Source organism: Meles meles, chromosome 9 (assembly GCF_922984935.1).
Source record: "Meles meles chromosome 9, mMelMel3.1 paternal haplotype, whole genome shotgun sequence".
Lineage (NCBI taxonomy): Eukaryota > Metazoa > Chordata > Mammalia > Carnivora > Mustelidae > Meles > Meles meles.
In genome coordinates, this window is record NC_060074.1 from 112,200,505 (window position 1) to 112,325,026 (window position 124,522).

Below are 124,522 nucleotides of genomic sequence, written 5' to 3' on the forward strand. Positions count from 1 at the left end.
ATCCACAGAGACAGGAAGCACCTCCATGGTCCCTGGGGCTGGGGTGAAAGCACGGACTGTAGATGAGTGTGAGAGAGAGGCTCTAAATCTGGATCACAGCGACAGCTGCTCAAGTCCACAAATTAACTGAGAATCGAACTGTATGCTTATAAAGGGTGGATTTTATCAATGGATCAATATCAATACAGCTATTCTTATTAAAAAAAAAAAAGACTGCCTGCAACACTTGGAGAAGTAACGCTTCTATAATATATTAAGAATCAATACTTTGGGCTTCAAATAAAACGAACACTACTACAGCAAGGACTTCAGAGGTCCTGGTGCAGTTTTCATGGCACCACAAACCGGTGGTTAAGGGTAAACTGAGCTGCAACAGTAAGATGGAGGAAAGAGGGAAATACCATTTTCTGAATGATTACTCTGGGCCTATGATTGAGGAAGCCGTGAAGGATACACCCATCCACCTCCTACCCTCACACCCACCCCCGTAGCTTATGATTTATTTTAAAACTCAAAGCAGCAAGGCTTTCTAGCAAGACAGATAAAGCTACACAGCAGTCCTTCCCTCAACCCAACAAGTGGAAATCAATTTCTGTCCCTGCAATGAGCAGGCAGCTCAGCTCTCAGCCTGCTTACCTGGTATGGTATGGACTTCATCCAGGATCATGAGGCCCCATTCCTGAGTTTTGAGCCACTCCATGACTCGCTCAGCCTCCCAAGACCTCTTGGTGGTGTGGCCCAGCATGGAGTAGGTGCTAATGGCAACGGAGCAGCCTATGGGCTTGTCCTTGGCGTCGGAGGTGAAGCGGCAGATCTGGCTGTCATCAATGGTGGACCACATCTTGAATTGGGCTTTCCACTGCTCCACAGACACTGCGGAGTTGCCCAGCACCAGACAGCGCTTTCTCACAGTGCATGCAGCTGTCACGCCAACCAGGGACTTCCCAGCACCTATGAGAAACCAAAGGCCAGGTTGCAATGGATACAACAGACAGAATGGCCCAGTAACACATGAATCTGAGCAAATTAATAATCCTCACAGCTGATATTCTGGGGCACTTACTGCTCCAGAGCCTGTTTTCTTTCTTAAAAAAAGGAGATACGCCCAGCTCACGCTGAACACGAGAATTAAAAGAGACAGGCCCTAGGCCCTACTCTAACATTTTCCATGAATTCAGTTCAAATGTTGAAATCTCAAAACAAACCAGAGGTGAGTGACACTCTTATTGTTGCCATTTTGAACCTGAGAAAAGGAAAGCTGAGGACAACGTGCCCAAGCCATGGGGAGGTGCGCTGCTGGGGCACGCGGACTGCGTATTTGAGGGCTCAGTACCAGGCAGCTGCAATGACCACAGGGCATGCTGGGCTGAGAGCTCAGGAATACAGGAAAGGCGGACATTACTGGCACAGACAGAAGTGAAATTCCAGGGCTTCCAAGTTTACTATCACCCACCATTTGAAGATCAAGATAAAAATCAAGCTCTTCCTTTAAACAGAAATTCTTTTCTTACCAGGTATGTGCATCAAAATCTCCCAGGCTGATTTAAAAAAAGAACTTAAAGGCACTGGCCTCTCCCCTAGGAATTCTAACCTCCTTAAGTCTGAAGAAGGGACCCCAGGTGAATCTGTTGTGACCTCTGGCCAAGAACACTGGTCAGGATCTGACATGACTTAGGACAAATGATATCAGACAGGTAACAATGGGTCTATACTGCCCCTTCTTAGACATGTACACTGTAATAAGCCATCCAGGACAAGCAAACAAAGTTTCTGTGCTAGGAGGTCTCTATATACACACAACTCACAAGACTGATTACAAGGAACAAGACCCTAACCCCAGTGTTTAAAAATAGCACCTTCCCTACATCACTAACTGCTGGCCCTGCCCTCTTCTCCAGTGCCCAAGGTCTGACACATGGCTTAATTGATTTGTTTATCCTCCGTCTCTCTACCACCAAAACAAGCTCCGTGAGATCAGAAGTGCTATTCTATCCACCAATATATCTTCACTGCTGAGGTCAGAACTCTGCACACCGCAGGCACTCAAACATTTGTTAAGTAATGAATCAGGGAGCCATCTGATCTTCACTGCTCCCTGGCCAGGTGTGATTTAGAGAAAAGCACACAAAAGAGAGTGAGGGGAAGCTGGCAGACCGAGACAGAGAGCCTGACCACCTTCTTCACAGAGGTGTCACTCACCACAAGGAAGCACAATGACTCCAGAACGGGCACGTCCATTGCCGAACATCTTCCGCAGGCTCTTCTCCTGATAAGGTCTAAGGACAGCTGTGGGTTTCAGGTCAATGTTGATATCAGGGTTAACAGAATCATTCCGGAAGTCATATTCTGCCAACAGAGGGTACTCCAGATGGATGCAACGTTTCTGGAGTTCCTCAATCATTTCCTGGGGAGTGAGCATGAAAGAGGTTTTATAATGTTAAGTTGAAACCGAGCTGATAAACTGTACATAATCCAAGGGGCCATTTCCTACATCTCTCTAGGACTTATGAAGACTGCCACACCAGCCTGAGGAACAGGACACTCAGGACTAACTCCATGAGGAGGAACGATGCTATAGCCCACAGATGTCAAAAAGGAGAAAGCAATACAGATGGGGACCTGGTCTCCCACACACTGCAGAGTCCATGCAGGGCTGGGCCAGCTGAGGCAGGGATACATTCACTAACCTGCTTAACTTCAAAAGACACTGTCTGGGTCTCTTCTTCTTCCTCCTCATCCTTGTCCATTTGTTCATAAAAGTCAAACAGGTCCGTGGGGATGTCAGATTTACTCTGTGGATCTGTCACCCGGGAAGTGGAAGGCCCACCGCTGCCTTCAGCAGTCTTGGCAATCTGTAAGAGCAAGGCGGGTCTATGGCCATACCACCCTGAACGCACCCGATCTCGTCTGTAAGAGCAAGGCGGGATCCGGACCTCTGTATGACAACAAGCCCTCCTGCTACCAGGCAAGAGCCAAAGTTGCAAGGGGAACCGTAGCTGTAAGAAGACTGTAGGGTCCCCAGGTTGCAAACGCTAAACTAACCATCCCTGAGAGAGCTGACATCCCAAACGCTCCCACCCGGGAGGGTGACCCAGGAGGCCACATACGGCAGACTTGCTGGTGAAGGTCTCTGTGATGAGCTCTGTAGCCTCCCCCTCGGAGTTCCGTAGACGGCATTCCCGGATCACTGGATCCTGGAGAAGATGCTGGATGACATCAGGGTGGGAACTTTCAACGAAATACCTGCAAGAGGCGATGAAGGAGGGGACTAGTGACCAGTACACCATTTCCAGAACATTCTATTGCTTATTTGATCAGATGGTCTGGAAATAGTGGCTTTGTTCCTCTCTCTGCTCTTACTCTCCCACAACCTTGGCCAAATCTGAGCTATGAGCTACTGGCCAAGATATAGCAAATAAGAAGCAAAACCCTGCTTTAAAGTCAAATAAGGAGGGGTCTGAGTCCCAGCTCCACTGCCAGGGGGAACAGAGTAGCCAGTGAATGAATTTCCAGTTTTGGTCACTTCACTTTGCTTATTCCTTTTATCCCCTTACTCAGGAGAGTAGGTGCTAGTGAAGACAGACCGTTCACAGACATGTGCTCCTTGCTCCCTTCTATGAGCAGAGCGAATGTGCCACGGGTGGGCCTCTCACAGAATCCCTTACCTGTTGTGCTTCAGGACCAGCTTGACTTTTCCATAGCTAACAGTGCACAACTGCAAGGAGTGACATCAAACAGGCACGATTAGCAACACGGAGCTCATTCAGTACACAGTCACTAATGGGCATGTCTTACTACTTTACCAAGTGAAGAGCTCATTTTACTTTACGAAAGCCCAATGTGCAATCCTGAAGAGGTTAGTTTTACCTAAACTGAGCTTTTTCTTATTAACCTCTACTTTTGAGAGTTAAACCTTGCTCTTGTCTGGTTCTTTCTGATACACATCCCTTGATTTACAAAATGCTATACAAAATCTTTCTTTTATTTTCCTTTCCCCTTTCTTCTCCATTCCCACAGGCCCCACCCTAACCCAGCGGTTCATCCAGCCACACCATTATTATTGTAGAAGCCGGCACAAAGCTGGCAGAGTGAGGGTTCAGCAATGGCTGCATAAATTAAATGCAAACCCTTCCAACCTCCTCACCAATGTTCCTATTTCCCCAACTAGAATGTAAGCCTTTTGATGGAAGAGAATACAGCTAAAATCTTCCAGGTTCCCAACAATCTTCAGAATGGAACGCAGGAGAGGATGTGTGGTGGCCATGGAAATTTGACACTCGGGCTATGGCCTGTCCCTGTTGCTGCCCTTCTGGATCTACCACTGTGTTGTACCAACACCTACATTCCTGCAGGAAGCTCCCAACCAAGACTGAGCAGAGACAGTGCGCTGATGCAGGGTTCATTCCAGCAAGGTGCAAGCCCTTCTCCCTACACAGCTTTCCACATCAGGAGAAGAGAGAACTCTCACCAGAGCTCTTGTCGGCTTCTCTGAGACTGAATGCTTTACTTTACTGGATGCCTGTGGCACTCACCTGCCACTCCAGATTTGGGGGTCTAAATCCAACTCCCTTTAGAACAGCCAAGGACAACAAACGTCCCTGTCCATCTACTGAATGGCATTCATCTATCTCTTAGGACAAACCTAAGCATGTTCAACTGCTCTTCATATGGAACCCTAGCCACTTCAACACTTGGAAGTTCTTTTTGACATTCCCAAACAGAAATTCTTGACTACTGGTTCCATGCAGGTATTCAGCCCTAGAGAGTTTACCAGCTATACTAGTCTACTCAGCTGCATTACAGAACACCACAGACTGGGTGATTTACCAACAGAAACATTTCCAGAAGTCGACAATCAAGTTGCCAGTGATTAGTTTCTAATTAAGGCTCTCTTCCTGGCTACCTTTTCACCATGTGCTTGTATGACCTCTTCCTTGTGCAGACACAAAGAGAAAGAGAGACATGAGCTTTCTGGTTGACTCTTCTTAAAAGGATGCTAATCCTATTGGATCAGGGCCCCACTCCTGTGACCTCATGCAACCTTAATTACTTCCTGATTCCAAATACAATCATCCACTATTATTGCATTAACAAGGAAGGCAAAAGAGCCAGCCTTAGCCTCCACTTGCCTTAATAAATTGAATAATTCCATCAGGGACTCCTGTCTTGCTGAGCTTCCTGAGGTACTCGGTGATGTCACTAGTTTGTAACCCAACACTGACGGCTGCATACAGGGAGTAGGCAGTTAGTTTGTACTCATGCACGTGGGTTGGTCGGCACACTGGCTCTGCAATGGCCACCAGGAAGTCTTGAGCATATTTGTAAACTGGAGAGAAGGCTTCTAAGAAGATGTGGCCATCAGGAGCCTAAGAAACAGCAAATGGACACAACAGACAAAGAAATTAATGAGTTGGAGAGAGTATCAGAATCCTTCCCAGATCATTATCCAGAAAAGAGAAGCTGCCCACAAAGTGATCTTTAACACCCGGGATGTTTTTATAAAGACCTACTTTAATCAGATACAAGGAACAGAGAGACTAGAACAGGTTTCCAAAGTCAGCAGCTGCTTCCCAGTGTTCTCCACAGGGAAAGCCCACCTCATTGGCTATCCTCAAGGTACCTTTTGGCCAGGTTTCAAATGAATGTAGAGTATTAATTACTTCAAGCTAAGCAAAAGAGCTGCCGAGCATGTACATAACTTCCATTATTTTTTTAAATGGGGAACTAAAATATTACACAGTACGTGGCATTTATTTGGCAATAAAAAAGTATTTCCATGCATGCAGTAGAAATAGAGGGAAGGTGAGTAAGAGGAGGGCTGGAGATGAAGGGAGCCCAAGTCTAGCCAGCACGTGGGTGCCACCCCTTCGCATTCCTGCATGCTCCAACGTTATATACGAAAGCTCTCCCCCGGCCAGCTCTGGAGAGCAGCACCCTGCATTTCTATTTTGGGTTTACGAACGCTTGGTCCTGCCCTAGGTGAGGGTCTGCTTACCACCCAGAGAGGCCTCGAGGTGTGGTCGTCCTTCAGCGGCATCTGCAGTCTGTAGTCCTTGGCTCCATATTCATCCACTTTGGTGCCGGACTCATCCACCTGCTTCCCGGCCGCCGAGGGGACCGCTTCCTGAGAGTCGTTCCCAGGGACGTCGTCTTCTTCTTCTTCCTCATCCTCGTAGTGCCGCTTCTTGGATTTCTTCTTATCTGCAGGTACGGACACAGAAGTGAGCCCAGCAGAGGAAGCGAGGGCTCTCTCCGCACTGCCTAGCGGCATTCCGAGGAAGCCTGGAAGCGGACATATTTCACAAACGCCACACACTCCTACCCAAGAGCCACCTGCGTGCCGCTGGCGTCCTCTCCCTCAAATGCCTCCCACCCGGCCCACGACACAGGGCGCCCCAAAGTCAAGGATCTCCCCTGCCCCAGCGGCCTGTCGCGACAGCATGTACAGTCCGCGAGACACTGTGGGGTCGGAAGCCGCTGCGAAGCCCAGAGCAGCTACGACACAGGACGATGTGGACAGCGAACGCAGGCAGGCCCCAGGGCGCCCGCGCCACGTCTCACCGCGATCCCCCCGGTCTCTTTTGCCCATGGCAGCGACAGCACCCAACAGCCGGTGCCTCCGAGTCCCTGCGGCGGAAGCTCTCCGGGGGACTTCCCCTTCACACCGGAAGCTCCTTCGGCAAACGCACAGGAAGTCCCGCCTCTGAGCTCCGGGTCGCGGAGTGGTCGCGAGAAGAAAACGCGACTTCGTTTTCTCCGTCGTGTTCTGCCGCAGGCCGTTTCCTCCTTCCGCTCCTTCCTGTAGTCAGTCAGTGGAATATTTATGGAGCATGTTTATGAGAGTCCAGGCACTGTTTTTAGCCGCCGGGTTAGGACAGTGAGCAAAGTAAGGCCCTGGCGACTGGAACGTAAATTCTGAAAGAGGTGTGGGCGTAGAGTTAACGGCGTTGAGAGCTCCAAGAAGAAAGAAAACATGGCTCGGAGTGACCTCGGAATGCCTGCCTCTCTCTGGGGTAACTTCGTGATGGACATTAGGGAGGATATGTGTTGTAATGAGCACTGGGAATTATATAAGACCGATGAAGCATTATATGTTAATTGAATTTAAATTTTTAAAAATAAATCAGGAGAGTTCACAGGAAAAGAAAAGAATGCCTCTCTCAACTGGCGTTATTGGAGCAAGAGTTCTGAAAAAGTGAGGCAGTGTCCTACGTAAATGCCAAAGGAGAAGCAGTGTGAGCCTAGGACTTGACCACACAGATTTGGTCGCTAACAGGAAGCTGAGAGGGGGAAGACCCGGTACCTACTACTGTACCTGGAGATTAGTGGTTCTCAGAGTGCGGTTCCCTGCCTGCATCGACTTCAGACGGAAACGTTCAAACTGATTAGAGACGCACAAATGCGAAGTATTAGGCCCCACCCCAGACTTCCTCAATCAGAACTCTAGGGACACAACCGTCTTGTCCTCCACAAGATGCTGGTGGTCAGGTTGGAGAACCACTGATGTAGAGCCTTGTAAGCTATTGCAAAAACTTTGAATTTTATTATGACATAGAAAACTGCTGGAGCTATTTGAGCAGAGAAATGACAATCTGATTCAATACTAAAAAGTCACTCTGCACTAGCTGCTGTGTTAGAGCCTTTACAAGGTCAAGGGCAGCCATTGCCGCACCCCAGTTGAGAAATGCTGGCTTTACCAGGGTGGTGGGGTAAAGGTGATGAACAGTGGTTCCAGTCTGAGTGTATTTTGAAGGTAGAGTGGGAGTTGGTGACTGAGCGGTTATGGAAAGAGAGAGGAATAACTCCAAGATTTTTGGCTTCTGTAACTAAAAATGATGAACCTTAAAGAAGGCACAGGTTTCAAGGGTGGGTTCTATACACACGGAATGTGAGTGGCTCTCTTAGTCCACCTGAGTGCCATAATAACATGCCACAGACTGTGTGACTTAACCAACAAATTTATTTTCCTACAGCTCTGGAGGTTGGAAGTTGAAGATCAAGTCCTGCTCTCTTCCCGGCTTACAGATTACCGCTTTCTTGCTTTCTTGCTCATTGTGTCCTCATTGTGGGGTTGAGAGAAGGGCAAGAACTGTGTCACTCCCTCTTCACCTAAGGACACCAGCCCTTCCAGATTAGGGTCCCACCCTTATGACTCCATTTAAATTTTATCACTTCCTTACAGGTTCTGTCTCCAAACACAGTTCACAATTTCAGTTAGGGCTTCAACATATGGGTTTTGGGGAAAACATAGCAGTGTGCTAATAGACAAATAAAATGTCAAGAAGGCAGTTGGATGTAAGCCAGAATTACAGGGACCTAGAAATCTAAGTTTGGGAATTGTCAACCTATGTATGGTACTGAAGCTATAGAACTGTTGGAGGGTGCCTAGGGAATGAATGTAGGTAAAGATAAGTTTGGAATACATTTTACAGTGAGGAGGCTGGAAGGTGGAGAATTGGGGCAACACCAGTCAAGGAGCAGTCAGAGAGGTAGGGAAATAAGGAGACCTGGAAGTACGGCTTTCATATGGCGGCATTTCAAGGTAGAGGAAGTGATCCCTTGTGTTAAACACTGCTGATCAGTTGAGCAGCTGAAATTCAGCCACAGAATTTGCAACGTAGAGATCAGTTCTCAGCTAAATTGCTTTCAGTAAATTGAAGGTTTTTTGGTCCCTGTTCTAAATGAATTTCACGCAAGAAGTGGAGGAACCATATCCTTAAAACTCGATTTTCCGGGGCGCCTGGGTGGCTCAGTGGGTTGAGCTGCTGCCTTCGGCTCGGGTCATGATCTCGGGGTTCTGGGATCGGGTCCCACATCGGGCTCTCTGCTCATCGGGGAGCCTGCTTCCCTCTCTCTCTCTCTCTCTCTGCCTGCCTCTCTATCTACTTGTGATCTCTCTCTGTCAAATAAATAAATAAAATCTTAAAAACAAACAAACAAACAAAAAAAAACTCGATTTTCCACTTTTCTCAATCACTTATCACTATCTGATAAATACTACATGCTATGTAAGTCTTGGAAAACAGAAAAGTATTGTGAAGGCTATTTAAATCATACATATACTACCCTTAGGTATTTACATTTTGGTCTATTTTCTTCCAGGCTTTTTCTTCTGTATGTAGCTGTTTTTACACCAAGAAGATGTTACTTGGACATACGATTTTATAATCCCCCTAACTTAAGCTTTTTTCACCCTTTGTTAGAATGGGTATTTAATGACTAATTTTTCATGGTATCACAGTATCATGATTTATTTAGCCAAACCCAAATTTGGGAGGCACTGGCATAGTTAAAATTTGTCCCATTATTGTAACTTAATAGTTACAATTAAGTATTAATTGTATATTATTCTAATATATTGTATTATATAATTATACAATTATTAATTGTATATTATTCTACTTAATAGAAGTAGTTCTGTGATGACTAACATTGTGTATAAATCTTTAAATGTATCTTGGATTATTTTCCCAAGTCAACTTCTGAGAAATAGAAATACTGGGTTAAACATATGGCCTTTTTAAAAGTTCTTACTGCCAAACCTGCTTAATTTTAGTGAAGGAGGTGATGAAGAAGAATGGCTAATATAATGTTTTCATAATTAAGAAAATATTTTGTGAACTAATATTTGATAAGAATACTCAATGGGGAGAGTATAATCTCTTCAATAAATGGTGTTAGAGAAACTGGATAATCACATGCAGAAGAATGAAATTGGACCCCTTACACTACTCACAAAAATCAACTGTAAGCGGATTAAAGACTTAAATGTAAGATCTGAGACCATATAAAACTCCTAAAAGAAAACATAGTGGAAAAACTCCTTGACATTGCTCTTGGCAGCAATTTTCGGATGTGATACCAAAAGCACATGCAACGAAGGCAAAAATAAATAAATGGGACTACAATAAACTAAAAAGTTTCCATAGCAAAAGAAACAACCACAAAATGAAAAGGCAATCTATGAAGGGAATATTTCAATCTATTTATCTGATAAATGGTTAATATCCCAAAATAGATTTTAAAAATTCCATAGCATGAACTCAACTCTATAGCATAAAAATAAATAATCCAATTTAAAAAATGGGCAGAAGACCTGAATATTTTTCCAAAGAAGACATACAAATGGTCAACTAACAAAAAGATGCTCAAAATCACTAATCATCAAGGAAATGCAGATTAAAACCCTGATGACCTATCACCCCACGCCTGTTAGAATGGGTATAAGATATATCAGATTTTGGCATGGATTTGGAGAAGAGGGAACCCTGATGCACTGTTGGTGAGAATATGAATTAATGCGGACACTGTGGAAAACAGTATGGAGGTTCCTCAAAAAATTAAAAATAGAACTACCATATGATCCAGCTATCTCACTTCTGGGTATCATTCTAAGGAAATGAAAACAGGATCTCAAAGAAATATCTGCATTCCCATGTTTATTGCAGCATTATTCACTATAACCAAGATATGAAAACAACCTAAGTGTTTGTCAATGCATGAATAGATAAAGAAGATGGGGTGCATATATATACACAATGAAATAGCCACGAGAAAGAGTAAAATCCTGATATTTGCAACAAAATGGATGGACTTTGAGGGCATTGTGCTAAGGGAAGTCAGATGAAGAAAGACATATTATATGATATCACAAGTGAAATCTAAAAACTATCTGGACTCATAGAAATAGGGTAGTGGTGGTTACCAGGGGCTGAGGGGGGTGGAGGAATAGGGAGTTGCTGGCCAAGGAATAATACTTCCAGTTAGAAAATAAATAAGAACCATAAGAGACTATGGACTCTGAAAAACAACCTGAGGGTTTTGAAGGGTCAGGGGTGGGAGGTTGGGGGAACAGGTGGTGGGTGATGGGGAGGGCACGTTTTGCATGGAGCACTGGGTGTTGTGCAAAAAGAATGAATACTGTTACGCTGAAAAAATTAATAAAAAGGGAAAAAATTAAAAAAAAAATAAGTTCTAGGGAGCTAATCTATAGGATAGTGATTGTAGGTGATAATACTGTATTAAATAGGCTTGAAGGTTGCTAAAAGTCGATCTTAATGTTCTCACCAAAGTAAGTGGCAGTCATATGATATAATGGATAACGCTATGGTGGTAATCATATTGCAATATGTAAGTGTATCAGGTCAACAGATTGTGTATCTCAAGCTCACACAATGTTATATGTTAATTATATCTCAAAGCTGGCAGGGAGATATTTTGTTATAGGCAAAAACACCCACATTTATCATAAGTTTAAAAATTACATATAAGCAAAGATAATAACCACTCATAACTCCACCACTTGAGTGACATATATCCTCCCGATATTTTTTCTATTTTTAAGTAAAAAGTGGGATTATACTATACATCTCATGTAACTTGCTTAGTCAGTAATACATGGTGAAGAGTTCCATTGTATGGACATACTAGTTTATTTGCTCAATCCCTGTGATGATTCATTTTGGTGTCAACTTGGCTAGATTATGGTGTCCAGTTTTTTTGTCAAACAGCAGCTTAGATGTTGCTATTTAGTTTTTAGATATAATTAACATTTACAAGCAGCAGACTTTAAGCAAAATATCTTCAATAACGTGGGTGGACTGTATACATTCAGCTGAAGACCCCAAGAGCAAAGATGGGTTTCCCAAGGGAAAAGGAATTCTGCAACACAGAAGTTTTGCCTCTCTGAAGAACTCTAATACTGATTTTGGTAAAGGGAAGTGGGGTGCTGCTATAACAAATACCTAAATATGGGACCTACAGGGTGTTATGCTAAGTAAAATAAGTCAGACAGAAAAAGACAAACCGCTTATGATTTTACTTATATGCAGAATTTAAAAAAACGAAACAAATGAACCAACAAAAACAAACCAACCCACAAATACAGAAAACTAGTGATTGGCAGAGCAGAGGGTGGGGGGGGGCAACATAGGTGAAGGGGATTAAGAGGTACAAATTTCCAGCTATAAAACAAGTCCCAGGAGTGCAAAGTCAATAGGGAATATAGTCAATAACTCTGTATGTTGACAGATGGTAACTACACTTATCATGGTAAACATTTCATAATGTATAGAATTGTTGAATCAGTATGTTGTACACATGAAACTGATGTATTTTCTGTCAGCTACATTTCAATTTTAAATATTTTTAAATAAAAATGTGGGAGTGGGGGGCGCCTGGGTGGCTCAGTGAGTTAAGCCTTTGCCATCAGCTCAGGTCATGATCTCAGGGTCCTGGGATCGAGTCCCGAGTCGGGCTCTCTGCTCAGCGGGGAGCCTGCTTCCTCCTCTCTCTCTCTCTACCTGCCTCTCTGCTTACTTGTGATCTCTCTGTGTCAAATAAATAAAAATAAAATCTTTCTTAAAATGTGGGAGTGGCTTTAGAATTGGGTAATGGGGGGGAGGATGGGGGAATTTTGAGATGCAGGATAAGAAAATGCCTAGATTGCCTGTTGATAGAAACACAAACATTCAATGTGATTCTGATGGCGTTCAGAGGGAAATGAGGAAGCTGAATTGGAAACTACTAGAGAAGGTGATCCTTGTTATAAAGTGGCAGAGAACTTGACTGCATTGTGTTCTTTTGGGTAGAAGATAGAACGTGAAAGCAATGAAGTTGGATATTTAGCAAAGGTTGAAGTTGTGACCTGCTAATAGTAAAATGTGAGAGGAAAAAGATAAATTGAAGTAATTATGAAGCAAAAAGGAACTAGAATTTGAAGATTTGGCAAAGTCTCAGCCTATCAGTATCTCAATAAGAAAGTATGCTCTGGAGAAAACAACAAAGGCTGTGGCTGGACAACTGTTTGCTGAAGATATTAGGCTTGTGATCCATGGACCCAGTAAATTATCTCAGCAGAAATGCTGATGGTTTGCAAGGAGACAGAAATGGAATGAAAGACTTTTGTGATTCTGTAGGCAGGAAAAGAACTGATCCAACTATTTGGCTGTGGACATGGTGTCCTTCAAGAAGAGGGAAGAATGATGTGAGGGCAGTTCTGAGACGCCCCAGAAGGGACAAGCCCTGGACACAAGTGGCTAAGTCTTTAGGCCACTCCTTGGTTGTAAGGGGCAATGTCACCATGCCAGCAGGCTCCTCAGAACACAGCATGGAGATTGTGAAGATTATTCTCAAGTCTTAAAATCTAGTGGAACTTGCCCTGCTTATTTCATACTTGCTTGGGACCCATGCCCCTTTTCCTTCTGACCTTTCCCTTCTGGAATGGAAATGTTCATCCTCTGCCTATCCCACCATTGTGTTCTGGAAGCAGATTACTAGTCTGGTTTCAGAGGTTCCCAGAGGGAAAGAAATCTTGCTCCAGCATGAAACTTACCCTGGGTCTTCCCCATAACTGATATGGATGACTTAAATGAGTTGGTGAGGTGCAGACGAAATACTGGCTTTAAAGGTGATGCTAGAATGATGGAAGACTTTGGGGGAATGTTGGGATTGGCTGGATGTATTTTCCATGTGGGAAGGATATAAATTTTCAGGGGCCACAGGGTGAAACTGTAATGGGTTTCCCCAAAAAAAGGTATTTTGAGGTCCTAATCTCCAGTACCTCAGAATGTGACCTTGATGGAAATAGGGTCTTCACAGAGGTCTTTACAAGTTAAAATAAGGGCATTAGGGTGGGCCCTAATCCATTATGACTGGTGTCCTTACAAAAAAGGGAAACACACAGAGGGACACCACCACATGGAGATACACTTATGCTGCCATAAGCCAAGAAATGCTTGGGGCTACTAGAAGCTAGAAGAGGCAAGGAAGGATTCCCTTACAGGTTTCAGAAGGAACCTGGTCCTGCTAACACCCTGATGCCAGACTTCTAGCCTCCAAAGCAGAGACAGTAAATTTGTTATAAGCCGCCCACTTTGTAATACTTTTGTTATAATAGGCTTTATTGTTGGGACATACAGAGCCTCAATTTTGGGCTTTTATAGATAAACCTTAGCAGATCTGCAATCACTTCCACATGATTAATTCTTACAGGATATACAAGATTCTGAGGTTTCTGACTTGCACCACTAAATGCCATCTATATGAAGGTATTAATTTAAACGATCTATAATACTGTGGGAGATCCATTGCTTATACTCTTATAGTAGGCTTTGTTTCTGTTTTTAATCACTGTTCATTTCTGATCTAGATAACTGAAGTGTCCATTAAAAGATATGCCAGAGCATGTTGGGTAGGATTACAGACATACCCTAGGAAGATTCGGTTGCAATATTTCCCAGGTCAGTCTGTGCTTGGTCTCCTAGAAAGTGATCAACTCAGGCAAAGGAGGGAACAGGAGAACACACTGTCCAAGAACAGATTGTAACAAATCAATCACAGTGGAAATAAATATCAGCTTTATTAACACTCAAAGTGCCATTCATTTATATTCATTCCAAAGTCCAGAAGGTTACTCAGAGTAAGCCTTTGCACCACAATCTTTCAAAAAAGATGAACTAACATGTAAGAAAAAGCAATTTTCATTGTGCTAATTATTGCAGGCCTTCATGCACGATAAATCTAAACAAAGATGTGAGCCAACAATATACAAATTTCCATATAAACAAAGTCATTGATCACTAACAAAATATAAACATGGTTTCTTTCACATTAGATTTAAAAAAAAGCTATTTACCAGCAAGAAAAAATAAGTACAAAAAATTGTAAAACTCAGAAATTTTATACATTTTTACAAGCACAATTTTGAATGAACAACACAAAGTCAAAATGTGCATGAAATGTGGCACATACCACACTGTATCTGGCTTCTGGTAGGTTTTTCTAATCATACCGGCTCCTTGTAACATAATACACTTAGTGACATTCAATTTCAACAGTGGACTTTATTCCTAATACAAATAATTTTTACGTGGTACCGCATATTAAAAACAAGGTTTTCCTTTAGTACAATAACATTGTCAGACTGGAAATTTAATTTCCAATTCTTTTTCTGCCAGTTACTTAAAATACACAGTACAGTCTAAAGACACAACAATGTATGTTCAAATATTCCTAAACCAATTTATAGTCAATTACAGAGGATCACAATATGTCAATGTACTGTTTTATAAATGCGGTCTGACTTTGCCCAGTAAGAGAAAAACTAAAAGTTGAAATCTTTCGGGTCGGATATAGGAAATATTCAAAAACAACAGGACAGGCCAACAGCAACTGGAGATATAAAAAATCTTGACATCTCTTCAAGACAATTTAGTTTCTCACATTTTTTCATAGCTTTGAGAATTCAAAGGCCATTTTAATGGGCAGTGTGTTTTTGCTACTGCTTTAAAACCCATTTTTCCTCTTAATTTGCATTTCACAGAATTCTCAAAAGAGAATTCAATGCCCTTCCTTGCAAGAATATTTTAGTTTATATCTAAGTAAATTTGCATCCAATTCTGGAGATACAAATACATTTCAAATGGTTAAAAACAAAATTAAAAAAATATTTTTGATCAGCCAGCTGAAAATATATTCATATAGTAAATAATCTCTCAGAAAGCTTTTATATATATTTAATTATTCTAACTAAACAGTACCCTTATAAAACAAGTTCATAAAAATGTAGAAATGAAATGAAAATAAGAAATTATTGGGATATATACATGTGCCTACAGACAAAAACATCTCCACACACACATCCCCTGATACCCAGAGTTACAAGCATACTTTCAACTTAGGCATGGATTTTAGAATACATATAAAATCAGAAAGTGATGTTGAACTCCTGAGTTCTTCAACAAAGACAGAACCATAGATAAGTATACTTCGTAAAAGCAAGAAGGTCCGTTTAAGTCAGTAATAGCAGTGCGGTTACTGATGGCTACATCTTGAAAGAAGTTAAAACATAAAGACACAGACAGTAGTTCAATGCACGCATTCATGATACTCATACACCCATCAACGATTATTGGTCAGAGTAGTAAATCAGTGTACAAATTAAACATTTCCAAAAGTGTGCAAAAGTCAACTTTGATATGAAAAAAACACCTTTGTACATAATTATAAACTGCCCAGCATTCAACTGAGATTAAAAACGTTTAGAGAGAGAAACTAATAGATTAAATATAGACAATTTAATGGCTACATTAAAAATGTACATTAGGTCAAAGGGTAAATTTACAAATTGATAATCATAGTTTGCAACAATTAAAAGTTTATTTTCAAATTTATCCAAGTTTACTTTTATTTACAATGATATTTGAATAAAAAGAACCATGTGAAATGTAAGAGATGTCAGACATTAAAAGTATTTTTGGTATTAACTCTTATAATATTTCAGAATGCAGGGTAGCAAATTTTAAAACCAATAGCAATAGAAAAAATGTAAACTTTTTACTTACTAATTAAGATTGTATTACAAACAATCGTTTGTTTTTAAAGAAGTATTCTTATCCATAGACACTGTACTTGCACTTGAACAGGGTGTACTGCAAGGGTCTGGCCTACTTTCCTTTGCCCATAAGCCTTCCCAACTCAAATGTTTCCACTAGTCGTTCTTCTTATTCCAGGTGGGAAAAAAAGTCTTTGGAAAAATGAGAATATGTCAAATCCATTTTGGAGCCCAAGTAGCTAATAGAGTTTAAAATGTGACTTATCTCTCCCCTCCAAGTAATGCTTATGCTAAAATCACCACTAGTTACATGTTGGTTTTTTTTAATTATAAAATATGTAAATAAATGAACACAAAAGTGCTTTTCAGTATAGTCACAAACTTTACCATTCTCAACTGGCATGGGGGGACTCAGAAATCCTTATCTGGGGACAAATTCTGCATGTATACTAGAGAGCAGGCTCTTCCTTACGTTCCAAAATGTCTATGGCACAGAGCAGACATCAGCCAAAACCTACTTTTCTTCACAGCTTTCCTAAAATGCCTCTCAAGTCAAACACAAGTTCATAAATGTTAAGACACCAGGAAGAAACTATGCCACCAACCTGAGGCATCATATGTCAACATATATGTATATGCATCTATGGTCAAATGACAGTAAAATTGGCACATGTACAAGCTCAAATTTGTAATGTTTATGTAGTTCTGTAATAGCTGAAGTAAGTTCTGTATGTCTAAATGCAAACACTGAGCACCTGTCTTTTTACTTGAAGGATACGTTGAGATACAAATTCTACAAGTACCTGCTTTAACATGTTTTTACTGTTCACTTACAGGTGGGCAGAAGTAACAGTGATCATCATTTTGGCTTTGTGTGCAGGGAATATAAAAGCTTTGGTTTAAAGTGATTCTGATAATACAGATTGTAAATACAAACAAGGAGTCATCAGGCATAGGGAAGAACAGTACTCACTGACTCAATGCCTTTGCTGTTATTAACAAAAATACCATATTACAAAAAATGCATAATTATGAAAAATATGAAGAATTACATGAGGCTGTATACAGGCAACAAATAAAAATTCATTCTCTTTAACTATGATTCCTCCCTCAACTTTCTGAAACTGAACCACGTCTGCTCTATCACCGAGAAGATTCTCTAGACTCCCCTGAAAGCTCATCATCATCTACAGCTCTGAAAGGTGAGTATGGAGAGATGGCCGGCCCTGATACTTCCCATACCTATTATGGCATCCTGTCCAGATTGTGGCAGAAGTCAAAGCAAAGCTAAAGACAACTATGAAGTAGGAACAGTGGCTTCACAGCACGCCTTCCCTAGCCAACCAAAAAGAGGTATAAGACATTTGAACACTTGGTAAGCTAAGGAAGCTTGTTTTCATAATGTCTGGAAGAATTTCTATTTCAAAGAGCTCATGAAGAACTATGCAAAATCAATTATTTTCTATTTCAGAATTATATATAAGCTCACTATTATACAGACATACAAATTCAATTTTAATCTACTTTTACCGACCAAGAGCTTGGCAATTTACAATAAATACCTTTATTAAACAATCACTTGTACTAGCTACTTGTGGAAAATGTGCTGGCGTTCCTATCTGAAGACGATTACACTCATCCATCATCAGTAGGTCATACACATTTCAGTTGTTCTTCTAATAACAGAGACTAATCTAATTGAACACTCATACCTTTCCTTCCTTCCCACCCCTGCCCCAACTCACTCACTCACTCTCACACAGATACACACACACACACACACACACACACACACACTCACTCTCTCTCTCTCTCTCTCTCTCTCTGTCTCTCACTTTCTCTTTTCACAGAAAAGTAAGCTAGAGCTTTAGTCAAAATGTTAGTTAAAAGTAAGGATCAGAACTGCTATCCCTGGATTCCTTGCACATTGCCCTAAGTTTCATTGCCTTAACATTTGTAAACCATTTAAATGACCTCTTTAGGGCAAAATTAACCATTCTAGCTCTGCTATGAAAATCATAACTGAACCATGATATACAAAGAATATGGACAGTGCCAAAGTGATTGAAAGTCAAGTCACCAAACTGGAAAACAATTCCCTACGTCTCTTAGAATTAGAATACCTCTTTCTATCCTTATTGTAGGCATTCACGTCTAGTGGAGACTGCAGTGTGTCTATCACAGACTAATGCTAATGTTTCTCTTTGAACATATATATGTAAAATATGGAGAATATATATATATGTAAAATAAAAAGAGGTAGAAAAGGGTAGGAGGAGGAAGCAGGCATTAAGAAAGGTTTATGGGCCAATACATAGTCCTAAAGCCAAATGAACTCTTGAAGCCTACTGATTTTGGAACAACCTTCCTGTGGTGGGTAACTTGAATTATTATTGATATAAAATAAAATTAAGGCATACAGAGAAAAAGGCACTACCAAAAATGAACAATTAAATTGCTTTTCGTTAACACTTAATCAATCTTAAAATTCAAATAAACATGAGCATTACATTTGTAAAAAGGCCAAACTTAATATAACAATAAGGGCTCAAGAAACTGTCCTGATCCTAACATATGTAACACTGTTAACAGAATACAACTTCTATCACATGTTTTGGACATTTTAACAATTTAGATTTTAAAAACTGTTTTCCCTTTAAAAGAAAAAGCAGAAAAAAACCTGTTATGGGATATATGCCCCTCACCACTAGAATTGAGTAGGGGATGGACTTTTTTATATAAGAGGGAGTCCTGAGACACAGGCTACCTGACCTATGGGGTCCCTCCAATTTGGGGATACTTTTTCCCTGTTAATGGCATTTTCGTTTATAACAGCCAATGATTGCCCAAAATTGCTTTCCCCTCATTTCATAAAAAACAGTGATGTTTTAAAACATCACTGCTGAACTTTCAGAGTTAGGGTATACCATAAAATAAGTGTATTTGTTTGCCCAATTTCCTCCTAGACTGTGACCTACTTAAGGATAAGTTAATCTAGTACCTGACATAATAAGCCACAATTATTGAATAAGCAAGTGAAAAAGATTCATTCTCTTTAAAAGAAATTGATAGATTTCTATACTCAGCTGACACTAGGTGATTCTGTATCAAGTTACTGGTCTCTAGACCCTCTGCTGTGGTTCAAAGAGTCTGCATCTGACAACTATCTTGGCTTTTGCACCCAAGCTTAGTCGTCCCTATAAACTATCCAGATTTTATTTTTCTTAGTGACTTCACATATCTTACAACAACATCATCTCAGAAGTACTAAAGACCAGACCTGATATATATAAGAGCTCTAGTAGCAGAGAACTCTTGTAAAAAAAAAAAAAAAAAAAAATCCACCTTTTTACTGTACTTTCTATTGGGAATAAGAAAAGGCTCTCTCAACTGAAAGCCAATTCAATTTACTCTGAAGTAAGCTTTAACTTTTCTTTTACATTTCAGACTGTGCATTAACATTTCAATCTCTTTTATAAGTTATGTAAGGTTGACTGCCTTTGAGAACTTTCTAAGGCAATCGTCTTTAACCATTTTCAAGTTAGAAACATGTTTTGTAAAAGAGAAAAATTGAAAAATTTCCAAGATAGTCATACTGAAAACTTCGAAGTCTGTATACTTTTAAGTACATTTTAAAGAATTACCAACCATCAAAATTTCTCATTAGTCATTATGTTATTTTTCAACCCTTTTATTCAATACAGTTTGTTTGCAATGTAAAAGATCTTATATTTGGTCCAAGCCTAACTCATGCCATTTTGAATCTCTCAAGGCCTAAGTAGAAAGATATTTCCTGAAAAGCACATATAAGACTGCTAGTGAATCTTCTCCAGCACCAAAAAGTCTGCCACTATCAAAGCAGAATGCATTTTAAAGGCACAAAGTCAGCAGTCTGGCCATTTTCCAGCCTCAGCAAAGAAACATTACAGTATAGAAGAATCAGTTGTGCATTTAAAAAACAAAATATATTTAGAGTCCTATTTAAAAGTTCAAATTTCATTTGTTGATCCATACCATTATTAGAAAGAAAAAAACTGGAGTGTCATATTTAACTGCCCCTAATGGGTTTCCTTTCAAAATTTTTTCTAAAATTTACTTTTAGTCTTTCATACCTCATCCCACCTCAAGCTTTTTTTGTTCTAGTAGTTTTTATATATATTAGTTTTTATTGTCATTTTTGGTACCTTTATAACTTGTCTGAAATAAATTCACATCACATTTTATATAATAATTCTGTAAACTATTAATCTATTTTTAAATCTTTACATAAAGAACAATACTTTTTCCATATTTTTCTTATAAAACAAAGGTCTTCTGCAGCAGTGTTAAAGTAGTAGTTTCTTTTCAGGTGATTTTATCTTCCATAGCATTTAGAGAAGAAAAAAACAAACGATTTTGCCTTGGGTTTCACAGCCCCCCCAAGATTTCTCTCAAAAGAGCATTTCTCTCACATTCTGCACTGCTAGTTACCCTGGCAAATCAAAAATGAGCTACAAGGAAATAAAAACCACACAAGACGAAGGAATGAAGGAAAAGCCCACTGGTCCAGATACCACGATCTTGCTCAAGCAGAAGAGATGCCTTCACTCATAATAGATAAAGAAATTATAATAGATCCACATCCTTGGGGACTATGTTTATAGCACAAGATTTGGCCGTGGATTTTCAAGGGGGAGGAGGCCACTAATCATATTCTTCCTTGCAAGCTGCTTCCTTTAATTATAAATGTATGGGAGAAGCCTTGACAACTTTATTTGTGCTTTGACTTTTTCTCAGACTAGCTAGTAGAATTTCAAATATTCCTACAGAAAATGCCAGATAGGACCTTGATCCAGGAAACCAAGATCTACCCAACTTCAGAAACAAAGTATTTTAAAATAGCCCCTAGAGAGCATCTTTTAGCAGAAAATAAAATACTAGAGTCCCTTATGAATCCCACCAAAGGCTTCACATTTAGGGCCTCCAGAAAGACTACTATTTCCTAACCTTTAAAAATAAAGTACTTAGCACTTGCTTTAATATGCTGAAACAAACTGCAAGTAGCTAAATTACTGCTATTACTCATATTTTTCAGTAGCACAAGTCCATTAGAGATAGTGGGAGTTACCTAGATGCTTCTTTCCACTGGATGTCCTTGCTCTTGGTTGATATGTTATACTAGTAATACCTGGCAGTTTTAAACATTCTTATAAAGTAGTTAATACTTTGTTTTGATATGCTTTTCTTTTCCCACAATTACAAACTGACTTTTGAGGAAAGAATATATACAGATGGCTGGGTTTAATAGGCTCCATGTTTAAACTCATTTTGTTTCTACAATGGAAGCTATTGATCTGGGTGTAATACACAGCTGGTAAAGGAAAGGACTGTTATTTGATGTTTGTTGAGACTGTTCACCCTTGACTTGAAGTAGTGGTATCGGCTCTTTTAAAACCCTTTTCCTGCGTTGTATCACTTTCTCTCTGAAATATACTTTTTGCAAGGAACCTACTCTGTAAATGGCTATTTTCAGTTTATAACTGGGGCTGGTCCTTACATCAGGTTCTCAACTTCAGCACTTTTCGACATTTTGGTCAGGATAATTCTTTGTTAGCAGATGGGGATGCTGTATTTGTATAGTGTAGTTTTTTTTTGGCAGCATCCCTGGCCTCAGACTACCCAATGCCACTACCATCCTTCTAGTTGTGACATGAAAAACTCTCCAGGCATTGACAAACGCAAGGCAAAATTATTCCCACCCAACATTTGAGAACCACTGTTTTACACGGTAGCTTACTTTGTGAGGTACTTTAGTATTCTGTGATCCCAAGAACAAGGATTTTTATCTCATGTGACTAGCTTTAACATGTGGATGCCCCAAGTTAAATTCTTAGTTCCCAAAGAATGTTATCTATGGGGAATCTGGAGCTAGGAATAGGAAGATACATGATTTGGTTATTTCTCTTTTCCCTTAATCTTGGGACTTTCTCCCTCCAGTAAAGACCATAGTTTAAAATACACTAAACATTTAGTTCTTCTTTTCATTATTTCTATTAACTGTTAAATGTGGATTCTTCTGCCCACACACTGAATCACACCAATATCTTTTTGCCTTTTAATCTGAATTTGCTCACTGACTTCTCATCTGCTTTACTCTAAAATAGTACCTTTTTCTTTTCTTTTTTTTTAAAGCTGAAAGCTATCCCTCAAGGTATACAGATTCCAGTAACATGGATCTATTATAGTGTATTTGCTTATTATACTGGTTAGGATTAACAAATAAACATACCTCTTAGAGATTCATATTTTCTATCAAGACTCCTACTGAGCAAAAAGCTTGGTAGACAGAGGTTAGGATCTAAAGAATACAGATATAAGAAGGAACCTATATTCTTTAAGTTGAGTACCTACCCTAAACTCAAGTTTAGGGCTCAACCCCATAAATGAGGATCTATTTTAAATACTAATCACTAAAAACTACAAATCATACATCATTTTCTTCTCCTTGTTTTCCATGTCTCCCCATCACCACCAATCTGTCAGTGACATGGGGAAAGACTTTATAATCCTCAGGTATTCTAAATGATTTGTTTGTACTAAAAAGAGCAACTATGTACTAAAGTGCTTTATCTCTCTGAACCACATCAGTACATTATAAAAAAATTAAAAAAAAAAAAAGGAGTTTCAAGTTCTTGTAAGGGAAAAAAAAAGATTAAATATAAAAAATTTAGGTTACTATTATTATTAAACAATTTAAACCAAGAATCAAGAGAAATACTTTCCCTCTTGTCTTTTTTCTCCCCATCTCTCTTTTTTATAAAAAAGAAAAGTGCAGTCAGAGAGAAGGTGAATGAATTGATGGGAGCTGGGTAGAGGCACAGGAGAGGTTACTGGCTGCTAGTGATAATGCACGAACATGTGCCTTAACAGTTCATCAGCTGAAGGTCTCAGTTTGGCCTCTATAAAGATCCGTTTGAGGAAATCTCGAGTATAGTCTGAGACATGAGGTGGCAGCTTTGGGTTTGTTGGCTGAGTGGCAATTTTAAAGATGGCAGCCATAGCTTCAAATTCTGCCCAAGGAGGCTTTTCAGTTAGCATTTCCACCACAGTACAGCCCACACTCCTGGGGGGGAAAAATTATACAAATAGTATCATCAGGAAGGAAAGTCACTTAACTACAACATGAGAAAAACACTAACGACCATTTATATTTAAATACTTCAAGTTTAAAGTTTCATTAAAAGGTTGTAATTATAAAAGACTGTATGTAATTTAAACGAAATCAATGGAGACTAACTCAAATAGGCAAAGAACATCATTCATTTTATAATTTTTGCCTTATATAATTTTCTAAATTGACATTCAACATAATTTTTTGTGTTTATCTTACAAAGAACACAAACACTAGAAATTCTTTTTGCCATTAGGTGCCTAAAATGAATATCTATTATCTATTAAACACAATTCTGGGTGGGAAGTAGGAAACAGCGACTTTATGTTTTAACTTAAAATTATTAATTAAAGATTAACTGAATTACATGATACTAACAAAAAAGGTTAGTAACTCTTAAAGTTCCTCAGGGAAATAAAACAAAGATAGTTTTCTAATGCTGAAATCTGCTTTAGATGAAACACTTCCCGAAGAAAGGAAGAGAGGCTCAAGAACTCCATTTACTTAGCTAATTATTAAGCCACAAAGAGAAAAAATTAAAACAGAAGTATTTCTGGCATCCTATTTCAAAAGTACCAAAGATCATTTAAATCTGGCTCACTGGGGCGCCTAGGGTGGCTCAGTGGTTTAAGCCTCTGCCTTCAGCTCAGGTCATGATCTCAAGGTCCTGGGATCGAGCCCTGCGTTGGGCTCTCTGCTCAGCGGGGAGCCGGCTACCCCCTCTCTCTCTGCCTGCCTCTCTGCCTACTTGTGATCTCTCTGTCAAATAAATAAAAATAAATTCTTTAAAAAAAAAAAAATCTGGCTCAGTAACTTCCATTTTGGGTGGAATTATGTAAGAAGGCAGGTTTTTTTTGCTTTTTTGTTTTTTTAATTAACATTAATTATTGTTAATTTTGTTTCAGGGGTACAGGTCTGTGATTCATCCATCTTATCCAATTCACAGCACTCACCATAGCACATAGGCAAACCTAACATCAAAACCTACCAGATGTCTGCTTTTCTGCCATAGCCTTCTCCACTAATTACTTCGGGGCTCATCCAGTATGGTGTGCCTGTGACAGACTTCATCCCTGTCCCTGAAAGACAGATGGTTTGAAGCCGTTTGCTGGCCCCAAAATCTCCTAGTTTGACGTTGCCTGTTGAATCTCGCAGAATATTTGCACCTAAAAATATGAAAACATCCTCAATTCATTACTTTTTTTGGCTGTTTGCAATTTAAAAAAAAACAATGGCAAAGAATTACTTAGTAGACTCATTAGTCTGTCTCCAAAATTAGACTGCTTTTTGTCTTCCCAACAGTACCTGGTATAATTCCAGTCACACAACCAGGGCTCATTAAGAATTTACTGCACAGGGACATCTGGGTGGTTGAGTGGGTTAAGCTGCTGCCTTCGGCTCAGGTCATGATCTCAGGGTCCTGGGATTGAGTCCCGCATTGGGCTCTCTGCTCAGCAGGGAGCCTGCTTCCCTCTCTCTCTCTGCCTGCCTCTCTGCCTACTTGTGATCTCTCTGTGTCAAATAAATAAATAAAATCTTTAAAAAAAAAAAAAAGAATTTACTGCACAAACACTAATTTTTAGAGTCAGCTGTGTATGCTTTAGCACCTAAGAAGGCTCATCAGTGATAAGGGCTAGGACCAGTAGGAGGTAAGGATGACAAAGAAGAAAAAGGAGAAAAGGGCTAAGAATGTGAAGCTCAGAGGAGGATACAGAAAGCAACATAGGCTCTCGGCCCCAGTTTCTCTGCGACAAAGCCCATCCTGCAGCTCATTTCCCTGAGAAGCTAGCTTCTCCTCAGGAACTTCCTATGGGACCTTCATAATCAACAACTTCTAGCACCTTCCCCTCTACTGTAATTTTTTTAATATCTTTTTTTAATAAACATATAATGTAGTATTAGCCCCAGGGGCCCTCTACTGTAATTTAATGTTAGTTATCTTACATTCCAGTTTTTCTTAGTATTGGATTTTGTTTTATACTAATTTTGTTTCTCAATGTCTCTGCATTTAATCTTTCTTCTAAGTAAGCTTTGAGCTTTCTGTTTTAAAATTTTGTTTAGTTTTACAAAAAACTTTAAAATTTTATTTACTATAAATGGACCTTGATCACAGGGTGTGAGGTAGAGTTTGCTGAACTCCCCACGGTGAGTTACCCCTCCCCTCTTTCCATACAGCACTCTTTGGAAGAAGTTCACTACACACCGCCCATGATCAAGGTGTGAGGATTTATGCTCCAGGCTGAGTAGCTGCATAAATTATTTGTAATTATTCTGCATGGCATGTTTGTCTCCTTTCTTGCATTTATTCATTCAACCTTTCATTTATATCAGTATGACACATGGATATTTATTTTATACTCTGAGTCATAATCAAATATGACTTTATTTTTTGGCTCAAGTTGTTCCAGCTTTGGCCATTGGGAGCTCTTTAAATTGGCTTCTGTGTCCCTCTGCCATACTCTGAATCACTGCATTCTTATTTGGTTTTGGTTTTTTGTTGTTTTTAAGCATTTTCTTACTTTTTGGTGCTTAAAGATGTTCTGGCTTCAACCTGTATATTTCCTCCACCAGTCCTAGAATCTGTCATTCCTCCAAGAAGCCCTGGTTCCTTTTAGTGGCAAATGGTATCAGAAATCAAGATGTGGATGCTGGATTCATTTACTTTTTATTCTTGCTTCTCCCTTTTATTATTTTTTGAACTCAATCTTCTAGGATTATAAAGCTGGTTTCCCTCTTACGTAAATTATTTTTATTCTTATTTTAAGTATTATATAAGCTTAACCATATTTTTAAAAAAAAACTCCTTATTTGTCCCTTTATCCTTTTTTTTTAATGGCCTCTAAAAAGCAGAGTGAATAGTAGAGAAAAATCTGCATTACAAAACAGAGAGAATACAGACTGTTCATCCCCACCATGGACTTCTGTACTTGTCTTTCTTTCTCCCAGCAAATTCCCCAGTCTAGTTAACAGGCTAGTTAACATGGCTCCCTAAAGCCTCTCTCCTGGAGAGAATCCTGGATCCATTCTCTGCATGCCATAAGCCTAAGCATGCCATGGTACCAGACCCTTAAAAAAAAGTACTGCCTATTTAATATCTCCTATCATCCAAAACTTACAGAAAGATTCTGTCAAAAAAAAAGCCACTGGGGCGCCTGGGTGGCTCAGTGGGTTAAGCTGCTGCCTTCAGCTCGGGTCATGATCTCAGGGTCCTGGGATCGAGTCCCACATCGGGCTCTCTGCTCAGCAGGGAGCCTGCTTCCCTCTCTCTCTCTCTCTGCCTGCCTCTCTATCTACTTGTGATCTCTCTCTGTCAAATAAATAAATAAAATATTAAAAAAAAAAAAAAGCCACTGCCTATAAAATATTTAGCCAAAGGAAGGACAACAAACAAACCAGTTTTTTCAGTCTGTGAGCTGGGAAGGAGCAGTCCTGAGCAGGTCACAGACTGGGAGAGCCATGAAATAATCAGCAGTAGTAAACCAATGTCTACTCATATAAAGGGTTGAAGAGAAGATGTGTAGCCAAGCTCCCAAAATAAATTTTTCTAATTTCTTAAGCTCATTTTAACTACATTAAAAGTAAGTGGGTTTTTTGTTGTTGTTTTGGTTTTTTTTTAAGATTTTATGTATTTATTTGACAGAAAGAAAGATCACAAGTAGGCAGAGAGGCAGGCGGGGGGGGGGGGGGGGTGGGAAGGAAGCAGGCTCCCTGCTGAGAAGAGAGCCTGATGTGGGGCTGATCCCAGGACCCTGAGATCATGACCTAGGCAGAGGCTTAACCCACTGAGCCACCCAGGTGCCCCTAAAAGTAAGGTTTTAAGTAAACTTTTCAAACATACAAAAGCAGACAACACAGTATATGTACCCATAATCCAGCCCCAACAACCACCAAGGCAATCTTCCCCCACCACACATACTGCTAGCCACTCCCTCCTCCCTCTCATTATCAGAATCAAATTCAACACATTACGATCAACAAATAGTTTACTGTAGGTCTTTAAAATATAAACTTATCACACCTAAAAGAATGGACAATAATACTTCTTAATATTATTAAGCATATACTATTTTTAACATATAAAATAAAATCAGAATCCAAATAAAGTCCATACACTGAGACTCACTGAATTACCTTTTAAGTCTTTCCTAATCTAACGTTCCCTCTAATGTCTTTTTTTCTTTATAATTTATGATGAATCTAAGTTGTTTCCTACAGCTTTCTTATGGTCTAGATCTTGCTGACTCCATCCCAAGGAGTCATTTAACATGTTCCTCTATCCTATATATGTTCTAAAACTCAGCAGCTGAATCTACACACTTGATTAGATTCAGGTCCAATTTCTTTGGCAAAAATGTTTATGTAGATGATGTTATTATTCTACAAATAAGAAATACATAATGCTGGACTATCTCAGTTTTAGTAATGTCAACAATTGTTCATATTTAGCACTTATATCTAGTAATTCCTTAGTGGTTGCAAAATTGCACTAGTCTATTATTCCTTTTTCATTTGTTAGCCAATATACTTCTATAAAGGTAAGTTTCCTTTCATCTAAGATTTAGTCCTCCATTGTACAGTTTGTAATGCAAAAGCAGAGTAAAGGAACCTTATTATGAAATAACAAATTGGTTCCCTAGCAACAATGATCAATAGTTTTTATCTTAAGTTTCATTATGAATTCATGGGTTTATTTATTTTAAAGATTTTATGTATTTATTTATTTGACAGAGAGGCACCGCAAGAGAGGAAACACAGGCAGGGGGAGTGGGAGAGGGAGAAGCAAGCTTCCAGCCCAGCAGGGAGCCTGATGGAGCACTTGATTCCAGGACCCTGGGATCATGACCAACACACCCCAAACTCATGGGTTTAAACTTTAAAAAACAACCAACGAACTTTCCTTTTCCCTCATCATATAAAAATTGTGCAATGAGGGATGCCTGGGTGGCTCAGTGGGTTAAAGCCTCTGCCTTCAGCTCAGGTCATGATCCCAGGGTCCTCAGATGGACTCTGCTTAGCAGAGAGCCTGTTTCCCCTTCTCTCTCTCTGCCTGCCTCTCTGCCTACTTGTGATTTCTGTCTGTCAAATAAATTTAAAAAAAAAAATCTTAAAAAAAATGTGCAATGAGAAAAATAAATCAAAAGTAAAAATAAATAAAAATTGCACATTATGGAGCATCTGGGTGGCTCAGTGGGTTAAAGCCTCTGCCTTCGGCTCAGGTCATGACCCCAGGGCTCTGGGATCAAACCCCCCATCACATCGAGCCCCACATCACATTGGGTTCTCTGCTCAGTGGGGAGCCTGCTTCCTCCTCTCTCTGCCTGCCTCTCTGCCTACTTGTGATCTGTCAAATAAATTTTTAAAAATTACTAAAAAAAAGTTGCAAATTAAAAATATTTGGGAAATACAGAAAAAGTAAAATGCACACAAATGAAAACAACTATCACTCATCCTACTATTTGGAAATAATCACTGTTAATTATATGGAAATTCTTCTCCTAGGTCATACTTGAATTTTGCAAGCTTGAGATCATATTGCGTATCCAGTTTTATGTCTTGTTTTTCTCTTATAAATCTGCTTGCTTCCAGCCTCATTACCAGAATACTTTATCACTCTTTCTGGCAAGGTTAGATGAGGTTTCCCTGAGGGGTTGCTGTCCTCAGTTTCTTTACCTTTTCTCATTATGAAAAGCAAGAGAAACTGGCTTGAATAGAGCTTATTCCTAACAGAATAATTCACAATCAAACAATTTCCCTTTGTGGTTCTTTAAGCTATCACTTGACTAGTAAGGTCTAAGCTGGGCAGATCTTAAGGTAAAAGGTTCTTATTTCTTTTAGAACACGAGCCATGTCCTCATTCTCTCAGACTCACTCGCAAGCTCCATCCCATACAGGCAATTTGGCTCGGGCATTCTACAGCAGATTTTACTCTGTCACCAGAAACTGGGTAGAAATGTCTCTTTGGCCTGAATATGACCATATTTATGATGTGACACTGCTAATAGCCTACTGCTGACTGGAAACCTTACTGATAACATACCTTTAACATGTATTTTGTATATTGTACGTATTATCTATTATATTCTTATAATAAAGTAAGTTAGAGAAAAGAAAATATTAAAGTCATAAGGAAAATACATTTATGGTATTGCAGTTTATGTATGAAAAAAAAATCTACAAATAGGAGGACCCACATAGTTCAAACCTGTGTTGTTCAAGGGTCAACTGCATGTGTGTGCGTATTTATTCTTACTGACTGATTAAATAAAGTGATCTTTTTAAGATTTTGTTTATTTATTTGACAGACAGAGATCGCAAGTAGGCAGAGAAGCAGGCAGAGAGAGAGGAGGAAGCAGGCTCCCTGCTGAGCAGAGCCCAATTCGGGGCTCAATCCCAGGACCCTGGGATCATGACCTGAGCCGAAGGCAGAGGCTTTAACCCACTGAGCCACCCAGGTGCCCCATAAAGTGATCTTTAAATTGAGTCACAACCCAGTATTTACAGAATCAGACCTCTGGCTATGCTCTGCAGTACAAAGTTTTAAGCACTCTCAAATTTGAAACACCTCCGCCAACTGCTTTTTTCTCACATCATGCACTTTCTTACATACCTGCTCCCTGAAAACAGTTGAGTTTTTAGAGTTTTAAAAAGTGAGTTTAACTGAGCTGGAGTTCACCAAAGCTCAAGTCTTGGCCTCTCTCCTTCCCTCTTCTTATTCTCTCCCTAGGTACTAACATCCATTCCCATGGCTTTAAAAATGATCTCAACATAAAGTATGTCATCAGCAATAGCTAGCTTTTGAGTGTTTTCTAAATACAATGTTTTAAGCATATTATATACATTAAATCATTTAATCCAGACAAAAACCCTGAGTTAGACACTATTATTATCCTCCCTAAAAACGAGGAACTGAGGTATAGAGAGATTATGTGTCTTGTCCAAGGTTATACAGTGATGGATAAAGTCCAAATCTGCATCAGGCCCCTGATGTCAGAGCCCCTACTCTTAACCACTATATTCTAATGCCCATGTCCTATGTATGAAAACATATTCTCATTTTCATAGTCATCTGAACTTTACTGATGCTGTGGACCCCCCACAGAAGATCTACCCACTTGTGGAGAGGTGCACATCAGGACAAGTCGGAATATTGACTGTGTCAGTGAGAAAGCAGAATTGTTTCCTAAGATGTTTTAAAGGCAGACATAGTAATTTAAATGCTAAATTTCTCACTCATATCACTTGTTTCATTCAGATTCACAAAAAAAACTGTGTACTTAAAATAAAAAATACCTCATTACTTACCTTTGATATCTCTATGAACAATCATATTACTGTGCAAATAATGTACGCCCTCCAGAATCTGACGGGTGTATTTCCTAGTCACATTCTCAGTAAGAGCTCCATATGCTTTTAATTGGTCCTTAATTGAACCCTAAGATAAAAGAAAACAAAAGAAAACTATAATATGGTTTGAAATAAAAACTACTATTAAATCTTTATTTTTAAAAGGATCTGTAGTTTGTGAGAGGGAGGCTTTAGCTGGAGAGTACAGGAATTCTCAGTAAAGACATTATATGCCACCTGATTCAACATAAACTCTACTATATTCCCTGACTAGAACTGTGGAAGAGTATGGTCATAATTGAAAGAAGCCTTTTAAACTATTTTTTTTGATTGATGACCTCGTTTCCATGATTATGTTGGTTCTCTTGTTCCTTGCAATCATGTTTTTCAAAATCTTGCTTTTTTTGCCCTGAATGTATTTTTGTTTTTCCTGCTTGCTCTTCTCAAAATTCCCTACTTGAATCTTATTTTGTTTGATATCTGCTACTTTACTTCTCAGGAGGAAGAATGGATATGATTAAAAAGTCAAAACACGGGGCGCCTGGGTGGCTCAGTGGGTTAAGCCTCTGCCTTTGGCTCAGGTCATGAACCCAGGTCCTGGGATCGAGCCCCGCATCACATCGGGCTCTCTGCTCAGCGGGAAGCCTGTTTCCTCCTCTCTCTCTGCCTGCCTCTTTTTTGGGGGGTTCAATTTTAGGGTTCAATCTCTGTCAAATAAATAAATAAAATCTTTAAAAAAAAAAGTCAAAACACATATGAGATTTTTTAAGTTTTTCTTTTATACTCAACATTCTAGTTCAAAACATGTCAACATGTATTAAAGAAGAATTTCAAATTTTCTTGTATGTTTTTTAAGGCAGTATGAGGTGCCATCTCTGAGAATGCTGAATCACTCTGAGGTGAGACACTGGCACTTGAATTTTGAAAAACCTTCCCTACTGTAGATTCCAACATGCAAATCTGATGACTAATCATCATTTTAAAAGATGGGAATAAAATGCTTCCTGAAGGACAAAATCTTCTCTTTTAAACAGAGAATATATCCAAATGTTTCTGCTTTTCCTTGAGTTCTGGCCCGCAGTGTACTATATCATATGAAAGTAGATCCCTAGATTTTATAGGTTTAACCATTTGCTGTTTCCACTATTCATGAGCAATCCCTGAAGGGACAGGACAGCAAGATGCAATTCTGCTGACTCACACCTGCAAACACATATGTGGAAAGCCTTAGGCAGCCAAGCACCTGTAAGTCAATGTGGCTTGTTTGTTCAGTCTATTTACTGTGTCTCTACTTGTAGTAATACACAAAATAACATGCCTAGAACTGAGCTGTCCAAATAATAGGCCCCTAAATACTTGTAGGCTGCAAAATGAGTGACAGACTTAAGGCTTTTCTGGGCCTTGGGCAGTTGGGCCAGTGGCTTCTGGCTGCTAACAGCTCCACTGGTGCTATCTACTCCCATGGACCCAAGAAACAGTATCTTCTTCAGTGTGACAAGCACAATGAGCTGCAAGTACTGTGCCAGCAAAAAACTCTGTGTCAGAGAAATCAACTGATAGTCCAGGGACAGAAAATAAAGTTATGGTTCTGTTCTGAAAGTAGTTCTAGATAAACTAAGGAAGAGAATGCTACATTTGGGAAAACTGAAAAACAAAACAACAATCTGGGCAAATCATGAAATCCAGGGCACAAAGAAATCCATCCTACTAAATTTAATGAGAGAAAATATGTAGCATCATTCACAAACCTGGAAATTCAGTAAAGTCTAAGATCATGTATGTCTGGCCCATATATGAGACTTGGCATATGTATAATTCATTTTAAGATTGTTGATGAACTATTATTATTTCAGCAAAATTATTTCAGTGACAACCTATACTTTTAAGAGATAGTTGCTCTTACAAAACCAAGCAGAGCTATTGAGAAACATGATCTAATACCTCTTCCTGAATAGTCCTGGCTTAGTTTTAAGATTGCTAAATCTGTAAGATTACCCATCTCCATTTGTGATGTAAATCAGTTCTAGCCAATTAACCATTTAATCTTATCTTCAACAATCTGGATCCCTATTCACACCTATTCAGAATTATCCTTTTGTTTCTAATTTAAATTTATATTGGTCAAAAGGCTTCAAAATTTCTATGGCATTTAATACATCCCACCCATCTGTTTTCCAAAGGAATTAAAAAAAAACTAATTTACTTTGTCAACAGGATCTTTGAAATAAACAATTAATTATTAATGATGATAAGAAAGTTAACTGCTGATCTTGTGAAACAGGATGATTAAGACCACCACTACCAGATAATGATCCAGGTTTTACTGACCCATAAGCTTAAACTGCAACCTGATACATGAAACATATAATTTTTTTTTTTAAGATTTTATTTATTTATTTGACAGAGAGAGAGATCACAAGTAGGCGGAGAGGCAGGCAGAGAGGGGAGAAGCAGGTTCCCAGCTGAGCACAGAGCCCGACGGGGGGCTCCATCCCAGGACCCTGAGATCATTACCTGAGCCGAAAGCAGAGGCTTAACCCACTGAGCCACCCAGGTGCCCCGAAACATATAATTCTAATAAACAATCCACTTAAAGACCCATAAATCAAATATTTTCCTAATATATACAACCAATTAAATTATATGAATACATGTATTTTTAAATGGGTAAGTATAACACCATCTTGAAAATCAATTATTAAAATGTACCCTACAAATACCAAAAATAACATAGAAGGAATGAAAGTTGACAAGTCATATTTTCCAACTCCTACTGAAACTACTGACTCAGGCAATGATTACCAATCTGTATTAAAAAACCTTAGATAAATGGTTGAAATGGAACTGGATATTCTTTTTTTTTTTAAGATTTATTCATTTGAGTAATGGAGACAGATGGGGGTGACAGAGAGAGAAAACATGAGCACACGAGTGGGGGAGGGGCAGAGGGAGAGAATCTTCAAGCAGACTGCCCACTGAGAATGGAGCTGGATGTGGGGCACAAGGCTCAATCTCACAACCCTATGAGATCATGACCTGAGCTGAAACCATGAGTCGGACACTTAAATGAGCCACCAAGGAACCCCAGAACTAGAAATTCTTATGTGCCATTACTAATAGCTCAGAATACTTTCTAGTATTCAGAAAAAAATAAAACTTTACACTGGAGAAATCCAGATGTCGATCATCCTAATATAGCATTCATTCTTTGCATCACTAACAGTGAACAACCAGAAATTGTATGTCTCCTAATCTAATTTAGATATTAGATCTAACTTGGAGTTAATAGGAAATAAGAGAATAAAGGAACAAATTAAACACCACCATGAAGATGCAATCAGAGAAATCTATGAGATGAGATTGTCAATAGAACTAACCTAGTCTCTGTCAAATATATGTCACGTAAAAATGTTCTAGATTAAAAAGTAAGGGACATAACAGTTAAAGGTAATGTGTGATCCTGGACTGGCCTGGTTTCATTAAACCAGCTACTATGGTTATTTTAAGAGCATTTAGAGAAATCTGAGGATGTACTGCTGTGGTATATATAACCTATTTTAGTATACCTCAGCATTTTTTTTATATAAAAATAAAAAGGACTTTAAAAATACAAAGATAAACGAAAATATTGAACAAAATTATATTACCCAGCTGTAATTCAAAACTTCCAAAATGTCCTTATAGTTTTACATTTTATAATCAAAGTTCTGTTGTTTTTCTTTCCTCATCTAAGACTTTAAAGAGAAGATGTCTATTTTCAAATGATGTACTAACTTACCCCTGGCATATATTCCATAAATATGGAAAGTGTTTTTTCCTGGGGATCCCTCAAACAGCCATAATACTGAACAATTCGCTCATGCAGCAAATTTTTCAACAACTGAATTTCACACTCAAGTGCATTTACTTCCTGAAAGACAGAACTCACTGTTAAGTCTTTAAAGCACTGCTAGTAAAAGCAAAACATTCGAACTTCATGGACCATCAAGGTGATCCAAGGAATAAACATTTTAAAGTCTCTAAACAGTAACTTTTGTAACAGTCCTTGATGGTATATTAAAGCAAAAATAAATCAGATTAGGAGTATGAGCACTTAATGAGAAAAACAATCCACAGTACAAAGTAGATAAATATATCTATTTACAGCTTGACTTATTTTGCAAATAATTTGTATTAAGAAAAATCAAAAATTCTACTGTGTTATATTTATTTAGTAAAAATGCTTCTTATAAATGTGACAAAGTAGCTTGTGCAGTGATTCTTACCTTGCTGGTCTCAGGGCTATCAGGGTCAAACTGAACTTGTTTAACTGCCAATTCTCTTCCTGTATCGACATCATAACAGAGGTAGACCCTGCCAAATGCTCCCTGGCCAAGCAGTTTGCCCAATCTCCAGTTGGTTGGAGCACGAGGCGCTAAAAAAGAACATATCTTAAAATGAAACAGCCAGATGGCACACAAATGGTTAAGGACTAAATGAATAACTGCATTAGTGATATCCTTAATAAGCTTAGATATAATAAGGGAAAATCATGATCATCCAAATTCACAATGATCATCACTTTGAGAATTTTTTGCCTTAGTCAATTTTCTGAGAGTTTGAAATGCAAACAAGTTCATATATCCCCATGTCTTATTTTTTCCAATGAGATTATATTCCTCCCACAACTAAAAATGTAATAGCATCTTTCACTCAATCCACAATACCACTGATTGTCAGATGCACTATTTCTAATCTTTAGTGCAGCAATATTTATAGTTATTTTTCGATCTGCTTACAATGTAGAAAGCTAGAAAGAGTATCACTCTCATTCTAACAAGAGAAAATCTTGAAAGCAGCCAGAGGGGAGAATAAAGAAAAATACATATATACATAAATATACGTACATAAATTATAAATAAATACAAAATAAAGATAAGGATTACAGCAGACCTTTCCTCAAAAAGTATACAAGCCAGAAGAAAATGGAGAAATAGCTTTAAAGTGCTAAAAGGGAAAAAAAAAAAACTGCCCAGCATTCTATACCCAGAAAAAAAAAATCTTTCAGAAATAAAGGAGAAAAAGACCTTTTTCAAACAAATGAAAGCTGAAAGAATTCATTACCAGCAGGGTTAAATCACAAGAAAGGTTAAAGGCAATTCTTTTAACAATTTGATACCTGGTAGAATCCCAGATCTACATAATCTATTATCTATAAACTCCTGGGTCTACAGAAATAAAGTGAAGGATATAGAAAAGATGTTCTTCTCTTATTTTTAATTACTTCAAAAAATAGCTGTCTAAAGCAAGGTCATGAATGTGGAAGTCAAATATGACAAGACTAGCACAAAAGGGATGAATGTGAAGTATGCAAATACTGCTGCAATAAATACCTTTGAGCACAAATCTTGGTGTGCACTACTTACATGATAAAGTCCAAATACTCCACGATCTGGCCTTAATTACCATCCTAGTCCTTTTCCTATTGTTTCAAGTAAGATATTCTCCACTTTAGCCAAAAATGAACTATTCCCCATTCTCAGAACATGACATGTCTTCCTGCAGATATTACCTCCTGAACTGGAGAATCCTAATCACATTTAAGATCTAGATTAAATATTGTACTATAATCATTTCTCCACACACCATTCTCCCCACTAGATTACATCTTAATGGTCATATTTAAATAAATGACAAGTTAGTAACAATTTTACTAACAAAAAAAAGAATCAGCTAAAGTAATTAGCAGTAATCCTGTGCTTTTATACCTAATATTCCAACCAACTTTAGAAACATGCTTTTTACCTTTTTACCTTTTTGAGAAGTCGGCCTCACCCTGAGGACTGATTTGGTATTTATTCCTTTTAATACTATAAAGTTCTGCGGAGGTTCTACTAAACATTCACTGTGCCAATTTCTATTACTTACAGCGGCTGGGTGGGCTGATGTCCACTACAGTCAAAGTAGGATTGTCTATGTCACTTCCCCTTCTTCTTATTCGACTATCATCATACTCTGGGGTAAAGATACTGCTTCCACTGCTAGTACTTAAAGAGTGATCAGTAGGACTGAAACTCACAGGAGACCGGAAGCTGGTCCCCTGGGTCCTTCTAGCTCTTGGAAAAGTTTTACGACCTACAAAATCAAAATATAATTATCTTACAATTTTATTCATGTTCTAACTGAAAGTATTTAGAATTTGTACAATAAGGTACAAATGTCTGTCTTGTGACTAGGCTTGACGAGGCTAAGAAATAGAAATAGCAATGTTTATTTGATTACATGTTTTAAACTTAAGAATAGTATTCAAAAAAAAAAAAGAAAAGAAAAAGAGTAGTATTTTTCTTTCCAAGGTCAAAGAAAATATCATTAACACTGAATCATAAAGTCAAAAACGAAAATATAAGGTATAAGGAAGAGAAAAGGTAAGGAAGAAAAAAAAAGCAGAAATGAAAAGTGGGGAAAAACAGGATCTGAATATAAATTCAAACAATCTCTTTTGTTAAAACATACACATGCAATCATAAAATCATTGCGCTCCCTGACTTCTGGTAAAAAGAAGAAAAAAATCTACTTTATTCTTATTTCCAATTATAAGAAAATTAGAAAATTTATAGGTAGCATTTTTTTAAAAGTACAATGCAAGGATGAATTTCATCATCAAGGAGTAATTTTCTAGTTAATATCATTTTTAATTACACCTTTTCTTTTAAGGGAAAAGTAAGTATTATGAGATAAGGTGGCATAAACCTAAGATGTTATTATAGTTTTAGTTACCTAATTCCTTTCAAAAACTGTTTTCAACAGAAAACTAAATGATTTAGGAACAAATTTATTTCTAATGGTTTATGATATTTCAAAATTTCTATTTTATTTTTGAGTCTTTAAGATCCTGTTCTTGTGGTCTAATTGCCAGAAACTTACCATCATTATAATCTTGATGGTGATATGAAACATGATACCTTCTTGGATATGTTCCTCCTTTTCCAAATTTCTCAAAGATAGGGTTATCATAGTCTATTGAAACATAAGAAAGTTTATGTTAATTTTAAAAAGTCCAATATCTCTAATTTTAAATAAAAAACACATTTACACATTTTTTTATTCTTTTTTTTTTAAATGCCCCTCTTCATCCCAGCCAAAGCATTGTTTAATGATTTAAATATTTAAACACATAGAATATGGATAGTCTAACCTGAAAATTCCTGATGATTATCTGGGTAGCTCTGTGCCCTAGGCATTCGTGATTTTGGATAGCTCTCTCTAAAAATAAAAAATGTCACATTAAATGAGCAGAAAGTATGTAAATAAGACATTTAAAATATCAGTATCTGTATGTATGTGTGGAAATTATACATACATACATACATGTAAGAATAAAGGAGCTCAGTCTGAAATGTTAACTGAAAAAAAGAGACGTTTTTTTTAGCACTTATTTGGTGCATGGAGGCAAAAGCCTGGCTTTTAACCCATATGGTATAGCAGTAAAAATATAAGTTTTGGAATTACGGTTGTTGGCAAACACCTGTGTTTCAAAACTAGCTCTACCACTTAACTAGCAGCTGCAACTTGGAATACCTATCAACTGAGACTTTCCATACCTATTAAAACAAGTTAAGAGGGGCACCTGGGTGGCTCAGTGGGTTAAAGCCTCTGCCTTCGGCTCAGATCATGACCTCAGGGTCCTGGGATCGAGCCCCGCATCAGGATCTCTGCTCAGCGGGGAGCCTGCTTCCCTCTCTCTCTCTGCCTGCCTCTCTGCCTACTTGTGATCTCTTTCTGTCTGTCAAATAAATAAATAAAATCTTTAAAAAAAAAAGATAATAATTTCCAACTCATCAAGTGGGTATGTATGATGCATGGTGCTAAGGACAGCGTCTTTGAAATATTAAGTGCTCAATATAGAGCTTTCACATTATTTTCCTGAACTTCTTAAATGTTTCAAATATCTATCTTGAAGTAGACAGGGGCACAGACAAAAGTTTCATGTGCACAGGTAAAATAAAATTAAATGTGTATTCCCATAAAGTATTAGTTATATTTTCAGAATTTGCTCCAAAAAGAAATCCCAGAGGAGAGCGAATAAGTAAAGGTTTTATGGACTCTGTGTGCTACATATAAACACTGCTTTTTGATACCAGGACAGGAGGAGCACCTAACAAAGAATTCATAGTTGCAACTTCACCCAGGTTATAATTCTGAACAGCTATTTCACAAAAGTACTTAAGTTTTAAATGACAGCCAATATACTGGGCCACAATTACCAAGAAAGTAAGCTACTACTTTGGTGCCAGAATGAACGTAATTATGAACAGATGAAACAACTCAAGAAACCTCCAAAACTCAAAGTATTTTTTTTTAAAGATTTATTTATTTGAAAGAGAGAGCGCATGTGTGCACACGCACGCATGGAAAAGGTGGGGGTGGGTAACAGATGACCTGAGCCAAATCAAGAATTGGAAGCTCAACCAACTGCACCACCCAGGCATCCCACCAATGGAGTTTTAAAAGTAAACTCCATAAATTCTAAGTTTGCATTTAGCTTCAAACATAGAATTCTGGTAAGCAGAAATACTCATTATAATCAAATTATCATTTTACCTAATAAAGATACTGAGCCCCAGAAGGTTAAGGGGTTTGTCCAAACTGTGAAAAAATTCATTTGCCCTAAGTATAGACAAGTATCAATTACATTCCTCTGACATACTATATATACACATATCTACATATATATATTAAAAAATAAAAACTATAATCAATATTACCCATCCAAAGGACTATCAAGTGATGGACAACTTCCTGAGCCAGAATTTTCAGGGCTGCTTAAAGACAACGGGTCCAGCATCTAGAAAAATAAAGAGTTCCTCCATGATTCAATGTGATATAACCAGAAGTTACCAGTTTCTTTTAAACAGCTTTATTGTGATATAATTCATATAACATAAAATTCACCCATTTAAAATGCACAATTTAGTGGTTTTTAGTATATTGCGAGCTGTGCAACTCTCCCCAGTATCTGAAAACACTTTCAGTACCCAAAAGACCCCCTATGCAATAGCAGTCACCTCCCCCTGAACTACTAATTTTTTAATGTTTTAAAAAGTGATCCCTTATAGGTAGGTAACTTCAAAATTTCCTAAGAGAAAAATATTTTCTCTATAGACTATTAGCTAAATAATTAAAAGCTAAAAGATTTCACATAACTTTGCTCACTGAACAATGAATAGCCCCACTCAAACTGAGAATAATGACACCATGACTACTACATAATTAAACACTTAAAAATGTTTTACAAAGTTGACAAACCTAAGCTTCACAAAGTTAAATATCTGCAGTTTTTTTTTATTTGTTTATTTAAATATCTGCAGTTTTATTGTATCTTTCAAATGTCAAAAATCTGAATGTTAACCCCACAATTACAAACAAATGCATTCATTCATTTATAAATGAGTATAGTAAGAAAACCAGCCTATTCTAGCTTTTTTTTATACATGAATGCGCACAGGCTCATGTAACTTGGTTGGCATTTTCCTGTGTGTTTTACTATTTTGTTCACTTAAGAGGGAAGATATGCATAGGATGGGAGAAGAGATCACACACTCACACAAATACAAAATACCAGCCAAACCACACAAATCCTGACAACATCCCTTTAAGTGAAATGAAAAATGACATCCAACTTTTGCTTACTTGGTCCATACTCTCTGGAATGAACTCTCCTTCACTGTTGATACTGGTGAATGACCCATTCCGGGCAACCTGGTGTAATTCATCTGGAATGTATCCTGGGGGTGGGGAGCTTCTATCTCTACTAGTGGGACCTCAAAGGAAAAAAATTATACAATTTTATAATTATCAACTGGGAACTAATTTTTGTTTCAATTAAATATGCACACAAGATTTCTGGACTGCAGTACCAATAATTTTAGCCACTAAAATTCAGTTTTTATTAAAACTTATCCAAACATTTCTATAAATCTGCAAATGTATTTATACCTTTTTAAATTTCCACCCTACTATAATATTAACCTCACTGTAATATTTATTTATACTTATTAGGTGGTATATTCCTCTAACTGCTGACAACTGCAATATGGGGCTGATATTATAATAAAGATTTTTAGATGCCACTGCTTCTTAACTTCCAAGGGTCATTTGTACCTAGATATATGTTACGCTTTAATGGGATTTATGGAAGGCATCATAATGTAGTAGAAAAAATGTGGGCTTCAGACCTGTTTAAAACTCAGTTCTAGTTGTTTACCAACTGTTTGTCTTTGGTAAAGTCGCCCAATCTCCATCAACCCATTTCCTCAGCTGTCAACACAAAACTAAATCCCTCCTCTCTTAGAGAACAAACTGGTGGTTGCCAAAGGGAAGGTGGGTGTGGGGGATAGGTGAAACAGGTGAGGGGAATTAAGAGAACACTCATCTTGATGAGCACTGAGAAATGTACAGAACTGTTGAATCACTAAATTGTACACCTGAAACTAACGTAACACTGTATGTTAATCACAGTTTAATTTAAAAAATAGATTAAAAAATACATAAAGCCAGCACTTAGGTTAAACAAACAAAAAAGACTAAATCCCTCCTTTGCAAGGGTATTATGCTGGTAAAATCACTCATACTGAACATATGCTCTGCACATTTGGCTCCAGAATGCTCTTCCTATTCCCTTTCCTTAATCTTTAGAAACCTAAAGTGTATACACAACTAACGAATCACTGAACACTACATCAAAAACTAATGATGTATTGTATGTTGGCTAGCTGAACAGAATAAAAAAAAAAACTAAAAAAAAAAAAACAAAACAAAACACAGAAACCTCAAGTGAGATTACTCTTAAATTCCTTGGGCCCTGTTAGAGTGTTTTCAAATTGGAATTCTGGCTTTCATTCTGGGGTACTTTAAAATTGAGTTTTATTTGAGTCATATTCCTGGCATTTAAATTTCTTCACAGTTCAGAAAATGAAAAGCTCTAATGTAGTTCATCTAACAAATCACATCATTTCTTATGAGACAATAATCCACTTTATTTTTACCTGATTTTAGAGAAATAACACTATGTTTATTAACACAACTCTCCCCTTTTCTCTGAATATTTTGAAATTATACTAAAGACACAGGAAAGCTGTATGAGCATTTAAGTTTTGGTCAGATTTAAAGCAAAAAGGCTTTGCCTTATAAAAAGGGGTCACTGTAAGTATATGTCAGCATTTGTTTAGTGAGGAGATAGGGAGAAAGAGAACAAAATGATTACCAAGGAATGTGCACAGAAAACATAACTTTCTACTTGATTCTGAAATAATTAGGAACTCAACTCTGAGCCAGAGGTTTACTTAGGCCTTGTAACACCTATGATCACACTGCCCCTAGTATTTTTATTCCTTCCATATACCCTTGGTTATAAAAGAAGATCAATATACTCATTACTAAAAGGAGATGGGGAAGAAAAGCTGTGAAGAAAGTTTCTTCATCTCCTTACTTGATAAACCATCTTTCTTTTCATTTATTTATTTTATTTTTACCCAAGTCTAGTTGATACACAATGTTCAAACAGCTTTAAGGTATACAATATAATGACCTGACAATTCTAATGCTCACCACTGTTTAAGTGTAGTTGGCATCTATCACCATACGTTATTACAATAGTATTGACTATATTTCCTACATTGTGCTTTTCACCTCTGTGACTTATTTTATAACTGGAAGTTTGGGCCTCTTAATCCCCTTCACCTATTTTGCCCAACTCCCCATTCCCCTAACAAATGCTCATTTGTTCTTTGTGCCTAACAGTCTGGTTTTTTGCTTGTTAGTTCATTTGTTTTGTTTTTTAGATTCAACATATAAGTGAAATCAAATGGTATCTGTGTTTCTCTGACTTATTTCACTTAGCATAATACCCTCTAGGTCCATCTGTGTTGCTACAAATGGGATGGTCTCATTTCTTTATGACCCAGTAATATAGCACTGTATATATATACACACACCACATCTTTAACTATTCATTTATCAATGGACACTTAGGTTGTATACATATCTTGGCTTATATATAATGCTACAATAAATACAGGGATGCATATATCTTTTCAAATTAGCTTTTCTTCGAATTTCGTCGCATTTCATTTTCTTTACCAAAAGACACAAGAAAAGATGCTCAACATCACTCATCATCAGGGAAATGCAAATCAAGCCACAATGAGATAGCACCTCACACCTATCAGAAAGGAACAGAAGATGAATAACAGATTTTGGGGGGGTCCCACACACCAATTTAATCTTTTCTTTTGTTATTAACCATCCTCTTCTGTTACTAGTCCTGGATTCCCAACCATATCTCCTCTGCCCCCTCTTCGGCTTTCTCCCTCTATCTGTTTCACCTCCTCTTCTACTTTTCCCTTTCACATCCGTCCCTCACATTTGTTTTCATGCTGTCTTTAATGATCATATTCACTGCCCTATCTGTTAAAAAACATTTACACCAGTGGTTTTTGAGCAATGTAATACTTTTAACATAAAAAATGCAGATAATTAACGTTTTATACTAACTGAAGAAGATCCACAGAACTAGGGAGTTTAGAGCTCCTCTGCCTTGCCCGTACCTCTCTACTAGACCTCCTTCAAAACTGTCAATACAGAGAATCCATTGTTTCTTTGTATATTACAAGCTTAATTTTAACGATCTATTATTAATGATGAATACTGAATACTAATAAAGCAATAATCTGGAAACTCTCAGCAATTCATTCTGATAGGACTGCAATGACTAAAACTTAGAGAAAGGCTTATGAACTTGGTCCATCCATTAATTTCAGTATATTAGATTTACTTCTTTTAATTTCTTCCCTCCAGTTTGTTTGTATAATTAAAACCTCTTTGAAGTTTTACTTGGATTTTTAAATATTAAAATACCCTAAGTACATAAAGAAAACAAATATTTAAGTTGGAGACTGCTAATCTTCTAACACTTGATACAACTTTTCAAGGAACATCAGAAACTAGAACACAGTTGAGAAAAATTACAGAGTACAGAGGAAGGCTGCTATTTACCATGGTTATGTTTAGGTGTTACCTACATTAAAGGATGGAGAAGAAACTGAGAAACTGCCCATTTTATGGTTCAGACACTAGTATTCTTACCTATTATAGAAAGTCGCTTTTTCCTCTCTGCTCCAAATACTGTGTTATCTAAGTCTTCTAGTGATGGCAATGGTTCTAAATTAGTAGCCTACAAAGGAAAAAGGATGATTAATGCTATTCTTCCCCTTTGGGGCTTCAAACAGAATCCTTTCCCCTACCAAATACAACCCAGATATTCTGTATTATTTATAGGTCTTACCAAATCTATTCTCTGAAATTTTAATTCCAGCATAATTCTTCCTAAATTTTTAGTATTTCTATTAGTTCCAGATGTACAGTATATTATACTTATTTATAATTCTGGCTACATAGTTTTGAGGAGCAAGGATAAGCTATAGCAATTCAGTATTTAAGTTTACATTTCATTATACTTAAAAAGAATCAATGATTATAGAATGTAGCTATGTTTCATATACTGACTTACACTGGCATTAATGCTATAATCCTTACTGAAAGAAGTATTAATTCATACCTGTGCACTTCCGTTTATTACAAGTAATATCTTGAGGCTCTTCATATGAATACTACGATCCAGCAGTTCCACAGCTTTGTCTAAGTCATCTTGGGTAGTTAATGGAATTACCAACTAAACAAAAAGGAACATGATGTATCATGCAACCATCCCACCAGGTCAAGTCCTTTCAGGAGCATCTCTATTACCATGGAATTACAAATTTCAAAATACCCTGGCTCTGTGAATTGTTAGTGTAATAAAATTCTGAATGAATAAATGTATTTAGATTTCACTCTTCCCATCCTAAATCCCACTAAAATCATAGACTGAATAAGGACAAAAAAATTTTTTTTGCTTTATTAATTAAATTCTTCTAGAAAACACATTTAAAGATTAATTTTTTAAGATATTCCCATAAGTCTGCAAAACATAAGGTATAGTATCTTTATTCCAAAACAGCATTAAAGAACACACAGGAAAAACTATATAAAATAAAAGAACTGTCTTTCATCTGCACTGATTTAAACTCACATTTTTCCCTATAGCAACTATGAATTTGCATTCTCAACTACAATGCTAATCAACATCACAAATACAATGAACATCTATAGCGGATGCCGTGGAGGGGGCCACTAGCAATGTATCTGCAATCTACAGTCCACTTGGGGCTCTTATCTCTGACCCTGGTGACTTGACCATTAAACTTTAAACAGATAAGCTAAATGGGTCAGCCATTCAAAGTAAACCCTAAATATGGGTACGTGCTTTCACTAGTTCTCTCATGGGTCAGATGTTATAAAGGACAAAAACAGAGGTGCCTAGGTGGCTCAGTGGGTTAAGCACCAGACTCCTGATTTCAGCTCAGGTAATGATCTCAGGGTCCTGGGATCAAGTCCCATGTGAGGTTCCACACTCAGCAGGGAATCTGCTTGAGGATTCTCTTTCCCTCTCCCCCTCTTACCCACCCCCTGATCACATGCATGCATATTCACTCTAAAATAAATAAATCTTTAAATCTTTAAAATAAATCTTTAAAATAAATAAAGGACAAAGCGCCTGAGAAGTCTATGAAAAAACATGCTTATACAACTTAAGAATTAAAACTTAAAAAAAAAATGTAAACTTAGTTGCCAAAAACAACTATCAATAATCTTCAACTGCATATTCCATCTCACTGAAGGATGGACAGAATGAAAACGAACATATGGGGGCGCCTGGGTGGCTCAGTGGGTTAGGCCTCTGCCTTCGGCTCAGGTAATGATCTCAGGGTCCTGGGATAGAGTCCCGCATCGGGCTCTCTGCTCTGCAGGGAGTCTGCTTCCCTTCTCTCTGCCTACTTGTGATCTCTCTCTGTCAGATAAATAAATAAAAAATCTTTAAAAAAAAAAAAAAAAAAAAGAAAGAAAACGAACATATGCCATACCTGCTGCCCAGCTCTATTTAAGTACAGTATAGAAGCCTTTCACAAATGTAAAAGCCTAGTTAGTTTGGGTCCTTAACAGGAATTTATACTGTTATAAATATATAAGGAATATATATAATTCCTTTAGGACAAGGACACTAATAAGTGATACAGAACATGGCAAAGAGCAAACACTTGGTGCATACTGTTTAATGGATGTCATAAGGTAAAAGCTTGTAACCAAACCTATTAGCTGACACGGTATGCACTGTCTCCTGATTTCTTTATGGAAAATAGCCCTTGTTTTAATAAAGGCTGCCAAACACAAATAATGTGAATTCTGGACTAATGTGAATTCTATCATACAATCCACTTAAATTTACTTAATGTGTATGTGAAATTATATTCCCAATTTCCTTTTGTAGCTACTTTAGTGATTTTGTACTATTCCAATTTACCCACTAACCAGGCCTTTTTATCCTCTTTGAGAATTTTTCTCAAATAGAAAATAATAGAAATAATTAAAAAATATAATAATATATAATTAATAATAATAGAAAAAGAATATTAACTGTCTGGTATCACAGAGTAAACACAAAAGGAAAAAGAATATCTTTTCATTTTCCTATCAATTATGAACCATAATAATATACCCTATTCCCATCTTTAGTATTCTTTTTAATTATATTTTAAGCACTAGAAAACATTTTAAAGCAATGAAGATTTTTTTCCAGTTTTTCATTTGAGGGGAAAACCCGAGTATTTACTTTAACTACATATTTGTTAATAATTGGATTGTTTACTTCTCCAAGATACTATTACTTTCGGGGTTAAAGACACTAGTTGAAATCACAGTAACAAACGATTCTGTTCTTCTTCAGTTCGTTAATGTTGTATCTGGGCAACCTGGAGTAGCATGTGGACTGGTAGCTAGGACCACCACCTATGGTTCTGATGTGATCCCTCAGATGTTCTAAGGTCACTTATTATCAATTTTACAATGAGGAGTCAGAGTTAAGATCAAGTCCCAGCTTGTCTAAATTATATTAAGTAAGTCACACATTTTCCCGCTTAGTGAATTCATTCCAGCCTCATTCTTAAAATCTATTTCCCTCTACCTTAACATTGATATATTGTCCGTTAATATAAATCCTTTCTGGAAACTAAAAATTGAATCTCAAAAGCCACTAAATAGAACCCAAATTTGAAAGAAGTGACTTGTTTATGTGATTTTACATAGAGAAACATGGTAATAGTCCATAAAGAGGTATCCTTCAACTCTAACCATCTAGAATGGGAATGATTTTAGAAAAATCCACTTACCTTGCCCGAACACCCGAACACCACACACACACTCACACTCACTCTCTTTCTCTCTCGCTCTCCCTCGACACTATTAAATAAAGAGAAGCCCAACTAACAAATCCAACAAATCCCAGCTTACATTTTCACACTGTTTCAATTCTGGCAAGCTACAAGTTTACAGAATAATGGTTCTTCTAGAACACAGGGATTTATGCTATAGTAGAAAAAAACAACTACAGAACTGGGATAACAAGCAGTATAAATGAGTTTTTTGCTTGTTCACAGGTCCACAAAACTAAGACTTTTTAAGTCCCTCAGCGTTGAAGGACATGCATGGAGTTTGTCATGGTTAACTCACAGAAGTCAGTCTCACAAAATCTCTTAATCGTGAGAAATTTTAAACAACATAATCTTACCCTAATGTCTCTTCTAATACATTTCTGCCAAGAGGCCACCCATACAGAATGGCAGAACCACTGACCAGAAATCCTTCAGAAAGCACAAGAAAAAGAAACTGAAAATGGAGAAATTTTCCAATTTTTAGAAAATAGAAGAAGGTTCCTCAAACTACAGATTAGTTAGCTTGATATCAATCCTCAAGAAAATTCAAGAAAAAATTATTTGAAACAAACTGGGAGAAAAAAAAAAAAAAGAAACAGCAATTCTAGGAGCTAGAACAGATACAATATGAACAAATTATGTCAAACTAATCTCATTTTTCTTGATAAACCTACTAGACTGGTAGATCAATACCAACATTGTAGTCTTAATATATCTTGACATTTTAGAGTTTCCCATGATATAATTTTAGACCAAACAAAAAGATATAACCTGGTTCCCCTAAAATCATACCATGAAATAAATCAAATTCGAACCTGTTTATACAGGAAAAGATTCTAGGAAACACTGATAGGGGAATGGGGAAGTCAGGGAAGGAAGCCCATATAGGGTGTGTTATCCAGCAAGTTACCACTGTGGTTAAGTGGAACCCATCCATCCTCACCTCCCACCCCATTCTTGAGTCTCATTCTCCCATCACCTCCCCAACACCCCCACATGTACTTCTGTGTAGACCCTACAGCTATACCTCTGAATAGCCTTCAGTCTCCAGGCCTGGCAGTTGGAAATAAGGCCAGAACAATAGAAATAGCAAAGTGCCAACATAGGGCCAGGCAACAACAGGTGTTCATGGCTAAGTGAAAACACAAAAACTATTTGAAAATTGAAATTTTAAGGTATTACTATAGTATGATACTCATCACTTTGTTCAAGCATATTGTTTGTTTGAATACAGATTTTTACTTTGTCAAAATATTTTCTGCTTTCATCTGTAAGTGGTTTCTTTAGAAAACTAATTAGCATACTTTTGCTTTAAATAATAATTCATTTGAAAAGCTAATATTAGCGGCACCTGGGTGGCTCAGTGGGTTAAAGCCTCTGCCTTCAGCTCAGGTCATGATCCCAGAGTCCTGGGATCGAGCCCCGCACCCGGCTCTCTGCTCGGCAGGGCGCCTGCTTCCTCCTCTCACTCTCTGCCTACCTCTCCACCTACTTGAGATCTCTGTCAAATAAATAAATAAAAATCTTGAAAAAAAAAAAAAGCTAATATTAGAAAATATTTTATTTGCACAATTCTTGAACATTTGCAAAGCACTTTCACATGTTTTCTCAAGTTAATTTTTACTAAGCTCTCTAACATTATTCCATTCCCATTGGCACTTTTTCTATTCCTAAAACACAGCAGTCCTTTCCATCTTAGGATCTCTGTAGGCAATTTTCTCAGCTGCTCTTTCTACCAGGAATGTTCTTCTCCTCAAACTATTTGCAAGTTTGGCATTTCATACCTCAAGTCTCAGTAATTAAATATTACCACCTCAGTTCTTAGTACTATATAAACAGAACACCTACTTGCCTTGCCTTTATTCTTTTTCACGTTCACAGTATTTTATGCATGTCCTTCAAAGAACCTCATATATTTGAATAACTCATTATTTATCTGCTTCTACCACAAGTCTATAAACTCCATGAAGGGCTGCAATTCATAAATCACAGTATTATGCCTTCCAAATTCAACAAGTATTTTCTGAGGAAAACAATTAACCAATCAACCAAACTGGGTCCCTGAAAATTTTAAGATTCAAGATCTTCAGATCTCATAGGATCTGAAAGAAACCTCAGAGATTACCTAATCCAATCTGAGTTTTACAGAAAGTACAAAAGCAGATTTTCCAGAACACAGAGCTCCTCAATGCCAGAGCAAGCCCTTAAGATCACATGTACTGACTCACAAACATCAACATAATGATCTAATCATGTCCTAACACAAAAATAATCCTTTTAAAGTTTTAACTAAACCGACTACTAAAGCTCTATTGTCTGTATAGCCAAGTGTAGAGTATGAGAAAAAAAGACAGTTCACCAAAAAGTATACACAGTGATATTAAAACATAGATAAGTAGCAATTTTTTTTTAAAGATTTTAATTATTTATTGAGAGAGAGAGAAACTTGGGGAGGAGCAGAGAGAGAGTGAGAGAATCTCTAGCAGACTCCCCACCAAACAGGGAGCCAGACTTGGGGCTTGATCTCACAATCCTGAAATCACAACCTGAGCCAAAATCAAGAGTTGGACTGAGCCACCCAGATGCCCCAACAGCAAACTTCTAAATAATACATTTGTTTCCTGCTTCAATATATTCTCATTCAATTATTTGCACAGTAGCATCTTTAAATGCCTTACACAATGTAAAAAAAAAAAATTCTATTAGTTAAAATTTACAAATTTACTTATAATATTTTATTTCTCTAACATACCATAACCTTATCAGTCCCCCCAAAAAATTCCTAAAACAGTCTCTTAGGGCACCTGGGTGGCTCAGTGGGTTAAAGCCTCTGCCTTCAGCTTGGGTCATGATCCCAGGGTCCCAGGATGGAGCCCCGAATCGGGCTCTCTGCCTGGCGGGGAGCCTGCTTCCTCCTCTCTCTCTTCTCTCTGCCTGCCTCTCTGCCTACTTGTGATCTCTATCTGTCAAATAAATAAATAAATAATATTAAAAAAAAAAGTCTCTTAAATGAACATACTACTTTCCAAAATAAGAGCAACTGAAAATTAAACTGTACAAGTTTACCTCATTATTGGTATAATGGAGATCCATAGACTGTCCAAAGGCAATTTTAGCCTTAGATCTCAGATCTTCCAGTTTAACTGGTCTGGGGAATTGAAGGATTCTATACAGACAGAATTTTAAGATAATTAGTTTTCTTAGGCATAGTTAACTAACATATTTAAAACAATTATCTCTTTGGTAGAGAAATACAAAATGAAGTCTGAAACTGCTTTATGAATATTGAAAAGCAATTGTAAAATGTTCACTGAAGAACGTGATTAAAATTAAACTTAACTATGTGACTTCTATATAATGGAATGCAATGAAATGGTTAAAAAGAATGAAGTTTTTCCTTAGGGATTTAAATTTTGATTTCTGTATCCTTATCAACTCAACATTTCTGATCACCTATATATCATGTAAGTATATCCCCCAAATAAGTATTTAAAAATTAAAAAATTTTAATTCTAATATTTCCTTCCTATGTAGTAAAGGACTGGCCTGTACAGCCCATGGGGGGCATGCAGCTAAGCTTGGAGATTTCTACACTCTGTAAGGGGGGAGGCCCATGTCTGTTTTAGTCTTTATTCCTTCACGGTCCAGTACTTACAATACTTAATAAATAGTGCTCAGTAAATGGAAAAGAACTGAGGAAATATCCATAAAAGAACAACAAATAGGGGAAAAGTAGATTGTACAACAGGATGGAATATCTGGTATAACCCATTTTTGTTAGACATCTCTGTGTAAAGCATGTTTACATCTTCAGATTACAGGACTTACGAGCCTTTTTAAAGTCCTTAAAATGGATAGCTCTTTCATTAAATGAATTTAATGAGACACTAATAACAGAAATGAAACCCCATCTTCTTTAACTCCCAGTAGACCTTGTTAGCAATTTTGTTGTCAATTACCACCACCGCCCCACCACCACTACACTAAGACAGAGATACCCAGTAGAAGGCTAGGCTTATACCTTTGCTGATTAATTCATAGCCACCATTCCAATTCATCTTTCTCAATGTTACTAATTAAATACATATCATATGATTGAGATCTCTCAAACAAAATTATGAATGTTAACTCCATGTACGTAAATTCTATATAATATCTGAAGGGATTATACAATTACAATGAGGAGAAATATATTTAACTTCCCCCGAGTAAAAATAAAAGGAATGGTAATATTTAAAGGCTGCATTATGCAATGACCTTTTTTATTTCTTAAAATAAAAACATTAATCATTTCTAATGTTTAACCTAAATTCTGACAGATTCTATTTTAAGTGCATGTTATACATTACCAAGGACTATTACACTCTCAATTTGTAAGCCATGAACCTCCACTAAAGTCCAGAAAAAAACCACTAATGGGTTTAATTATGACTCATTTGATTAAATCAATAAATAAGATGTAATGTTTCTTTCCTTACCTTTTTTCCCCTCTATGTTCAAATTTGACTCGAACATCATTCTGTAATGAAACGATAAATCATTTCAGAGACCAGATAATATTTCTAAAATTTCTAGGTCATTTTTGTTCTTAGTCACCCCTTTCCCGCCCCCCGCCTTGGTCACTCATTTAAAACAGAGGAGGGGGAAAGGATATTTCATTTTCAGCGTGAACTCCAATTAACTGAAGGTGTCCACAAAAAGAGCCGATCTAAGAATTGTGCTGTTGAATCTGGGCTGAAAGCAAAGAACACCACAATCTCTTAGTGTTAGCACCAAGGGTATGAGACACTTGCTAGTCTGTTAAAGGGAAATATAGAACACTTTTTGTGTTGAACATCCCAAACAAATTTTATTTATAAAAATCAAAATAATGCTCATTTATAAATACAATACATTATTTTAAAATAAAAACAATTTGCTTATCTTAAATGCTTCAAGAATGGATGAAATATCACCATTAGAAAGCAATTACCACATTAAATGAAACTCTAGCATACCCATTTGGAAAAAAATGTATGACAAACAACAAAATGTTTGACTTAAAAGTATAAAAGAGAAGACACTTTAACAAACCCTCTCTAAGACCAGGATATTCAAGACAAATAACTCATTTAACAACAATATGTATTTATTAAAATATTAAAACAAATACCTGCTTTTTTGGTGATGAAGCTTTTGTTTTTCTGGTTTCCTGTAAAGATAATGCTGGTCGACTAGCTTTATGAAGAACAGCCAAATCTTGCATGATTGAGTTCAAAGCTTGCTGATCATCTGAGTATTTTCAAAATAATATATACACAGAATTGTAATTTCAATATTTATTTATTATAGATACCAAACACAAAATTGATCATGAAATTTAGTGCAAAATGCATTAATTTAACACAAAAATGCATCTAGGACATTTTCAATGCCTACACTGATATTTTGGTGAAATAAAATTTTAACTATTTAAAAACTGAAGACAAATAACATTAAACCTGCCCTAGACTCAAGCACTAGCATCACACTAGGTGTGACATTTACAGGCAAGATAAAGCCATTCTGATTCTTCTAACAATGTAACATCCTAGTATAGTGTCAAAAACAGTCCCATCATAACAAATTACTTTCTATGACTCCTAAATAAACATCAGTAGAACACCTAAAGTTTTAATTAAAGCAAGTTGGGTCGGGGGAAAATAAAAGACTTTCATCATTATTTGGCATTTATGTTCAAAGTACAAATTCCTTTTAGAGTTTTTCATCAGTACTTCAAGGGAGAAACAAAAAGCTTTATCTGTGAATAATGACCTAATGATATTTGGAAGTGTTTTCCTGAATTTCCTCACCATGAAGTTCAACAAGACTACAAACATTTAACAGACTATTTAATGATCTCAGCCATTAACAACTTAAATGGTAATAATGTAAGAAAAATGCATTCCTTAGAAAAAATGTGGTGAATCCTTAAGTGGTGAACCCCTAAAACTGAGTAAAAGGATCATGAACCATGAACTTTTAATTTCTTCCAAATATATCAATTTCTTTCTAAGACTATAAGCATGAATCTCCTAGTAATAACAATTAAATGCACTTGGAAAAGTTCATGCCTGGCTTAAATCTCTTATCACATTTATATATACTAATTGCCTAGTTTAAAAAAATGAGTACATTTTTTCTATTATAGATGTAAAAAAGTAAAGAGGACCATTTGAATAAAAGTAATTTCTTAGTGAGATGACACCAAATGAAGGACAATTAAAAGTCAGGTTTCTTCATCTAGTATTCTCTATGGACATCAGAATCTAAGTAAGTCCCAATCTATTTTAGCAGTTTATTTTGAATGTCCCTACTAGGATATCCTGCATGACATGGTCATTCCAAATCTGTAAGTTAACTCAAAAAGTGTTTTAATCAAAAATCTATTATGTAAGTAAATATAAAACATTATACAAGTTCTACATCATAAAACTTCTTTATAAAAATGTTCTTCGTGCACACAGAGAAAAATTTTTCTTCCCCATTTTATCCCTTAATTACAGACAAAAGTTGCTTTTAGTTTGAACTCACCCATCATGGCAACCAGCTCAACAATGTGAAAATTAGGGAAATGGTTCTTCCATCAGCATTCTTTACTTCCTGAGGAGGAAAAAAGATGAACACATTAGTAATGAAAAGAAATAGAAGAGGCAGCCACACACAAAGAAATCAGAATAAGGTGCGACTGGGTGGCTCAGTGGGTCAAAGCCTCTGCCTTCAGCTCCAGTCATGATCCCAGGGTCCTAGGATCGAGCCCCACATCGGGCTCTCTGCTTGGCAAGGAGCCTGCTTCCCTTCCCTTCTCTCTGCCTGCCTCTCTGCCTACTTGTGATCTCTGTCAAATAAATAAATAAAAATCTTTTTAAAAAAAAAAGACAATAAATAACACTAATGAGAAAAATACAATATTAAACTTTATATACTTTACTGGGGAAAGGTGCTTTTTTGTTTGTTTGTTTTCAGCATAAGTGTTCGTTGTTTTTGCACCACACCCAGTGCTCCATGCAGTACGTGCCCTCCTTATTACCCACCACCTGGTTCCTCAACCTCCGCCCCCGCCCACCCCCCCACCCCACCCCACCCCCCCCCCCCCCCGGCCCCTTCAAAACCCTCTGGTTGTTTTTCAGAGTCCATAGTCTCTCATGGTTCATCTCCCCTTCCAGTTTCCCTCAACTCCCTCTCCTCTCCATCTCCCCATGTCCTCCATGTTATTTGTTATGCTCCACAAATAAGTGAGACCATATGATACTTGACTCTCTCTGCTTGACTTATTTCACTCAGCATAATCTCTTCCAGTCCCGTCCATGTTGCTACAAAGGTTGGGTATTCATCCTTTCTGATGGAGGCATAATACTCCATTGTGTATATGGACCACATCTTCCTTATCCATTCATCCGTTGAAGGGCATCTTGGTTCTTTCCACAGTTTGGCGACTGTGGCCATTGCTGCAATAAACATTGGGGTACAGATGGCCCTTCTTTTCACTACATCTGTATCTTTAGGGTAAATACCCAGCAGTGCAATTGCAGGGTCATAGGGAAGCTCTATTCTTAATTTCTTGAGGAATCTCCACACTGTTCTCCAAAGTGGCTGCACTAACTTGCATTCCCACCAACAGTGTAAAAGGGTTCCCCTTTCCCACATCCTCTCCAACACACGTTGTTTCCTGTCTTGCTAATATTGGCCATTCTAACTGGTGTCAGGTGGTATCTCAATGTTGTTTTAATTTGAATCTCCCTGATGGCTAGTGATGAACATTTTTTCATGTGTCTGATAGCCATTTGTATGTCTTCATTGGAGAAGTGTCTGTTCATATCTTCTGCCCATTTTTTTATATGATTATCTGTTTTGTGTGTGTTGAGTTTGAGGAGTTCTTTATAGATCCTGGATATAAAGTGCTTTATTTTTGCAAGATAATTAATGAGAATGAACTAAGGATCATTATCATAGTCCATATTAAATTTAACTCAGTATTTTTCAGGCTCCTGTCTAAGCTAGGAAAAAAAACCCAGAATTTTTCAAAGTCAAAAATCTTTTTTTTTCTTCCCCTTGTCCAAAGTCGAAAATCTTTTCTTTTTTATTAAAAGGTTTTATTTATTTATTTGGGAGAGAGAGAGAGCAGGGGAGGAGGAGAGGAAAAGGTGGAAAGAATCTCAGGCAGACTCTGCCCTGAGTGCAAAGCCTGACTTGGGACTTGCTCTCATGACCCATGGATGACCACATGGGCCAAAACCAAGAGTTGGACGCTCAACTAAACCACTCAGGCATCCCAGCAAGGTCAAAAATCTTAGTAATAACCCCATAAATTCCTAAAGGGCAGATATAAAATGAGTAGAAAAGGTCATTTAGAAACAAAAAAGGAGAACATTAAAAATATAGTAAATATCTACAAAAATTCTCTCATCCAAAAAAGAAAAAAATGTCAGAATCAACTTTTTCAGAACTCTGGAACTACCCAAAAGGCTGTAGCAATCCGGGCAGCACTTAACAATCTTGGTAAAAAGAGAGCCTCTGACCTTTCCTATTCCTATCTCCCACCCTTACCCCTAGCTCCAAAATAGCAATGTAAACCAACAGTCTACAGTCACTGTGAAAATAAGCAGTTTGACTACCACTGGAGAGGGTAGAATGGAACTGGAACTTCTTCAAAGTCTAATTCCAAAAAAAAATGCCGTATAACCTATCTAGTGGTTGTTCAATAGACCCAACTTGAAAGGCAGAATTTATTTAACTTGACTGAAGTTCTTCCAGTGCAAAGAGCTTGGAGTGTTTGTTGAAAAGTAAAAATATCTGCTGCATATCTAAATGGTCTGGGAGAGGGGAGAACTGTTGGGGCAAACAATAGGTTTTAGCCAAGTTGAGGAGAGAGATTTCAGAAAGGAGCTCTAAATAGCTCTAACAGATTCCTGGGACTCAAAGTCACATATATGCCCAGAACTGCTTGCATAATCAAGAAAGGCCAAAGAAGGCCCTAGGCTTTCACCCAACAACTAAACTAACTTCAGTGACCACATACAACACAAAATACAAACTTTAAACAATTAGTGCCCAAAAGTCACTAAACAAGTAAGAACAATTAAACAAAACATACTGGAGTTGGAGAAGAATCTGATTTCCAGAGGTGGCATACTTTTTTTTTCTTCAGAAAAAAATATGAGATATATAAATATAGTATGACCCATACACTGGAAGGGGGGAGGGATCAGCAGAAACTGACTGTAAGGGGAGCCCATATGTTAAACCAGACAGAGAGATTAAATCAGCTATTTTAGGGGTGCCTGGATGGCTCAGTGGGTTAAGCCTCGGCCTTCAGCTCAGGTCATGGTCTCAGGGTTCTGGGATTGTGCCCCACATCAGGCTCTCTGCTCAGGAGGGAGCCTGCTTCCCCTTCTCTCTGCCTGCCTCTCTGCCTACTTGTGATCTTTCTCTCTGTGTCAAATAAATAAAATCTTTAAAAAATTAAAAAAAAATTTTTAAGATTTTATTTATTTGACACAGAGAGCGAGAGGAGAAGGGAGCTGGGGGGAATTGGAGGGGGAGAGACTGTGGACTCTGAGGAACTGAGGGTTTTGGAAGGGAGGGAAGTAGGAGGATGGGTGAACCTGGTGGTGGATATTATGGAGGGCACATATTGCATGGAGCACTGGGTGTGTGTGGTGCATAAACAATGAATTCTGGAACACTGAAAAGAAATTTTAAAATAAATAAAATTTTTTTAATTTTAATAAACTATTTTAAATATGATCAAAGAACTAATGAATATATGAGAATGATGACTCATCACAAAGAATATCAATAAAAATCCAAAAACTTTAAAAAGAAACCAGACAGAAATTTCAGTTGGAAAACATAATATCTGAAACCATTAAGTACACCAACTTATGCATAATGGGAGTCCCAAAAGAAGAGGAGAAAAAGAAAGGTGCAGAAAAAATATTTTAAAAAATAATAGTGAAAAACTTTCTAAATTTGGTAAAAAACAACTTACACATCCAAGAAGTCCAACAAACTTTAAGGATAAAATAAAGTGATCTACACCTAGATACATCACGCTCAAACTGTTAAAAGATAAGGAATCTGAGAGCCGCAAGAAAGTAGGAACTCTTCATTTACCAGGGATGCTTAACTGATTTTTGTTTATAACATAAGAAGGCAGAAAGCAGTGGGTAACATTCAGAGTACTGAAAGGAAAAAAAACTACCAATCAAAAATTCTATATCCAACAAAAACCATCCTGCAAAACTGAAAACAAAATTAAGACATTCCTACACAAACAAACACAGAGAATTCATTACAACTAGAGCTGCACTATAAGAAATACAAAAGGAGTCCTTCAGGCTAAAATATAAAGGACACTGGATGGCAAATCCAATCCACATGCAGAAAGTAATGGTAATTAATTACATACTAAAGATAAAAAAAGACCACAAAAATATTTTTTGTTTCTTTTCATTTCTTCTATATGTGAATGTAATAGGTACAAAAATGGTCCACCCCAAAGATGTCCATATCCCATTTCCTAGAACCTTTGCAAATATATTACCTTACACGGCAAAAGGAACTTTGAAGATATGATATGTTAACAAATATAAGATGAGAGAATTATCCTGGATTACTGGGGTCAGACGTAATACAATCACAAGGATCATTATAAATAAAGGAATAAGCAGGAAAGTGAATGTCAGAGTGATGCTGCTTAATAAAGGCTTGACCAGTCACTGTTGGCTTTGAAGATGGACCAAGACAGCCATTAGCTAAAGAATACAGGCAACTGGGGCGCCTGGGTGGCTCAGTGGGTTAAAGCCTCTGCCTTCGGCTCAGGTCATGATCCCAGGGTCCTGGGATCGAGCCCTGCATCGGACTCTCTGCTCAGCAGGGAGTCTGCTTCCCTTCCTCTCTCTGCCTGCCTCTCTGTCTACTTGTGATCTCTGTCAAATAAATAAATAAAATCTTAAAAAAAAAAAAAAAAGAATACAGGCAACCGCTGGAAAGTGGGAAAGGCAAGAAAAATGGATTTTTCCCCTTTAGCCTCCAGGAATCTAGCAGAGTCTGACAATGCTGACACCTTGATTTTTAGCCCAGTGAGACTCGTTTCAGACTTCTGACTTCCAAAACTTTAAGACAATAAACTTAGGTTGTTTTAAGCCACCAAATTTGTGGTAATCTGTTACAGGAGTATGGAGTGAGTACTTAAGACCACACCCAGTTTCTATGACTTGCCAGAGTACTCAACTGACTCAGCAATACAGTTCACGCTAACAAGCTATAATTTATTACGCCAAAAGAATACAGGGCAAAATCAGCAAAGGGAAAAGGCACATGGGACAAAGTCCAGGGAAGGTTAGGGCTAGCTCTTAAGGATCTTTCTTAAATAGTCACATAGGACACAATTCCTCTTGCCCTCCACCCAGCCGTGAGTTATGACAACATGTAAAATGTCACCAATCAGGAAAGATTAGAGACTCAGCACCCAGGGTCTTATTAGGAGCTGATCAATAGGTATCCTCTGCCCAGCACATACCAAAATTCCTAACTCCCAGAAGAAAAGGAGGTGTTCAGCATAAACTATATTTTTGTATGAGGAGCTTAGGCACGGTGAATCATTATTATCATTTAGGCAGTTGTGGATCCTAGTAAATTCTCAGATGCTAACCAAGAGGGTGGACCTCTTAGAGCAGTTCATTCTAAGGATACACAGTGAGGCCCACTATGTTAATTCTCTTCTACACAAGCAACAACAAGATATACACAGGTTTAAAGAAACTGCATAGAGCTATAATATAAAGTGTTTTGTTGTGCACATAATATATAATAATATGATTTGTATAACAACAGCAAAAAGGAGAATGGAATTACATAGAAAAGTGTATGAATAGGGGCGCCTGGGTGGCTCAGTGGATTAAGCCGCTGCCTTCAGCTCAGGTCATGATCTCAGGGTCCTGGGATCGAGGCCCGCATCGGGCTCTCTGCTCCGCAGGGAGCCTGCTTCCTCCTCTCTCTCTGCCGGCCTCTCTGCCTACTTGTGATCTCTCTCTCTGTCAAATAAATAAATAAAATTTAAAAAAAAAAGTGTATGAATACCACTATAATTAAGTTGGTATCAACCCAAACTACACTGTTTTAAGTTATTAATTTTAATCCCAAGTCAATTCTAGAAAAAAGTTGCAAAAGAAACAGAAGAAATAAGTTAGCATACTAGAAAATATCTAACACAAAAGAAAGCAATAACAGAAAAATGAAAAACAAAAAAAAGACATAACACACATAAAACACAAATATAAAGTAGATGTAATTCTACCCATGTATAATTACATAAGTGGAATGAACAAACCATTTAAAGAACAGAGATTAGCACAACAGATTAGAAAGCACTGATCCAACCATATGCTGTCTACAACAGACACACACTTCAGATTCAAAGGCAAAACAGAATGAAAGTAAAGATTTTTTTTTTTTTTATTTATTTATTTGACAGTGAGAGAGAGAGATCACAAGTAGGCAGAGAGGCAGACAGAGAGAGAGAGAGAGAGGGAAGCAGGCTCCCTGCCGAGCAGAGAGCCCGATGTGGGACTCGATCCCAGGACCCTGAGATCATGACCTGAGCCGAAGGCAGCGGCTTAACCCACTGAGCCACCCAGGCGCCCCCAGAATGAAAGTAAAAGGATGGAAAAAGATACCATGCAAGCAGGAGTCTTCAATCAAGGATCTTAACTCAGTAATCTAAACACCTACCTTAAGACCCTGGAAAAAGAAAAGCACTGGAAACCCAAAGTAAGCAGAAGGAAGGAAACAATAAGGATTAGAATGGAAATAAACTAGGAAATAAAAACACAATATAAATTTTTAAAATCAATGAGACAAAGCATTGGTTTTCTAGAAACCAATTAACAAACTTTTAGCTAGACTAACCAAGGGAAAAAGAGAAAAGATACAAATAACTAAGCTCAGGAATTAAAGACAGAGCATTACTACCAACCTTACAGAAATAAAAGTAAGGAAATACTATGAACTATATTTCCAATGAATTAGATCACCTGGATGAAATAGACAAATTACCAGAAACTACCAAAATTAACTCAAGAAGAAATTTAGAAATCAGAATTCAATACAAAAACTAATGAGATTGATTTAGAAATGAAAAACTTTCTGCAAGTAGAAGTCAAAACCAGATGCCTTAAAACATTGAAGGAAAAATTACTACTAGTTATTAAAAGAGAGAGAAAGAGTAGTGAAACCAAGTATTACTCTGATAACTAAACCAGACGAAAACATTATAAGAAAACTAGATACTCAAGTGAATATAAGTATAAAAGTCCTCAACAAAACCTAGAAAAACCTAATCTAGAATGTGGGGGAAAAAAGAGATTATACTCTATGAATATGTGGGATATATCCCACAAAAGCAAAGTAGGTTCAGTATACAAATATCAATGTAACAAATAATATTAATAGAATATAGGACAAAAACCAAATGATCATCTCAACAGACAAAGAAAATGCATCTGCCAAAATCCAACTGCCTTAAATACTCAAAAGATTAAGAACAGAAGGGAATTTTCCTCAAGTTGATTAATAACACCTATGAAAAAGCCACAGTTAACATCATACTTAATGGTCAAAGACTAGAGGCATGGCCCCTGAGATTAGAAACAAGACAAGGATGGCCAGTCTTGCCACTCCTTTTTAATACTGAACTGTAGGTTCTATTTAGAAGATGAGGCAAGACAATGAAATAAATGGAATCCAGACTCGGTAAGAAGTGAAAGCATCCCTATTTGCAGGTGATGATGCTGTATAAAAAAAATTATAATAAATTCATGAAAACATTATTGGAGCCAATGAACAAATTCCACACAGTTGCAGAATGAAAAGATTTTCTAAAAATCAGTAGTATTTCTACATATTAGTAATGACTTTATGAAAATGAAATTAAAAATAATTTCCATTTGAATATTATTCAGCCATTAAAAAGGATGAAATTTTGCCACATGCAACAATGTGGATGTAGCTAGAGAGTATAATGCTAACTGAAATAACTCAGAGAAAGACAAATACCACATGATTTCACTCATATGTGGAATTTAAGAAACAAGACAAATGAACAAAGGAAAAAAAGACAAACCAAAAAACAGATTCTTTTTTTTTTTTTTTAATTTTTTTTTATTTATTTGACAGAGAGAGATCACAAGTAGACAGAGAGGCAGGCAGAGAGGGAGGGAGGGAAGCAGGCTCACTGCCGAGCAGAGAGCCCGATGCGGGACTCGATCCCAAGACCCTGAGATCATGACCTGAGCCGAAGGCAGCGGCTTAACCCACTGAGCCACCCAGGCGCCCCCAAAAAACAGATTCTTAACTATAGAGAAGAAACAGATGGTTACCAGAGGAAAGGTTGTGGGTGGGCCCTCAGGATGAGTGAAATAGGTGAAGAGGATTATCTTGATGGCCACTGACAATATACAGAACTGCTGAATCACAACATTGTACACCTGAAACCAATTTAACACTGTATGTTAACTATGATAAAAGTCAAATAAGAATTTTTAAAATCACATAAAAAATAAGTTCCACTTATCAAAAAGAATAAATTACTTAGGAATATGCTTTTAGAAACACAAGTCTTATATACACTGTTTATAAAACATTATTGAATAAAACTGAAGATCTAAATGTACAAAAAGGCATCCCACATTCATGAATGGAAGACAGTATTTTTAAGATGGGAATATTTCCAAAGTGATCTATAGATTCAATGTAATCTCTATCAAAATTCCATTGGCTTTTTTTTTTTTTGCAGAAATGGGAAAGCTGATTCTTAAATTCATATGGAACTACCAGAGGCCCTGAAGAGCCAAAACAATATTGAAAAAGTTGGAAGATTCACATATCTGGATTTCAAAGTTTATTAAAAAGCTACAGAATCAAAACAGTGGGAGTACTGACATAAGGATAGAGATTGAAGGAATAGAACTGAGTCCGAAATAAACCCAAACATCTACGGTCAAATGATTTTTGACACAGTTGTCCAGACAACAGTGCAAGAACAGTCTTCAGTAATGTCACTGACCTGGATATTCACAAACGAAAGCATAAAAATGGGCTAAATGGGCTCCTACCTTATATAATATGCAAAAAAAATTAAAAATGGATCAAAGACATAAATGTAAAAGCTAAATCCATAAAACTCTTAGAAGGGAACAGAGATAAATCTCATGACCTTGGATTATGCAAGTTTCTTAAATGTGACACCAAAAGCAGAAGCAACAAAAGAATAAACTGGTTTCCACCAATGATAAACATTTTTGTGCATCAAAAGGACACTATATCAACACAGTAAAAAGACTATCCACAGACTGGAAGAAAATATTTGCAAATCATGTATTTGATAAGGGACTAGTATACAGAATATATAAAGAACTACTACAATTCAACAATAAAAGGAGTAACCCAATTATAAAATGGACAATGAATTTCAATAGACATTTCTTTGGCCAATAAGCACTTGAGAAAATGCTCACTATCATCAGTCAGTCATCAGGGAAATGAAAATCAAAACCACAATGGCGGGCGCCTGGGTGGCTCAGTGGTTTGGGCCGCTGCCTTCGGCTCAGGTCATGATCTCAGGGTCCTGGAATCGAGTCCCGCGTCGGGCTCTCTGCACTGAGGGGAGCCTGCTTCCTTCTCACTCTCTCTGCCTGCCTCTCTGCCTGCTTGTGATCTCTCTCTGTCAAAATTAATAAAAAAAAAAAAAAAAAAAAAAACCACAATGGCATACCACTTCACACCCAACAGTATAGCTATAACCAAAATGAAAGACAATGATAAGTGTTAGTGAAAATGTGGAAAAATGAACCATATGAATCACTATTTCTTAGGTATATACCTAATTCTTAGGTATATGCCCAAGAACACTAAAAACATATAACCACACAAAAACATGTACACTAATATTCAATGAAGCATTATTTATACGAGTCCAAAAGCAGAAACTCAAAAGTCCATCAACTGATGGATGAATAAACAAGTAATATATATATCCATACAACAGGGTATTAAGTCATTAAAAGGAATGAAGGACTGATACATATTCCAATATTGATGAATCTTAAAACATTACGCTAAGTGAAATAAGCCCGATACAAAATGCAACATATATATGACTGCAGTTATATGAAATGTCCAGAATAGGCAAATCCACAGACACAGAAAGACTAATGGTTTCCCAGGATGGGGTTATAGGAAATAGGAAATGACTGTAAGTCATAATATGTTCTAGAATTAGTAGTAATGGTAATACAACTTTGTGAATATATTTAAAAATACTGAGTTATATGTATACTTTTTAAAAAGTGTATTTCACGGTATATGAACAGAGAGGAACAGAATAGAGAAAAGGGAGAGAGGGAAGCAGAAAGGGAGAGAAGAAAACAGGTAACAGAAGTGGGAGATTCTGTTAATAACTAGAGATCATCTGCCCATCTAGAAGAGCAACAGGTACTCAGCTCCAGTCAACAGCTGCCTACAGGAATTCATGCTCAGTTACCATCAGATATGCTGATTTTTCAAAAAGCTCCAAATTTTAATGTGAGATATCCTCATTTTCAAGTATTAGCAGCTATACAAATTTTTTTTAAAAAATTGTGTGTATTTTGTTTCATGCTGCCACTTTGCAACCACTGACATTATTTTAGTAATTCTCTATTGGGGGTGGCATACATACAATACAGTTTGAAAAAAATTAAACATTACAACTGCTTTAATTTCTTTTTAGTTTTAATATTATTTTGAAATGTCAAATAACAGTAAAGAATTGTCAGAGAAAATTTTAAATATATATTAACACATGGAATATAACAAAAAACATAAAAATGCCCTTTATCTCACCCTAGCAATACCATGCTCAAGGGCAATTACTATGCTACCTCAGTTTTTTAGGGTATTTTAATTAAGGCAAGTAGATGGCTAAATTTTAAATAGCTGAGAAACAAAGATCTAGGCTAAACCCCCTATTTTACAAATAAGAAATCTGAGGATCAAAAAGATAATATACTTTACTCAAAGTCATAAAGTTGCACAAAGTTAGGACCTGAATACTCATTTCTTATTTCTCACTCAAACTTTCTATATGGGGCGCCTGGGTGGCTCAGTCTGTCAAGCCTCTGCCTTGGGCTCAGGTCATGATCTCAGGGTCCTGGGATCGAGCCCTACGTCAGGCTCTCTGCTCAGTGGGGAGCCTGCTTCCAACACCACCCACCACCCTCCCCCCGGCCCCGCCTGCCTCTCTGCCTATTTGTGATCTCTGTCTGTCAAATAAATAAGTAAAATCTTTTAAAATAAACTTTCTCTAACATTGTGTATGTAACTCAAATTCACCTTTCAAAAACGCTAGCATGGGAAATTCTCCTACCACATATATGTACATAGAAAATGTCACAAAATGGTTGAGGAGGGTTTATTCAGTACATTGTCTTTCTATAAATTTAAATTCTCAAATGAATTTTTCAGTTTTTAACTTAAAATTTTTTTTTTTTTTAATTTATTTGACAGAGAGAAATCACAACTAGGCAGAGAGGCAGGCAGAGAGAGAGGAGGAAGCAGGCTCCCTGCAGAGCAGAGAGCCTGATGTGGGGCTCGATCCCAGGACTCTGGGATCATGACCTGAGCTGAAGGCAGAGGCTTTAACCCACTGAGCCACCCAGGCGCCCCAACTTAAAATTTTTAAGTCAAATCTTGAGTAACCTCAAAAATAAAGTATTGTAAACACAAAATTTTTTCCAAACATCCCTTTCAGGAAAAAAAATTAAAATTCCCCAAACCACAACAGTTAAGTTAAAGAGGCATAAATCTACTGGAAATCAGCTCAAGGCTGCACTTATATAAACAACTATGATATTCTGACCAATATTTTGAGGCTAAAACTGGCAAAACCATGAAAATAACAAAATTAAATACACAGCAAGTTAATAGAAAAAAACTAAACAAAGGTGAATTACATCTGTACCTGAAAGTTTTTATCCACAACTTATTTTTCTATGTTTGTCATTTTGACCTTTCTTACCATAGATTAGTTTTGTCTGTTCATAAATTTCATATTAATTAATTCACATAAGACATACTCTTTTGTATTTATTTTCACTCCATATCTGGTATGGCTCTGAGATTCTTCCCCATTACCCATATGAGTATTTTGTTCATTCTCATTGCTGTGTAATATTCCACTATAGGACTGTATCTCAATTAATTTACTCACTCTATTAATATTGCTTTCAGTTTTTGACTATTACAAATACTACAGACCTCCTTGGAACATATCTTTTGGTGAACACACACATATATTTCTGTTGGATATACACCCAGAAGAAACTGCCACGTCACTAAGACATATATAGTTAACATTAGCAGATACAGCCAAATGCTTTTTCAAAGTAGCTGTTAATCTATATATTCCCACCAGCAATGTAAAAGAGCTCCAGTTTTTCCCAGTCCTCACCGATCCTATTAGTCATTTAGGTGATTATGTAATATCTCATTACCATTTTAATTTACAATCACCTGATAATTAATGATATTGAATACCATTTCAGAATGACAGAAAGAATTGAAAAAGCATGATCCTATTATATGCTGTCTATAAGATCAAAGGACACGATAGGTTGAAAGTGAAAGGACAGAAAAAGATATCCGTGCAAATAGTAACCAGGAGAGCTGGAGTGGCTACACTAATATCAGACAAAATAAACTGTAAGGCAAAACTGTTATAAGTCACAAAGAAGGGCATTAAATATTGATAAAATGGTCAATTCATGAAGAAGATATAACAATTATAAACATATATGCATCAAACAGCAGAACTCCAAAATATATGAAGCAAGCATGGACAGAATTAAAGAGAAATACGTAGGGTGCCTGGGTAGCTCAGTGGGTTAAAACCTCTGCCTTCAGCTCGGGTCATGATCCCAGGATCCTGGGATCGAGCCCCACATCGGGCTTTCTGCTCAGCGGGGAGCCTGCTTCCTCCTCTCTCTCTGCCTGCTTCTCTGCCTACCTGCGATCTCTGTCAAATAAATAAATAAAATCTTAAAAAAAAAAAAAAAAAGAGAAATACGTACCTACACATTAACAATTGAAAGCTCAATATTCCACTTTCAATAATAGAGCAACCACACAGAAAACACAGGACAAGAAAACAGAGGACACGAACAACACTCTAGACCAACTGGACCTAACAGACCTATGCAGAACACTCCATTCAAAACAGCAGAATACATATTCTTCTCAAGTCCACAGGGAACATTTTTTGGATAGACCATATGTTAGACCACAAAAAAAGTCAATAATTTAGTAAGACTGAAATCAAAGTATCTTTTCCAATCGTAGTGGAATGAAACTACAAATAGCAAAAGGAAAACTGGAAAATTCACGAAGATGTGGAAATTATACAGCAAATCCTTAACCAATGTTTCAAATAATAACAAGGAAATTAGAAAATATCTTGAAAAAGATGAAAATGAAAACATCATACCAAAACTTATAGGATGCAGCAAAAGCAATACTAAAAGAGAAACTTTTAGCTATAAATACTGAAGTAAAAAAAAAAAAGATTTCAAAACCTAACTAGTTTTGTTGACTGTTTCTTTTGCTGTGCAAAGTTTTTATCTTGATGAAGTCCCAATAGTTCATTTTTGCTTTTGTTTCCCTTGCCTTTGGAGACAAGTCCAACAAGAAGTTGCTACGGCTGAGGTCAAACAGGTTGCTGCCTGTGTTCTCCAGGCTTTTGATGGATTCCTGTCTCACATTTAGGTCTTTCATCCATTTTGAGTTTATCTTTGTATATGGTGTAAGGAAATGGTCCAGTTCCATTCTTCTACACGTGGCTGTCCAATTTTCCCAACACCATTTGTTGAAGAGACTCTTTTTCTATTGGATATTCTTCCCTGATTTGTCAAAGCTTAGTTTGCCCATAGAGCTGAGGGTCCATTTCTGGGTTTTTTATTCTGTTCCACTATCTATGTGTCTGTTTTTGTGCCAGTACCACACTGTCTTGATGATTACAGCTTTGTAATAGCGCTTGAAGTCCGGAATTGTGATGTCACCAGCTTTAGTTTTCTTTTTCAACATTCCCCTGGCTATTGGGGTCTTTTGTGATTCCACACAAATTTTAGGATTATTTGTTCCAGCTCTGTGAAAAATGTTGATGGTATTTTGATAGGGGTTGCACTGAAAGTATAGATTGCTCTGAGTAGCACAGACATTTTAACAACATTTAACAATATTTAACATTTAACAATATTCTTCCAATCCATGAGCATGGAATGTTTTTCCATTTCTTTGTGTCTTCCTCAATTTCTTCCGTAAGTGTTCTGTAGTTTTTAGAATATGGATCCTTTACCTCTTTGATCAGGTTTATTCCTAGGTATCTTATGATTTTGGTGCAATTGTAAATAGCATTGATTCCTTAATTTTTCTTTCTTCTGTCTCATCAGTATATAGAAATGCAACTGATTTCTGTGCATTAACTTTATATTCCTGCCAACATTGCTGAATTCCTGTATGAATTCTCCCAGATGTCCAGTGACAGATGAATGGATAAAGAAGATACAGTATACACAATACACACACACACAGAAGAACATTACTCAGCCATCAAAAGGTTGAAATCTTACCATTTACATCGACATAGATGGAACTGGAGGGTATGATGCCGAGCAAAGTAAGTCAATCAGAGAAAGACAATTATATGGTTTCACTCATATGTGGAATATAAGAAATAGTGCAGAGGATCATAGGGGAAGGGAGGGAAAACTGAATGGGAACAAATCAGAGAGGGAAACAAACCATGAGAGACTCGTAACTATAGGAAACAAACTGAGAGTTGCTGAAGGGGAGGTGGATGAGGGAATGGAGTAATGCATGATGCGAAGAGCACTGGGTGTTATATGCAAATGACTAATTACTGAACTCTACATGTGAAACTAATGATGTGCTATATGTTGGCTAGTTGAATTAAAAAAAAACCCTAACTGTACATCTTAATTAGTAAAATAAAAACAAACTAAATGTAAACCTTATAGAAGCAAAGAAATAATAAAGGTTAGACAAGAGATAAAACTAGAAAAAAGAAAAACAATAAAGAAAATCAATAAAACCAAGAGTTGGTTCTTTAAAAGACAAACCTTTAGCTAAGACCAAGAAAAATACAAAAGATTCAAATAAACTAAATAAACTAAAATCAGAAATGAAAAAGGGAAAAAAACCGAAATAAAAAACGTGGGAGCAGTACGAACTGTACATGAAAAACTGTATAACCTAGTGAAATGGACAAATTTCTAAAAACATAAAATCTACCAAGGCTGAATAATGAAGAGAAAATCTGAACAGACCTATGATCAATAAAGCTACTGAACCAGTAATCATAAAGCCCCCAACAAGAAAAGCCGAGGACCAGATGGTTCCACTAATGAATTTTATCAAACACTGACAGACTGTTTCTTCTGACACAATTCTTCCAAATTCTGAAACATTCTTCCAAAAAATTGAAGAGTAAGGAGTACTTCCTTACTCATTGGATAAGGCCAACAGTACCCTAATACCAAAGCGAGACAGACATTACAAGAAAACTATAGACCAATTACTCCTTATGAATACTGATGAAAAATTCCTCAACAAAGTACTAGCAGACCAAATTCAGCAGCATATTAAGAGGATTATACACCATAACCAGTGGGATTGATTACTGAAAGGCAAGGACAGTTCAACATACAAAAAATCTATTTAATATGTCACTAACATAATACAGGGGAGAAAACACAAGATATCCTCATGTCATACAGAAAAAGCATCTGACAAAATTCAACACCTTTTCACGATAAAAACACTCAAGAAAGTAGCGGTAAGAGGAAACTTCCTAAACTTAATAAAGATCATATAAGAAAAGCCTACACCTAATATCAAATCCAGTAAACAAAATTAAGAACACTAGAAATGGTAAATACAAGGATAAGTTTAAAAGATTAAATATTTTTGTTGTAAAATTTTATTTATTTATTTGTCAGAGAAAGAGAGAGTGAGTGCACACAAGCAGGGGAAGCAGCAGTCAGAGGGAGAAGCAGGCTCCGAACTGAGAAGGGAGCCTGATGCAGAATTCAATCTCAGGATCCTGGAATCGTGATGTGCGCCAAAGGCAGACACTTAAACGACTGAGCCACCAGGCATCCCTAAAATGTTTTTTAATTCTATGAAGCTCCTTAAGAAACATGATTGTCTAGGGCGCCTGGGGGCTCAGTGGGTTAAGCCGCTGCCTTCAGCTCAGGTCATGGTCTCAGGGTCCTGGGATCGAGTCCCGCGTCGGGCTCTCTGTTTGGCAGGGAGCCTGCTTCCCTCTCTCTCTCTCTGCCTGCCTCTCTGCCGACTTGTGATCTCTCTCTCTCGCTGTCAAATAAATAAATAAAATCTTTAAAAAAAAAAAAAGAAACATGATTGTCTAAAGCTAACACACATACACACACACACACACACACACACACCCCATTTCACCCAATACAAAATATATATTCAAGCACCCATGGAACATTCACCAAGATGGACTTAGGCCATATCCTGGGCCACAAAGTAAGTCTCAACACATTTAAAAAAAATTTTTTTAAAAACTTAAGTTATACAAATTATGTCCCCTGATCATAATATAAGCAAATAAAAATAGAAAGACAACAGAAAGATCTCCAAATATCTAGAAATAAAACTATACTTCAAAATAATCCACAGCCAAAAAGCAAAGTCTCAAAAATTTTTAATATACAGAGTTAAATGGAACTAAAATATGTAAAACCATGTTAAACATAGATAAAGGAGTGATAAGAGGAAAAATTATAGTATCATGCTAGGCTGCAGCTGTACCACACATCCCGCCCCCAACAGATGTCCTACCTAATGTCCTTTGGGCTCTTGAAAATATGGAAAGGGGTGAAGCAGAAATGAACCCTGTGGTACTAGACTGGGATTAGAGGTTTCATTATGAAATAATGTTTTTTTAAAAATATGTGTGTATAAAGAAACAGATACAGATGTACATACACACAAACACACACACACATTTGCACCTATACATGTTTTATAGTTTTGTCTACTGAGACTTGGGAGCACTAACATCGTACTCTCAAGATGTACGCCTGCTAGATGCTGGTTTCTAAATACCAATTTCCACTAAGAGGTACCAAGGCTCCTTGAAAATGTTATTCTCAGGTATGAATCAGGTAACTACAAGATAAGCCTGGAATATCTTACTGTGTCAGAAGGGAAGGATAGAGAGTCATGGGACATGTCAAAAGGCCACAGGAACCAGTTTGAAGAGAGAAACAAAATGAAAGATTGCAACCACTGAATAAAAAAGGTATCCATGAGTCCACAAAAACATTATTTTGAAAACAAATAAATAAATGGGATAAGAGGAACTTTTCTCTTTTTTTTTTTGACACTCAAAGTATGGGTGCTTGAATGTAAACTAATAAATTATATAATATAATGAAATTATGAAATCACCATTTGGCAATAATAGTAATAATTCAGCCAAGAAAAATCATTGAGTGCTGAAACTCGTGTGTAAAAGTGTGATGAAGAATGAAATACTTAGTCTCAAAATACCTTCCCCCCAAATGTTAACGATTTTTAGTGTAGAAACTTGGCAGAAGGCTTAGTGAACTGATCAATACTACAATCACCAGAAATAGGCAAATTAAAGTCATTTACCACCTGACAAGATGCACTGAGAAGAATATTCACCTCTGTGATGCTTCTGCCAAAATAAAATAACCTCAACTGAACCATGGGGAATCATTATTAGACAAATTCCAATTGAGAAATATTCTTAAAATTGACTGCTCTATAAACTTCAAAACTGCCAAGATCACGAAAGTCAAGGATAATGGAGGGACTGTTCCAGATGGAAAAACACCAGTTATAACAATAAAACACAAAATAAGATTCTAGATTGAATTATTTTGCCAAAAAGGGTATTATTTGATACTACCCAACTATGAATGTATTCTGTGAATTAGATGATACTACTCTGTCAATGTTAACTTTCTGATTTTGATGGATATATTCTGGGTATGTAAGAAAACGACCTTGTTGGGAACCTGAGTGGTTCACTCAGTTAACAATCTGCTTTCGGTTTAGGTCATGATCCCTGAGATTAAGTCCCACATTGGGCTCTCTGCTCAGTGGGAGCCTGCTTCTCCCTCCTCCCTCCTGTGCTCTCTCTCTCTGACAAATAAATAAAATCTTTAAAATTTTTTAAAAAAAAAGAGGAAGGAAGGAAATTACCTTGTTGATACCAATTACAAACTAGTATTCTACAATGATGAGGCCTCATATGTCGGCAACTCACTCTCAAATGGTCAGAAAAGAAACTTCTTTATAATCATTTTTGCAACTTCCAGAGCTTAAAATTATTTCTAAAGAAAAAAAAATTCAAAACAAGAACAAAGTTGAAAAAAACACAAACATTACCATTTCATTTCCAGTCTTCTCTCTTCTCCATTGCGTCAAAAATAGAAGGGGGGGGGGGAAAAAACAACACTGTTTTTCCAGTTGCTCAAGACAAAAATCTTGGAATATCCTTAATTCCTACCATTCTCTCACTCTACATTCCAAATCCTGTTAGCTTTTCCTTAAAATTATGTATCTCTGCCACCACCATTCTATTCCAACTCATGATCATCTCTTGTACAAATTACTGCAAACACTTCCTGTCTAACCAGGCTGTTTTCACCCCAAGCACTCACACAACATCCCATCCAGGACTGGATAAAAGCCAGCGGATAATAAATTGTAACACATTCAGACAACTGACTACGCTTCACTGTTAAAAGAAATGAGCTATCAAGCCATGAAAAGACATGAAGAAATCTTAAATTTGTATTATTAAGTAAAAGAAACCAATCTAAAAGGCTACTATAGGAGTCCAACTGTATGATATTCTGAAAAAGGCAAAAATCTAAAGACAGTAAAAAAATCACTGGTGACCAAAAAAAAAAAAAAAAAAATCAGTGATTCCCAGAGTTGGAAGAAGAGGGGCAGGGAGAGAGCTATATAAGAGCCACCATCAAAATGGATACAAGTTATTATGTACTTGTCCAAATCCAGAGAATGTATAACACTAGGAGCGATTTTAATCCCAAATATAACCTATGAACTTGAGTGATAATGAGGTATCAATCTAGATTCATCAATTTTAACAAATGTACCAAACTGGTAGGAGATGTTGATAATGGAAGAGACTATGCATAAGGGGTTCAGGGACAGAAAGAATGTGTGAAATCTCTGTACTTTCCCTTTAATTTGGCTGTGGAACTAAAACTGCTCTAACAAAAGGTCTTAATTAAAAAACAAAACAGGAAAAAATAAATCAGAGCATGTTAATTCTCTCTCTGCTTAGAACTTTTCAGTAGTTTCTCATCAAATCTTGAATAAACTCAACACTCCTTGCCAGAAGTTACATGCCCATACATAATCTTGTCTTTCCAATCTGCACCACCTTCACCCTGGTTTTATGGAGATGTAACTGACTCCCTACTTCTTGTCATTATGTTCTACTACAATAAAAGTTACATTAAATGACACTACTGGATGATTCCTCTCAAAAAAGAAGGCTTGGGGCGCCTGGGTGGCTCAGTGGGTTAAGCCTCTGCCTTCAGCTCAGGTCATGGTTTCAGGGTCCTGGGATCAAGCCCCGCATCGGGCTCTCTGCTCAGCGGGGAGCCTGCTTCCCCCCTCTCTCTGCCTGCCTCTCTGCCTACTTGTGATCGCTCTCTGTCAAATAAATAAATAAAATATTTAAAAAAAAAAAAAGATACATTTAAATAAATTAAAAAAAAAAAAAAGAAGAAGGCGGCTAGGGTGCCTGTGTGGCTCAGTCACTTAAACGTCTGCCTTAGGCTCAGGTCATGGTCCCAGGATCCTGGGATGGAGTCCTGCCTCAGGTTCCCTGCTCAGTGGGGAGTCTGCTGCTGCTCCTCTGCTCCTCCCCTCTGCTCACGCTCGCTCTCTCTCAAAATAAGAAAATAAAAATCTTAAAAAAAAAAAAAAAAAGCTGGTAGCTGAAAACATAAATATTCACAGCAATACACTCTGATTCTCCATCTCCTATCCCCCATTCCCCACATCTCACCTGTCTTCTTTAGAATCCCTTCCTCCATTATCTGGATGTTAAATATCAGTGTTATTTGAGGTTCCATTCTCACACTATTGCTCTTTTCATTCTATTGGCTCTACTGAAGCAACATCATCTTTTCCTTTGATTACAACAACCACTACCTATAAGTTAATAACTCTCAAATCTTTATCTCCAATCTGTAGCTCACCTTCACATTTCAAATTACAGAAAATAATCTGAAATTTCAATCCAGGGCCATATGCTAAGGATGGCAAGCAATAAGCTAAAAAGGGCTTTGATTACTTCCCCCAATCTCCAGGCTGATTATATCAAAAAATTAATTTGGTAACCCTTTGTATTTATTACACAAAGCCGAATATATTCCCTGATATACTGAGATATTGAGAAGATGAGGCTCTGGGCAATCACTCCCTGATTTTACCGTTTACATAAGGAATTCCCTCATAAAACTGTCAGACTGTCAGATTGGAAAACCTTATAATTCACAGGGTACTGGACAAAGTATTCTAAAGGGTTTGGCCTCAACAATGGAAAAATTTTGTGATGAACTAATTGCTGCTCTGGTGCCACCTAACAAGCTTAAAAGTTAAAAACAAGGGGTGCCTGGGTGGCTCAGTGAGTTAAAACTCTGCCTTCAGCTCGGGTCATGATCCCAGGGTCCCGGGATCGAGCCCCGCACTGGGCTCTCTGCTCAGCGGGGAGCCTGCTTATCCTGCTCTCTCTGCCTGCCTCTCTGCCTACTTCTAATCTCTCTGTCAAATAAATAAATAACAAAAAAAAAAAAAAACCACAAAAGGACCTGTTTCTAAATAACTTACCTAAATCCCAGAACAAAGAATATTTATAAGAACACAAAACTGCAGGGGCCATGAAGGTAAAATTCATAAATCTGCAATATCAAATCAAAAAGTACCTAGTACAGAAAGGAGAAAAACATGATTAAATCAATCAATACAAATAGATCCAGAAATAACACAGATGATAAAGTCATTAAAATAATTGTCATAGCTACATACCACATGTTTAAAGAGAGAAAAGATGTTAAGTACACACAAGGAGGGGGCGCCTGGGTGGATCAGTGGGTTAGGGCCTCTGCCTTCAGCTCAGGTCATGATCCCAGGGTCCTGGGATTGAGCCCCACATCGGGCTCTCTGCTCGGCAGGGAGACTGCTTCCCTTCCTCTCTCTCTGCCTGCCTCTCTGCCTACTTGTGATCTCTGTCAAATAAATAAAATCTTTAAAGAAAAAAAGTACACACAAGGAAGATAACTACTTATTTATGTATCTAAGATTTATTTACTTTAGAAAGAGCATGAGTTGGGGGACGGGCAAAGGGAGAGGGAGAGAATATCAAGCAGACCCCCCACTGAGCACAGAGCACACAGAGAGGCTCTGTCCCAGGAAACGGAGATCACCACTGAGCCCAAATCAAGAGTTGGACACTTAAATGACTGAGCCACCCAGGCACCCCAAGAAGGTTGCTTTTTTAACAGAATTTTTATAGATGAGAAATATGTTTAAGATCAAAAAATACAGTGAAGGGGATTAACAGTAGTATATCAAACAGTGGGGGGAAAATTAGTAAAGACATAACCAAAAGATTATTTTGAAAAATTAAAAGGTAAAAAGAGTGGGGAGAAAATGGAGAACATCAATGAATGCTTAAAAAAAAAAAAAAATGGAAGCAGCCTAAGAAACATGTAACCAATATCTTTAAATGAGAGCAGGGCAAGACGCAAAGTGTATCTGAAGAAATATCAAAACCATTCCAAAACTGATGGACACTTTAAACTTACAGATCCGAAAATCTCAACAAACTCCAAACACAAGAAATCTGAAGAATACTATACCAAAGTAAATCACAATCAAATTACTTAAAAGACACATTATATACATGGAAACAATGATGACAGCAGACTTCTGTATAAGCCAGAAGACAGGGGAACAACATCTTTAAAATACAGATCACCCTCATCTTACAATGGGATTATGTTCCTATAAATACATCATTAAGTTGAAAACACTGTAAGTCAAAAATGCACTTAATATACCTAACCTACCAAACAACGTAACCTGGTGTAGCCTCCCTCACATATGCTCAGAATACTTACATTAATTAGCTTACAGTTTGATAAAATCATCTAACACAAAGCCTATTTTATAAAAATAGTGTTGTATATCTCAGGTAATTTATTAAATAATGTACTGAAAGTGAAAACCAGAATGGCTGTACATACACAATGGCTGTGAGTGTACTGGTTGCTTACTCTCACAGTCGTGTGGCTGACCAGGAGTTGTGGCTGGCTGACCAGTATTAAGAGAGTATTTACTGTACTATATATCACTAGCTTGGGAAAACATGAAAATTCAAATACCAAAAGACAGTTTCTACTGAATGTATATCATTTTCAAACTACTCATAAAGTCAAAATATCATAAGTAAAACTTTAGGGACCGTCTGCCCTGAAAAAAAAAAAAAAATCAACCTAAAATTCTAGACCCAAAAACATACTTTTCAAAAATAAAGAAAAAAAAAAAGACTTTTGCAGATTAAAAAAAAAAATTTGAAGGAAATCACCACAAAATTTGCTCCATAAGGCAAAAAAAGTTAAAGGGAGTCAGGGAGACTCCCTGGGAGTCTCTAAGGGAAAAGGATAATGCCATCAAATATAAGTCAGGCACAACACAAAGAAATGAAGACCACAGGAAATGGTTAACTATGTAAATATACATAAAGAAATGTTTTTCCAGGGCGCCTGGGTGGCTCAGTCAGTTAAGCATCTGCCTTCGGCTCAGGTCATGATCTCAGGGTCCTGGGATCGAGCCCCACATTGGGCTCCCTGCTCAGAGGAGAGCCTGCTTCTCCCTCTCGCTCTGCCTGCCACTCTACCTACTTGTGCTCTCTATCTCTCTGTCAAATAAATCAATAAATAAAGTCTTTTTGCGCCTGGGTGGCTCAGTGGTTTAAGCCTCTGCCTTCGGCTCAGGTCATGATCTCAGGGTCCTGGGATCGAGCCCCGCATCGGGCTCTCTGCTCAGTGGCGAGCCTGTTTCTCCCTCTCTCTCTGCCTGCCTCTCTGCCTACTTGTGACCTCTCTCTCTGTCAAATAAATAAATAAAATATTTAAAAAAAAAAAAAAAAAGTTTTTCCTTGGAGATTCCTCAAAAAATTAAAAGAGACTAGCTACCCTATGACCCAGCAATTACACTACTGGGTATTTACCCCAAATATACAGATGTAGTGAAAAGAAGGGCCATATGCACCCCAGTGTGCATAGTGCAAACTTCACAATAGCCAAACTGTGGAAAGAGTCAAGATGCCCTTCAACAGAGAAGATGTGGTCCATATATACAATGGAATATTACTCAGCCATCAGAAAGGATGAATACTCAACTTTTACAGCAACAGGGATGGGACTGGAGGAGATTATGCTAAGTGAAATAGTCAAGCAGAGAAAGTCAATTATCATGCAGTTTCACTTACTTGTGGAACATAAGGATAGCATGGAGGACGTTACAAGAAGGAAGGGAAAACCGAAGGGGGGTAAATCGGAGGGGAAGATGAACCATGAGAGACTATGGACTCTGAGAAACAAACTGAGGGTTTTAGAGGGGAGAAAAGTGAGGGGATGGGTTGGCCCAGTAATGGGTATTAAGGAGGGCACATACTCCATGGAGCATTGGTGTTATACGTAAACAGCGAATCCTGGAACACTACACCAAAAACTAATGACGTAGTATATGGTGACTAACATAACATTAAAAAAAAAAAAAAAAAAAAAAAAGGGCACCTGGGAGGCTCAATTAAGCGGCCACCTTTGGCTCAGGTCATGATCCCAGGTACTGGGATCAAGCCCCACGGGGGGCTCCCTGCTTGGCAGAGAGCCTACTTCTCCCTCTCTGCCTGCTGCTCTGCCTACTTGTGCTCTCTCCCTCTCAAATAAATTAAATCTTTGGGGGGGGGGGGGAGTTTCTCCTATTTTAAAAATCTCTTTAAAAAGGTAAATGTGGGGTGCCTGGATGGCTCAGTTGGTTGAGTGTCCAACTCTTGATTTCAGCTCAGGTCATGGTCTCCAGGTCATGGGATTAAGCCCTACATCAGGCTCTGTGCTCAGCGTGGAGACTGCTTGTCCTTCTCCCTCTGCTCCTCCCCCTACCACTGATCCCTCTCTCATTCTCTCTCTCCAACAAGTAAATAAAATCTTTAAAAAATAAAATAAAAGATGTAAAAAAAAGGGGGGGAACACCAATATACCTCATTATCACAGATGCAAAAATATATAACTAAGTTTTAGCAAACTGGATCCATGCACACTTGAAATAATAATATATCAAGACAAACAGTATTCCAGGAATGCAGAGTTGGTTTACACTGGAAAATAAATCAATGTAACTCACTATATTAGCAAACTAAGAAAAGAAAAACCATCATCTCAACAGACACGAAAAAATGCACTTGACAAAACTGAACACCCGTTCCCAATTAAAAAAAAAAAAAAAAGATTCCTAGCAAAGAATAAAAAGAACCTTCCTCAACCTGATAAAGGCATCTAAAAAAACAGCCAACATCTGTTTCACTGATGGAAGACTGAATGCTTTCCTCAAGATCAAAAACAAGGCAAATGACAAAGGGGTTCTAAATGACTCAATGAGAAAAGAATAGTCTTTTCAATAAATGGTATTGAGAAAACTAGATAGTCACTTACAAAAGAATGAAGTTTTCTTTTTTTTTTAAGATTTTATTTATTTATTTGACAGAGATCACAAGTAGGCAGAGAGGCAGGCAGAGAGAGAGAGAGAGAGAGGAGGAAGCAGGCTCCCCGCTGAGCAGAGAGCCGGATGCGGGGCTCAATCCCACGATCCTGGGATCATGACCTGAGCCGAAGGCAGAGGCTTTAACCCACTGAGCCACCCAGGCGCCCCCAAAAGAATGAAGTTAAGCCCTTGCCTTGACATGTACAAAAATTAACTCAAAATGGATCAAAGACATAAATGTAATAAGAGCTACAACTGGATAATTCTCAGAAAAGAACATAGCAGTAAATCTATGACCTTGGGCTAAGTAATCGTTTCTTAGACATGACACCAAAAGTACAAGCAACAAATGAAAAAATAATATGTAAGATTTCATCAGAAGACTTAAAAAAAAAAACAAAAAAGTAAAGACTTTTGTGTTCCAATGGATACCATCAAGTAAATGAAAAGATGCACAGCAAAGGAAACCAACAAAATGAAAAGGCAACCTACCAAAAGAGAAAAATATTTACAAATCATGTATTGATAAGGGACTAAGGAACTTATAAATGTGGGTGAATATTGTTCCAAAGAAGAAATACAGGGGCACCTGGGTGGCTCAGTGGGTTGAGCCTCTGCCTTCGGCTCAGGTCGTGGTCTCAGGGTCCTGGATGGAGCCACTCGTCGGGCTCTCTGCTCGGCAGGGAGCCTGCTTCCCTCTCTCTCTCTGCTTGCCTCTCTGCCTACTTGTGATCTCTCTCTGTCAAATAAATAAATAAAAATAAAATCTTAAAAAAAAAAAGAAATACAGATGGCCAACAGACACAGGGAAAGATCCTCAACATTACTAATCAGCAAGAAAATGCAAATCAAAACCACAATGAGATATCGACTCATACCTGTTAGAACAGCTATCATCAAATAGACAAAAAATAACAAGTGTTGGCAAGGATGTGGAGAAAAGGGAACCCTGGTGTACTTTTGATGGGAATGTAAACGTGTAAAGTGGTATAGCCACTATGGGAAACAATATATAAGTTCTTCAAAAAAATGTAAAAATAGAAATACCATATGATCCAATAATTCTACTTCTGCAGATTTACCTGAAGAAAATAAAAACACTAACTTGAAAAGATATATGCATCCCTATATCTATTACAGCATTATTTACTTGTAATAGCCAAGATACGAAGCAACCTAACTGTCCCTTGATAGTTGAATGGATAAAGATCTCTCTCTCTCTCTCTCTCTCTCTCTCTCTCTCACACACACACACACACACACACACACACACACACACACACACGGGAATATTACTCAGTCATTTAAAAGAATGAAATCTTGGGCGCCTGGGTGGCTCAGTGGATTAAAGTCTCTGCCTTCGGCTCAGGTCATGATCCCAGGGTCCTGGGATCGAGCCCCACATTGGGCTCTCTGCTCGGCAAGAAGTCTGCTTCCTCCTCTCTCTCTCTGCCTGCCTCTCTGCCTACTTGAGCTCTCTCTCTGTCTGTCAAATAAATAAATAAAATCTTAAAAAAAAAATGAAATCTTGCTATTTGCAACAACACAGATGGACCCTGAGGGCATTATCTTGAGGTCAGAGAAAGACAAATGCATATGATCTCACCTATATGTGGAATCTACAAAATCCAAAGGAAGAAAACATGAAAAAACCAAGCTCACAGGTACAGAAAACAGACTGATGGATGCTGGGGGCTAGAAAGTTGAAAGGTGAGTGAAATGAGTAAGAGTGGCCAAAAAGTACAAAATTTTAGTTATAAAACAAATAAATCCTGGGGATATAATGTACAGCATGGTGACCATATTTACTAATACTGCATTGTACATTTGAAAGTTGCTGAGACTGGATCTTAAAAGTGAACATCACCAGAAAAAAAAAATTCTGTGTGTTGATGGATGTTAACTAGATTTATTGTCATTTCACAATATATACAAATATCAAAACTTTAAGTTGTACACCTGGAATATAATGTTATATGTCCATTATATCTCAATAAAAAATAAGAAAGAAACAAAGAAAAAGAAAATGGAGATGTTTAATGCTTATAGTGTATACCCAGGGTCCTGAAGCTATCGTAAGGAAGCTGAAATCAAACCCCATTTGTTTTGACTCTAGATCCTTATTCTTTATTACAATGCTATACCATCTCTTATAGAGGCATTTTTTAAATGCTTATCTAACATACTGATAAAATTTTAACTTTTACAGTAGAGTTAATGTATTTGATTAAAACTAGCCTAATACTCTAAACTTCTCTTACTTGAAAATGTAGATTAGGAAACAACTCTCCTCCAAAACACCCAAAATAAAGTTGTTTTTTTAAGTGAAAAGAAAATCCACAGAAAGGGAAAAGAATTTGCAAAAAGAATATACATAATAAAGGACTTATATCTAGAATATATAAAGAACTCTTATAATTCACTAATAAAAAAAAGACCCCCTTTTTTAAAGCTCAAAGGATCCTGAAGAAGTTGCAGATATGGCCAATAAATATATGAAAATATGCTCTACATCACCAGCTATCAGGGCAGAGCAAACCAAAATACAATCATGTGCCACTTCACATACCCCGGGATGGTTATAATAAAAAACAATAACAAGTATTGACAAGGATGTGCAAAAACTGGAACATTCACACACTTCCAGCAGAAATTTAAATTGGTGCAGTCACTTTGGAAAATAGCCCAACAGTTCCTAAAAAGGTTAAACACAGGGTCCAGCAATTACTACCCCAAAGAACTGAAAACATATGTCCATACAAGAATTTGTAAGTAAATGTTCCAACCCAAATGTCCCTCAACTGATGAATGAATAAACATGTGTTATATCCACAAAATGGAGTATTATTCAGTCATAAAAAGAAATGGAAGTACTGATACATCAGACAACATGGATGAACCCAGAAAACATTATGCTAAGTCAAAGAAACCAATCACGAAAGACCACAAATCATACAATTTCACTTATAATGAAATGCCCAGAATATGCATAGCTACAGAGCCAGAAAGTAGTTGTCCAGGGCTAGGAAGATGAGAGAACTGGGGTTAACGGTGAAAGAGTACAAAGTGTTTTTCTGTTATGATGAAAATGTTCTAAAACTGATTGCAATTCTGGTTGCACAGCTCTATGAATATTACTAAAAATCAATGAATTGGGCACCTGGGTGGCTCAGTGGGTTAAAGCCTCTCTGCCTTTGGCTCAGGTCATGATCCCAGGGTCCTGGGATCGAGTCCCGCATCAGGCACTGTGCTCAGCGGGGAGCCTGCTTCCCCCTCTCTCTCTCTGCCTACTGTGATCTCTGTCTGTCAAATAAATAAAATCTTAAAAAAAAACAACAACGAATTTTATACACTTCAAATGAGTGAACTGTACATGTGAATTATAGCTCAATGACAAGGTGCTAGAGAGTTATTCAATGGGGAAAGAAAAATCTTTGCAATAAATGGTGGCAGAACAATTGGATACCTCAGCCCTTTCACATATACAAAAATTAATTCAGAATAGATCGTACATCTGAATATAAGAACTAAAACTACAAAACCACTAGAAAAAAATTTTGCAACCTTGAGTTTGGCAAAGATCTTTTTTTTTTTTAAATATTTTTTATTTATTTGACAGAGAGTGAGAAAGAGAGAGAACAAGCAGCAACAGTGGCAGGCAGGCAGAGAGGGAGAAGCAGGATCCCCACTGAGCAAGAAGCCCAATGTAGGGCTTGATCCCAGGACTCTGGGATCATGACCTAAGCTAAAGGCAGACGCTTAACCAACTAAGCCACCCAGATGCCCCAAGATTTCATTTTCTCTGAAGAGCAACAATATAAATTTTAAAGGAAAAAATGCACTGAACTTCATCAAAATTAGAAACTTTTATTCTTCAAAAGATACTATGAAGAAAATGAAAATGCAAGCCCCAGAAAGAGAATATATGTATAAAACTGTATCCAACAAAGAACTTGTAAGTAGAATATTAAAATACTATTAAAACCCACTAAAAAATACAAACAACCAAATGAAGAAAAGGGTAGGAAATTCAGCCATATATTTCACCAAAAAAGACAGAGATGGCAAATACACACATGAAAGATGCTCAACATCATTAGTCTTTAAGGAAATGCAAATCAAAACCACAATGAGATTCCAAAAAACTGGGCATCTGGGGGCACCTGGGTGGCTCAGTGGATTAAGCCGCTGCCTTCGGCTCAGGTCATGATCTCAGGGTCCTGGGATCGAGCCCCGCATCGGGCTCTCTGCTCCGCAGGGAGCCTGCTTCCTCCTCTCTACCTGCCTCTCTGCCTACTTGTGATCTCTCTCTCTGTCAAATAAATAAATAAATAAAATCTTAAAAAAAAAAAAAACAAAAACTGGGCATCTGAGGTGCTGGAAAAGTTGCTATACAACTAACATGCTCACAATACCACCTCTGAGAATGTCAAATAGTAAAGTCACTTTAAAAAACAGTTTGGCAGGTTTATTTTAGATTTTATTTATTTAAATTGAGAGAGAGAGACCATGTGCACCAGCAGGGTGGGAGGGGCAGAGGAAGAGGGAGAAGCAGGCTCTGCAGTAAGGAGGGAGCCCGACTAGGGGCTCCATCCCAGGATCCTGGGACCATGACCAGAGCCAAAGGCAGACGCTTAAGCAACTGAGCCTCCCAGGCGCCCAGTCTGGCAATTTCCTATGAAAGTGAACATACTCTTACCATACAACCCAGTGAGCATGCTTCCTAGTATTTTCCCAAAGGAGATGAAAACTATGTTCACACAAAAACCTGCACACGGACATTTACAGCAACTTGATTCATAGCCAAAACTTTCAAGCAACCAAGATGTTCCCCAATAGGTTAATGGAGAAACCAACCATGGGATGTCCAAAAGATGGAATATTTAGTGATTTAAAAAAAAAGAAGAAGAGCTATCAAGCCACAAAAAGACATAGAGGAACCTCAAAGGCATACTGCTAAGTGAAAGAAGCCAATGTGAAAAGGCTACTGTATGACTGATTCCAAGAATATTACATTCTGGAAAAGGCAAAACTACAGAGACAATAAAAGGGTCAGTGGCTACCATAGTTCAGGAGACAGGAGGCAGGGATGAATAGGTGAACCACAGATTTATAGGGCAGTGAAACTGTTCACATTACAGCATGAAACTGTAATAATGGTAGGTATGTGTCATGATACATTTGTGAAGACCCACACAATATTCAACACAGGGAATGAACCCTAATGTAAACTATACTTTAGTTAATAATAATGTTATCAATATAGGCTCACTGATTATAACAAATGTGTCACACTAATGCAACATGTTAATAAATAGGAGAACTAGGAGGCGGTGAGTGAGGGGATGGGAACTCTGTACTTTACCCTCAATTTTACTGCTCCAAAAAAAAAAAAAAGGTAAAATTCCCACCTTTCCATCTTTGGAAAGAAGGCAGGGAGAAAAACCATGGTGAGATTCAAAGAAATAGGCAATCTAAAGTGCTGATGAGGATGCTTTGCGACTAAAATGTTCACACTGGTGTAAGAATGTCAAATGGTACAACCACTTCAGAAAAGAGTTTGGCAATTTGCTACAATCCACCCATTCAAGAAATGGTATTTACTCAAAAGAAAAACTGAAAGCCTATGTCTACACAATACTAGTACACAAATGTTCACAGCAACTTTATGTGTAATAGCCCCAAACTGGAAACTCAAATGTCCATCACAAAGTGAATAGTTAACTTATAGCAACAAAAAGCAGACCAAAGGTTACTTAGGGATAATGGAGAGAAGCAAGACAGCGATGGGATTACAAAAGGGCGTGAAGAAACTTTGGTGGGTGGGAACCCTGGGTGGCTCAGTGAGTTATGTGGCTGTCTTCTGCTCAAATCGTGATCCCAGAATGGTGGGATCAAGTCCCACATGGGGCTCCTTGCTCAGCGGGGAGCCTGCTTCTCCCTCTGCCTGTTGCTCCCCCTACTTGTGTGCTCTATCTCTCTCTCTGGCAAATAAAATCTTAAAAGAATAAAGAAAATATTTTAAAACAAGAGAGACACTTTTGGGGGTGATAGATACGTTCACAATCACAATAAGAGTGACAGTTTCACAGGTATATACATATGTCCAAATTTACCTACATATTTCAAATGTGCAAATTTGAAATATGTAGGTAATTTGAAATGTGTCAAATTTATGTCAATATCTCAATCAAGCTACAAAAATTTTATTCTATAACACATAAGCACTGCAACTCTGACCATGACTAAGCCAATTTATGTCATACCAGGAATCTCACTACCTCTGATTTTTAAAAATATTACTCAGACTGGTAGCCCATTTGCCTGACTATAAATGAATTCTAACTCTAAAAAATAAAATTGGCCATCATTGGTCAGATATATCCTAAATGCAAGTATTCAAAAATTCTAAACACAGTTTTTAAAAAGGATTTTCCCTAGTAATATTGGTCACCTCTGATTAAGAAGGACCGGATGGCTGGGGAGGAAGACTTTCACTGTGTATCTTTTCAAATTTTTTGAACTTTGTACCATAAAATCTACTTGAAACCATATAAAATTCAAATTTAAAGAGAATTTTAAAAGTGTTCCCAAAACATTTAAGTAATATGACAATAGTCTCCCAGAACGATTAAAGAAAGCAGTATTTACCTAGATGCAATAAATGGTTAATTCTTAATGATAACTTATTCGCCACAACTCATATTTAATTTCAAATTGGTCAAATGATCACGCCTCATATACAATGCTAATCATTTATAAACAGGCCTGCACATCTTTAAAAGATAAAGTCTAATTTCCATCAGGCAGTCTCTGTTGACATGATAATTACCATAAACTAAGTATAAACTTAATATAAACTAAGTATAAACTTAGGATTTGCTTCCTTCCTCTTAACAAGTTCTGAAGGATTTTTTAGTTAAAATGTTTTATCATTTCTTGAATTGATATTTCAAAAGACTCTGTAGTTTATTTGGCAAATCGAGTATGAGTTTTCACATCTCCTTGGGAAGCACAGTATTACAGTAGAATGTTTTAGAATCACATAGGGATCTCAGTGCAAAACATGGCCATTCTGAATGCATATCAATTTTTAGGAAATTAGCAAATTCTGATTTTTCTCCTTTTTAAATTTTTTTAAAAGATTTTATTTATTTGAAAGAAAGAGCATGCATGTACAAATAGAGGGAGGGGCAGAGGGAGAGGAACAAGTAGACTCCCTGCTGAGTGAAGAGCCTTTCATGGGGCTCAATCCCAGGACCCTGAGACCATGACCTCAGCTGAAGTCAAACATTTAAACGACTGAGTCACCTAGGCACTCCTGATTTTTCTTTTTATTTCTTTTTTTTTTTAATAAACTGGACTAATATCAGCCATTTCTTTTTTTTTTTTTTAATATTTTATTTATTTGACAGACAGAAATCACAACTAGGCAGAGAGGCAGGCAGAGAGAGAGAGGAAGGGAAGCAGGCTCCCTGCTGAGCAGAGAGCCCATGCGGGGCTCGATCCCAGGACCCTGATATCATGACCTGGGCCGAAGGCAGAGGCTTTAACCCACTGAGCCACCCAGGCACCCCTGATTTTTCTTTTTAAAGTATTATACAAAAACTGAATATATCTGTTATCTCTAACATTACTTCAAACACATTTAATCTCTCAGTGGGTCATGCTCCATATAAAAATAAAAACAGCAGAGATCAATGAGACAGAATAGAAAACCCAGAAGTGGACCCACAACCCTATGGTCACTAATCTTCAACAAAGCAGGAAAGAATATCCAACGGAAAAAGTCTTTTCAACAAATGGTGTTGGGAAAACTGGATGGCAACACACAAAAAAATGAAACTGGACCACATGCTTATGTCCTACACAAAAATACTATACACAAAAATAAATTCAAATTGGATGAAAGACCTAAATGTGAGACAGGAAACAATTAAAGTCCTAAAGAGCACAGGCAGTAACCTCTTTGCCATCAGCAGTAGCAACTTCTTACTAGGTGTGTCTCCTGAGTTAAGGGAACAAAAGCAAAAATAAACTATTGGGACTACATCAACATAAAAAGCACAGTGAAGGAAGCAACAAAACTAAAAGGCCAACTATGGAATGGGAGAAAATATTTGCAAATGACAGGTCTGATAAAGGGTTAGCATTCAAAATCTATAAAGAACTGATCTAAGGCAACACCCAAAAAGCAAATAATCTAATTTGAAAACCGGCAGAAGAATATTTTTCTTTTTTTTTTTTTTTTTTTAATTTTACCTATGAATTTGACAGAGAGAGAGAGATCGCAAGTAGGCAGAGTGGAAGGCAGAGAGAGGAGGGGGAAGCAGGCTCCCTGCTGAGCAGAGAGCCTGATGTGTGGCTCTATCCCAGGACCCTGAGATCATGACCTGAGCTGAAGGTAGAGGCTTAACCCACTGAGCCACCCAGGCACCCCAAGAACATTTTGCCAAAGAAGACATACAGATGGCTAACAGACACATGAAGATACTTAGTATCGCTCATCTTCCAGGAAATACAAATCAAAACTATAATGAGGTATCACCTCACACCTGACAGAATGGCTAAAATTAACACAGGAAACAAAAGGTGTTGGCAAGGATGCGGAGAAAGGGGAACCCTCTTACACTGCTGGTGGGAATGCAAACTGGTGCAGCCACCCTAGGAAACACTACGGAGGTTCCTCAAAAAAATTAAAAATAGAACTGCCCTAGGATCCAGCAACTGCACTACTAGGTATTTACCCAAAGGATACAAAAATACAGATTAGAAGGGGTATTTGCAACCCAAAGTTTATAACAGCATTATCAACAATAGCCAAATCAGAAAGAGCCCAAATGTCCACTGGCCGATGAATGAATAAAGATGATGTGGCGTTTTATATATATATACACACACACTCACATAATATATATATTATATATATATATATAATACACACACAATGGAGTATTACTCAGCATAAAAAGAACTTGCCACTAAGCAAACTATGAGAAAGACAAATACCATACGATTTCACTTCTGTGCAATTTAAGAAACAAAATAGATGAACATAAGAGAAAAAAAGGATAAAGAGGCAAACCATAAAAGAGACTCTTAACTACAGAAAACAAACTAAGAGATGCTGGAGGGAAGGTGGGCAGGAGGATGGGTTAAATGTTTGATGGGAATTATGGACACTTTTTTTTAAAGATTTTATTTATTTATTTGTAGGCTGAGAGATCAGAGTAGGGGGGCTAGAGGAAGAAGCAGGCTCCCCCCTGAGCAGGGAGCCCTACATGGGGCTGGATCCCAGGACCCTGGGATCATGACCTGAGCCCAAGGCAGAAGCTTAACTGACTGAACCATCCAGGTGCCCTAAGGACCCTTGTTTTGATGAGCACTGCATGTTGTATGTAAGTGATGAATAATTTAATCTCTACTCCTGAAACTAATACTACACTGTATGTTAACTAACTATAATTTAAATAAAAATAAAACTACAAAGAGGAAAGAACGGAAGAAAAAAAAAAAAAAAAACAGCAAGCACAGTGGTTAAGACCTCAAACTGCAGAGCCCAAATTCCCTGGGTTTGAAATCTGCATCTGCCACTCACTAGCTGTGTGACATTAGGCAAATGACTCATACTCTCTTACTTTCCTCATCTATAATACAAAAACTTTTTTTTTAATTATTAGTTTCTTTTTAAAGGTTTTATTTATTTATTTGACAGAGATCACAAGTAGGCAGAGAGGCAGGCAGAGAGAGAGGAAGGGAAGCAGGCTCCCTGCTGAACAGAGAGCCCGATGCGGGGCTGGATCCCAGGACCCTGGGATCATGACCTGAGCCGAAGGCAGAGGCTTTAACCCACTGAGCCACCCAGGCGCCTCCAGCAAAGTTAACTCTTAAATCAATACCCTAATGAATTCAAGCTTTTCTCAAATCACTACAGGCTAATGTAGATAAGATAATTTGCATCCTGGCTGTCATTCCCTGATATTTCTATCAGGCACTAGAAAGAAAAGACTAGTAACTGATTTTCCAAAAATATTACTCAATGGTTCACTGACAAAATAATAATAATAATAATGGCTCGTGGTGCCCATTTCCTTAAATGTAAAATGGGGAAAGTAACTATACCCACTTCATATGATTACTGTAAGTTTTGAATCAACTATTTGTACAGCACTTACCAGAAAAATACCAGAGCACAGTAAACACCCAAAAAATAATAAAACAGAAAGTTCAACACTGGAGCCCAGACAATCTTGTTCAGAATCCACTCACTCTTACATGCTACATTATATTGTCTCTCATTTGTTCATTTGTTCAACTTTTAATACACGCCTACTGTGTATGCTCCCCTCACTGATCACCTGAATTATGAAAAGGATGAGATGTCTTTTTAAAATTCTAAAATTTTTCCAAAGCTTAGAAAGGCAAATACTTTAACAGTGGTATAATAAAATCACGACCAGGGTTATGGTCAAAATAGGATTATATCAAACATACTCATTCTCTGGGGCGCCTGGGTGGCTCAGTGAGTTAAAGCCTCTGCCTTCAGCTCAGGTCATGATCCCAGGGTCCTGGGATCGAGCCCCACATCGAGCTCTGTGCTCGGCAGGGAGCCTGCTTCCCTTCCTCTCTCTCTGCCTGCCTCTCTACTTGTAATCTCTGTCTGTCAAATACATAAATAAATAAACAAACAAACAAACAAACATACTCATTCTGCTAATAGGAGCTGAACACTTTGTTGCTTATCATATAAATCAAAATTCCCAAGTAATATCAAACATAGTACCTCTCAAACTCCAACATAAAACCCCAAGGCTAGATATTTAAATCAAATTAATTCCCATAATCCCTTTTGTTTCATGCTTTGTAAAAAGGCTGTATGTGGGCACCTGGCTGTGTCTTCATTACAATAAGTTCCTTGAGGACAAGAAATATTACATACATATCTTCATATCTCCCACAGGACCTAAAAGCACTTTGTATATGGCAAGCCCATAGCAATACCTTAAATAAACTAATCTCAAATCTTACTCTCCTTAAAACTACATGACACAGCACATATCTTAGTCAATCCAAACTACCTGCCTTTCCCAAATGACTTGACAGATCCCACCTCCTGGTACCAGGCTTCTGCCTGTCCCCTGAATGCCCATCTCTCCCTTCTCTTTAAGAGTTCCTACTAATATGGGGGCGCCTGGATGGCTCAGTGGATTAGGCCGCTGCCTTCGGCTCAGGTCATGATCTCAGGATCCTGGGATCGAGCCCCGCATCGGGCTCTCTGCTCTGCGGGAAGCCTGCTTTCTCCTCTCTCTCTGCCTGCCTCTCTGCCTACTTGTGATCTCTCTCTCTGTCAAATAAATAAAAAATAAAATCTTAAAAAAAAAAAAAAAAACTGGGGGTTGCTGGGGGGAGGTGGGATTGGGAGAGGGGGAGCGGGCTATGGACATTGGGGAGGGGAGGCGAACCATAAGAGACTATGGACTCTGAAAAACAACCTGAGGGTTTTGAAGGGTCAGGGGTGGGAGGTTGGGGGAACAGGTGGTGGGTAATGGGGAGGGCACGTTTTGCATGGAGCACTGGGTGTTGTGCAAAAAGAATGAATACTGTTACGCTGAAAAAATAAATAAAATGGAAAAAAAAAATTAAAAAAAAAAAAAAAAGAGTTCCTACTAATATGCATCTCAGAACAACTTATTCAGAAAACCTTCTCTAGTTAACTTAATTGCCACTATGAGCACTTGCACCCCATGTTCCTCCATTTCTGGGCATGGTCTCCTATCTATCCAATTTTGAGATTTTTTTTTTTTTTAAGATTTTATTTATTTATTTGCTAGACAGAGACTGCAACTAGTCAGAGAGGCAGGCAGGGAGAGAGGAGGAAGCAGGCTCCCTGCTGAGCAGAGAGCCCCTTGTGGGGCTTGATCCCAGGACCCTGGGACCATGATCTGAGCCGAAGGCAGAGGCTTTAATCCACTGAGCCACCCAGGCGCCCCCAATTTTGAGATTTCTTAAAAATTTTTGCCAAATGTGGCTTTTGTCATATTTTCATTGGGCTAAGCTGACATCAAGGTAGGCTTCATTACTAGGAAATCAAAAGTGTTACTGCTGTCATTAATTAAATATAACTTCAGTATTTGGATATTTACATACTACTACTTATATTTTTGTATTCAATATTTATTTTATTATTTATAACATTCTCATGATACTTTGTACATATTGCCTGTAATGTACTCATCTGCATATAGGTAGAGTAAACCATACATCGCAGTTTGCTAAGGACAGCCCCAGTTTATTTGTTGCCCCAGGATATTTTTTAAAAATATTTTATTCATTTATTTGACAGAGCACAAGCAGAGGGAGAAGCAGGCTGCCTGCTGAGCAAGGGAACCTGATGCAGGGCTCAATCCCAGGACCCCAGGACAATGACCCCAGCCCAAGGCAGACACCTCATGACTGAGCCACCCAGGCGCCCCACCCCAGGATAATTAACAACACAGTCTCCTTCCACTCTCAAAAGTAGCATAGTAGGGGCGCCTGGGTGGTTCAGTGGGTTAAAGCCTCTGCCTTCGGCTCAGGTCATGATCCCAGGGTCCTGGGATCCAGCCCCACATTGGGCTCTCTGCTCAGCAGGGAGCCTGCTTCCCCCACTCTCTCTCTCTGCCTACTTCTGATCTGTCAAATAAATAAATAAATAAAATCTTTAAAAAAAAAAAAAGGTAACATAGTATATGGATAATAAATTGTATAGTCACCCTATAGTGTCTGCCTTACTTTCACCAAAATGAAGCTCCATAATTATAGAAATAATGACCAGTTTATCTATATATTCAGTGCTAAAACAGAGAAGGTAGGCAAACATTTTAGAAATTGTGCATGTAAACAACTAAAACTGTATTACTGCTTAAAGGTGGGGCACCTGGGTGGCTCCGTAAGCCTCTGCCTTTGGCTCAGGTCATGATCTCAGGGTTCTGGAATCGAGCCCCACATCAGGCTCCCTGTTCAGTGGGAAGCCTGCTTCTCCCTTTCCCACTACCCCTGCTTGTGTTCCCTCTCTTGCTGTCAAACAAATAAATAAAATCTTTTTTACAAAAACTGCTTAAAGGCTTATTATACTCATCCCTTTGACATTCCTAAGATTTTCGATAAATATTCAGTGAATTATTTTTTTTAAAGATTTTATTTACTCATCTGAGAGAGAATGAGAGAGGGTGAGCATGAGGGGGTAAAGTCAGAGGGAGAAGTAGACTCCCCGCTGGACAAGAAGCCCGATGCAGGACTTGATCCCCAGACTCCAGGATCATGACTTGAGCTGAAGGGAGTCGCCCAACCAATTAAGCCACTCAGGTGCCCCAGTGAATTATTTTTCTAAAGATTTATTTAGGGGCACCTGGGTGGCTCAGTCAGCTGGGCAACCTATTCTGGTTTCGGTTCAGGTTGTGATCTTGTGAGCTGCAGAATCAAGCCCTGGGTCAGGCTGCACACTTAGCCAGAGTATGCTAGGGATTCTCTCTCTTCTCCCTCTGCCCCGCCCTTGCTCCCATGCACATATGCACTCTCTCAGATAAATAAGTAAATCTTTTTTAAAAAATTATTTACTTATTTGAGAGAGGGTACACATGCAGGAAAGGGGCAAAGGGAGAAGCAGAGCAAAAGAATCCCAAGCCAACTCAACCACCAAGCCTGGAGCCCATTACCAGGCTCAACTGCCTGACCCTGAGATCATGACCTCAGCCAAAACCACAATCTGGACACCCAACCAACTGAGCCACCCAGGCACCCCACTACTCGATGAATTTTTAAATTAAAACAGTAAGAAAAAGAAAACAAACACAAATATTTCCATTCAAAAGTCAGTAATATACTAACGACACAATAAAATACATTATCATTAATAAAACCTCCATACAGCCTTCCATGTCTGATTATAGGGCAGAAACTAAATGGAATGGTATCTTCAAAATGTTGAGGGAAAAATAACTGCCAATTCTAATTTTCATGCACAACTAAAATATCATTCAAGAACAAGAGCTAACGATTTCTAACAATTATAATTTACCACCAAAAGATCCTTAATTAAGGGTATACTTCAAGAAAAAAGAAAGTGATTCCAAGAGAACAAATGCTAGCAAAAACAAACCAAAAAAACAAAAAACCTGGCAAATGTGGTAAACCTAAACAAATATTAATTGTATGAAACAAGATTAAAATGCTTAGTTTGAGGAACTGAAGAGGACAAGGTAGAATTACTGGGCGCCTGGGGAACGCAGTTAAGAGTCCAGACTCTTGGTTTCGGCTCAGGTTATGATCTCAGGGTCCTGAGCTCAAACCCACGTCAAACTCTGTGTTAAGATTCTCTCTCCCCGGGGCACCTGGGTGGCTCAGTGGGTTAAAGCCTCTGCCTTCGGCTCAGGTCATGATCCCAGGATCCTGGGATCGAGTTGGTCTCTCTGCTCAGCGGGAGGCCTGCTTCCTCCTCGCTCTCTGTCTGCCTCTCTGCCTGCTTGTGATCTCTGTCAAATACATAAATCTATCTTAAAAAAAAAAAAAAAGATTCTCTCTCCCCCTCCCTGCCCACCACAACAACAACCCCACCCTGCTTGTGTTGTCTTTCTTTAAAAAAAAAAAAAAAAAAAAGAACAAGGTAGAATTATAACAGGGAAATAGGAAACACAACAAAGAGATTGATTAAAGTTATTCACCCATCACAGTAGTCTTTTTTTGGAAACTTGCCCTTGACCATCCCTGCCTCCAATCACCCACTGAATTACTAAGTGTCACCAAACTAGCACAGTGTGGTCCCACAGCCCTCACTAAACTGATAGCCTAGAGGTAAGGAACTGACTCAAGCAGGAACAAACAGAGACAATCTCTAGAAATTGCAAACAGACTACCAAAAACAAACAGTAGGAATCAACAGGTACTGAGTTGTGCTAATGAAGGGCTACATGTCTTATTGACGCTTTTTATATCTTCTGAAATCTTCCTCCCTTTTTCCTACCTGTCCAAACCATCTTTTAGAGACTCAGTTTAAACCTTCCCCATCGCCCTCACCTGGTCATCTTTCCCTCTATAAACAACAGAAGTGGAAAATAATTATCCTCTCTGTACTGATAGTATGCTAGGCATTTCTTCTTTTTTTTTTTTTTTAAGTATGCTAGGCATTTCACATACATTACCACTTAACCTAAATACACTAGCATGGCAGCACTTGCTATCTCTCCACTCACCACGACAAAGAACCATCCTCCTTAAAGGATATTACTTCCTATTATAGCTTCCTAACTCGTCTATGTGTGTACATGTGTCCCTGCAGCCAGACTACATACAACATGCTGAAATACAGGAACCATGTCTTCTACTTTATTCTTCTCACCATCCATCTCTCTTCCCTGCACTTCTCCCCTCCCTTTTCAAAATATACTTTTCCCTTCTCACTACTAATTACTACTCTTAATAAAAGCTACTGTTATAATAGCTTGCACTGTGCTTACACTCTGCTAAATGCTTTTAAACATTTTATTTAATCTTCAGAACACCCCCATAAGGTAGATGTTATCTCCCCACTTCAGAGAGATGGAAAAAGGCTTGGAGAATTTAAAGAACTTGCTCTCTTATAGCAGAATGAACCTAGATCTATAAAATATCACAGCCCCCACTGTAGTTTCCCACCCACCCCCCAATCACCTGCTGTGGCAGTTTGTATTATGCCAACCTGGTTAAGTTTAAACTACATTTCCCAGAATCCTCTTCCCATATGGCTCCAGGTTAGAGTTGGCCAGAGGAGGAAATTACTCTGAAGATCAGGGTTAGATAAACGGGTACAGAGGTGCCAGCAGATCCCACCATGTGTCTGCTCTCCCCTGCTCTGCATACACCTCTTCCTGATTGCACCTTGCTGACCAAACAGCACCCACAGGTCCACCACCAAAAACCTGACTGGAAACCACAGAAGAGGTAGCTATGCAGAGGCAACAGCTTTCCACAGACTTTCCACCAGCTCTCCTGTATGGTTCTCCTCCACCACCTGGCATACCAGACTCCTCAGATTTATCTACACTCTCACTTACCCATTGTACCACTGCTAAAGAAAGCTGATGACTGATTTTGATCTGCCAATTCCCCCTTACAGACTCTGCTTTCTGAGTTTCTCCCACAACCGTGTAAGGTTTTACTCCTTTCATAAATCTCTTATTCCCTAATAACAGCACTTCTCCTTCCCTGACTAAACCCTAACTAATGCAACTACTTGAACCTCCTCCCATTTAGATATTTTTAAGTAATCTCTATAACCAACGTGGGGCTTGAACTCACAACCCCAAGATCATGAATCACATGCTTGATGTAATGAACACTGTATATTATGTAAGACTGATGAATCACTGAATTCTACCTTTGAAACTAATAATACACTGTTAATTAACTGAATTTAAATTAAAAGAAAAGAGTCACATGTTCCACCAACTGAGCCAGCCAGCTGCCCCAAGCCTCCTCCCAATTCAATGACCAAGAAATCTCTGCAAACTTTCCTTCTGAAATCTTCCTGCATAACCAAATCTAGGTCACTTGGTCTTTTCACAGCTTCTAATCAAGCCTTCTTTTATTTTTTTTTTAAGATTTTATTTATTTGATAGAGACACAGGAAGAGAGGGAACACAAGCAACGGGAGAGGAGGTGGGAGAAGCAGGCTTCCCACCAAGCAGGGAGCCCAAAGTGGGGCTCAATCCCAGGACCCTGGGATCATGACCCAAGCAGAAAGCAGATGCCTAAAGACTGAGCCGCCGAATCACCAAGCCTTCTTTTATAGTTCTAAACTGCCCATCCTTGCTTCCAAACAAGCTGAAGTGTCCCTTATTCTAAAGAAATCATGACGTACATAGGTGGCTCAGTTAGTTAAGTGTCTGCCTTCAGCTCAGGTCATGATCCCAGGGTCCTGGGATTGAGCCCTGAGTCAAGACTCCCTCTTCAGCAGGGAGCCTGCTTCTCCCTTGCCCTCTGTATCCCCACCCCCATGCTCAAGAGCTCATGCTCTCTCTCACTCTCAAATAAAATATTTTTAAAAAAGAAAAAGAAACCGTATCTCCCTGCTTGATCCTCCATTTACAAAAAAAGCAAGATTTAAATGACAGAAACCAACTAGAGTGGGTATCAGAATAACATATTAGTATCAATTTATTAACTAGCAACAAAATAAGCTAAGAACACTTAAGGTATGTCTATGCTCTGGTCGGAGATGTGAAGATGGAGAAACAAAGAACAAGGATATGGAAGGATTCTGAGAAGAAAAATATTTGTTGATGTGTGGTTTGTCCCGAATGCTTTTTCCACTGGGAAGGAGGGAAGCTTCTTTTTTTTTTCTTTTCTGTAATCATTTTGGGCTTATCCCAATATGTCCACAAATTATTTAAAAATTTCTAGTGGGCATTAAAGACTGAATGTACAATTTTTCCCAATACTTTTCTGCCCCCTTTCCAAAAAGGTCTTCCCTCCCTTTTCAGCTACAGTATTTCCAAAGTCCTGGTTCCCTATTCGTAACATTAAAATAATTCAGTTCTTTGTTATTTTCTAGGGATCAGTGTTTACTACGCTGGATTTTATCACTAAACTGTCCACAGATTCTGATTTCTATCACATTAGTTCTGAAGTTATTCATTCACTCTTTCAAGAAGCATTTTACTGAAAACCTACTACACGTCAAGTCCAACGCAAGGTATCCAGCTATAACATAACTTTAAGAGATCTCATTCTGACAAATTAGTCAGACTTAAACAGAGCTCTTTATGCTCCAGATGCTGCCCTATAACAAATCTTCCTTGGACAACTGTCAAGATATCTTAACAACCCCCTCAAGCAGAAGAACTTCAATCTCTTGATTCTCTACTATTTTCTATTATGTTATGGGTTTCACAGGCTAGTCAGGTCCTTAAGAAAGCACCTAGGGCAACTTTTTCAAATTCAGAAATGTCGAAGCCCTCTGTCACAGTCTATTTATAATTAATGTCAGATTTGAGACTGAACTTGGCTTTCCTACCTCCATCAGTGTTCAACAAACAGTATGGAATATAGTTTGTGGTACTCCCTTCAGGAAAACTCTAGCAAGAAATCCCTCTGGCACTTCTCTGAGTAAATCTCTCAACAGCAAGGCAGTATGCAACAGTCCACGAATACAGGCAAACTCTGTAATACTAATTAATAATACGCATTACATGGTCTCAGAACGTATAACTAATCTTCCCTTTCCCAAATCATGAGACAAGAATATAAACAGGGACAAGGTGGGTTTAGGGGTGAAATTGTTAGAATGCAGCCATGTACTGCTTACAGACTAGATGGTTAACATCATACTATCTCTCAGAGCAGATTTTTATCAACACTAAGACTGGGCTACCTTCTACATCTTTTGTTTCCTTTTAGTTCTAAGCAACTCAGGAATTTTATATATAGTTTGATGTACTCTTCTTACATATTAAGAAGAGTACATCAAACTATATATAAAATATGTCATATTATACAATATATAAGAAGAGTACATCAATATACTCATATATTCTTATATATTAAGAAGAGTATATTGATGTACTCTTCTTATATATTAAGAAATATTAAGAAGAGTACATCAAACTATATATAAAATATGTCATATTATACAATAAAATATTACTAATTTTAACATTTATTTTATTTATTTATTTTTTTATTTGACAGAGAGCGATCACAAGTAGACAGAGAGCCAGGCAGAGAGAGAGAGAGGGAAGCAGGCTCACTGCTGAGCAGAGAGCCTGATGCGGGACTCGATCCCAGGACCCTGAGATCATGACCTGAGCCGAAGGCAGCGGCTTAACCCACTGAGCCACCCAGGCGCCCTATTACTAATTTTAAAAAGGAGTCCACAGGCTATTTTCAAATGCCCAAATTGATTTCAAAATATATTAAAGCCATTACATGAATCATGATGTTAATCTCTCCTTAAATCAGAAACATCAGTCTCATTTCCTGTTGTATTAAAACAAAACAAAACAAAAAAACATTTTGTATTAAAACTCCACAGGGGTGCCTGGGTGGCTCAGTCAATTAAGCCTCTGACTTTTTTTTTTTTAAGATTTTATTTATTTATTTGATAGAGATCACAAGTAGGCAGAGAGAGAGGGAAGCAGGCTCCCTGCTGAGCAGAGAGCCTGATGCGGGGCTCGATCCCAGGACCCTGAGACCATGATCCGAGACTGAGCCACCCAGGTGCCCCAAGCCTCTGACTCTTGATTTCAGCTCAGATCTTGATCTTAGGGTCACGAGTTCAAGCCCCACATGGGCCTCCATGCTGGGCATGGGGCCTACTTTAAAAAAAAAGGGAGCAGCACCTGAGTGGATCAGTCAATTAAGCATCCCACTCTTAATTTTAGGCTTAGGTAGTGATTGCAGGGTCCAGGGATCAAGCCCCATGTCAGGCTCCATGCTCAGCTCAGACTCTGCTTGAGATTCTCTCTTCCTCTGCCCCTCCACAACCCCTCCTGCACATGCTCTCTCTAAAATAAATTAATAAATCTTAAGAAAAAAAAAAAAAAACCTTCCACAAATACCACTAAAATGCAGCCAAGTCAGTCAAACTTAATTACAGTAATCACAAACTTATCAAATAATGATAATTAAGCATCTTTAGATCAAATCTAAAATAGAATATGACTTGAGAACATTCAGCAATTATTAAATAACAGCACAGAAGCAATTATAAACTGACTTCATTTTAAGCTATAGATCTGTTCCCAAAAACTTATTAAAAAAAAAATTAATTCATACTTTTTCCATCGGCTCCTTCCCCAAAATAATTTTTGAACAGTTTTCCACAGCACTGCTTCTGTGGTAGGGATGTTCACAAATACTTGATGTTCTCCTTCTGGATATTTGGAAATATTGAACTTTTCCACCCTGTGCAATTCAGATATAGCCATGAGACTTCTGGCCAATACATGTGAGTGGAAGTGGTGAATGTTTCTCCCAGGTAAAAGCTTTAAAAGCCAAAGTATGCTTTCACACATTCTCTTTTTCTTCTGTCCTGGTGTGAGATTGTAATTCATAATAAGAAAATATGTACCTGGTCTTTGTCCCCATTTCTGGCAAAGAGCTCAGAAAAACCAAGTCTTTTTTTTTTTTTTTTTTTTTTTTGAAGTATGGTTGACTTGCAATGTTACCTTAATTTCAGGTGAATAATACAGTGATTCAACAAGTTGTACTTTATGATATACTCATCATAAGTGTAGCTAGAATAATGTAGATGTCTTTTTTTGTTCATAACAAACATCTTTAAGCCACACCTCAGTTTATATTAATGAGATGACTTTTGAAAAGCACCTAGTGATGGAAGCTGGTTGCCAAGAGGAACCATGTGATTAGAGGACTGGAACTTTGAGCTCCTTGCCATGGCTTTTAGGGAGGGAAAGGGGGCAGAAGATTAAGGTCAACTACAAATGTAGTTGAGGTAGGTAAGTAGGTAGTAGGTAAGTAGGTGAGTAAGTAAGAAGCCTCCATTAAAAAACAAAGAGAGGGGCGCCTGGGTGGCTCAGTGGGTTAGGCCACTGCCTTCGGCTCAGGTCCTGATCTCGGGATCCTGGGATCCCGCATCGGGCTCTCTGCTTAGCAGGGAGCCTGCTTCCCTCTCTCTCTCTCTCTCTCTGCCTGCCTCTCTGTCTACTTGTGATCTCTCTCTGTCAAATAAATAAATAAAATCTTTAAAAAAAAAAAAAAAAGAAAAAAAAAGTTTAAAAAAAACAAAGAGAATGGGGTTTGGAGAAGTTCCAGGTTGGCAGACACCCAGAAATGTTGGAAGAGTGGCACTGGAAGAAAAGATGGAAGCTCCATGGCCTCCTCCCTTCCCCAAACATTGCCCTATGCATCTCTTCCATCTGCTTGCTTCTGGGTTATACCCTTTTATAATAAACCAGTAATCTAGTATTTTCCAGAATTCTGTGAGTTACTCTCAATTCAGAAATTTACTGAACCCCAAAAATCCCAAAGATGGAAACCTCTGATTTACAGCCCACTGGTCTGAAGCACAGGCAACTACCTAGCCTTGCCACTGGGTCTGAAGGGAGGCAGTCTTAACCTGTCGAATCTGAGAGTATCTTTGGCTGGTATTACAGAATTGTTAAAGGTGTGGAAACCCCTCCCACATACACATTTCTGGTGACAAGACGTGTCAAAGTATTGAGTGTGAAGAGGTTCAGAACAAGCCCCCTCCAAATATGCCACTTTGGCATATGGATTAGTTTGAACTGAAGTCAATCAAGGCCCAAAAGATTCAGGAAGAGCTTTTTACCTCCCCTTAACTGCCTAAAAGAATTTAGATAGAGGGTCCAGTCTATCTAAACTATCACCAGAGATAACTGCAAAGAATATGGGGAGCCATGGTAATTGCAAGGGAACTAGCAGGACCTGGAGATCAAATTCCTCCCCTCTGGCCCACTGTCTCGACAAAGCATGGCAAACATCTTTACCAAACATCTGCTCTTACCATCCTCCCATAATTGTTGTCTTCCTCCCCCACTTTGAAGCATCAGACCCCTACCCCTTCTCCTCTGCTCAGGACAGCATATAAGCCTCAACTGCCTGACTACCTGTAGGTTCATATTCTTATATGGCTCCCATACTCAATTCAGTTTATCAGTCTCATGGCAATTTACCAAAGAATCTAGAAGGATTAAAAAAAAAAAAAAAAAAAAAAAAAAAAAATTTCCTTCCCAGGAAGCACAATGTAAAGGAAAAACACACTACAGTGTATTTTTCCTTTACTTACAGCAACCAGATATGTTCCAGATAGTAGCTGCTAGCAAGTGAGACCCCAAAATAAGGATTCAAAGTGGGATTCAAAGTAAGGATTACACTATTGAGCAGAAGCAGTCCAAGTGACCCTTAGGAACACACACCATGAGCAAAAAATAAATCTTTGGGGGCACCTGGGTGGCTCAGGGGGTTAAGCCTCTGCCTTCGGCTCGGGTCATGATCTCAGGGTCCTGGGATTGAGCCCTGCATCGGGCTCTCTGCTTAGCAGAGAGCCTGCTTCCCCCTCTCTGCCTACTTGTGATCTGTCAAATAAATAAATAAAATCTTTAAAATAAAAAAATTTTAAAAAACCTTTGTTTTAAGTCCCTGATTTTGAGGGTTATTATTCATAGCCTATTCAGAATGATAGTCTAAAACTTAATTTAAAAACTAGACTGAAAATTCTTCATGTTCATTCCATTTCATCAATTCTCTGACCAAGTGCATTAAACTCTCTCAAATCACTTCTCCTAGATACCAAAAATATTAACATACTTCCTATACCATTTACTTAAAATGGACCAGTTTATTCTCATTCTACTAAAAATTGCGCTTAATACAAAGAAATCGTTCAGATTTACCCAAATATTTATCAGAAGTCTCTGATTTAACAATTATAAAGAATGAGAGGTAAATATAGTATCTGTAGTTGAGTGTATTTTCCAAAAATTATGTTGGCCCTACCCCCAGAAAATTGCAGTGAAGCTACTTCCAAGGAGAATGCTTCATGTAAACAATGTGGAGGCTGAGAAAGGCTAAGGAACCCTTGCTCTAACTAGAAGAGCAAAGCAAAATCCCCAAATATGAACAAGATTCTTAACACCTCTAAGCCTCAATTTCTTTGCCTGTAAAAATCAGAATATGGTCTACCATGGTTACTGTAAAATTAATGTGTGTAAGGCTTCTGGCATGTAACAGACATTCAAATGTTACTTCTTCCTCCCAAGATACAGTCTGAAATTTGTAGAAAATTGTGTGGTATCTTCAACGCCAGAAGACATGCCTTTATGAAACACAAACAAAAGCTAAGGCAAAGACCAGGCTCAGAACCAAAACAAGGATGTGCGTGGGGGGAAAAATGGGAAAGACCAAGGATTACCAAGATAATAGAAATTCAACTACAGAAATACTCATTAGATGAAAAATATTTTTTAGTACACATTGGAGGGCAAAAGAGCAGAACTGTGAATGTGGTTATGCAACCACACTGGGTCAAATACAAGCAGCTCTCCTAGGATGCTAAGTAAAATGATAGAGATGAAAATACTGAGAAATTATGACAAACATGAAGGATGGAGAATGGAAACCTACAAACATGAAGGATGGAGAATGGAAACCTGAAAACTATACACATTGCCAAACAACCATAATACAAAGAAAAAACATAGACACAGATTAGGGGGAAAAAAAAAGTGGAAGAACTGAGATAAAATTGAGGTATTATGACTATTAGCTTTCAGTCTACATTCTCTATTCACTTAAATATCTGTATAATACATAACATCCATGAACTCAGAAATAGAAGGCAATGAACCAACATTTTCTTATCCAACCTCCTTAACAAACCAGCTTGGCAAATTAACCAACACTCTCTACCTCTCTATAATGTCTTCCGATAAAATATTGGCACATTCAATATTAATTAAGTTTATTTTTTATCAAACCAGTACATTTCTGCACTCATCAACATACCAAGAATCAAATATGTTTATGTATGTTATAATTATACAATTTAAATATTATATAAACCAATGAAATTGTGACTGTGAAGACAGTTTTTGTTTCCATGAAAATGAAGTTGAGTGTTTAGAAAAACTCAAAGGCTAGTTTCAAAAAACTGTTGTTAAAGTGAGCAGAGGTAAATAAACTGTAAAAGACAAAAAGGAATAATCATTCAATTCTAGATGGATCACATAACTCAGGCTTCTTTACATATCCATGTTTTTTTTTTAATAAAATATTTAAAGTAAAAATGTCATTTTTAATTCCCCTTATTTTTTTTTTAAATTAAACCATCACCATTCCTAATCACATCAAAAAGAATGGTTTCTACATACATTAAAATTGACATAACCTAAGTGAACTATGGGAGATTTTTTTATATGCAAGGCCCTATACTAAACATATTATCTTTTAAACCTCATGACAAACCTGTAAGTACCATTATCTCTCTTTTACACATAAATGAGGCATAGAAAGGATAAACAGCAGAGCTCACATTCAGATCTGACTCCCAAGTACAAACTCTTTACTGATTACTAATTTTTTCTTCTTTATGTTTTCTATATTTAATTTTTTTCAATAAACATAATCACCATCAGTAATCTGTAGAGTTTACTAATGTTAACTCATTTCAAGTACTGTCTCCTCTTCAAGGTCTTCTAAAATGTTCTCCCCATCCTGGTACATAGTAGGCACTCCATGAATGGTAATGACAGTACTCTGGTGAGCAAATCTAATTTTCTGGTTGCCCTGATAAAGCAGAGAGGCAACAAGGTGCGATTGTTAAGAGCACAGATAGTGGAGCTAGGCTGCTTGCATTCAAGCTCCACCTCCACCAAGCACAAGTGTGAACATAGGCCAGTTACTTACTATCTCTGTGCTTCAATTCCCTAATCTATAATAGGAGTATAATAATAGTAACTAATTCACTGGGTTGTTACCAGGGATTGAGTATCTTAAATCAGTGCCTAGAATGTAGAAAATGCTTATATTTGCTAAATAAACAATACCACAAAGGAGAACAAAGAAAACAACCAACAAACTAAGAAGAAACCTTTTGTAAATGATCAGTGATTAAGGTAGGCACCACCTTTTAAGAACCTTAGGACACTATGAAAAGAGGTCCCTTCTGTCTGTCAATTCTGTATTTATTCAATAAACATTTGGCTCCAGGCATCTCGGTGCACCAAAATCAACAAAACACTGCCTCTGTCCTTGAAAGAGCTAACTTCCTAGTAGAGGACAAGGAAATAATTATAGAACAATGTGGTGAGTACCATGGTAGAGGCAAGTGCAGGGTGCTTGAGGAGCATTCAGAGGTAGTGGTGATGAGGGGACCTAATTTGGGAATTACCAAAGAATGCTGATAAAATCATATCTTAACCTATTTTTTAATTAGTAATTATTAATTAAAGTCCACAGAAATCACTAACTGTACAAATGGGGAAAATTACCTTTAAAAAAACCTCCCAAAGTTTGGGGCGCCTGGGTGGCTCAGTGGGTTGGGGCCTCTGCCTTCGACTCAGGTCATGGTCTCAGGGTCCTGGGATCAAGCCCCACATCGGGCTCTCTGCTCAGTGGGGAGCCTGCTTCCCCCTCTCTCTCTGCCTGCCTCTCGGCCTACTTGTGATCTCTGTCTAATAAATAAATAAAATCTAAAAAAAAAAAAAAAAACCCTCCCAAAGTTTATAAACCACATAATGCTTATAAAATTAATGGTACTATGAATCTCAAACAAAACACCCTTCAGCACTTAGAAGAAAGGCAGTGTGCAAGTCAGAGAAAAGAATTCCAAAGATTCTACCCTGTCTTGGCAGTTGGGAAGACAAAGCGTAACCAAAAAATTAAACAACAATCTAAGAGTTTAGTAACAATAAACTGACAACAATACAAAATACAAAGCCAATCCATGATTAACATCATAAAAAATACAGTCAACCAATATTCCCAATAAATCCCAGGGATGAACAAGGCAAAAAACACAAAACTATACTGATACGTTTCTTATAAACATAAGTATGTGTACAGATAGAAAGCTATACCTCACACAACACTCGAGAATAAGGGGAAAGATTCTTCGTTTCTATATATACAGTTCATCCTGACTAACAAAAAAGGTGTGAAAAAACTTCATGTAAACTGTTTAATGAATTAAATCATATTTTTTAAAGAGACTATTTATTTTAGAGAGAGAGATGAGAGCACTCGTGCCTGCAAGCACCCATCAGCTGTGGGGGAGGGGAAAGGAAGAGGCCGAGGGGGAGAGAGAGAGACTCCCAAGCAGACAACCAGAGAGGAAATCAAGAGTTGGGGCATCTAACCAACTGGGCCACACAGGTGCCCTAAATCATATTTTTAATAAGAAAATGTGTAACTTAAGTAAATCCTATTACGAAACTTCTCTAAAACAGTAACCTAAAAAAAACTTTTTAAAAAACCAATAACCTATTAAATGTCAGTTAATTAGTTGGGAAATAAATTCAATTTTATATTACATATATTTGATTTATTTCTACCTGGCTTAATTAAAATGAGGTTCACCTCTAAATGTAGCCAACATACCACATTATCAGAAATCACAGTATTCATAAAATAAATAACTCACAGGAATGTAATATACTGCACAGAGAATATAGCCAATAAAATTACAATATAATAACTTTGTAAAGTGACAGATGGTATCTATAGTTATTGTGGAGATCATTCTGTAATGTAAAAAATATTAAATAACTATGATATACACCTCAAACTAATAGGATACTGTGTATCAATTATATTTCAATAAAAAGCAATTCATAAATGTTTACTAATTTGGTCATTACAAAATGAGAACACTGAGTGAAGTCAAAAAAATTTTAATTCTTAAACTTCATAGTGGTAGAATTACAATTAGAATTCAGATCTTCTGACCCTCAATCCAGTGCTCCTTGCATTATACCAGAAAATAGAGTTTTCTCAAAATGTTTTTAGTAAATCCATTCTTCCTTTACTATATTTCTAGTTATTTTTGTCTGTCAACAAATATTGGCTAAGAAAAATTTAAACACACTCCTTCAGTGAGAGTCCAGGAAGAGAGGCATTGAGTTTTTCCCATTTTTCAGAAGCCAGTTTTGTTTTTTTTTTAATTCATAACAGGAGATACCTTGAATTCACAACTAAAAATGTTAATTTATAAATTTTAATTAATGAGTAAAAATTTTTAAAACCCACAAAATCAGAATCTGATTAATATAGTTGTGTAGGATATTTTATAATTCCTGTGATTTTTGTTTCTATATATATACCAACAAAAGATTAGCACTGAAATTCAAAAGTTAGCCTAACAAGAGTCAGCAATACATGCTGCAACTATTCACTGACAGATTATTGGAGAACAGCTAGCACTACAGTGCTAATTTATCATGCCACAGATTGCTAACTGCAGCAGGGAAAATAAACCTTACCTTAACCCCCATAACCAAGTGATCAAACTCAGCATCACAAATAATGGGACTTGACAGTATATGACCTGATGGGAAGGAATATGAACTACACAGTATCACTTAAGGGTTATTCTTGGCCAGAATATTTAATTTGAAATTAATCAAGCCTTTAAAACTAGCTTGCAGTTAACTAATACAGGGGAACAGAGCACACTAAATGACACTATGGGGGGGGGGTGTCAGACAAATAGAAAATGTGACTCTTATAAGACCACTGGCTTGATCTTAAAAAAAAGAAAAGAAAAAGCAACTTTTTTAAAAGGGGGAGGTGAAACTGCTCTAGATTCAAAGAGATCAAAGAGACTTAACCACCAAATGCAGTGAATAAATCTTGTATCTTGGTCTGGTGTGACGGGGTGTGAAAAAAACATAAATGATCAAACAGTATACATAGAGAGATTTAAATATGAATGTTAGGTTCTGTTAAGGAATTATCAATTAAGAAACTATCAACTAGGGGCGCCTGGGTGGCTCAGTGAGTTAAAGCCTCTGCCTTCAGCTCAGGTCATGATCCCAGGGTCCTGGGATCGAGCCCCATATCGGGCTCTCTACTCCACGGGAGGCCTGCTTTCTCCTCTCTCTCTGCCTGCTTGTGATCTCTGTCTGTCAAATAAATAAAATCTTAAAAAAAAAAAAAAAAAGGGGGCGCCTGGGTGGCTCAGTGGATTAAGCCGCTGCCTTCAGCTCAGGTCATGATCTCAGGGTCCTGGGATCGAGCCCCGCATCGGGCTCTCTGCTCTGCAGGGAGACTGCTTCCTCCTCTCTCTCTGCCTGCCTCTCTGCCTACTTGTGATCTCTCTCTCTGTCAAATAAATAAATAAAATCTTTAAAAAAAAAAAAAAAGAAACTATCAACTAATTACTGATTATATGAAAATATGAACTAAAAAAATTAACAATAATGGTATTTTGACTATGTTAGGAAATGTCCATCTTTGGAAATGTATGCTGACATATTTAGGGATAAAGTGTCATAATGTTTACAGCTTAGTTTCAAATGGCGGAACCAAAAATAATACACACATATTTACAGATAAAGCAAACACAAGATGTCAATACTGAATCTAGAGGATCAATTTCCTGTCTGCTTGAAATTACTTCATAATAAAAAAAAAAAGTTGGGGGAGGGTGTTGAGGAGCCCAGAGAGCTCCAATTCTACAAAGGAAAAAAAGATGAACCCAAAACCAAAGCTGTCAGGACCCTAATGTGGCTTCATTTTAACACAGCATCTATTAAGCACAGTTTACCACTTTGGTAGCAGCAAGGTGAACTAAAAATGAAAGATCCATTAATAGACTCAGCCCATAATGTAATCCAATTTTTTTTAAAGATTTTATTTATTTATTTGACAGAGAGAGATCACAAGTAGATAGAGAGGCAGGCAGCTCTCTGCTGAGCAGAGAGCCCTATGCGGGACCCGATCCCAGGACCCCGAGATCATGACCGAGCCGAAGGCAGCGGCCCAACCCACTGAGCCACCCAGGCGCCCTGTAATCCAATTTTTTAAAAATAAGCCTTTAACAGTTACTTCTCTCAAAAGAGACACATGGAGATCACGCCAAGATAACCATTCTATAATGGTATCACACTCAATATAAATCAACAGGACTCAAAATAGTTCACATTTTAACCAAACAAATCAATCTATGAACTAACCATTTGTCGACTCTATAATTTTACCTTTTCTCCACAGACAATACAAAAATATTCAACTACAAATTTTCTTAAACCTGATAATATACTGGAGAAAATTTGAGTACTGTAATTGCATACATTCCTTAAACATTTCTAACTATACGTTAAGCCTCCACTATTCAAAGGAATCTCTTAATATTTCCTTCTATAAAGAGAAATATTTTTTTTCCTAACCATAATCAAAGAAATAATACAAGCCAATGCTAAAATGACAATTTTGGGTTTATAAGCACTTATCAGTGACCACACACCAATAAAAGGGAAAAAAATCACACCATTACAAGATAACTTTCTACGATACTCTGCACACTAATTTTGACAACTCAGAAATATTGCGTAAGACTGCACCAATTACTAAGTATGTTCAGCCATTGCCACAGAACTCAGCAACAAGTTTTGCAATAAGGAAATCTCAAGCTAATAACCTAACTGCGAGTTCCCCGTATTTGTCAAGAACAAACTGCACAAGTAAAATTTAACTTTTCAGGAAATATGCATTTTACCAATTATATTTCTTTTTTGTGTCATCCTTTTTTAATATTATTAAATAGTCTTTATTACATTTCTTCTTTTAATAAAAGTTAATTTTTTTTTTTTACTGCAAACGGGTAAAGGTGCCCGGCGTCACCTTTTAAAAGTAATTTAAAAGGGGGGCGCCTGGGTGGCTCAGCTGGTTAAACCCTCTGCCTTCAGCTCAGGTCATGATCTCAGGGTCCTGGGATCGAGCCCCGCATCGGGCTCTCTGCTCAGCGGGGAGCCTGCTTCCTCCTCTCTCTCTGCCTGCCTCTCTGCCTACTTGTGATCTCTGTCTGCAAAATAAATAAATCTTTAAAAAAAAAAAAAAAAGGTAATTTAAAAGGGACACCTGGGTAGCTCAGTTGGTTAAGCAGCTGCCTTCGGCTCGGGTCATGATCCCAGCGTCCTCGGATCAAGTCCCACATAGGGCTCCTTGCTCGGCGGGGAGCCTGCTTCTCCCTCTGCCTCTGCCTGCCACTCTTGTCTGCTTGTACTCACTCTCGCTCCTCTCTCTCTCTCTCTGACAAATAAATAAAATCTTTAAAAATTTTAAAAAAAATTTTTTTAATTTTTTTTTAAAAAGGCCAAGAAAATGATTTGGCTAAGCTGCAGCAAAACACACTGAACAGCCTAAGTACAAGAAAACTACATCCACCTACGTTTAGAATTTACTCCTAGGAAGAAACTCTCCAACTATTCTCATTTTCCTCACAATTTTTTCCAAGACTCAAAAATACAGTCCTACAGAAAATACATATATGGGAATCAAGGCTTCCCGAATTACCAGCTGCATGACCTTGGGCAAATTCCCTAATCTCTCCGAGACTCAATTTTTCATCTGTGAAATGGGGAGACAAGTACCGACCTCATTGTGCTGAGAAGACGAAGTCAGAAAAAGCAAGACAACTGCCGGCCGAACGGGAAATCCTAAAGCTTGAAGAATCACCCCCCTCCCCAATCAGTAGATTAGCACAATGTGACAGTGCAAAGACAAGCACTTTTTCGCTTACTGCATATAACACTTCTTCTCCCAGGGGGCAGCTGCAATCTTCCTTCTAAAATCCCTGCAGAGTACGTGTCTGACAGCTACACAGGCCAGCAGTCTACTGCGCTCAGACTTGGGGCTCAGGACAAGATGCGGGGACCCCCGAAATCTCTCCACCCGGAGGACAGCCACCTAGCGAAATCCCCGCGTGGGGAGCTGCGCACAGGCCCGCCGCGGCCCCCGCCCCACACAAACACAGGCACGTACCGGCCGTTCCGCTGGGACGTAGGGAGCAGCAGGCCCGAGGAGGGGCAGCCGCTGCCTCCGAGCCCGCCCCTCCGCCCCCGCGCGGCCTGTCACCGCGCCCCCCTATCGGGGGAGGCCGCGGGCCCCCGGGGCCGGAGGGGCGCGCGAGGAGTCTGGCGCGGGCCGGATCCCTCCTTCACATGGAGCCCGCGCCGGGCGGGGTGGAGTACGCGTGGATGGTCGCAGCTGACCGGGGCCCTTCGGCTCCCCCTCGGTACTTCTAGCCGCCGCGGCCCCGAGGCCCGCGCGAAGCTGAGCAGGAAAGGAGGAAGCCGTGGGCCGGGCGCCGCCAGAGGCCGAAGAAGGGGCAGGAGCGGCGACTCCGCGGTTGGAGGTGCCGGGCCTGCCGGTCGTCGTCCTCACCCTCGCAGCCGCCGCACGCCGTTCGACCCCTGAACACCGCACCCAGCGGCCGCACCACTTTCGTCAGGCGCCGCCGCTGAGGGCAGCGGGCTGCCACTACACACGGACCCGTGACGTCGGGCGTAGCGCGGCGCACGTCACGGCCTGCTTGCTTGTGCGCGCGCAGCCCTCCGCCCGTCGGGAGCGGAACCCGCCACGGGCGCGCGCGCCCAGCCTGCAACGCCGCACGCAGGCCGAGAGGACCGTGCCCGCGCCTGCGCAGTGGCCGGCTGCGCCCACACACGCTCTGCTTCCCCCAGCGCTGGCCTGTGCGGGGATTCCCAGCCCCGGTCCGCCCAGGCGCGAGCCCCGCCCCTATCTCCCGGCGGCGGCTCGGGGCCCCGTGCGCCGCGCACACGCACGCGCGCCTATATCCCCCACCTTCTGCGGGAGTCCTCGGCGCCCGAGACTTCCAAGCAAACCTAGGGGAGGGTCTCCTGCGTGGGCCTTGAGCGCAGAGCAGCAGAGCAATGAAAGACTGAGCGACTCTGAGTCCGTAGCATGTTGTTTGCAGGCAACAAGCCATCTGCCTCTTGATTTTTGGACTTCATTGCAGAATTTTTTTCCTTTTTTTTTTTTTTAAGTTTTTATTTATTTTTTTTTTTTTAAGATTTTATTTATTTATCTGACAGACAGAGATCACAAGTAGACAGAGAGGCAGGCAGAGAGAGAGAGGGAAGCAGACTCGCTGCTGAGCAGAGAGCCCGATGCGGGACTCGATCCCAGGACCCTGAGATCATGACCTGAGCCGAAGGCAGCGGCTTAACCCACTGAGCCACCCAGGCGCCCAAGTTTTTATTTATTTGACAGAGAGTGAGATCACAAGTAGGCAGAGAGGCAGGCAGAGAGAGAGGAGGAAGCAGGCTCCCCGCTGAGCAGAGAGCCTGACGTGAGCTCGATCCCAGGAGGCTGGGATCATGACCTGAGCCGAAGGCAGAGGCTTTAACCCACTGAGCCACCAGGCACCCCCAGAATTTTTTTCTGAAGGACTTTAGAAATTACTGTCGGCTTGTCAACTAACAGTAAACCACGCCCCCCCAACACACACCCGGGTTCGGCCTTCTAAGTTTTACAGCTGTTCTCTGTTTAGTTCCTATCACCATTCTAGGTCGGCTCAGCAAGTACGACTTTCCCAGTTTAAACACATTTGGAAACAGCTCAGAGATGAGTTGACACCCCACCCCTTCAGCTAGTAACATAATCTGAAACCTGAATCTCTTTCACTAATTCCTTCCTTCACTCTCCATCGCCCACAGGATAAAACACAAATTAATCGTGCTGGCGTTGGAGGCCCACCGCGAAGTGACCTGTATTCCGTTTTTAGCCCACGCTACTCTGACCCAGGAAACATCTTTTCCGCCCCATCTCTTCTTTCCTCAAGTACCCCCCTTACAACTTCCTGTACCATTTTTGCCCTCGCTCAGCGTCTACTTGGTTTCTTGGTACATTATGGATCTCACCCCTTCCTGGGGATTCCAGACCACATTTCCATTCCAGCAACTGAATTGTGAGAGATGGGAGCCACACCCGCCAGGCCGGAGGTGAGCGACTGCTCCTACTCCGGGAGTCCCAGCTCCTCAAGGGAGCTGGCATCCGTGGGGCAGAAACTGAGGGAGAGAGTGTTGTGCAATAAAATATCTGGGTCCCCTTCCTCGAATTCTCATTACAGACCCCTTCACAGAGATGGAAAAGGCACAGTAGCGAAGTTGTTATTTGACAGGTGTTTGTAATAGAGAGAGCCTCAAAACAACCTAAATGACAGCCTGAGCTGATAACGGTTCATCTGCTCTGCAGAGAATTAGGCAGCCAACACAAAGAAGGGCCAATACCAAAAGACCTCAGAAATACAGAGCTCAATAGAAAGTCAGTTTGCTCCCACTTGTTTAGAAAGTAGGGGATTTTAAAGCTTAAGTACACATAAAGTCAAGGTCTTTAAGTGTTTTGATTCTAACATTCTAAGCCTGGTATGCCACAGAAAGGAGTTCTTAGTATTTTTGAGGGCAAGATTTAAATCCTGTATTTTCCACAGTTCCTGGCCTGACTGCATAGCAGACACTCAATAAATACCTGTTTACTAAGTAATGTAGAGATGAGTTTTTCCTCATACTTCTGCTTACTTCTACCCTCACCAACTTACCTAGAGACTTCATTCACATCTGGTTCCTCAGAAAAGCCCTACATGAATATTAACATTTTTTTCCTCCATTCTCTTTTTACATTGGTGACTTTTTCTCTTGCTTAGACATTAAATCTCCTTCATCTTTGGCGATTTTAGTATGTATGATTACAGATTTGTGATCTTGGGATTTTTTTTTTCTTGATGAAACTTCATTTAACCGTATTTTTTTGCTTTCCTGCTCTGTGCCACAGGTTGCAATGATGAAGTGATAGGTTCCAACATTTCTCAGGAACCCTGAAATCTTGTGAGGAGGGCAGACTGCTAAGTGTATTATTATAATAATGACTTGCCCCGTAGCAGGGCTGTGTATGAGGTGTCCCAGCAGCAGAGAGAAGTCACAGGTGCACTGAGGAGTGAGGGAAGATTTCAGAGGAGAGGCATGGTATGTGAGTTTTCTATTGCTGCATAACCAACTGCCACAGACTTAGTGGCTTAAAACAACACCTCTTTTGTAGTTCATAGCTCCCTAGATCAGAGTTTGCATGGCATCATGGCTGTGTTCTCTGTTCCATATCATCAGGACATCAGCTGGGCTTCCATCCTCATTCTTGTTGGCAGAATTCATTTCCTTGGGGTTGTAGAGTTGAGGTCCCTATTTCTTTGCTGGCAATCAGCCAGGGTCTGCTGTCAACTTCTAGAGCGCCCCCCCCCACCCCGCACCCTGGGCCCCCGGCATTCCTTGCCATGTAATCCCGCCCTTTGTTCTCAAAGCCAGCAACAGAGAATTTCTTGAAAATCAAATCCCCCTCACATGCTGAATCTCTGCCTGACTTCCTCTTTTGTTACCCATCAGAGAAAACTCTCTGGTTTTTAAAAGTTCATATGATTAAATCAGCCCCTCCCAGATAACCCGTTCTTAAATCAATTGTGTTGGGGTGCCTGGGTGGTGCAGTCAGTTGGGCAGCCAACCATTGGTTTTAGCTCATTCATTTAGCTCATTTAGCTCATTTATCTCAGTCATGAGATTGAGACCTGTGTGAGGCTCCACGCAGAGTGCAGAGTCTACTTGGGGCTCTCTGTTCCTCAGCCCCTCACCCCCTCTCTAAAATAAATAAATCTTTTTTTAAAAATCAACTATGTCATACTACATAATCTAATCATAGAAGTATGGTTCATTATATTCACAGTACCAAGGGCTATGCAGGCCATCTTTACCAGTGGGATCTTCAGGGACATATGAGAATCCTGCCCGTCACACATGGTGAGCTGAAACTTAAATTCAGGAATTTATTTGCTGGGAGGAATAAGGATGGAAGAATGGGCATTCCAGGCAGAAGGACTCAAGTGTACACAAGCTTGAAAGTGTAAGAGAATAGCCCTGTCCTGGGAAGGGTGGGAGTCGCTGGCCTTGGGATATTGGGAGAAATGTAGCCAGGGGGTAAATCCAGAGAAGAGAGCAACCAGATGAGGAAGGAAGGGTGTTTAAGCAGGCTAAAGATCTTGAGTAAGGAGATAAAGGTCTAAACCACAGCAGTAGCTAAGGAAGTGATCTGAGGACTATCAGTTGGGATGCACTCAGCTGCAAGGATCAAAACACCTAGCCCAAAACAACTTGAAGAGCGAAGATTCTTTTCTTATATAGCGAAAACCCAGTAGAGGGGCCCAAAGTTGGTTAGGCCATGAATTGTCATCTCTGCTGTCAAGAAGGTGACTTCCTGGGGCGCCTGGGTGGCTCAGTGGGTTAAGCCTCTGCCTTCGGCTCAGGTCATGGTCTCAGGGTCCTGGGATCGAGCCCCACATCGGGCTCTCTGCTAAGCGGGGAGCCTGCTTCCCCTCTCTCTCTCTGCCTGCCTCTCTGCCTACTTGTGATCTCTGTCTGTCAAATAAATAAATAAAATCTTTAAAAAAAAAGAAGATGACTTCCTCACCTCCAAATAGCATGGCATCCTACACAAGAAAGGGGAAGGATTCATATATTCATTCTCACTCTCTGTTTCTCTCTCTCTCTCATAATCTTTTAATTTTAGAACAGATTTATATTTACAGAGAAATTGAGCAGATGGTAGAGATTCCCCATATACCCCACATCCAGTTTCAATTATTAGTATCTGAAACATTTGTCAAATTAGGGAACCAATATTAATAAATTATCATTAATTGAAGTCCACCCTTCATTCAGATTTCCATAGTTTTTACCTAATGTCCTTTTTCTGTGTTTGAATGCCATCTAACATCCCACTTTATATTCGGTCCTCCTGTTGACTTAGGCTCCTCTTGGCTATGACGTCCCTTGTTTTTGATGACCTTGACAGTTCTGAGAAGCACTGGTCAGGTATTTTGTAGACTTTTCCTCCACTGTGGTATGTCTTTTTTTTTTTTTTTTTAGATTTTATTTATTTATTTGACAGATAGAGATCACAAGTAGGCAGAGAGGCAGGCAGAGAGAGAGAGGAGGAGGAAGCAGGCTCCCTGCTGAGCAGAGAGCCCGCTGTGGGGCTTGATCCCAGGACCCTGAGACCATGACCTGAGCCGAAGGCAGAGGCTTAACACACTAAGCCACCCAGGCGCCCCACACTGTGGTGTGTCTTATGTTTTTCTCATGCTTAACCTAGGGTTATGAATTTGAGGGTGAATATCACAGAGGTAACGTGCCTTTCTTATCACAGCCTATCAGGGGTACACATCATCAGCATGACTTAGCGGCCGTTGAGGTTGACCTTGGTTGCCTGTTTGAATCGTCACTTGTCAGATTTCTCACACTCTTTTCTCTCCCCACTTTCCAAATTGTGCTCTTTGAAAGGAAATCTCTGTGCTCCCACCTCAGGAGTGGGGAGTTGTGGTTCACTTCCTAAGAGTGCAGAGTATCTATGTAAATTCCTTGGAATTCTCCATAGAAAATGTGTCTCTTCTCTCAGTTATTATTTATGCAATCATTTATTTATATTAATATGGACTTATAGAGATTTATTTTACACTTTAGGTTGTAATCCAATATAATATATTTACTTTGTTGCTCAAATTGTTCCAGATTTGGCCACTTGGAGCTCTTTCCACTGGTTCCTGTGACCCTTTGACATTCCCCCATCATTGTGGGATTTTCTTTGCTTTTCCTACTTTTTGAGTACTTCCTTACTTTCTGACATTACCAAATGTGCCAGATTCATCTTGAATATTTCTACCCCAGTCCTAGAATCAGCCATTCTCCATGGAGCTCTGTTTTCTCATATTAGAGAATAACACTAGAAACCAAAATCTGTGATGTAATGAGCACTGGGTAATATATAAGTCTGGTGAGTCATTAAATTCTACCTCTGAAACTAATAATACATTATATGTTAATTGAATTTAAATTTTAAAAAATCTGAGGCTAAGTGTGCTTGTGATTCTCTTCATTAAGGGCAATCACATCTGCCATCCAGCACACTGCCCCTTTTGTTCTTGCTAAAAATCTGCTAATGGTGCCCTGAGTTCATTCTGCCTTTTCCATAAAAATCAAATTTTTTTTTTTAAAGATTTTATTTATTTATTTGACAGAGAGAGAGATCACAAGTAGGCAGAGAAGCAGATAGAGAGAGAGGGGGAAGAAGGCTCCCCGCTGAGCAGAGAACCCAATGTGGGGCTTGATCCCAGGACCCTGAGATCATGACCCGAGCTGAAGGCAGAGGCTTAACCCACTGAGCCACCCAGGCGCCCCTAAAAATCAAATTTTGGCTGAGCAATAGACTTTCTATAATAAACAGCCTCCCTTGCACCTAAATGTGGTCCTGTGACTAGGTACTAGTAAAAGGGAAATCAATGAAGTGTCCATCCAAGAGCCTTCTTGAGAGACCCTTCCTCAAGAGACAACTGCTTTGGCTTCTCTGTCTTCATCCCTTTCTCCATCCTGGAATACCTTCTAGGCTGTCTTGGAGAATGAGGACAAGGGGCCACACACAGAAGTTGTAGAAACACAACCCCCATCCCAGTCTGTACCATAGGGCTCTGTGCTTTCACATAAGGAGGGAGTAAGTGTCTGTCACTGGTAGCTGAACTTCCTCCTGAGAGCATCTCATTGACTGGCGCTGGGCCAGCTCCTTTCCTGTGTCTGCAAAGGAGTCAGCACTACCATGATGGGTTCAGCCCACATGAGGTGTGCCCCAGGGCTGGGCACACTGCCAGGCCACGCCTGACCACAAACCCAGGCTAGAGGTTACAAGAGCTGAAGGATAGATGACTTTTGCTTGGCAGCCAATCATGTCTCCTTGGGAAGCACATGGAGAGCCGTGACTTGGGGAGCTAGAATGGGACCCTGTAGGTATACCATGTGCTGTATAAATGATCCATGGTAAGTCTATTATTTATTTTTTTTTATTTATTATTATTGTCATCATCATCCCCAAGGCAGTTGGGGTGGACACTCACTTTGCTGTGTCAAAAAGCAAAACATAAAAAAAAAAAAAAATAAAAAAAAAAAAAAAAAAAAAAAAAAAGCAAAACATTAGTAAGGTAAAGCTCCTGATAAAAATCCACAGTACTGGGCGCCTGGGTGGCTCAGTGGGTTAAGCCGCTGCCTTCGGCTCAGGTCATGATCTCAGGGTCCTGGGATCGAGTCCCGCATCAGGCTCTCTGCTCAGCGGGGAACCTGCTTCCCTCTCTCTCTCTCTCTGCCTGCCTCTCTGTCTACTTGTGATCTCTCTCTGTCAAATAAATAAATAAAATCTTTAAAAAAAAAAAAATATCCACAGTACTTCCGGAAGCCAAGAAAAATCATTTCTGGGATTTCCACTGTTTGCGATTGCCCAAGCAACTTTCTGAGTGTGGAAAGAGGCCATATGACAAGATTTCCCCCAGAGGTTTGTCTTGAATTTTCTGTGATCTTGGTTATCTCTAATTCTTTCCTTTATCAGTTGCTATTACTTGTATCTCTTTAAAATTGTGGACTGTGTGTTTTCCATTATGTTACACATATTGACGAAAAATTTGGGAAACACAAGGAAGAAAACCCTCTCATTCCATCTCTAGCTATTCCCATTCAGTCTTTTCTTCCTGCAAAGATCTTTGTTGCGATGGTATTTTTTGCTTTTATACATTAGGTAGTTTTAGGCAGTTGCAATCCTATACATGCAATTTTATATCCTACTTTTTTTCACTTATGCAACCTAAGTAGTTTTACTTTCTTTCTGCTATAATTACAAATTTGATAGCTGGTATGTATACTTTAATTTTAACTTTTATTCTAATTTATTTTTTTTATTTTTTTTAAGATTTTTTTTTTTTTAATTTGTTGGACAGAGAGAGATCACAAGTAGATAGAGAGGCAGCCAGAGAGAGAGAGAGAGAGAAGCAGGCTCTCTGCTCAATGCGGGACTCGACCCCAGGACCCCGAGATCATGACCTGAGCCGAAGGCAGCGGCTTAACCCACTGAGCCACCCAGGCGCCCTATTCTAATTTCTTTTTAATGAAAGATGTTCATATAATGAATAGAGAGCTAAGGACAGCTTCTTGGCTGCCAGGGAACATAACAGAGATTTTTTTTTTTTTTTTGCCCTTGGTATTTACAACAAAATGACAGACCACATGAGACACCGATGCTAAGTGAAATCTGAGAAGTGAAACTCATCCAAGAGATGACTGTCCCTTTCACATTCCTTTAGCCCTCATCGGGGTGTTAGATAGGACATGATACAGTGGAAAAGGAAATTATGAACTGTCACTGGGGGAGAACTTTCTGTTTTGGAAAAGGTCCTAGAGATGTTTAAATCACACGGGTTATCTGAGCTAGCACATTCTAAGACTTTATAGTAAATTCGTTTTTTTGAGAAGTTGGCCGTTTGCCTGGGGCCTCCTGGTGGCCTCCACCGCTGCAGCACCCCCTAATGGTCCATTGTTGCCTCCAATCTCTGTGTCTCAAAAGCAGAATGAGAAATATGGTTCTTCCCTTTCTCTTGTTCATATTGTCTTGTTCTCTTCCTGTTCCTCTTATTTCCTTCTCTCTCTGCCTCTTCCCCACTCTTTTCACCATGTTTTTGGTGTTTCTCACAAACATCCCAAGAGAACGTCACAGGAATGATTATTCTCATTTGCACATCTCATTTCATATTTATATTCCTATTCATATTCTCATTTGCATAGGAAAATGTGGCAGAGAAAAGCAGGGTTGCTGTTACCAGGCTGCTGGGCCACCTAATGGAGCAGCCCTGAAAGGAGTCCAGCGTCCAGCCCTCCCCAGCACCTGGTGTCTCCGGGTTCCTCCCTAACACCAGGTCCCAGAGCCCCTCCCTGATTGCCTAATACCATGGGGTACCACGCCCTGTCTTGCCTTCAGCTGCCCCTCCCAGCACCTGGGGCTCTGCCCTCCAGGTTCAGACTGGCCCCTGGTGAAACCACTGGCTTCCTTCCCTCGGGGCACCCCCAAGCTCCCTTTCAGAGCCAGGTACGCCATCGGCCATTGTGGGTGTTGATGCCAACAGACACCGGTGAAGAATTAGTCATCTCCATCCCTCTGGCTCATGACACCCCCCAACCCAGTGTGGTGCAGCTCCTTTTACAGCTGGTTCCTCCAAGTCTACTCAAAGGGATGACATTCTTTCTTCATCTGAAGGTCTGGTTCTCCCTCAGAGCCCAGCCTGTCTGGAGCTGCACTGGAGAGGGTTCAGCATCCTGAGAGACGGCGGTGCCGTGGACCCCTCTGCCCCTCCAGACTGCTGAGGTTGCTCAGACCTGTCTCAGAGAGTGGGGCTCCCTGCGCCCTCAAACACTGGCTGCCCTACTGTGGCCAAGCCTGGTGGCTCTGGCCAGGCTCAGCCACGAACACTGGAGTTGGCTGGAACTGGTGCCTGACCCTCTTGGTCTGGCTCACTGAACAGAAGACAGGATTGTGTTGGACACCAGTGGGGCGAGGCACGTGAAAGCCACCGGAAACAGAAAGCCTCGCCCCCACTGCTGCCTGTGAGAGGCCCAGCACCACACCTGCCCCAGTAGACTATAGAGCCAGCTGCCTCTTGAGCATGGAGGGTGCCCAAACACACCAGAAGGCGGTTACTTTCAGGAAGACTGACTCTGAGATGGTGGCCCCCTATTATGAGTCCTCACCCCTAATTTTGGAGTTCATTCTCATCAGACTCTCATGAGCCCGCTGCTCCATCAGCCTTGAGCATAGCAGAAGGGCCATGCCCAGAGAACTTGGGTAGTTTTCTGTCACCACTGGAAACACAGCATATCTTCTGGAGCCCCTAAGACCACCCTTCCCCTGCCACTCCCTGGCTTGGGCAACTGCTTTCTGCTTGGTCATGATCCTGGAGTCCTGGGATCCGGTCCTGCATCAGGCTCCCTGCTCAGTGGGGAGTCTGCTTCTCCCCCTGACCCTCTCTACTCTTATTCTCTCTCTTTCTCAAGTGAATAAATAAAATATTAAAAAAAAAAAAGTCAGCCTATCATGTCCTCTGCCCTGAAAGTTATTCATGCCAAAGCAAGAAAAACTAAAAGATGTTACCTGCCCCCTCAACCCTTGAGGCTGTTGCCTCAAACTTCAAGAAATTTGTGGAGGGATTTCTTTTCTTTTCTTTTTTAAGATTTTATTTGTTTATTTGACAGAGGGACAGCAAGAAAGGGAACACAGTAAGAAAGCAGGGCGAGTGGGAGAGGGAGAAACAGGCTTCCCACCAACCAGGGACCCCAACGCAGGGCTTGATCCCAGGACCCTGGGATTGACCTGAGCCGAAACCAGACACATGATGACTGAGCCACCCAGGCACCCCTGTGGAGGGATTTCTGAGCAGAGAAACTTCACTGCCTGGTTGGCTTGGCCAGGGTTCTGCTGTGCAATGAACCTGCCACCTACTGTAGATTCCCTTAGAACTTGGTTGCCCGATTTTGCCAAGCCCTCACTTACAAACCTAGTCTCACGGCACTGCCTTTTACATAACCCTGCTGCCTTTAAACCTTGTAGCCTGAGGAGGCCTAGAAGTGGGATATCCCAGCCACAGTGAGTCTATCTAGTGTCTCAGTCTAGGTTTCTGAATGCCAGTCTCTACCAAAAGGGACTGGGGCTGCTGCAGAAGTACAAAAGACTGGGGCATTGTACGTGTGTGGAAAGGACAGCAGAGTCAGCTTCAAGGGGTTAATTAGGGCCAAATCTGGAACATGTGGCACATGAAAGTGGTGATAATAAAGGATTATCTCCCACATAATCATTCATGAGGCACAGTGATCTAAACCTAAATGAGGAAGAAGGGAAAGCCCTCCCTTTCAGAAAAATGCCAACAACCAACAGATGTGAAAGCGAAGACAGACTCAAGACATTCACAATGGATATTCAGACCACTAGTTACAAGCCTGGTGAGGAGCACAGTGCTTCTGCTCAAAGTGTCTCCCCTCAAGTAATTATTTAGAGAAAACAGCCCTTTCAGAGTGGAGAAGGCTGGCAAACACCTTCAGAAAACAAAACAGCTCACAGTCTGCCACCCAGGCTTCTAGAAGTCACCTGCTGAAATGCCTCCAAAGAGTGACCTACGCCCCCGTGCACTCAGCAGCTTGTGCTGAGCGTCAGGCGACTTCTGCCAGCTTGGAGCCGGAACACAGCTGAATCCAGCCCAGGTATACACTACTACAGGAACTACCGGCCAAAGAAGTACTTTCAACTCAAAAAAATACCTGTTTCCTCTGGGTGACCACCTGTCACTAAGGTCAGGCTTGGCTGTGAACTTCTGCCAAGGTATGTCCGTCCGCTCAGGCAAGTTTCTTAAGCTCTCTGAGCTTCAGTCTTTCATCTGTTGAATGAGCCCGCAGTTCCACACCTAGAGAAACGAAAACACATCTATAGAAATGCTTGTACGTGTACGTTTGGTGCTATTTTTTCATAATAGCCCCCAAATGGAAACAGCCCAAATATTCATTAGCTGGTTAACAAAGAAAGGACTAAAACAATGATAACATTTCAAAAGCATTATGGTAAGTGAAAGAAGACTTTCACCGAAGGACTACATATGGCATTATTCCATTTCACGCTGGTGGTATGGTGGTTAGCATGGCTGCCTTCCATTTCAATGACAGTCTGGGAAAGGTAAAACTCTAGTGCCCGTGTGGTTGCCAGGGGCCAAGGGAAGAGGACAGGCTGCAGAGGGGGGATGGAAACGTTCTAGGTCGTGCATGCCACGATGCCGGCTACAACATTGTATCCATTTGTCAAAACATCACATTGTACAGGTAAAAATGGTACATTTTATTATGTGTAAATTAAGCCTAATAAAACTGATGAAAAAATAATAGCGACGCTAGACTATCATTGTGAGGGTTAATAGGATGATCTATGTGCAGTGCCAAGTTCATGAAAGGAGTCCTAAAGTAATAACTGTTACCATGTACCCGTCTTGGGCACAAGCAGGAGAAGCGCGTAGGCAAGAGGCCCTCCCAGGGGAGCCACCCTCTCAAGATATTCTGCAGCTAAACTGGTAATGCAAGGTAGAGTGAGAGCCGCTCAGGTTCCAGAGGAGAGGGCACGAGATCCACACAGGAGGCTGTCATCACCCCTGGGGCTCCCGGAGCAGCAGAAGGCCCTCCCGCCCCGAGGAAATGGGCATACACCCCCATCTGAGGCGCCTCCTTCTGCCGTGCTCCTGCCTCAACGTCAGGAAGTCCTGTCCGGCTACCGCCGCCCTTACCATGCCGTCTGTGGCCACCACCCGCACCTTCTGCACCCCTCTCCCACCCCGCCCTACGCAGCCTTGTCCCATGCGTCGCCCAGGCAGAACTCCACTTCCACCCCGAAGATCTGCCTCTGCAGTCTGCCTTCATTCTGATCTGGAAGCTCTTCCCTTGAGGATCAAACCTATTGCCCCCGGAGAAGCTTCAGGGAAGGCAGCCAGGGCAGAGGGCAAAAGTAAGGGGAAGACAGCAGTGCAAGAAATAGGCCTCACTGTTACAGCAAGAGACGGGGTTGTATTTATATATGTTGTGTCTTGTTGTTTGGCAACCAGGTCTCAGCCCAAGTGCTGGCTGGGGAGGAGGGGGTCTCTTTGTTGGAACTGCTCAGGGTGACTCATCGTCATACACTCTGGCTCCCCCCAGGATTAGGTTAATAGTCGCACATCATTTCAGGCTGGGTGCAGGCTGCAGGGCTTTGCTTGCTGTGGAATCCCAGCATGGAGAAACGCCAGCTCCTGGAAGGAACACAGGCTGAATAGAGTCAGACCACAGCTGGGTTCCTAGTTCCACCAGCTGGGTAGCCTTGGGCGAGTCACTTAACCTCTCTGACCTTGGCCTCCTCATCCTTAAAAGATTATGAGAGTGACTCCTCATTGGGGGTTTACAACAGATCTCAAATACATTAACTCATCCACACTTATCCCCGTCCCCCACATCGGGCAATGAGGAAACTAAATATAAGCCAGGGCAAGGTTAACCAACTTTCCTAAAGTCACCTAATTTGTATATGAAAGGGGAGCTTTCGAAACCAGGTCTCTGCAGGACAGTGCACTGAATGTCTTTTCACCGGTAACACCCCACCTTGTGTTCAAGGCCTAGCCATCCGAGGGACTCAGGGACTGAGTTCTGGGGCACGGGCTGGTGTGATTCTCTAAGGCAGTCCCTTAGGGTAGAGGGTCTGAGAACTTTCTCTGATGTCAGCGCCATGTCTTTAGAAAAGTGTGCATGGTCTCTGCACTCGGGTGGGGCAGGGGGTACAAAGCTGCCTTCATGCCTCAGCTGGCCTGCTCTTGCTGTCAGCTGTTCCCTGCAAACTCTAGCTCTCTTTTTCTCGACCTGGGTCGCCTCCTAGGGTGGGCTTCTTGAGCTGCAGTGTCCGATTTTAGCCACCAGCTTCCCATGACTGCAGGAATCATTGTAAAGAATGCAAATCTGGCCAGGTCACTGCCCTTCTCAGAGCACATCACAGGCCCCCATTGCCCATAGGATGGAGTTCAAACTCCATGGGGTGGCAGGCAGAGAAGCCCTCCATCATGGAGCCTCTGTCTCCAACCCCTTCTTGTCCTTCCCATCACTTCACTCTCAGGGCCCCAAATCCTCAGTCTGCCCCACCCCTACCCTGTACATCTCTTACTGCAAGGTCCTCTCTGGGGGATTGTCTGTGGGCTTCCCAAGGACACTGAGAGCACCCGGAGGGCAAGACACACTTTCATCCTACAGGCCTGCCTCTGCGTAGTACCTTCTCAGAGCTTTTGCTGAGCTTTTGCTGAGTAAGTCGTGAAGGGACAGATGAATGACAAAACATTTACTTTATTTCAAAGAGCCTATGGCCTCCAACATGAAGCATTTGGGGTAATTGAATTAGGCCAGAAAGTCCTGGTTCAAGACCCTTAGCCTAATTTCATCTGACTCTTCACACTTTCCAAACATCTACTCTCATTATCCAGACCTATTTACCCCCAAGTAGATATACAAATGTAGCATTGTTTGAAAGGTCATAAGTATAAAGGTCTTCTTGAAAAGCCATAGCATTTGGAGCATTCAGTTCCCTTCTTAGGACCTCAGTTACCCTGTTTGCACAATAAGAGGTTGGTCTGCAGGGGTGTTTTTCAAACTGCAGGTCTGGATCCATTCATTAGTATGTTGTGGAATCAAACTAGCTGAAAATAACCTGCCTGGAATAGAAAACAGCTTGTGTTATACAAAAGAGTGAATATCGGTTTAAGTTGAATTTATGTGTCTATATGTTAGAACATGTTATAAGATGTACTTCTTGTGGTGGGTGACAAGCAATGGAGTTTGAAAGCAGCACTCCCTCTCAGCCCCAAAGATTTCAGCATTTGAAACTGCCAAGTGGCTGGCCCCCCATGCAAAGACCCGTCTGTGCTGGGTGAACCCCACTGCACTGGTCCATCAGCGCCCCTTCCATTGTTCTTCGGTTTCAGAAAAGGAAACAATGAACACAGACACTGTTAAAGACAAAAATGAAAAGTCATCCTCTCCCTCCCACCTCCAGGTGCCGGGTGCATACCCCAGGTGCATATCCCTGCTGACACCCTAGTGTTCCTTGATTTTTTTTTTTTTATTTTTTTAAGATTTTATTTTATTTATTTATTTTTTAGATTTTATTTATTTATATGAAAGAGAGAGAGATCACAAGTAGGCAGAGAGAGAGGGGGGAGCAGGCTCCCTGCTGAGCAGAGAGCCTGATGGGGGGCTCGATCCTCTGAGATCATGACCTGAGCTGAAGGCAGAGGCTTAACCCACTGAGCCACTCAGGCACCAAGATGTATTTATTTATTTTAGAGAGGGGAGAGAGTCAGACGGAGAGGGAGCATCTCCAGCAGACTCCCTGGTGAGTACCGAGCCCGACACAGGGTTTGATCACAGGACACTGAGATCATGACCTGAGCCAAAATCAAGAGTTGGATGTTCAACCAACTGAATCACCCAGGCACCTCTCCTTGTTTTTTTAAATTGAAGTACAGTTCATACACGATGGGACTCTAGTTTCGGATGTGCAAACAGTGATTCCGTAAGTCTGTGTATGCTCACAAGCATAGCTCCCATCTGTCAGCACACAAAGCATGACAGCGTCACTGGTGATATTCCCTCCGTGGACCTTTTATTCCCATGACTTACTCATTCCATAACTGAAAATCTGTATCTCCCACCCCCGTCACCCATTTTGCCCACCCCATCCCACAGCAACCATCAGTTTGTTTCCTGTATTTATGGGTCTATTTCTGCTTTTTCTTTGTTTGTTTATTCCACACATAAGTAAAAACATATGGTATTTCTTTCTCTAACGTACTTCACTGAGCATAATACCCTCTAGATCCATCCACGTAGTCACCAATGGCAAGATTTCATTCTTTTTATGCCTGACTAATATTCCATTGTATGTATGTATCATATCTTCTTTATCCATTCATCTATCAACGGGCAGTTGGGTTGCTTCTGTATCTTGGCCATTGTGAATAATGCTAAAATCAAGATAGGGATGCATGTATCTTTTCTAAGTAGTGTTTTTGTTTCTTTGGGTAAATATCCAGTAGTGGGTATTTGGATCATATGGTACTGGATCTTATGGTAATCCTATTTTTAAAAAATATTTTATTTATTTATTTGATAGACAGATATCACAAGTAAGTAATCCTATTTTTATTTGTTTTAGGAAAATCCATACTGTTTTCCACAATGACTACACCAGTTTACATTCCTACCACTACCAGGGTCCCCTTTCCTCTACATCCTCCCCAACATTTGTTATTTCTCATGTTTTTGAGTCTTGTGTTTTGAGTTTTGGAGCCATTCTGGTATGAGGTGATAGTTTATTGCGGTTTCGATTTGCATTTCCCTAATGATCAGTGACGTGGTGCGCCCTTTCATGTGTCTGTTGATCATCTGTATTTTTTGTTTGGAGAAATGTCTGTTCAAGTCCTCTGTACATTTTTAAATCAGATTATTCTGG

The 124,522-nt window shown here is 39.0% G+C and overlaps 2 protein-coding genes across 5 annotated transcripts in view; both read right to left on the minus strand.

The window, feature by feature from the left end:
- Nucleotides 1–6,707, minus strand: part of ERCC3 (ERCC excision repair 3, TFIIH core complex helicase subunit) — a 21,857-nt gene extending 15,150 nt beyond the window's left edge. Inside the window, exons 1-8 of the mRNA XM_046019430.1 lie at nucleotides 6,562–6,707; nucleotides 5,996–6,201; nucleotides 5,130–5,366; nucleotides 3,666–3,715; nucleotides 3,108–3,243; nucleotides 2,688–2,852; nucleotides 2,200–2,404; nucleotides 637–951 (exon numbers count right to left, since the gene is read on the minus strand). Coding sequence (XP_045875386.1) covers nucleotides 637–951; nucleotides 2,200–2,404; nucleotides 2,688–2,852; nucleotides 3,108–3,243; nucleotides 3,666–3,715; nucleotides 5,130–5,366; nucleotides 5,996–6,201; nucleotides 6,562–6,589 — 1,342 coding nt within the window. The 5' untranslated portion in view covers nucleotides 6,590–6,707. The remainder of the gene's footprint in view (nucleotides 1–636; nucleotides 952–2,199; nucleotides 2,405–2,687; nucleotides 2,853–3,107; nucleotides 3,244–3,665; nucleotides 3,716–5,129; nucleotides 5,367–5,995; nucleotides 6,202–6,561) is intronic.
- A 7,627-nt stretch (nucleotides 6,708–14,334) lies between these two features.
- MAP3K2 (mitogen-activated protein kinase kinase kinase 2) lies at nucleotides 14,335–119,797 on the minus strand. Of its 4 annotated transcripts, none has more exons than XM_046018579.1 (17): nucleotides 119,779–119,797; nucleotides 53,723–53,791; nucleotides 52,323–52,441; nucleotides 51,649–51,689; nucleotides 50,237–50,336; nucleotides 44,422–44,535; nucleotides 43,950–44,037; nucleotides 40,497–40,627; nucleotides 39,572–39,651; nucleotides 38,002–38,069; nucleotides 37,731–37,823; nucleotides 36,735–36,941; nucleotides 35,093–35,241; nucleotides 34,606–34,737; nucleotides 30,786–30,915; nucleotides 24,472–24,649; nucleotides 14,335–23,435 (listed from the first exon to the last, which is right to left on the minus strand). In XM_046018579.1, the coding sequence occupies exons 2-17, from the start codon at nucleotides 53,727–53,729 to the stop codon at nucleotides 23,210–23,212; spliced, it is 1,863 nt and encodes a 620-aa protein (XP_045874535.1). In that variant the 5' UTR covers nucleotides 53,730–53,791; nucleotides 119,779–119,797; the 3' UTR covers nucleotides 14,335–23,209. The 4 variants fall into 4 exon arrangements, with proteins under 4 accessions (XP_045874535.1, XP_045874531.1, XP_045874532.1 ...); XM_046018575.1 differs by lacking the exon at nucleotides 119,779–119,797 and adding an exon at nucleotides 108,587–109,135; XM_046018576.1 differs by lacking the exon at nucleotides 119,779–119,797 and adding an exon at nucleotides 71,693–71,713.
- Between the last annotated feature and the right edge of the window lie 4,725 nt (nucleotides 119,798–124,522).

Bases quoted from the DNA above. Each gene is read 5' to 3' on its own strand.
- MAP3K2 (XM_046018579.1), bottom strand. The intron at 34,738-35,092 runs GTAAGAATCACT...TCTGTCTTTCAG, and splicing joins ATAGCCCTGAGACCAGCAAG to GAAGTAAATGCACTTGAGTG. The intron at 24,650-30,785 runs GTAAGTAATGAG...TCATATTTTTAG, and splicing joins TGTTCATAGAGATATCAAAG to GTGCAAATATTCTGCGAGAT.